We start from the raw sequence: 134,083 nt of genomic DNA, 5'->3' as shown, positions 1-134,083 counted from the left end.
CTGTCTTGTTCGAGGAAAATCGGCTAAGCGCCAGTTCTCGTCAACCCGCGCTACCGATCGGTTCAGGATGGCTAAATTTAGTCCCCACGCCCCAGCCTCACCGATTTCTCGGCAACTTCTCTCAGCCCCTTTTTGTTCCCTTTTTGGTAAGCGCGAGAACGCATGTTCCGGATCACCGTAGCCGTGACGGGTGGTGCAAACGGGCGGTTCCAAAAGGGCGACAAAAGAAATTAAAAAGCGCACACGAGTGTGTGGTCCATCTGGGCGACGTCTTTGATCTGACATGGTACTGTCAGGTCCCATTTCTCGATGCCGGCGAAAGCGGCAAATGTAAGAATCAAGCCAACCCGGTTACACCTCCGTCGGTGGTGTCCCGAAGCTGACATCTCGCAGCGAAGTGACAAACCTAACCTCACAAACTGTTCTCTCGTGCGTGAACGGTGTGTGTGTCCCTTTAGGGTTTTTTTTTTCTAATTCTCAGCGAGAACAGACAAATCGAACCATCCTTCAAACGAATAGCAACGCATTCCGGGAGCATTTTTTCCTTTCAAATTCACGCCTCAAACAGGCCGGTAAAACCCCAGGCCACATTTCACCGCAATCGATAAGGAAGTAATCATACACACGCCCCCCTCTAGGTAACCCCCAGGTCCTGTTTCCCCACCGTGTCCTGTGGGTGGTGATGGCTCGCTTGAACGATTGCGTCCTCCCAACCGTAACCGACGGCCCCACCGCAGGATGCAGCACACGACGGAGGGCTTTTATGAGTTTTCCACCGAAAGCTATTATCCTTTTTTTATGGAATTGCTCGTACCGGGCAGCCTGGCAGCGCGATTACGAGCGCGATTGGAAAAGTGATCTGTTCTGCTGGTAACTGCGACTGCGTGTGTGTGTGGCTGATTTTTTTCCTCCTTCTCTTTAAACGTAATTTACGGGTAAAATAGCCTTTCGAACTGCACCGTTGCGGTAATGGGAGTGAATTAGTAATACGTCTTTATCGTTCCTCCCACTCCCACTCATAATCCAATATGCATGCGAGGCGAATGCAGAAGGAAAATGGGTGGTTATAAAACACCACCGTTTTCCGTGACCCACTTTCCGGTTTTTGCCAAACGTCGTGAACCGCCGACGGCTAATTACTGGAAGTGGATGAGCGCCCGGGCGACCGCCAGCGCATTATCAATCGTTCAACTCCCGCGGAAAGTTGCCGCTTTTCATCGACCCGCAGCGTGTCATAAATCGTGCACGAAATTTTTCCTTGATTGGAAATGGCCGACGCCAAAATGTTGGCGCTTTATGAGCGAGTGGTGTGCATTGGGGGCCGTAAGGATGTCCGGCGCCGTTCGTGAGGGTGAATTTTTGCTGCGAGTTTTCGTGAGCGTTAGTACGAGCGTGGTTAAGCACATAAATGATCGAATTACATAAATCACGATAAATCTGGATCACAGAAGGATATGTCAAATGACATATTGCTCATGGAGTTTCCCACGTGAGCCTTCTTATCCTATCAAGGACTCCGGTTCACAAAACATTCGCAATCATTCGTTTTTATTCCATTTACAAGCGCATAATTACACCCTCGTTCAGTGCAATTAAGAGGAGCATTTTGTAGTACCTAATGGGGTGTCTTCTGGGATCCTTTTTCGTAAATGCAATAGGAAAAGTTTTTGTTGGTCCTTTCGAAGGAAAAAAAAGCCACCGGTGTCGGTATCGGTCTTTACTATCTCCCCGAAAACAGCTTCTTACGATATCTTCGTAACCGGGCGAACTACACCGCCAACTTGTACGAACTACAACTTCTCAGATCTCCGTGTTGCAGCAACTTCCCGGCGTTCTCATAACACCGAAGATGTCTACAATACGTCGGTGGCGCTGAAACGCGATGGGTTTCAAAAATTTATACCAAAAAGTAACATGAGCCCCTTTTGTACATGCAACCCGGGTAAAAGTATCTTTTTCCGTTAGTTTGGCGGCAAACTTTCACCTGGCCCGGGTAACACGATAAGTTTTAGCAGGTTAAAATTCAATCATGCAAATGTTCACCAGCCCTCAGCGATAAGGGCCGAGGGGTTGTACTGGAAAAGGATGTAAAAGTTGCCTCACCACCCACATACACACGATGGTGGTGTGATTTTTCTTATCATTTTCGGGAGCATATTTCGTACGCTGTTCAAATTATTTCGGCTCATCACATATTCGGCGCACTTGCGGGAAGCAAAGTTTTCGTTCTATTCAGTGAAATTATTTCAATCAAATATAAAACCACACACGCGTGTGTTTACCTTCACGAAGCGCCTAGAGCCATGGTTCGTTCGCCTGGACGAGTCATTTTGTATGACTCCATCGCCAGCGTGTGTCTCGTTAGCTCGTATCAAGGAGCAGCACTGGTATACAGCTTTCTCGGCGTTTCACGTGCTCGCCGGAATGGGTGGCCTTACCCTGGTGCAGGATTGCTTCATCGGCGGCCGTAAGAATCCACCCGACACTGTAATTAATAAATTATACGGTCGGCTTAGAGCGACGGCAATAATAGGTTCCTCTTTTGGGATCCCTTTTTTGTTCTAATTACTATTTCCAACTCAGCAGCCATCCCCGCAAACGTGTGACACTCGATCTATCACGAAACGGATTTGCTCCGCACCGGAACCACCCCGTTTGGGGTGGCATTTGTAAAGATTTGGTCCATTGGGTGGTGTTCGTAGTCTTAGGGAGCATAGATAAAATGTTTCCACTCACGTACACGCGCGTCAGTGTGGGAGATGTTTGCCGGAGACTAATCCCTAGCCAAGATCACAATGTTCCGGAGACAGCCATAAAGAATGTCTACGCATTAAGTTGATCCTAAAAATTTTCAACCTTCTTTGTTCTCTTTTGCTTATTTCGGAAAGAGCCTTTTTTCTCGAAATTTTCCCATCTAGCAGGCGCCATTTCCATGGCAATTGTTCATAATCCGCCCTGCACTGCTTCAGTGGAATCCTTAAAAAAAAACAAGGGAAAGGATAGCATAAAAACTATCTATTTATTATGGCTAAAAATAGCCCACCCCCCTGCCGTACGCCGTTATGTTTGATGCGCCCATAACGCCGCCGTTTGTCGCATGCTTTTCGGACGAATCTAATTTTCCGGCCGCTTATTATAGACAAACACACAACGCCCCCGGCCATTTCGTTTCGAACTTTATGCACCGCAATTTGGTGCTTCCCGAGCGGAAGGATATTGGCGGGTGAAAGGAACGTAAACACCACCACCAGCGAGACCCGGCCGGTGGCGTTATTACGTTACAGGGTTACGGTTCTTCCGGTCGCAGCTCGGAAAACTCATTCCGGCTGGAAAGTCCTTTCGGCCCAACGCACGCCGGTTGCCTACATTCGGGCGCATTACGACGAAACAAAATGTGCACGCACTCACTCGCTGTGGGAGCATAAGTAAGGATTAGAAAGCGTTCCTTGCGTTGATCCGTTGCTGCTGCTGCTGGCCCACCTCCCGCACCATGGCTGCAGGGTCAACAGCCTACCGCTTGGACTCGGGGGTGGTGGAAAACCCGGAAACATAATCCGCAACCCGAAAGCGTGGCAACGAAGGAAAGGCATAGATTTTATTGTACACCCAGACGTTGGCTTTATTTTTCGGGCATTTCTTTCTTCATCCCTGTTTCATTTATTTGCCGTATATTTCCGCCACCGAACCTGGCCGCCGCGCTTACTCGGTCAAGATTCGCGATTGGCCAAATCAGACGACGGTGACGTCGGGAAAACCCTCCCAAAAACCCGGCGGTGGCTCCGGATGCGTGTTGCAGCGTACCCTAAGCCACATTATCGCCCTCGTCAGTATCATTCCGTAACGGTTATTACCACGACCCCACTCGTGTTGGATGGTGAGGGGGAGGAGGGGAGAGAGACCGACCCACCAAGCTGAAGTTAAAGTTTTTTTTTTTTGCAATTCTCCCGCCGCCCACCATCACAATGGACTCTCGACAAGCGAAGGATATGTTGGGACTTATCCTTTTCAACGGGAGGCAAAGGAAAACAAAAACGACGTTGGCATTTTCCGTCGAGCCTGTTTCAAACCGATGCCGCCGGTCGGTCATACATCTGCTGCTGTGGGGAACCGAACTGGGGGTTGGTTCCGTGCCGGATCCCATAACAAGCTGCTTCTATTAAATTATTTATTGGCTACTTCGGTGCCGCCGTGAACGGTCCCCAAGCACACGCTTCCATTGTCGGGGTCGCACCTCGGGTGAAAGGAGCGTGTGCGTGTGTTTATGTGTGTGTGTGTGTGTGTGTGTGTGTGTGTGTGTGTGTGTGTGTGTGTGTGTGTGTGTGTGTGTGTGTGTGTGTGTGTGTGTGTATTGCCATCCTTAACCACCCACATCCAAAACCCTGCTGGCAAGAAGCTGTACAGGAACCACTCGAAGGGTAACTCGTATGCGGCCGCAGCCTGCTTCCGGTTGTAACCTCCGACGCGGGTGTTTTTTTTTCTCCGTTTTGCCGCATCCCCGTTTTTCCCGACGCTCTCGGCACGGGCAGGGCAAATGTTTGCCAAATTTCACTCGAGGCACTCGTTTTGGCGCTACCTTCGCTGTTACCATTACATTACCGTCTTAGCGTACTTTAGCGTTTTTACACCTCGTAAAATGCCCGATTCGTCTCGGGGTTTGTTTTTATTCGGCCCACATTCTCTTGTTTTCTTTCTCTTTCACACCCTCCGAAAACAAAGCGAAAACGCACGAAAGTCGCTAAAAAACACATATGAACCTTATTTTTTCCCCCTTATTTCGTATCTCGATTTCGCACCATCTCTCCCGCACACGTGGGTGTCGGTGTGAATGCGATTCTAAGCAAACGGTCGATGGGTGAAGTTTAGTGTCCCCGCGAAATTGGAAGACCATCTACCGACGACGGAGATGGGTGCAGAGCACCCGACGTGAAAATGGGGCACAAAGCGAGCCAGGCGTAATGATAATTTATGGAAATGTGATTTCTCTGTTTATGTGATCACTTTTGAATGGGGCGCATTCCCAACTTGCACATTGATGTTGTGTGGAACCCTCCCAATCAAAACGGAAAGGGCATGGGCGAACCAAACTCTTGCGCTCCTTCCGATCAGGTGAATCAACGGAAGAATTTTGTTTTGTTTCGCCACCTCTTCATCCTACCATGCTTGCTCTCAGTGGTTTTGGAAACAATCGATTGGTTATTTGTTATGCCAATAAACTATTCATAAGTTGAAATAATGACTAATGAAAAAGTTTCGTTATTCAGAGACGGCATAAAGGTTTATGTTGCGGATCTGGAAGAGCGATTAAAGCAATGATGAATCAATGCTGCAGTGCAAGCTGGATTTAAGCAACTGCCAATGTTATCATATCTTCTTCTTCTTCTTCTTCTTCTTTACTAAGGTTTTAACACGGTACGATGCAGAAGTCCAGCTACCTGGGCCCTCCTGTATTAATCCGTGTTCTGACTCCACTCAACCTTAGTAGTAACTAGGACCGGCAACTAAAGGCCATAAGTCCAATGTTATCATATCGAAAGGAATTTTTTGCTCATATCATCCCCTGATTTTTTTTCTGTATGCACCCTTGAGTGCATGGGCCATGTTGTATGCACTTTCAGGATAGATACTGGCCCGAAAGAATAACGTTTGAATTTTTGAAACGAATATGCTTGTACTTTGCGAGCGTGCTCCGTTCGAGATGGGCTTTTTAATTGTAAAAATAAAAAAATAAAGCAGAATTAGATTATTTAAAGAATGAGTAAAATTAATTAGTCATCTTTTCACTCAACAAAACACCAAATAATCTTATTTTAGTAAAAAAACATATATTTATATTATATTGAGTTAGCACGGCGTCCATTTGACGCATGATCTGTCAGGCAACGTAAACAATCGAATACGTCAAAGTTTGTGTGGAGTTTTGTGTTCAATTGTTTTGGTTGGTACAAGTTCTTGGAAAAGGCGGTGATATTTTTCATTCAATATCGTAAGGAATCATTTCTTCCATTGCAGATTACAATTGTTTACTTCAAAGAGTAATGGTGTGTACTTAAAAAACTGAGCTTTAAAATAATTTCACTATGGCTTAGACTACGCTTTGTAGACGCACGATTTGCGCACAAATCACAACCACCAAATCTAGATGAATGTTTTCATCGGTTATTTTTATCGTGTTTCATGCAATTGCAATCGTCCGTTTCCGTGGTATACTACTGATATTTAATCTCCCAAACTGGAGTAAATATTTGTATTCATACTTAAATCCCAAGTGAAAGACATCTCTCAAAAGTTTACTATATACGTATTGCTTGATTCATCGTCGTAATATGACGTAGTGAATAATGTGGGGTAGCCAAGGCAATGCAAATATCCTTCAGATGCTACGATTGAATGAGACAACGTAATAGTGTGTTCCTTAATAACGAAAGAAACCGTGCGATACTCTTTTTCTTATTACGTTAAAACAAATCCCAACATACGGCCTAGCTATGCAGGTAAACTATTGCACATAAAAATGTCCTACAGTATGATTTTTGTCAACACTGATTGTTTGTTTTAGTCGAATAATGACAACATTCAAGAAACAGAAGCAAACATACTGTGCCAAACGAAGCATGAAGTGAACACCAAAGAGAAAGGCATATGCGAGGATGTGCCAACAATGGTCAACAACCGTCTTTCAAATACTGGATCTGAAAATTTAACCTACAACGAAAGTGTGTACCACGAGGCTAAGAAATTGCCGCCAATAACCTATACTGAGTATTTTATGCGAAAATATAGAAATGAGGTTAGAACAAATTCAATGACTACCGCCCGTTTAGCTAACCACTTTCTTTTGCCCAAATGTTGCAGGCTCCGGTTAGAACACATGGATATTCATCCTATGGACGGATGCGGCCGTACTATATACCACATCGAACTCGAACGAAAAGTGAGAGCTCCGATCCCTCTAACTTATCGTTACTTCGGGAGGGGCTTTTATATGGTAATTTAAACACGCCCTCTACTACCCCATCGAGCTCGACGATGTCGTCCGTAATGATGGAAACGTGCGAACCAACCGGAGCTATGATGGACATTTCTATGAATACGTCGGGGACGAGCGGAGTACGGTTGAAGACCCCTGTTGTTTTGTTGAAAAAGTCCAGCTCTCTCGAGAACATCCGCGTGGTGGATAACTCATTCGAACGTTCACAAAACTCACACGAAATGGAGTTCGTTTCTAGTCGTATACAGAAGCTGAAAGTGCAGGAATAGTTTCTTTGAAACAACTGCCCAAGCCATTGTCTTAGCTGCAATCGAGTCAACGTGATTAATACCCTTCACGAAGTATTTTGTCTGGAACCGATTCAAAACAACCAGTAGTAGGTACTTGTTCCAAGAATCAGTTCCAGTGTGTATATAACTAAACCGAATCAAACATTGGACTGTTTGCGATGATTGTTGGGAGTTTGTTCCTTCGAAACAATTGCCCATGCAGTTGTCTTAGCTGCAATCGAGTTAACGTGATTAATGCCCTTCCTGAATTATATTCCTCTGATTCAAAAAAAGAATTATAAACGTAATGCTGTAAGTCAGCAACCGATTCGAAACTACCAGTAGCAGCAACTTGTTCCGAGAATCCGTTCCAACGTGTATATAGCTAAACCGAATCAAACCATGGAACGTTTCCGATGATGGCCCTGCGAATAGGAATTAGTCAAAAGTGTTACAACATATAAGAACTGCATAGAAAAGCCTGATTTTACCGCGTGTATCATCCTACATGCTAAATAAATGTCATGACAAGGAACACACCAGCCCTGGTAGAGCCTCTCTGAAAGAATTTAAACGTCAAGGATCACCGAGACCTTTCCTGATAGGAGCTGCCAATTCTGCGCATGTGGCAGACATCACGTTTTGCCAATCAGCTGCTAAGCGGGCGGGTTTTGTCTTGAAATATCAATAAACCGACGACCAGTTCAACGGAATAGCGTCACGCGACATAACAAAATCGTTCGCTGATGATCGAGCGTCCTTATCGCGTCTGGGATCTTGAGCGAACAACAAACCATGCTCCTAAAATCGCCAGTCTTGACGCTTCCGTCTCGGCGTACCGTGTGCTTGTAACATGCGAAGCCGATTGTAGAATTTGGTTACCCGTACAGTACACGGATTAGTGGTTTAGGGGTTTTCGCGAACCGTGCGTGTTTGATTTGTAAGTTACAAGGGTGCATAATAAGTTAAACGCGATGCGAGGATTTAAAATTGCCACGTTTCTTCTTGGAGGTTTGTGTTTCGGTGCGTTACGCTGATGAGTTTTTCATCCAATTTAAGCTTGCATCTTTCTACTTGACAGTCTCGCAAGTTTGGGCAAACTGTCCAGTAGCCACGAAGCACTACACAACCCTTGGATGTGAACCAAGCGTGGAACTCACCGAGCAAGGATGCCCTCGTTGGTAAAATTGTGATCGTGTTTTTTTTTCACGAGTCTTTCGAAGCTTCCACTCGTCCCAAAAATAACTCCCAACACCCTTTCAGGTTCAACTGCTCGACGCTGGAGAACCGCGCAAGTGATAAGTGTTATCTGTACGGCAAAGCGTACAAACTGCACGATCACGTACCGGACGAGCAGATTAAATCGTCCTGCCTGGCGCTTTGCACATGTCTAATGTTGGTGCATCGCAACCCTTCACGAGCCGTGGGGCAGTATCATAACTAATGTGTGTTTAACCCCCTCCCTTAATCTAGGAACTCACAGCGGGGCATTGCGGAGTTCCACTGCGCCCACATCGACTGTCCGGAGTTCCTGACACCGCACCGGGCTGGTTGTGTGCGACAGTACCGTATGAACGATTGCTGTTCGGCCATGCAGACATGCGGTGAAAAGCGCGCCAATTTGCCCCGCTGCACGGTGGGCAGGGTTTCGTACTACGAAGGTGAAAGGATGCACTTCTCGAGCGATCCGTGCATGACCTGCATATGCACGCGGAATTTCAACGCAAGTGATCCTTTTTCGCAAGCGAAATGCTACACCAACAAGTGCGCTTTTGAGCTGATATCGCCGTCCGTGCTAGCAAACGGGGCTGCACCGGTATATTACGGCACCCGATGTTGTCCCTGGGAATGGAGATTGCGTAAGTAACGAAGGGCGTATTATTCGCCTGGAACCAATTGAAAACCCGCCTAATAAAACCCGGTTCTACTGCAGCTAAACCGGAGGATCGCATTGCACAACTGAACGGCCAAAGCTTGCCCGAAATGGAAACGACTGAGCACAAATGCCGCTACGGTAATCTAACGTTGAACGTTGGTGAATCCTTGACGCCGGATGTGACATCGGTGGGGATTTACGAGTGCTTCTGTGCCATACCACCGATGGTCCATTGTACTTTGACGACCGCGTGAAGAGAGGGTATTAAAATGTTAAAAAAACACCAAAACCGGTGTGTAATTTCGTAATTTTATTGATCCAAATATTGCTTTTTGAACATTGCATGGATTAGTTGTTACAAGTCATTTGCAGGCATTCCTGCATTAGTTATTCAACACGCAATGCACCAACGGTGGAACAGCGCAACTGCACGTCATCTTCTGGGCTTCCGCAGTGCCTTGCTGTATATTCAGAGAATCTCCAACATCGAGTGTGAGCTTGCCATACTTGCACTGTCGGAGAGGATCCGTGGAAGCTTTACCGGCCGTTCCCTTTACGATGCTATCCGATGCTTGAGCTGGAGATAGTTTTTTTTGTAAGAGAAAATTGTATTATAACCCTATTTTCCCGTTGCTCCAGCTCGAAGGATACTCACGCAAGCGCCACTCCCAGGGACAGCAGCGGTCTTTCTTGTACACCGGGATGCCTCCACCATACACGTGCTTCTCTTCAAACAGCTCAAAACCACACGGCGTATCGAAGCAGTTCGGATCGGTATCGGTAGCGTTGGCGTTAAAGCCCGCCGTACAAATGCAGCTGCGGCATTTGTTTTCCTTGAAATACATACGCTGGCCTTCTCTGTAGATTTCCTTCTCCAGCTCGCACGTGGCCAACTTCTGCCGGTCCTCTCCGCACACCTTGCCCGTGTAGCAGCAGCTGTTTGGTTTGTACTGCTTCAGGCAGTTCTCGTGATCGAACCGCTGGAGAAAGTCCGGACAGCCCACGTGGATGCAGCGGAATTTCGCGAATGGGTTTGCTCTGTGTGGATTTTTGTGTTCATGGTTTTCGATGAGTTGTCTTTAAACAGACAAACGGAATATCTCGAATACTTACGATCGGCAGTAACAATTGGTGGAACAAAACGGTGCCACCTCAGCATCCGGTACCTGCTGTGTGATTTCGTACGTTTTGCCATTGAAATAGCACTTGGTGTTGTCGTGGGCAGTTATCGAAGGACATTCGTACCGCTCCGGGCAGCCCGTTGCAAGCTTCCCGATGGGGGTGCATCCCATCGTTTTGTAGTGCCCAAGGGGTTGATCGCACCCGAAGACTCCTACAACTGATCGAATTTTCACAAGTAAAGACCACAATAAAGTGCAGTTGTTTTGTTTTCGTAATTAAAATTCTCACTCACCTCCGCAGACCGTGACGACGGCCAAAAGTTTTAGCGCGCGCATACTTTTTTTCTCTCGATCGAACACTATCGCTGGTCAGGATGTCGGTCGAACGACTGATTATGTACGCCACGGGGAGTCTGCTTTACAGCCTTCCGGAGGCTTTGCCAGAGAGATGACCCGATGATCTCATCAGGGTCGTCCAGAGCGCGAGACGCGCTGGTGTTGGTGTTTCGGGACAATGCGTACCTTTCTGTCTTCTGCAAAACGGGGAAAACAACGCCTGCTTTGTCGCGTATTTTCATACAAAAACCTCGTCCCGCATAAATGACGGAAACGGTAAATAGTTCAATGAATGTTCAATATGAGACAAATTCTTTTAGGAAAAAAACGAGTACAGTGATACATCATCGCTGGCTTCTGGGAATCGCTTTCGTACTCAAAACACGGTTTAGTAGTATATAGTTATTTTTTATAGACATCCTTCATTAGTCATCATTTTTGAGCGCTAAATTCGGTACCCCTGGATGAAACATGCTCTCCACCATGCGCCATACACTGTACATCAGCCGGTGGAGGTGTTTCGGGAAACCCCGTACGTTGTTGCTTCCACTAAACTGTTTTTGTAAACTGTTTGTTTTGTAAACTCTACACTGACTACCAATAGTATCGCTGCACCTGTTGAAATAGTATTTAGATAGTGGGGAAAATAGTATCATACAACTGTGTGTAGTTTTTTTTTTGAATTGATTTCCTTCGGTTCTGTTTATCGTAAGAGACCCTAAAAACACACACACAACCTGTATGCAGTTATTTGAAAACAACAAAACATGATGGTGAACAATGAATTCAATTCTATCATATTTACTAGTTCATTCATGCGGACGTTATTTTTTTTTTCAAGAACGACCAATTTTTCTCAATCAAACGGCCTGTTTTTTAATCCCTCTTTAATATTGATATTTCTTCCATGCTTCCAAGGATATGGTATATTTAAACATTTTTCTTTCTTCTTATCATCTTCTTCTTTTGAAGCATACATGTAGTTTTTTTTAAATATTTCCCAAACCATGAGAAAAATAACTTAAACTAAGCTTTTCTTCGGTCCTTTTGAAGATCAATTTATTCTCACACAGCTCGTATGCACGATATGCGCTGCTTAAGCCTAGGCGGGTTTTTGTATAATTTGTGCAACTGTTTAAATACTGTCCTGTAAGATTACGCTACTAAAATTTCAACAATCCTCCCGCTGGATGCAATGCGCCAACGGTGGCACCGTGCACTTGCACTCTACGCACTTGTCATCACTGGTAATGCCGTCTCCCTTGTTCAGCGTCAGTTTACCAAACTTGCATCGCATATCCGGTTCCGACTCCACCTCGGTACGTCCCTCGACGATCACAGAATCGCTGTCGGAGGCTGGAAATGAAAGATGGAAGATTCGATAAATGACTTACCACGGAACAATCGACTAATTGATTGTGCTATAACTTACGGCACTTCCACGAGATCGGACAGCACCGATGGTTGCCAAAGTAGATGGGAATACAACCCATCCCAATCCGGTTACCAGCGTGCAGCTCAAGCCCGCACTTCGTCTCGTGGCAGTTGGCATTATCCGCGATCGTGCTGTTATCGAAGCCAGACTGACAGTAGCAGAACTTGCACGGTTCATCCTTCGGGTACATCCGCTGGCCCTCGTAATACTGCTTCCCATCCAGATAACACTGGGCTAACTTCTCGAGCTTCTCCTTTCCACAGACGGTGTTATGCGCACAACACCCGTGCAGCGTGTACTGATGAATACACTCCTCCTTGGACGGTTCCAGGAACTCGAAACAATCGATACTGGCACACTGGAACGCGGCCGGTTCGGTGAAACTGTGAACGTGGACAAGAAACCATTCGATTAGTGGACATCCCAAATTCAATTTGCTCTCCCCTCCGATGCTTACTTCGAGCAAAAACAAGCCGGTGAGCAGGAGTGCACTTCCTGGTCAGCTTGAGCCAGCTTCGCGCCAGGTGCGTACACGTTTCCGTTGAAATAACACTTGTTGCCATCACGATCGGTTAGCTCGGGACACTCGTACCTATACCGGAAGATCGAGAGGTGTCAGTTCCGTTGTCACATGTCCACACCGGGGGTCGTTCCACCATGGAAAGTCGTTCCCCCAAGACGTACCTTTTCGGGCAGCACTGTCCTTCGGCGACGATGGGTTTGCAACCGAGCTCGGCATAATGTTTTGGCGGTGGAGGACACGGTTCATCGCACGCACCTGCAATAGAACATTATGGAAACGAACGGTGAGGTATGTTAATTAAGCGAAACAAAATAAAAGCTGTAATGTAACTGTGTGAACGGTACCATTCCCCGGCGTGTAACTACCGTTTTCATGGCTTGCTTGGTAATCACAAATCTTCCACATCTGCCTAGAATATTGAATTTACTTCGATATTCCCCGGAAGTCATTCCGCGGAGTCATTGCAGTGTGCCTCAATGCCATCTCAGTAGGCCATCGGTTTGCTGATTTTCACCAATTATTGCAAACGACCCAGCAGCAGCTCTCGGATGCGCCTGAGTGTGATAAATCGACCGCTGCCAGACTAACTCGAGGCCATCCATCCCCCCGGCTAGTGACTCAATGGCAACCCGAGTCAATGACGGGCGGCCAGACGATCGGATACCTGTTTTGAGCGAACGCGTGTTTGACTGAGTGGGGCCACACAAACCATGGTAGAAAAACCAGTTCCTGATGGCATCCGAAGGGAGAAATTAAGCCTACAGAACGCCGTTTTGAACCGCACCCGCAACCCACAAGCGAGAGAGATGGCGGTTCTCTCGGAGCCCATATTTTTCTGTTTTTTTTTTCATTTTTCAAAACCCCACGACGATCAGCAACGAAATTGTAGCGCAATTATGAACGCCAGACCGTTTGCATTACCGTGGCACAATGCTGCAATCGAGATGACCAGCAGACCGGTGGCGGTGATGCTGTTCCACATCTTGCACGTGTTGAAAAAGCACACACGCACGGAGCACTTCCTGGTGTGTTGTTGGGATGGATGGACAGGCCTGGTGGCACTAATGGGAAGCCAAACACTCTCTACGCGATTGTTACGACACGAGCACACCCGGTTACGCGTTGCGCTTCAACTGAACGCGGTTCGGGGCCGCTCGGAAACTTTTATACAACCGCACCAGGTCGGGGTTCGTTTTTTTTTTGTTGTTGTCTTTCCTACTCCGACGTTACTCCCGCTTTTGGGGGGCAACATTGGACCGAACCACCACCATCACGCGAGTTTGTTTGTTCCGTTGTCGCGCCGGTCATCTGCGGAAGGTGAACGAAATGGGCCGGCATTCTGCGTCGCGTGGATCGTGTCCACCGGATGTGCTAGGGTGTGGATAAAAGCACCAAAACGGATTCCCTCTGGCCTCTGGTGAATGTGACCTTTCGATGTTGCGATAATTGATTTGGGACCGTCTCCTACCGAGAGCAGGTTACAATCGGTTTTATATCCCACCGATGGGTTGCCATACACCTATACCATAACGAGATCACGCCAGCGGAGGTTACATCTGCAACTTCATGCCCGGTAAATGATGATCGGCATGACGAATCGATCCGTTTCACCCAAAAAAGCTCCCTAACCTACGGCCCACCATTCCGAGAGCATTATGCATTAGCTTGCATCTCACACTCCTCGTAGCCCTGATCGGACGACGCCCTGGAACGAATTATCTTCCATTCCGTAGCTGCGAGTTATTCTCCCGCACAATACGGTGGCCATGGCCCCACGATAATAGGTGGGCGCCTCATCGAAGTGGCGCACGTGAACGAGTTTTGAAGTGAAAAGAAACTCCTCCACGGTGGCACTTTAGTCACGAGTATGCCAAAGCATGACCTCGACTGAGGGATCACTCTCTCGATCGTTTGCCACCCTCGCCTTTGGCCATCGCCTCAAGGCGCATGTTTATAACGTTGCGATATTCTCACCAATGTGGGGAATTTTCGGTCTTGACATTAGCGGGTTCGCTAACGAACGAGGAAATATTTGAGCCCCATTCATCATCACACGGCGCAGATCAGCTACGGGTCGTGATTCAGGCCGCCTATTTCTTAATTGTTTATGTTCGCACGTTGAATGGGTTATATAATGCAAGAAGGGGGAGGTGCCGTTGGGTGGGCGGATTGCTAAAGATCGGAACCGACAAAGGCGTGCATGGGTTTTTTTGTTGTTCTTCTATTCAGGCAAAGGCTCAATTATGCTGCAATTCCCACACCTGTTCCGGTTCGAACAACGCATTTTTGCACAAGGTAAACGTTTCTTATTTTCCAAATATTCCTGCCCCACCGCCAGCGGAAGAGTCTCCATTGCTCGTGGGGTGGGTGGTGAAGGACCTTCGATATGGATTCACGATAAGATATCGTTCCACCAACGCACGGAGATACCTAGAGCTGAGGGAAGCGTTTCTCGTTAGATATGGAACCACGTACAGTGCAGCTCGTATATCACGTAATATTATGCCATGCGGATTTCATTAATTTCCAATTACTTTATTCAAGCTCGTCATGCCTTTTAATCTCCTTTTTATCACCGTGTTGCAAACTACTAGTCCTTAGATGAATGTTCATGTGCGTTTTCAGGACGTTTTTGTAGCTAAACCAGCTCTCACAGACGTCGCACTGGAATCGACGCTCTTTGGTGTGGGAAAGTTTGTGCAAGCTTAAATTATTGGACGATTTGAAGGATTTCCCACATTCGGCACAGGGATACGGTCGTTCTCCAGTGTGTGTTCGCGTGTGCTTTTTCAAGCCCGAACTGTAACGGGGTACAATTTAATATTGTATACAACAGGATCATGGAGGTACTCGGTGATGCCGTATATTTTATTTTGAAGTTACCTGGTAATGAATGAGCTCCCACATTCGCTGCAAGGAAACCGCTTGTCTTGAGTGTGGCAACGTACATGCATAACCAGAGAGCTTCTGTATTTGAATGTTTCGTCGCATATTTCGCACCGAAATTTACGTTCATTCGTGTGTGTAATCTGAAACAGACAATCATGAATATTAGCAAAAGGACAAGCAATCAAACCCCGTACTGCATATGCTGCACCTTGTGTGATCGTAGTGACTGAGGATCCGTATACGTTTTATCGCATTGATCGCACGTGAAGAGGCGCTTTCCAGAGTGCTGGTTCATGTGGTACGTTAAATTGCCTTTCTGCGAAAAGGCTTTATGGCAGACGGGGCAAACGTGCTTTTTCTCTCCTGTATGTACGAGCATATGCTGCTTCAAGTTCTGCTGCATTGTACCGCATATTTGACATTGCGTTTTTGCAACGCCTCTTTTACCCTTGCCACTTTTTCTCTTCCTACCCGTGGAATGATCCTTTCCGATAGATTCACCTGTGGAAGTAGGATCATCCTGGAGGGGTACATTTTCCACGGGAACGTCAATCTCGAACTCCTCGTGATTGCCATCAACAATTTCAACTACGAGGCATTCCTCGCCTGGGGTATCAGTTTCACCTAACACAAGACTATTGTGTTCAGGCAACGTTTGATGGGTACGTTGCACTTCCAGAACGGGTACATGAACAACATCAAGGTATTTAACAGATGCTTCAACAGATGTCGTTGACTCTACTTTGTCACTCCGCTCGCTGACGAAGTGCTTAAGCTTTCGATCCGCTTCACGGCATTGTTTGATAAATTTTTCGCAGATAACCAACTGAGAAATGCAAACATCGCAGATTTTCGGATCAGTTTCTGAGACATCTTTAATCTGTAATACGCAAACGTGCATAAGCGATGGTTTAGCGCTTTAAATGTGTTGTTTAACGTGGTAAACATCACCTACCAAAACACCGGTGCAGTCGAAAATGCGTTTAAATAACGCACTGTTTGAAGTACTAGAAATAATTAACGATTGATCGTCAGTGCTACTGAAACACAGGCGGCAAAAACTATCGGTTTGTACCATTAAATATTTCTGTTTTGCAGCATTATTATCGTTCATATTGAATATTATCGTGGAGTGTTCACAAATCCCGCCTAAAACAACCATCCGTGAATTTAGCAGTTAAATTTTGTTTGTACACAAACCCACGTATACGTGACAGTTTTTTTCTAGCTTCTTTGACAACTGAAATTCTATGTTTTTCTTTGACAGTTGCTAACCGAACGGTGGCTTCGTTATCGAAAGGTAAATTCACAGGTAACGCTCAGTTTATCTCGAAAAGTACGCACATAAAGATGAATTCATGTATGCCCTAAACTTGTACAGCCCAAAAATATTGGTTTGTGCTTTGTTTATTCCCAGCAACAAACCACAAGCGTTAATTTCAGTGTTACTGTCAGAGCGGTCAGTAGTTGAAATCGTACTCGGTAGTGTGCAGTGCGCTTTTACTTGCCATCACCAAACGAAGAAAATCGAGAAACTGAATACGGGCAAACTGGTGGTGTTCTTGTGATTTTTTTTAAAGAAAATATAAAGTAAGTGCTCCTATGTTTTTGGTACTGATGCAACAAAGCCTTTAGTGAATGTGAGCCATAAGAGAATCGTTCTGAAAGCATCATATCTGGTGCAATTCGCCAGGGCAAGCGAGTCATCTCTAGGGCCACTGCCATTTTGTTGGAAGGGAAGAGCAAGGAAGACCCGATGTGCAGAACGATTGCAGCTGTAAATAGGAAGCCTTTTGTGGTTTTCACATGATTTGATTCACTTTCTCGATGGCAATACTGGAAAAGGGCGCTCGAATAGTGCAGTGTAGATTTCGGCAAAGGCGGGTCCGAGTAAATGTGTTTGTAGGGCTCCGTTGTATGGGAGCAAGTGCGCAGGAGGGTGCTATCCCAGTAGGATGGGTAGGAAAGAGCACGTAGCGAAGAAAGTCTTCTGGTCACGTAGGCCATCAGCGTACTTTGTGATCTGATTTTTACTCTTATTGCACCTGTGCATATTAATCATTTCGTCCCGCAATGTGTGATTGATAAAACATAATGATAAGCATCGATCTTATCTCCTCCCAAATGCATTTAGGGTGTTTTGAAGCATACATGTAATTGGCGATCTTCTTTTTTTCATTTCAGAAAAAAAATTGCTCTCCCACATAAAAGAAACCTAGTTAAAAATGACGGAAGAAACACGCATTAAAATACAGGTTTTTCGACCTAGCTGGGATGAGTTTAAAAATTTTCCCAAGTACATCGAATACATCGAGTCACAAGGCGCCCACAAAGCCGGCCTAGCAAAGGTAAGTTCGTCCTCTGATCCAGCATTATTTTGCATAGGGAAAGAGATACTGGTGTAAGCCGATCAAAACAAACACAGCATATGAGATTGATAAACAAACTTTGCATTTGCCGCGTCTTTAATTCTCGTAAACTACCTTGCGGTTGTAGCAAACAATCCGTAGTATAGTATGCCAAGCGTATACACCAGTCAGCTGTTTTTTGACGTTTATTCTACACATTACTACTACCACTGCACGGTCGGTCACGTGCTACACTCTGTTGTCTTGTTCGGCGGCTATTTATAGCCTTAGGTTTGCTAAAATTACCATAGTTTTTGTATTCATAGTGTGCTTTGGCCCTTTGTTTTAACTTCTTATTGCGATTCTTTACGTTTTACTATTGTTTTTGCGTCTTTATACATTGCTTATTTACATATTGTTTACATCAACGGTGTGTATCAAATAGTCTCGCATTGAAACTTCACACTATTAGACGTTTATGCATCACCCACACTTTCAGTGGTAGCATGTATGGGACATTTTGTTTTGGCTTTTGAATTGACTATTTCTCGCAATAGCTTTACCATAGTTTTCAATATTTTGCATTCTTGGTGTGTTTTGAAGGTCTGTTTCATTCATCAATAACGCTATAATGCATTTTTATGTTGATTTTCATCGCTTTGAAAAATTGTATACAACCACTACACACGTGGGAATCTTTACCCACACTGGTAGGCGCGCGTGACATCACGCACACTTTGGTAGTATAGTTATACCAGGCGTGTCGAACACCATCCAACTACAAATCAGGCTTAATATTGCTACGATCTTCGCGAATGACTAATTTGTTTCTCATTACATTTATCTTTTGTATGTTGTCTTTACACGATTTACGCCAAACTAGTATATTATCGTTCTATCACTTTGACATGCCTGATATAAACAGGTCCCCACGAACATATGCTGCCCGCAAAGCAATAAAACTCTCATCTTCTGTCTTTACTTCTCTTTCATTCGTAGATTATTCCACCACCGGAATGGAAACCCCGCAAACAGGGCTACGACTTAGATCACTTGGATATCACCATACCAGCGCCCATTTGCCAGGTGGTCGCCGGCAAGCAGGGACTGTATCAACAAATCAACATTCAAAAGAATCCTTTAACCGTCAAGCAATTCGCTGAGATGGCCAACACAGAGCGGTAAGGTTTCACACGATAATTGGGACGCTGAAGATCTAAACCTTATAGTTTCTTGTTTTATCTTTCACAGCTATGTCACACCTAAACACTTTGACTTTGAAGATCTAGAGAGAAAGTATTGGAAAAATATCACCTATGTAGCGCCCATTTATGGGGCTGACATATGCGGAAGCATTACAGACAAAGATTGTAACGTAAGTTGATCGGCGAAAAGTCAGCTTTCTGCTCTATTTTGTTCAACAGAATATTCATTCTATGTGTAACATTATCTTTGCCTATCCTTTGTAGATCTGGAACATCAACCGGCTGGGAACGATTTTGGACTTTGTCAACGAAGATTATGGAATTTCCATAGACGGCGTAAACACGGCGTACTTGTATTTCGGTATGTGGAAAACGACATTTGCCTGGCATACAGAAGATATGGATCTGTATTCCATCAATTATCTGCATTTCGGTGCACCGAAAACGTGGTACGCCGTGCCGCCGGAACACGGGCGGAAGTTGGAAAAGCTAGCCAAAAGTAGCTTCCCCGCGAGCTACAATACCTGTTCGGCTTTCCTGCGCCATAAAATGACGCTCATAAGCCCGCATATCCTAAAGCAACATAACATTCCATTCGATAAGATCACGCAGGAGGAGAATGAAATTATGATAACGTTCCCGTTCGGATACCACGCCGGGTTTAATCATGGGTTTAACTGCGCCGAATCGACTAATTTTGCCATGCCGCGGTGGATCGAGTATGGTAAACGGGCGGCACAATGCTACTGCAGCTCGGACATGGTTAAAATCCTGATGGACACGTTTGTGAAACGCTTCCAGCCGGATCGGTACGAGTCGTGGATGGATGGTAGCGATTTCGGTCCACATCCGGAGGACCCTACCAGTATGATTGGTCCACCGCCCAGAATAACCGAAGCTGGTGACGATAAGGAGGAGGGTGATGCTGAGGAAGTAGATCATGGTACGATGAAGAAAGGGTGCAACTTGACCGTGAGCATTAGGAACATTTCGTTCAAAGAGAAAAATCCGGACCTAGATTTGAGCGACATCCAGCAGAATCCGCATCTCCCCGATGACGTTAAGCAGGCGCTCAGTGGCATCACCGGAGACGAGGAGGCATGCGGCATGTTAAGCGAACCGATAGAACAACCAAAGCAAACCTTCAAATCGTCCTCGTACGATCCGTTCGATGACGATGATGAAGATTATCTAGAGAGTAAAAGTAAATCGGGCAAGAAGCGGAAGAAAATGGACAGTGATTATGACGACGACTGGTATAATTCCACCCACGTCAAACCAAGAAGTCGCAACAGGTCCACACCCAAGAAACAGACGCGAGATGAGCAAGTGGACGAGTCGCGCAAGCAGAGTACACGCAGGGACCTACTGGAAGCGAAAAAGAAGGAAAACGAACTGAAGCGTGAGCTGCTCCGGAAGGAAGCCGCCGAGAAAAAGCTAGCCCTTGCGAAAGAGCGCGAGGAACGGCGGCTCGAGAATGAAAGACTGAAGAAGGAAGCGATGGAACGACGGTACCAAGTTCGGCTCACTAATGGATGCGTCAAGGAAAAACTCGTCAGTAATTCCAGCTTGGCTATAGATCCGTTGCGAATTGATAACGATCCCGGCGCGTACACAGAACGATCGTGTGTGTTAAAGACTTCCGCTTTCGCGCTGCAGCTCGCAGATCCGTTGGATGTCCGGACGCGACAATCATTACCATCGATTAAGAACAAATCCACACCAATCATAAGGATCGATAGGATTAATCCTGTGATGCGAAGTTCTTACCCTCCTGCTTCATCGGTGATGAACATCATACAACAACAGCCGGAAGTGATGCCCCGTGTGACGAAACCACGGGTTGCGCCCGCTGGTACGGAATCGAATGGAGTGCAGAGCAATAAAACGAAGTCACCCGCTCGATCGCGCAAGTTGCCGAAAAAGCCTGCCGTTGCCAGTCAAGTACCTGCACCACCTGCTGGCATTCGTTTATTAACACCGGTGCTGTGTGAAGTCCCGATCGCTAAACCCGAGCAGGATTTGTTCGATAACAGCAAAGACTTCTTCACGGTGTACAACCAATTCGTTTCCAGCGTTCAGGTACCCGAGAAAAACATGGTCCAAGTGCGTAACAAGCGATCCGTTAAGGTTGCAGTCCGTCCTAAAACGTCCCTACCGGAATCAGCCCTACCTATCGAAACTGAAGCAACGCCAGTGTCAACGGTGGATCCTTCGGAAACGACGGTGCAAGAAATGCACTCGGAACCTATGCAAGTGGTAGAGTGTCAAGCGATTAATCAGCACAATGCCGAACCGTGCATACCCAGTCTTGCTCCCTTGTCGACGAATTTTGTGGAGGATGCTGCGATACATCTTGCGGACGACGCTGAGCCATCGATATTAGAACATGTTAAAATAATAGAGATACCTGCTGATACAACGCACTCGGACGTGCCATCATCGTCATCCGACGCGTTATACACTAACCTTAGTAATACTAAGCAGCTGGAGGATGTGCCACCAGCAACAACAGTCCTGTACGCGATAGAACCCGTCAGTGGGATGGACATGGCAACGATAAATCCCGTTGTTACGCCGCTATCTTCGAGTGAGCTAAGCGACAACGCACAGTCAAGCAATATAGTATTCATACTTAACGGTGCCGAGGACGAAACCGTCCTGCACACAATGATGCCATACGGCGATGTCGTGCTGGACGATGAATCGTTTACGACATTCGCAAACACCACCCCGATTATGATCGAATCTGGTGATTGCGTGAGTGATGCCACGATACGATCGGATAGCTAATGCGTCCACTAGTGGGGAATGTTTGCGATTTTTTTTTCAAAAACCAAATGGACGCAAATGGGTAACCCGCACCCGAAGTGCAAAGTTCCTGTTTGTTACGAAGGTATGCTTTAACATTGTAGCCATTGTTTCGGTAGCAACGGTAGGTCGGTAATTTTTTCGTTCAAATATTTTTATTTAGTGTTTTGATTTAATTCAGAACAAAAATATGTGTTTTATGTTGGTAACACGGCTACCGCCTGTTTTAGGGTGTGCACATATGCACCTATGCTGTGCTGAAAAGAAATCATTTAGTACATTCAAGAACGCAACATAATGGTACTCATGATCAAGCACATATTTATAAAATATAGTTTAAGTTGTACACATAAAACCCATCATAACGAAACCGCACATCAAGTATATGCAAACAAGTGATGGAAACGTTTAATTTTAATACAAGAATAGTCTTCTTTGTGGTCTCTAATTCGTGAACAAAAACTTCACATACGCTACAAGTAGTAATTGAATGTTGGGCGAGAAAAAAAACCTTTCGAAATACATATTTCGACGATGATTAGGTAGGCACATATTCTGCTTTATCTGCAACGTTTAAGCACAGGTTAGGTACGTTAATAGTGAATTCAATTAAAATGATATATCAGTATAAGAAAGCATCTCGATAAAAGATTTCACTCCCCACACAATTAGCTAATTAGAGCGTCTTGTTCGTCCCAACAGCAAACATATCACACAAAATAGCTCAGCATGTTAAACTGGAATGTAATCAACTCATCGTTAGTGCGACGGTAAGGAGTGGACTAGTAGTGTTTACCTACCAACCCCATGTATCCCTTCTGGGGCCGGATTTGTAACGTCCTTGAATCCTGCAGGAAATCCGATCTGCTACCAGCGTCGGACTTCATGGTGCCAACGTCAAACGAAGCCACATGTCTCGATGGGGATGTTCCTGTCGCTCTGAACGTGCTTGCCGAAGCAATGTGCATTTGTTTGTTCGGCCAGCTGCTGAATTTCCTCGCATCATGCGTTGGAGTGAATGAGAAGAGAAAAAATTCCTCCCCCTGGTGGACAATTTTATTCATTATGTTGTACATTAGTCTTATCCAAACATTAACTTAACGCTTTTCTTCATCTAGCTGTTTAATTTACGTATCCACTGTCGGACGTTAAAACATGTTTTAAAATATACAAAATCGCGCCTAATAACATACCACCCACCCACCTCCCTTCTCGTCCACTGGACCATGGGACTAAAAATAGCTCTTGTTTGCTTCCGCTAAAGCCGAACCGAACTTCGGAACCGCACACAGAAATTGTTTTATCGTGCTCCGAAAAACCACATATCCTCTTCGCTAAAGTAAACCTTCCAGACCGGATAACGCGATGAGACCTGCCCCGGACGACCTTTCAGGGTGGTCGATCAGTTCGGTTTGGCGCGCCGCCTTGAATGGACGAGTTTTTCTTCGCTTTTCGCGGCACTGCTCGAGGAAACCAGGATAAAACGGTTTTTCCAGGTAGGTGGGTTTTGTAAGTGATCATAGCAACACTGTCAAAAAGTATATTAATTCTTTAATCCAAGGAAGCTAACTGCTCCAAAGGTAGCTGTTCGTAAACAAAATTTCAACCATGTGAAGTGACAAATGGGAACCGTTCGTGGGAAGTGTTAATTAGTTCAAACTTGTTCACCGTAGTGTTAACGGTCCTTGGCATTGAAGCGAGCATTTATGATGGGAATTTATGGCTAGTTTTTATACGTTTATTTTTACTTGGAAGCTAGTCAACTCTCGAGAGCATTTTAGATTGGCCTCGCAAAAATAACAGTGACTCAATGTGCATTTCCTTAACGTCCACGAAGGAAACACGAGCGGATGGGATACGTTTCCTTTCGATCGATTGCGATTATTTGCACCTGCAATGGAGGCATCTGGTGGCGATGGTCAGCTTTCCTCACACCAGCAATTAATTTACTTTTGCCGCTCTCTCTCTCGCTCGTCCGTAGTCCCGGTATCGCGGGCATGTTCCAGTGATATACACGGTCGTATATTTATTGGCAAAGTTTTGCCAGTCGGTAAATCTGATTTCAATCGTTTGCACATTCATTTAAGAAAAAAGAAAATAAAGAACACGCGCCCCCGAACCCTCGTTTTGCTGCGGGAACAATGTCGGTGTTGGGTTGTTTGCTTTACCATGATATATCGCCTGTGGAACGACATTATATTTCAAGATTTTTTCCCATTCCACCTAACCGGCGGTGGCCAGCGGTTCGCAAAATTCGGTGGTGATGAACGCAGATGGCCGCCCGACGCCAGACTACCGTCTGTGTTGCGATCTCTTATGGGAGTTTTCTCTCTTTAAATAACCAAACGAAGCTAAATTCATTGCCAATCAACTTGAACAGCTTCCCAATTTGGCATTCAGATGAAAGAATCCCTTCATCCCTTGAATCAACTTACTGACACGTTGTTTAAACTTTGCTCTCGTTTCAGACTCCTTAACACGGCAGCTGAGATTGCGGAGGTGTAAAAGGATCTATGGGTCGGAAAGTATTTCCGTTGTGAAAAGGACATTTTGCTTCGTACGAGAGTTGATGTGCTCTAAACCACGTGCAGCATGAAAACTGGATTCAATTTCATACCGGAGAACCGGCCGCTCGCTTACTTGCCGGCATCAAGGGTTTTCTGGGTCACTCCTTCAGCTGTACGTCCGTAGTAGGAGTAGTTCTTCCATCAAAGATAATTGAACTATTTGCTCACTTACTTATTTACTGTTCTTTTCTGCTTTTCTCTCCGGCCTGAAGCCAAATACATCACACTACAACTACCCTTTGGAGCTGTGGAGCACCATTCCAGAATCGGAACTGATCGTGAAGCTGTGCGTGTTCATACCCATCGTCGTGTTCGGTCTGCTCGGCAATGGCATCCTGCTGGAGGTCATATTTTCCAACCGGACTTTGCGCACTCCCAGCCACCTGTTGATAGCGAACCTGGTGGTGACCGATTTCCTTACGCTGCTCGTGTGTCCCATCTTCTTCATGACGCATGACTTCTTCCAGAACTACCTGTTAGGTCCGGTAGGCTGTAAGCTCGAAGGATTGATCGAAGGTACGGCTATGTGCGCAAGTTTTATTTTGTGTGATTTTATTCGTTTATTTTTTTTTTATTCAATCCACAGGAGGACTGCTGGTGACTTCCGTGCTGAGTATGTGCGTCATCAGTTACGATCGTTTGTCGGCGGTTGTGCTTTCTTCCAGCACGCGGCTCAAAGGACGTGGCACCGTGGCAGCGATCGTTTTCTGCTGGATCGTAGGATTCAGCATCGCCTTGCCGTTGTCGCTGTACCGCCACTTCAAGATCCGACACTGGCTGGACCTGGTGGAGATGTACTGCTTCGAGGATAGGTCCGTGCTCGCAACGTACTGGGAGTTCCTACTGATCATGCTCGTGTGGATCCCGCTGGGTGTGATGCTGGTGGCCTACACGCTCATCATCGTGAAGTTGGATCGCTACGAACGGAACGCACTCCGACGGCAACACCCGATGGTGGTGCGGTACAAGAGCAGAGTGGCCAAGACGTTGTACCTTGTCCTGCTGGCGTTCATCGTCGTCCGCGTGCCCTTCACCATTATGGTGTTTGTGTACTACAACATCGAACCGTTTGAGAACTTTCAGGTACTGGATCGTAGATCGATTGTGAGAAGTGAATCGTGTGGCAGTGATTAGTAACTTATCGTGTTCTGTTTTCCACCCTCCCGCAGTTTAACGATCGCTTCATCTTCGCTTGGTGGCTAGCAAAGGTGGCATTCATTTTTCTAAACGCCGCAATAAACCCTCTCATTTACGGGCTCACCAATAAGACGTTCAAAAAGGCGCTGCGTGGTTCAAAAATTTTACAATGTTTGTGTCGGCTGTCCCCCGAAGAGGTTAGTAGTTGTTTCACAGACGATTTCATCCCAAAATCGAATGCTATGTTGCGGTAGTAATTACAACGCTTTCTTCTGTATCAGCCACAGGATACGCCGGACCATCATACTGACGTGGATTCTTCGGCACGGCTATGTGGCTGCTTCACGCGATCAAATCCCGGCGATATGGAACAATCATCGCAAGAGGATAAAATGCTCGATAGATCCCGATTTTCCCGCGTCAGGTATGGCAAAACCCGTTTCAAACAGTAAAACCAGTTGAATAATATTTGTGTTTTTGGTTCTTTATTCCAGCAGGAGATTCCGTGCAACGTGGTTGAGTTCTACGTTCAGAAGCAAGCGTCCACCCCACGATACAATCGTTGATGATAAATCTTAAACAGAGGGGTGTTCTATCTTAAACCACGAGTTGGTTGCTACAATTTATAGCCCATCTATGTTATACATAGTTTGCAGCGTGTTATTATAATTTCGATATAATGTGTTGAACTCGCAGGCCATTACGAATTAGTTTATCCATGAGAAACAAAACTGATGCCAAAGCTATGTTGTACAGAATGATCAGAGTTACCATAGTAACGATACATGTAGAATGAAGTGGACAGTCAGCGCTAGCGAATAACAACAATGGCTGCGTACTTTGAAAGGATGCGCGCCTAAATGTATGCAACGGGAGCAACACGCAACGTGCAACGACATGCGGCAACGTTTGAACAGCGGCCTCCATTGATTCAACAACGACAATCGCGGGTTATCAAACTCGTCCAGTGAATGTTTGCTTTAGAACGCTAGATTGTTACCTGCACAAGGCAGATCATTTGTGCTGAAGATAAAGAAAGTTGTCGCGTGTCATCCGCTACGTGGACCCAGGTATTGTAAATGAACGTTTGTGATAAGAAAAACAATAACTAATCTACAAAATGAAACGGTTTTTTTTTTGGAAAACCCATTTCTTTCTGTTCCGTTCACAGACCGGTACCCAGCCATCCGGGATAGCAGCCATCCGGTGCGTGAAGCAGACGTTCCATTAGACCCCTGGAATGAAAAAAAAACGAAGGACGATGGCCTCAATATCACTGCACGCACCTGCCACCCAAAACCACACCAAACACGCGACAACATGACACGCTGGTTCCGGACGATACGATCAGCATGCAACACTCAGCATTTCGGGCACGTACGTGCGGGCGATCTGTATCACCACGAGCGCAGATAACCCCGGAATCTATAATAATTCCGCGTGCGAACACCTCCTTCGGATTACTCGCACTCTGGAGCTCTGTTGGAGTCAACACCACACCACCATCCCAGCGGTTGGCCGGAATAATCCTGCACCACCGACAGCAGCACGACGGGCCAGGATCACCTACCTGCGGGGACTCGTGACGACGATGACGACGTGAGGGTGGCCATAATCCAACCAAGCAAGGAAACACCTTCATCCAGCTCTCGAGCAAGGCGAATTTGCGACGAACCAACGAACCAACATCTTCCCGTTGGAGCCGTTTAGGTGCGAGTCCGATAACGAGCTCTCTACCGCAGGTGCTAGAATAGGAGGGTTAGTTCCGTCAGCTCGATAGGGGTGGAGGGTTAAAAAAAAAGAAAAACCCCACCACTGAGAGTAGAAAAGTAGGAAGGAGGCACGACTGCCGCCAGGCTAGCGAAAGAGGGGACCCAGCGTTAGAGCGAGACGGCGACCGAAAGCGAATCGAGAATCGTTGCGTGATAACCGATCGAAAAAGGAAGGGCAAACCAGATACGAGACAAACGCCACCGTCTCGGTATCGGGGTAGGGTTTTGAGTATTTCACGTGCGCGAACCGATCGAGCACCGGTCAGTTGACGGCACCGCGCAGATCCGTCCGTACGAAAGGAAGCTCGCGCAGCTTCTTCCGTGATAGGTTCTAGCTCAATGAGGCGCGTGGCGTTGTGACGTGTGCGGGTGTGTGAGAGAGAGAGAGAGGTGTGACGGTGGGTTTCTGGTAGGGCAAGGTGAAAAACATTACCGGGGTGCTAGCAAGAGGCGGGAATAATCCAGGAATAGTGAGAGTGATCGCCACCAGCACCATAGTAAAGGGAAGTGATCGCTTTCAGCAGACGACGCGAGCTTTAACGCTAACACACACACACACACACACACCGTCCGTGGCATAACGGGTGATAACGCTAAAAACCAACAAAAAACCCCCCTTCAGTGTCGAAGTGCGAGCGTCTTTTAACCCAGCAAGGGCGTCAGGGTATTTTGCGGTGTGTCGAAGAAAAAAAACGAGAGAACAGAGATGCAAATCCTCACGCTAATGCCGGTGATCGCGGCGAATGGATCGCTGGCGGGATCATTTGGTGCTGCCCCGTTCCAGACCGACGATGAGCACGTCCACGAGGAGGACGAAGACACACCAACCGTGGCCAAAGTCACCTCGATGGTGGTGCTGTTCAGCGTGAGCATGGTGTGTGGATTGGTCCCATTCAAGCTGGTCCGCTGGTTCAACCTGAATCCATCCTCCCCCTCCGGTGGGACGCATCTCTTCCTCATCCGGCTGCTGTTGTCCTTCGGTGGTGGAGCACTGCTCAGCACAACCTTCCTGCACTTGCTGCCCGAGATCAACCACTCGATCGAGGCGCTCGTCGAAACGGGCGCATTACCACATCCGGACGATCTGCCGTTCCCGCTCGGGGAGTTCCTACTGACGAGTGGGTTCTTCCTGATCTACCTCACCGAGGAGCTCGTCCACTGGTGGATGCATCGACGATCGGCCAACGCCCGTGCTGCCCGGGAAGCTCGCCTCCAACCGACGGAAAAGTCTGGCCCACTCGGTGGAGGAGGAACGGTGATGCTCGAGGAAGCGTACAAACACGATCACGCCCATGGCCATTCGCATCTGCCGGCCGGTAATGTGACGGCCGTGTTTCCGGTGTCCGATCTGGACGGTGCACCCGTTCCGATCCCTACCGCTGGAGGGCCCGTGCCATCGCCCCAAGCGAACAATGGACCACTGCGAGGATTGCTGATCGTGCTGGCGTTGTCGATCCACGAGCTGTTCGAAGGACTCGCGGTCGGTTTGGAACGATCGCCGTCCGCCGTGTGGCTGCTGTTTGGTGCCGTCGCCTCGCACAAATTCGTGATTGCGTTCTGCGTGGCGTTCGAGCTGCTGGTTGCGTCCGTACGGTTTCGCATCGCGGTTGCGTACATTTTCGTGTACTCCGTTGTCAGCCCGATCGGGATCGGTATCGGGATCGCGCTTAGCTCGGTTAGCTCGGACACGAACCAAACGATCGAGGTGGTGTCCGTGGTGTTGCAGGGGCTCGCCAGTGGGACGCTTATTTACGTGATCTTCTTCGAGATCCTCGCCAAGGATGCCGGCCACAGCCACGGTGGTGGTGGAGGAGATGGAGGCGGCGGCGCTGGTGGGGGTGGCAGTGGTGAGCATGGTGGAGCCGCCCATCAACATAATGTGTCGCCCACGAGCGGGCTGTGGCAGTTCCTGGCGGTGTTGGCCGGATTCGGGTTGCTGCTGGGCATCAAGGTTGCAAGTGAGTAGCTAAGGGTGGGTGGAGGGGAGGGGAGGGTGGGTTGGAGGAGAGGGGATGAACTAGAACCATCACCCACGCGCAGTAGGCGCCGGTATTATATCATGTAAAACAAACATACAGGCGAGAGGGATCTTTGTACACGAAAGCATTCGAAAAGAAAGGGCTGTGGCGCATATCACTCGAGGGAAATCGTCTTTTTTTTTAAATAACGATCACTTTCCACGTGGACTCGCACGCATTATTCAGTAAACTGAACGTTAGGGTCCACCCTTCTTTAGTCTGACCGAATTTGAGGCTAAGCGGGCCTCCCCCTTTCACGAGCCAAAGCACCCCAAAGTGGGGTTCTTTCAACCGCTTATGTTATGCGCTTATGAAATATACCACTTTGAACGACACTTGGATAAATATCACGCGGTGCCATCGCGTGCGGGTGCTGGTGTATGCCATGACGAACGAAAAGGGCAGATTCCAAATTCCAGCGGCAAGCGATCGAAATTGTGTGTTTTTATTAGGTTGTTGAGGCTGCGGATGCTGCGTTGCTTTTCGTGCGTCTAAGGTTCATTTATATGCGTTTTTTTTAAATTAAAAACCTTGAAACAGTATCAATTTATGATGCTACTCCTTCCAAAGAATCTATAACCTCGCTTTCTGTCGTCTCCTAGCCTTGTAAGTTAATTTATGTGCGTTTTTTAGACTAAGAATCGTCAAACTGCGTTCGTTTATGTTGCTTTCTGTCGTGTCCTAGAATTTAAGGAACATTTATGTGCGTTTTTAAGCCTAAGAGCTTTCAAAAAGCATCATTTAATGTTGCTTTTCTTGCGAAAAAATCAATCTCTGTCGTCTTTTAGCCATTTAAGTTCATTTATGTACGTTTTATAGACTAAGCGCCTTTCAACAGCATCGTTTTGTGCTGCTTCTCCTTCCAAAACAATCTATTCTCTCGCTATCTGTCGTCTCCTAACCGTTTTTTGAACTAAAAACCCTTAAAACAACATCAATTTCTGTTGCTTTTCCTTTCAAATAATGCATAACTTTGCTATCTATCGTCTTTTAACCTGTTTAGCTCATTTGCATACGTTTTTTCCAGCTAAAAGTCTTTAAAAATCATCTATTTCTGTTCCTTTTCCTTCCAAAAAATCTATATCCTCGCTTTCCATCGTCTCCTAGCCTTGTAAGTTAATTTAAGTGCGTTTTTTAGTCTAAGAATCGTCAAACTGCGTTCGTTTATGTTGCTTTCTGGCGTGTCCTAGAATTTAAGGAATATTTATGTGCGTTTTTAAGTCTAAGAGCTTTCAAAAAGCATCATTTTATGTTGCTTTTCTTGCGAAAAAATCAATCTCTGTCGTCATCTAGCCATTTAAGTTCATTTATGTACGTTTTATTGACTAAGCGCCTTTCAACAGCATCATTTTGTGATGCTTCTCGTTCTAAACAATCTATTATCTCGCTATCTATCATCTCCTAACCTTTTTAACGCATTTATATAGGTTTTTTCTGCTAAAAACCTTTAAAAAGCATCAATTTCTGCTGCTTTTTCTTCCAAAAAATCTATTACCTTGCTCTCTGTCGTCTCTTAGCCTTGTAGGATCATTTACTTACGTTCTTTCAACTGAAAACCTTTAAAAACCATCAATTTCTACTGCTTTTCCTTCCAAAAAATCTATCATCTTGCTCTCTATCGTCTTCTTGGTAGGCTAATCCGTTTATCACGCTTATCACAGCGATCCCAATGACGGGAGATCGCCAGTTTTGTCATAATAATACGATTTAACAACGATTTATGTAAACCGCGCGTCGCGGTATCGCGATTTCCTGCGAAATTATGCGTTTTCGAGCGAAATCTATCAAACGAACGAACGATTTATCCATTAAAACACACATTTTGTAATGTAAAATCGAATGGAATTGAATAAACAACACAATTTCGAATGAAAACTGCAATTCGCGCCTGCAAGGGCATGTTTTCATTCACGCAAAAACCCTTCTCCCCTTTGTGTGCGAATCACGCACGAGCTTGTGTGTGTGTTTGTCCGCTAACGGCAAAAAAACCACGTGGGCCGTCTTCTCCGCAGTTTGTTTTGATTACACAGCCTTAAAACGGTGCATTTTAACACGAAAACATGAATACACGCAAGAATCTGCCGTTCGCTCGCTCACTCCGCCGTCATTTTCGCTTCCGAATTGTCCCAAGCACTTTGTCTCGTTCGCGCCATCGATCGCCATCGGCTCTGGTTGACGAAAAAATTTTGCGCCGAGCGAGACAAAAAAATCCGGTCCCGGCTACCAGTCGAGGTTACCTCCTCAGCTCATGCGACCCGGGTAAAAATCGAAAATTTTTCGGCCGACGAAATTTTTCGGCCGGCGAATTTTTTCGGCCGCCGATTTTTTTCGGACCGGCAACCAGTCGGGGTTACCTCCTCAGCTCATGCGACCCGGGTAAAAATCGAAAATTTTTCGGCCGGCGAATTTTTTCGGCCGCCGATTTTTTTCGGACCGGCCTCCGATCGCGCAACCTCCTCGACTCATGCGACCCTGGTACTACAAAAATCGGTTTTTTCGATCGCACGTGTTTTTTTCGGCTCGCCGACCAGTCGCGTAGCCTCCTCAGCTCCTGCGACCCTGTTACAAAGGGCGTATTTTTTGGTCGCGTTTTTCGCGCTGGTGACGACCCGGCATTCCCAAAATCGAGTGTTTTAGAACAAAATGGCGGATTTCTTTCGTTTTTCGTGGGAAATGTACTACAAATAAACAAAAACAACACAATTTGGTAAGATTTTGTGGGTAATCTTTTTTTTATTGCAAAAAATGCTGGTTTATGCCGCATACACATAAAATACACGCAAATTATTATTTTATTTCGTGTTTACAGAGCGCGAGCGCGGTTTGGGCGTTAGGGTACGTGCGCGAAATGCATTAATTAATCGCTATTACTCGCGACATGTAACATGCATGTCGAAACGGCGTGTTCCCGCGTGGAACGTGACTAATTAACCTGGCTAATGATGCTACGCTGCATCGGAGGATCAATCAATCACTGTGGCGTTGTGTCACGACTGTTTAGCAGGCCTTTTCTTCTAATTCAAAGCTCATTACACTCTCGCGTCGAGTGCCGGCTACCCTTGGTGATGTAAAAGGGCCGCTCCACTTGAAAACGATTGGTTTGCGAGTTCAAGCGGACGCCTGTGATGAATCGTTTCACCTTTCCTAGCTAAATTTCCGTACATTGTTGCAATTTCGGACGCAAAGAGCCATCGTGTTACAATTGATTTTCAACGCATTGACGATAAGTCGTTAATTTCGTTCGCGATATCGCACTTCCTATCACCTTCCTTACAGCTATTCGTCGGGCTTGACGACAAGCAGCGACGCCTCGAGACAAAAGAAATTCCAGCACAAAAAAGCACTAAACGCCTAGCAATTAACGACCGTTATAGCGTGCCGTTATCACGCGCGCCCCCGTTAAAACAATGCAACGGAGCCAAGCCATAAGGACTTTCCGTTACAGCGCGCTTCACCATCATATCGCATGAAACCGTTTACAATCATATCAACGTAAATCATACGAGTTTCCCGCGCCGATAAGATAAGTCTGAGCGATTCTCGCTAATTCCCTAACTGCCCTATCGAGCGCTGTTTGACCACGGAACGCTTTTATGCTTTTAATTCTTTCTTCCTCAACGCAGAGAGGGGCGCGACGTAGGTGTTGTTTGCTCGCAATCCCGTAATGTAAATTATTGCAAACGGTCAAGTGGTGATTACGATAAGCGCGACAGATCCCTCTCTTCCTAGCCTCTTCATTAGTTTGCATGTTTACAGTGTGCATTATGTGATAACAAGCGCTGTTTGCTGGGGATTAACATGAGTTCGGAAACCTGCAGCATATAGATAAATACCCTAACGAGTGCCCTGTTTTCTTCTCTATCTTTGCTTGCAGCCGGACACAGCCACGATCACGGTCACGGTCACCATGATGACCATGATGATCACGATCACTGATCAACCGAGCGGCGAACGGACGAAAAACGATATTAGGCGATGATCGGCTGATCGCGAGTTGGCGAAACGCGCCCATTCCTGATAGTATTATTACATCGTAACGTTATCATAATTGTCCGCCTGTGTAATGCCGTTTACCGGCGGTTCGATAGCACACGTGCCTTCCTGTCTCATGTTCGATAATGTGATAAACATTTAGCTAAACACAAAATACATTCCCTGTCGAATATAGAACAGACGAGTTTTTGCTAACGCGCACGCGTGGAAACGAGTTGAGAAATTTACAGTGAAATGCAAAAGGCACACCACTCAAAAATCGATTGCACCACAATTGACTAGCTTCTGGTTTGCTTTGTACTAATAGAAACGAATCATAACTCATCACTGCTTCTCCTGGGAAGGAGATATCCTGAACCTATGGCTTCTGACTTAAATAAAGCGACTAGTAGTGTGTAACTCACCGGTGAGCATTAATTAGAACACATTTTAGGGCAAAATATCCCTCTCTTCACGGGTAATGCTATTCTGGAAAGCTATGTTGTTTTATGCTTATGCTCAGCCTTTGTTTTTGCTCTATTCTAATGTTTTAGCCTCTCTAATTTTCCCTACACTATCACTGCAGTGCACAAGTACTAGCTGATAAGTACTGGTAGCTTATTTTCTTAGTTATTGAATATTTTTTTCTACTTAAAAGCAATCAGGAATATGCATTTGGAATGGCCAAAAGATCAGATCAATCGATAATAAATATTTTAACTTAGATTAATGTAAAAAAATGGAACCTAACTGTCCTCAACACCTATATAAAGTATTGCAGCACGTGTTTCACAGATAAAATATCTTTGGAATGTGGTTTCAAAAGAAAGAGTATTAACCTTGACCGTGTTAACTATTCCATATCTCCTATCTTTTATCAAGGTAATGGGGTACAAATTACTCCCCAGGTAATCCATTCTTCTTATCTAGAGTGTTCAGTTTGATTGATATATCATACCCTATCCTAATAGCTTTTCGACAGACTTAAATCTTTGATTACGCATTTATGTGCAGTGAAGTAGCGTTCCTTCAGGCATGACTAAACCGTGCATTCGCATGTGCCTTTGATATTTCGGTGCTCGTTACGCGATTTTCGTTCAAAATGTCTGCGCATTGCGACAGATACCGCAACCGAGCGCGAATTCCTCGCCCGTTGGCGGATGTACCACGTGCAGCGGACACTCTTCGCCCGTCAGCTGGGTCGCCTTTGGTCCGGCTGGGCAGCGTGGTAGTTTTCCCTTCGGGAGGTTGGTCAGCCGCTGGAAATCGTCGTGGCAGGTGTCGCAGAAATGCGTCGTACCGAAGCAGAAGAATACCGCCACCGAACAGCAGTAGCGGCACTTGTACTCGAGGAAATCCATCCCGTGCTTGGGGCACATCTTCGCCTTCGAAACGTCGCTGCATCCTCCGCACACCAGCTCCTGGGGGTTGAAGTTTTCGCCCAATTCTGCGTCGCACCGAGCTTCGCCGCCATAGTAGGCCTGTGAAGGAGTTACAAATGTTTGTTAAAAAATGATTTGCATATCGTTAGCGATTGACAAATAACTCACCTTTCCACACTGACTGCAGACGTAGTAGGCGTACCGCTCCATCGCATACCGGGTTGGATCTGTTCCATCGGCTGTAACTGCTTTAGCCAATCCTTCGTATTCCAACCTGAAAAAAATAAATAAAAAATCATACAATCAATCAGGGAACAAAAGACATACCATCTTTACGATGGTAACAGCGAGGAACCCACCTCATGAGTGCCTTCCGCTTGACATCCTGCCGTAGGGCCACGATCGCCGCCAGGAACGGTTCCAGCGACGGATGCTCGATGTCCACCTTGCAGATGGGACACTGAGCGAACCCGAAGCTAATCCGCGGTCCATTCCACCGGCGCATCAGCACCGTTTTGCAGCAGTGGAAGTGAAACACGTGGCCACAGCGCAGCTGAATCGACGGTGCCGTACCGAGCGTTTCCGTGAAGCAGATCATGCACATGTCCTCACCATCCTGCGTCAACCGGGGCAGTGTACCGGCGGCACCGTACTGCCCCGGATCCATCTCGGACTGGCAGTTCGGCACAAGGCACGGTAAGCATTGCGATTCGTTGATAATGCCACCGCACGCGTGCCCACAGCGAGGATGCACCTTGGTGCAGGACACCGCACCATACTCCTGGCACTGGGCATCGGGACAAATGTTGCCCAGCGCCAGCAACCCGCTGCTTCCCGTAGCACCACAGAAACGGCACACGCCGACACCGGTGGCTGTAACCGGAACGGTGCTGCAACCGGCACTCGGATCGTGCCCGCGGAACTCGAGCATGCCTTTGAGCGTGCGTGAATCAACCACCGCCCACAGCCAGTAGAGTTTGGCTCGTCCGCAGCTCTCGTGAAGCTCCACACGGATCGCGTCCTGTTCTTCCTTGCAAACCTACAAAATCCACACGTAAAAAAAGTACTCAGTATCATTGAACTAGCAACTAAACGTCACAAGGAGTAACTTACCGCACGATGATGGTTGCGTGTACGTCGATTGAGATGCAAAACCCGATCGCAATCGGCACAGAGTGATCCACAAAGGGCACAATTAAGGACAGCGAATGTGACTTCATCGTCGTGGTTACTGCACAACGGTCGATTTGATTCTGATTGCCGGTGCCATTGGTTGGAGGATAATCTAAAAAGAACATACAAAGAACAAATAGACCTGTTAGCAAACAACATGCGCTTTCGTTTACGTTACTACGTACCGATCAATTTGCTCTCTGTCGATCACGCACAAAGCGGCCAAAGCCAGCCATAGAGTTGCGGTGCGAATGCAAGCATCCGCATTACGGCGGTAATCTTCCTCGAGCTGGGTAACGTTCAGCAAGCAACTGGCCACGGCTGCTCGGCATGCTGCTGCCCACCGTTCGGAGAGCTTTCCACTGGCCATATCGCGCACCAATGCGATAATGCTTTCCGCTTGTTTAGCCGCTATCGAGCCACGCAGGTACCAGCGATGGCGTTGTAGGCGGCTCGATCCTCCGGTTCCGGTCACGAGAATCTGTGACGTCGCTGGCGTTACACTGGCCAGGCTAACAATGGTGGTAGCGAGTGGGGCCGCTGCCGAATTGGCTGAAGTTTGTTGCGGTTGCTGCTGATGTCCGTTCGATCCGTTGTTCTTTACCTTTACCTGTACCTGTAAAGACTTTGCTATCAGTGCTAAGAGCACATCAAGTAACGCCTCGGAGTCGGTATCGACGGAAGAATGCGAAATGGCTCCACTGCCCACCGAGCTGCTGTTTGCAGTCGAATGGGAGACGTTGTCTGATGGAAGCTCCGGCAATATGCGGCGGATCAGGGCCGTTACTTGTCGCTGGACGCGATCGCTTCCCGTGTGGGCGAGTGAGAGCAGATCCTTGAGCAGGTGGTGTTGCTGGGAGAGATACGTACGACCGACGGAGCTGCCGGAAAGGGCCAGGACCTGTGCAAGGAACATAAAAAGGGTATTTTAAAAGAATTGTTCGATTTAAAAACGGAATACACCGTAGGCTTAACTCACCATACTGAGCATCTCGAAACAGTACGCATCGTTGTACGTGATCGCCGTACTAGCTTCACCGGTAAGCAACGATTCCCAGGCATCGCGGGCTTTCACCGTTTCGCATTCGATTGCCTGCACCACGTGGACGATAATTTGCTTCTGCAGATGGCTAAGCTTACGCCGGCTGAACAATATGCCCACCGCATGTTCACGCAAATCATGGATGGATTCCGACAGCGACGGCAACGGGGACAATTCCGTAGCGCAACCATCTCCACCATTGCCACCGTTTACGGTCGAACCCGTGCTACCATTAGTGCCACCAGCCGGCGCAACAAGCATCGAAGTTTCCTCCAGAAGCTTCCCAAACACCTGCCCAGTTAGTAAGCGAAAGACACGAAGCGTTTCCTGTTCGCACAAGCGCGACTGAACCTGTCTTGGCAATGGAAGCGCAGGTACATTTGGTGCCGCCACGGATGATGCGGGATTTTCAGATCGAGTTCCGTACAGCTTCACCTGTCGAATGCGTAGCGTTGCGTCTGGACCACGAATCTCCAGCCGATGGTGACCACTGGTGCAACCATGGCCGGGGGCTCCGCTCGACGAGGATGACACCGGAATGGTTTGCCAGGCACAAGCGGCGGGATCGATCTCAATCGTGCGTAACAGTGATAATTCTCCCGTGCCAGTGGCGTTATTTATGTGCGATCCTCCATACAGCAGTAACGATGTCACCTTGCACTGTAACGAAATAATTCGGTTAGATTATTGTTGTTGATTAAATCATCATGCTTTTATACGTACAGCAACATCCCGGCTGTTGTCTACATGGACGGCGATCAACGCCAACTGGCAACCAACACCCGGCGCTCCAGATCCTGCCCGCCCAACGGGGATCAACTCGATCGTTTTTGGCTTTCCTCGATCCTCTTCGTCGCTTTCCCAAAACGTTTCAGTGGAGTTATCCAATAGAGCCTGCGTGAGTGCAGGACGCGATGAAACGGTGAGCTAAGGAACGAAAACAATCGATAAAAAAGTCGAATCGATAAAAAAAACGACTTCATATATGCATCAGCATCTTTCATCGATCTTACCTCATACAAATCGGTCACATCCTGGAAGAGCGTTACTTCAATAGCAGCCACGTCAGGAGCTCCCAGTAAATGACCACGGACGGATTGCGCCTCGAGTGCTCGTTCTTCTTCCTCCTCCGACTTCGACAGGATCCGCGAAATGTTACCAAACACATTGACGCGGTGCAGAAACTGATGATCAGAAGGTACGAACCGTAAACCGAAACACTGCACCGCGATACGCTGAAGCGGAGACCCGAGCGGGAAGTGCAATGTCAGCTCCGACACAGTCGACAAGAAGGCATGTAAGGCTCGCGAAATGCCACGACTAAGATGTCCCTCACAACTACTGGCCGGATGTTCGAGTCCGAGTTCAGACTCCGCGTCCGTGAGCTCGACATCCGCGTCGTTAGTTGCCAGCGCTGACACGAACCACCACATGACGTCGTGTAATCCGATCGGTTCCGTTAACTGCCGGAGCAACCAATTGAACGCCTGCAAGCTGTACCGGTGACAAAGCGAACGACGCAACTGTCTTATAAGCAACCGACGAAGGCGATCCAGATTATGCCGTTCCAGAATAAACACCATCGCTGGACGTCCCAGCAAACCCACGGTACCATTGCTACCTGATCCCCCCGGGAGGCCATTCCCACCGCCACCACCATTCAACGTCCCCACTTCCAGTGGCACCAGGCGGCGTAAATTCTCCGACGGATGGTTTAACAGATTCGCATCGGAACGCTCGTCCTCACGTCGCTGCCGACGACGTAACACCACGGAAGGTCCTGCACCTTGGCCCATTGATACGCTGCGATGAAATTTACCACCCGAAAGGGGCAGAAAATGGCTTGGAGTGCCATCGTTCGGGTACCGGGTCGCTGTCTGCTGTGACACCTCGGAATCCACCACGAACGTACTTAAGCACGCAGGACGGTCCGGTGGTGCAGGCCACTCGAATGCATCCGTAACCTCGGTGAGTGATGCCTCACCGGTGCTTGCCGTACTGCCGCTACATGCGGATGATTCAACCGGGGCCAGATCCAGCAGGAAGAAGGCGTTCTCTTTCATCATTGCAAATAGCTCCGAGGGTAGCGTCGATCGTGGTGGCTCATTTCTTCGTTCGGCTGCAGCAGACAAAGCCGCCTGAGATCCAACGGGCAATGGTGCCGGAGTGGTTCCTTCATACCGTTTACGGCACGCTTCGCACAGTAAATACCAGCTCGACACACCGTGCCCACCATCTCCGCAGTCTCCGGCCCAACCTTCGCAGTACACACCGTTCGAGTTGTAGCCTTGGCCACCGGCGGGACGTCCACATCCTGGATGTGCAAGTCGCATGTGATACGTGACCGGGATGGAATGAAGAACGGTTCGGCATAGTTCACAGTAGCTACCGTCGGCTGCTGTTCCACCGTTTGCTGACGCAGTCGAAGCTGCTTGCGTTCCGGAACCGGTAGTTGCCGCAAGGTTCTTGTTGGCCGGTAGTGAGCCACCTCCCGGCGCCACTGGAGCACCAACACCGGTACCTGGACCGGATAACGGAGGACATTCCTTCGCTCCATGTCCATCGTCGTTCCGTTTATCATTCGAGTTCGTTTCAACGAGCTGCACAAAATTCGACCCCAATTGGTCCCACAGGTGCACGAGACAACGCAGGGCAACCGGAGGTACTGCACTCGCCCCCACCGAAGACGATGTTCCGCCACCATCGAGAGCAGCAAATCCAGCCCCAATACCTCGATGCCTGCGGTTCATGATGCACCGATTGCCGCTTCGTTCGAGCGCATCCAAAGTGGCATTGGAAAACTCCACCGAATGGCGCTGAAGGACCTTCTGCTCTCGGGTCAGTACCGTCGTCTGCATCGGCATTTCGGCAGGCTGATTGCCAAGCCCCATCGGTCCCACACCGAGACCAATGCCGGCCGTCTTCGAGATGGTCGGATGGAACTTCAAAAAGGACGCGCAGGCCATCGCGTCGTGTACCAGCCCTTCGTGCCACAGGAATGCTGCAAACACGGCCCGTAACGTTTCAGCCACCGATGGCGAAAGAGCCCGCTTCGGGAGATGCTGCTGGAAGGATTGTTGCTGCTGGTGCTGTTGAAGGTCCTGCTGGGGTGTTTGCCCCTGCTGTGAATTCGACAATTGCTGCTGTGGCTGTTGTTGCTGCACCAGGTTCGAGGACATTTGCAAATGCGATGGCTTCGTTTGGGTGGTTTCATCTAGCAGCGAACCTTCGGTTCCGGAACGATGGAACCACTTCTGCAGTGCCTTTGCACCACCACCGACAACCTCCGACAAGGCGGCAGTGGCGGCTTTCCGGAAATCACCGTAATTGATGGTATTTTCATTCTCCTCGCCTTCACCGTCGCAGTCGTCCGCCTCGATGTCCTCGGCCGTGTCCACGACGGATGGTTCCTCTTTGGCGGTTGTATGCTCGAGCAGCACCTTCGTGGAGCTGGCGTCCACGATCGGGTGGAGAAGCGTTTTTCCAAGGTGTTGGTTGTACTGCAGGCACCACGCCTCGACCGGGAACCATGAGGCCGGACAGTGCTCACGTATGGATTCCGCGGTCAAGCGCACCCAAACGCCGTCATCATTTTCGAGCTATTAATAAAGAAGCAAGCGCAACAGATGGTAGCAGCAAACGTATTTTTTTTTCTCTCGCTCTTGAGGTCGAGACATGTGCACAGACCGGACGCGGACTCTGCTTATTGACATTGAAAACATGCCAATCCTCTTTAAAAATAAACAGCGTGTCTTATGCGTTTTTGGAACTAGTTCTAATGGTAGTACCATATTGCACTAAAAATACTCTAACGCATTTTTACGAAAATTTAAACAGAATAAAATTAAAAATTCGTAGTTTGTTGTAATGGCATTCACAAGTAAAATAAGGATACAATACGATTGTGTAAAATCAATAAAAGAAAATAAAAAATACTCCCATGGGTGGCAAATATTGCAAATACCAGATCATATAATCATATACTAGAGCGGCCACTAATAGATATGGGTGTATTAGTTTGAATTACGCGTACTTACCTCATCTCCGTAGGCCACGATCCCGTTCGGTCGTACCACGCCAATCTGCTCCGACTGTAACGTCGGATGTAAACGTACGCGCAACCCCGCCGAGTTCTTGGCCAGGAACTTGCGTAGCTTCGTCGGCGGATGCACCTTCTTCAGTCCTTGCCCCACGCCCGGTGTGCCCTTCTCGCCGGTAAGCATCTTGGGCAGCATGCCGGATGCGCCGCTTCCCCCAGCGCCCCCGCCACCACCGCTGGCTCCCCCAGCATCAATCACCTCGAGGCGATAGATTTCCTCCTCGTCCTCCACCACCACCGGCACGCCGTCGATCTGCAGCGTCAGCTCATACGCCCCGGCCACGATGGGCGTCCAAACGAAGCCGTACTTATTTTTACCCAAATCGTTCGCGGTTAGTATCTCCGTGGTGGCGCTCGTCGATGTGCTGGTACTGCTCATGCTGGCCGCGTACAGTCGGAGCTCTTCGAACGAGTAGCCATGATACGGGCGCATGGCGCTGATTGCCTGCAAACAGCTCTTCTCCTTCTCTTTGTACGTCGGCTCGTACGGAACGGACGGGGGTGTGGCGGTAGGTGTTCCGGGCGACACTTTTGGCGTTATTGCGTTAAGTGATGCGTCACGCCTAAGGGACGCCTTTACTTCAATCTAGAAAATAATAAGCCGGTTCCGGTAGAGTAAGTATTTCCGCATTTGAACTGTTACACATCGTCTACGCTTATAGCCAATCGGCAAGCCTAGAGGTCGTATGAACTAGATCAAACGTGTTTTGCCTTGGTTCTTGCAGCAAAGTATCTCGTTTAAGGAAATGCGCACGGAACTGATAAGAACGCTAACCTCATAATCCGCTTAGTTCACTCACCTTTATGCCAGGTACAAATATCTCTTCGCCATATTGGTCCCGCGTTTCCAGCCGGAAGTGAGACGGCCATCCTGCCCGCAGTGGTGGCGTTTGGGGTGAAATGATCTTTATTTCACACCGACTAGGATCCAGCCGGGATTCGGGTTGCAGCCATGCCGCCAATCGTGCTCCAGGAGATCCAGCGGCTACGTAGATGAAGTCCCGCAGGAATTGCTTCTCATAGTTCTTTTCACTGTAACAATGACGAAGCAGAAATGATTACTTTGACAATTTGCCCCTGATTGCAGATACTTGACGTCTACTAATTGATAAGCGCACCAGGTGGGGCATCCGAGTATCAAGTGTCAATAATTACTAATTGTTTTTCGGCAAAAACAAAACACAGGTAGAAATTTGTCCCCGAGTAGGCGACGCACTAACGGATAATTCAAACACAGACAGCAAACGCGCTGACCATCACTACTGCGCACGCAGCTCTTTGTTCGGCGTTTGACAGCAGCAAGCAGCGCACATGCACATGCTCACGATCGACAGACCCGTCGTGTGTTTGCGTGCTGTGCATTGCATTGTGTGAAACGCACAGCAGCGGAAAGTGGGTGCGGCCGCCGTCTGCCCTTATTTTGTTTCCCGTTGGCGTGATCGTACAGGGCAAGCTGCGTTCGTTTATGCACCTGCACGACGCAGATAAGAGTGACTACGATTGTGCGTGCGTGCGTGCCCCCGGTGGGTTTGTTGCAACCGTCGTCGATCTCCATCCGGACATTCCGTCCGTGCGAACCATCGACAACCGCCGCGGCAGCACCGAGCGTGTCGGCGCTCCGTTCCGTTGCGGGCACTTTGACATTCATCACCATTTTTATGTTTTGTTTTTCTTGCGGCCGTTCGTTTTGTTTTGGTGCTCAGCGAGTGAGAAAAGTGACAGCAGCTCCGCTAGTAAGTGACTTGCGCAAGTGCGTGAAAGAGACCGAACGACCACGGGTTGCGTTCGTTAGGGCGAGTTTTTTTGCCTTTTTCCCTGGTTCTGCATGCTTCAATATAGGAGGGGGCGCACCATCCACAAACAGACAGTGATTAAACGTTGTTAATTGGTTGTAAAGTGATAGGTGGTTTACAAACAACTTCAGCTAAATCACAGCACGTCACAATTGAAGCTCGCATGATGCGTGTGCGTGTCGAGAATCTCGACGATTCCTCCTAGCGCCCCGAGCCATTTTAACGAGTAACAGCAGCGGGTCCAGTTCGCAAAGTGGACGAAGTGTTTCGAGAGCAAACCGCCAGAGCAGAGCAATTTAGAACGATACATTGGCTGTAGTGAAACCCCGTCCGTGATCAGTTTCCTACCGTGTGTGGTGTTGTTAGATGGCAATAAATGAATCATCGATGCTGGCTTAATACGATACCGTCCCTGATTCGCTGTTGGTGAAATAACCACTTATCCGATCGAAGCGATCGATGCTTCATCTGGGAACGACACGAAAATGTGACAACCCAGCCGCCGGATCGATCGATCATCAAAAGGTGCCATCAGTTTGTATCGGTTCACGCAAGCTATGGAACCGTGGCAGACGAGCAACGCCGCAACTTGGCTCCTGATCCTTGCGATCGCAACAACCGTCCGGCAATGTATGGCCGCCGCCACAACCAGCACGTCCGTTTGTTCCTACTTGTGTACTTGCACCGACCAAAAGCTGCCAACCGTCGATTGTACCTTTACCGGTCAGAACTGGACGGTCGCGGGAACGGATGGCCCGGGCGGAAACAGATTCGTGCTCGATGGAAAGCTAAAGCTTCCCAGCGGTGCGACGGCACTCAACATTCAGCTGGCCGTTGGAGGGCATCTCGAAATTCATCGGGACTTTTTCCACCGGAACATTGTCAACCACCTGTCGATCGATGGCAAAAGTTCCAGGACGGGATCGTACGATACGTCGGTGGAGCTACACGAAGGAGCGCTGTGCAATAACGACGGTAGATTTCCCGAGATCCTGGTGACGAACGTCGGGCGGCTGGTGTTGAACAAGAACATTTCATGCGGTAAGAGCTTCAGCTTAGCAACACCTTTAAGGTTTCGTGTTCTTAGCCTGTAACTTGTTGGCTTTTCTTTTACATCCTGCAGGGGCTCACCTGCTGAACATCACACGCGTCAAGGATGTGCTGCTAAAGACTGAGTTTTTGTCAGTGGACGAGGCGGAAATTTACATCCAAAACGTGAACAATTTACAAATCGAAGCGAACGCGTTCGGTCGATCGACATCTTCAAAGGTATGGCGCGCGGCAGCAACGAAAGCTCACCAGAAGAAAAAAAAACAGAAACTTATCGAAATCTCCCACGGTTCGTTGCAGGTGCAAATTCATCGTACCACCATTGAGAGTCTTCCGAAGCTTGGGGCTTCCTTTAGGCTGTTAAGTTTTAACGAGTGTAACATAAGCGAGGTGCTATCGCACGCGTTCGATGCAAACGAGGTGGAACACGTCGAGTTTGTCGACTGCCGGCTAACGAGCCTGCGCCAGCACGCGGTTACGGGGCGCTTGCTGAGCGATTCGCTTATCTTCCGCGGATGCTACATTCATCGCATCGAGCACCAGTTTGTGGACGGTAGCGGGCTCAAGAAGCTACTGCTAGATAGCAACACGTAAGTTTGGCCAGGTCACATAAATTAATCTAATTTGCGTGATAACGAGCAAAAAAACAAAAACAGAGTGTCAACAAACTCCTTTCGGTTGTTTCTTCCCAACGCAGGATAAACGAAATCGCTCCCGGTGCCTTTAACTTTACGAGTGTGTACACAATAGTCACCGGCAATCACATCATACGGACGGGCCGGGAATGGTTGCAGGGAGATTGGGTGAACGTGACGATTTCGGGCAACTCGTTTGGGGAATTCAACGGCATCCTGCGGCACGAGCGCAAAACCGCTGGAAGCACAGCTGAGAGCAAGGTGTACTGTTACTTTGGTTACAACACGATCACGAACGCACTTCCGGGGAGTTTTACCTTCGGACACAACTGCCACATCAATGCCGTCCACTTTGGCCGGGAGTGCGATTGTGCGTACGACGGCTGGCTGCAGGAGGTGTTCGGGTTGGCGGAAAGCGCCGACCCGCTGCCATCGTCCATCATCGCGAGCATCTCGTGTGAGGTTGAGGAAAGTCTACGGTATTGCTTCAACAGCAGCGGTGATCCACCGAACGGCACTACGACGCCACAGGGTCAGGTCAACGTGCAGTACTATCTGCTGGAGTTTTGCCAAAAGGATGGTTCGAAAAAGTGTTCATCCTACGCCACGAGACGTGGCAACGAAGCCAATGTTAGACCACCACCGATCATCCCGTTGGATGCGATCGATTCGCTGGATGACCAAAGCGAGGACGATTTTTGGGTCGACAATTTTCTGTGGTTCGTCACAGCAGCAGCTGTACTGGTGCTTTGCACGCTGGTGTGTGCGGTGTGGGTTTACCAGTGCCGGAAGGAGAAAATGCGCCAAACCATGACAAGCCAATCATCCAGGCAGGGCACGATACGGTCAACATCGTTCAATCGAGGCCAAGGAACGTTTACTCCGGCCGATAGACGGATCATCGCAAACGCGCTAAGATGGATCCGGGACACGTACGATCCACAGGTGTGGAGTGAGATAGACACACCGGTACAGCAGCTCCTGCAGGCACCATCGCAAAACGGCGAAACCACAATCGACGAGCAGGAGAAAGTGCGCTTGATTGGGCGTATTATCGAGAGCTTAAATCGACATGACATCACGGGCGATCAAATCGTCGCGCTGAATGACGTACTGTACCGGCATCTTGGTCCACCCGCCCCAGCGCTTGTTGAGAGCGTACGTCCAGAAAGCGAACGGAATGATGAGCTGGCTCACATCTACGACGAGCTGCAGCCAAATCGAACGCGAGCGTTTGATAATCCTGCCACCGAGGTTGGATTGTTGGGTGATTATGCTGCACCGTTGGACCACGGTGGCATAACCGTCGTCCCCGAGGGTATCTATTCCGAGCCCGTACTCCACGATCAGCTGTTGCTGCAGCGTAATGGAGGTGAGTTAGAAACCAGAGGATACGTTATCGAACGTATGTTTTAACGTTTCACTTTCGCCCATCCAACAGGCAATCGAAATCTCATCAGTCCCTACGCCATCGGTGATGCCACGACGCAGCGAAATCCGACCGGAATCGAGGGGAACCTACCGGATGTGATCTTGCTGCGTCCCACGCAAAGCGCGTGGAAAGCGGAAGCGGGCGATGATGATAACGAGGAAGAGGACGATGAAGACGATATCGATGGAGATGGGGAGCGTAAGACGATGCTTCGTCCGGGGGATAATGGAGATGGTAGTAGCAGCAGTGGTCCAACGTACGCCATATCGATGAAGCAGCTGAAGAGGGCACAAAAGGGTGATAAATCGTCACCACCGCCATCAGTCCAGGAGACCAGCGACGACCAACCGGACGGGACCGACGGTAACCGATCGGAACATTCCGGCAGTAGCATGCAAACGGTTCGCATCGAGGACTTGGCCCTCGCGGACGACACTAGTGAGCGTGGGCAATTTGAACGTACTGAGCAATAAAGCACTAAACTCGACTTTCAAGTCAACAAAAAAAACAATCACACACCTGCGTTCTGGGCTGGGAAATGGGACAGTGAGTCATTTTGCGCGTATCTCCCTACGGGGCGAATCTTCAGATACCATACGATACCGCAAAAGTGTCGATGTTTGCTTATCATCTTATCGCGGCACCTCGTTGCAAGCGATAACGCGACCGATAAACCCACACCGACGTGTCACGTTTTCGTGCAACGATATGCGTGTCAAAGGGCCTTTTTTCGCCCGTTATCACAAGGTGCTTTCGTAAAGAAAAACGAACTTGACGCGGATTCTCACTTCTGTGATAGAAGGGCGAAGGTACGCCCCAACGTTTGGTGTATGATTTCGTATTCGTTCTGTTCTGAGGCGGTAGGTTATGGAGTGTTTTTGGGGTCGGTTTTGTGCAGTGATCGTGGTGCTGCTGTGCGGGGTTTTCACCAGAGTGGCCAGCGAACAGGAGCGATTGGAAGAGATCACCCATGAGCCGGTGCATTGTGAACGAATCGATAATTCCCTCGGGAGCCTAGTGAGCGCTAACGATGGGGGATCCTTCCATGGAAGGATGGGTGAGCGTGTCCTGTTGTGTGATTGCCAGAACCACAACCGGCAACGACGAAACACGGAGCATGATGAGCAGCAGGTAGTTGTGCCTTTTTCGTTACACCTTCACAATTCACCATTGTCAAGTGTGAGAAGTGATAAAGCAACATTCCGTCACATTACAAATTTCCGTACTGAAAAAGCTCTCGTATCTGTATATGATTCATTATCGCCCTCCCCTCTTCACAACAGCAGCAACCGAAGTTGCGTAAACCACCGTTCGTGTTGCAGCCATTCCCGGCCACTACCTCAGCAACCGATATTCTGATAGTGAACTGTCACCAGCTGCTTGTTCCCGCGGGTACCTTCCGGGCTATTCGTGCTGGTTTCTTACCCAGAACGATCCGTTTCACCGATATCGACCAACTGACGGTGGAATCGTTCGCTTTCGAAACCAGCGGCAACACGATGGGTCAGCACGTGAATGTGCACGATCCACATCCGGCGCTGGGACCGATCGATCTTCGCTTCCAGCGCTGTCATTTGGAGGAACTTCCGGCCAACGTGTTTCACGGGGCTGCATTGCGTTCGGTGCAGTTTGGAGCCTCAAGCATTGGTGCATTTCGATCGCTAGCAATCGGCATCCGTTTGCAGCAGTTTCTTCTAGCAAACACCGAGATTGGCCGCTTTGATAGACACGCGTTTAAACGTGCGCAGATGGAACAGCTGGTGCTGCAAAATGTCACACTGACCGGAACGTGGACCTCGCAAGCATGGCACGGACTTATCGCAAACGATGCGATTCGGATAACAAACTCTATCTTCTGGCAAACTATTCCCCCGGCAGCGATTACGGAAAGCAGTAGGTATCCAAAGGGCTCCAGCGTTTCCGGCTAACCTTCAATTCTGAGCTGCTTCTATGCTCCTTTGGTAGGTACTGACGAATTGCTACTGCAAAGCAACGTGTTTGCCGATGCCTTAGCAGACGAGGCGTTCCAATTGGCGATCAAAAATCGAATACGATTGATAGGGAACCAGTTTGGGCAGCTGTCTTCGAATCTGTTCCGAGGTACATTAATGTCCTCTACCAGTAAACCATCCTGGCTCATGTTAACGAATCCCCTTTTCCCCAGGAATCCGAATATCGAATGAAACGGCGTGGAACGTTCAACCAGAGATACTTCTGGAGCGCAATCTCATCGATACGTTCCAACAAACCAACGACGCTGGTACGTTCTTTGCGTTTCCACGCAATTTCTCCATCAACGTGCAAACCTTCCGGATCGCTCAGCTCGCAACTTGCGACAGCACGAATGTAACGTTTGCTGCGTGGCCGGAAATTTACTTTTTGCGTCCGTTTGCAACGACACCGCGTACGGATCCTGAATCGTACATCTCGGTGGAACAGTTTCGCCATGAGAACGGATGCGATTCAGAAGGTCCCGATATGGTGCTGGTGATCGTGCTGGCAACCCTGCTGGGGGTAACAATCCTTGGTGCAGGGATTGGTGGCTTTTGGGGTTGGCGGTATCAGCGTAAGAAGAGGCAGATGCTATTGCTAGAGCAAAACCTCGTACAACCTGTTCCGAGAACGTACCGTGAAACGCAGATACTGCTGAAGCTAGAAACGGTCGGTACATTAAAAACCGATTTCTAAATCGCTCTATCGAGACTGCGTTGCGTGAAAGATCCACGTTCGAGAATGATTTACCGATCGAAATTATCGACATATAGTTATGCTTAATCGAATATACTCACAGTACGGGTAGGTGGCAGTCGAGAGCGTTCCGTATAGTCAGCATGGCATCCGGAACCATAAGACCCTTGGCGAGTAACGTTGCTCCATACCGTTCCAGTGTGGCAGCTTCCGGTTCCGTCAGCCTATCATCCGGATCATCGTCAAAACGCAGCTCTTTCCTTAGCAGATTGCGTGCACACCGTCCTCCAAGATGAGCCAACTCGTGCTCCAGTGCGATCAACGAACCACCGGATGTTGCACTTCCATCACCAACGGTCTCACCCGATGGAACTTGGTCCGCATTTTCGTACCCAATCACCAAACACTTAAACCCGTACGCTTGCTGCTTGGGTTCGTTCACATACGTCGAGCAGGATTCGAGAGAAATTTCCACTTCCCGTCCAGGAAGCACCATCGCACGACCCGGTCCACCGTAGGCCCAACGGGACGGAACATTGTACATACGCACCGTGCACCAGTCGTCCATCGGTTGCTTTTCGGAACCCGCACCACGACGATTAGGGATCTTCACCTTCACACGATCTTCCTCCTGTACGGTTCCACACTGTGCGTCGAACGTGAGGCACATCCAGCGAACGGTTGATGGAAAACGTACGCGATATGCGGTCAAACCTGCCGTTTTGTACGGATGATCACTCTCCAGAATGCAGTAGTGCTGGCTGGTCGTGTTCATGCACGTTGCTGATGAGGTAATTGTTGCGGGAACGGCAGAACCACTGTTGGCCATGTGAGGAAAGCATTTGGCACCGTTCCGGCGTCGTAATTCGTTCAGAGCCGTGATCGGTGGCAGGATCTCTTGCACCATCGTAAGCACCTCAACAGACACCTTAAGGTCCATTCGTATGCAGCGTTCCAGCTGGGCGAGAGTCAACGGCAAGAGGTACCGGAACAGACAGCTCACTACGGAAGGGGATCGAGTGGTGCGAGAACGAAAGAGATCTCCTACGGTGCGCTTGCGAATTGGAACTGCAAGAACCATCGCTGCACTTGCCGGTAGCTCCATTTCGTTTCCGTTGGCCGCTGATATTCCGACGCTTCCGTTACCAACGCCACTTGCACCACCGGTTGTACTTCCGCCACTAGCACCACTTCCGGCAGCAACTACTCCGCCGACAGTGGCCTCCGAGGCAGAATCTATTTCGTATGGATCGTATGTCGAAGCTGAAGAGATGCCTGACCCGCCGCTACCACGCAGTGTTTCTAGTAATCCTTTCGGCAGGACCTTACCGATGGTTCGACGGGTGCGTTCGATTGTGGTTGCGGCCGCATTTGATGAGATCACACCCACTAAACCCGTCGAACCTACGTCGAGGTGTTCCTCGATAGGTGTTATATTGTGCTCCGAATCGATTGCTACTCCTCCAGCGCCATTTCCAGCACCGGCACCATTTCCACCTCCAACGAGACCGATTCCACCCCCAACAACACCCGACGAAGCTGAAGATGAAGGTGTCGAGGACGATTCGGACGACGAAGGAGCTCGCATACCCGGTGAAGCCATCGACCAGAGCGCTAGCTCATGCGCCACCGTCAACAGTTCCCGGCATCGTCCAACGATCGCACGTGTCACTTCTAAGGCAAGGTCACGTGCCTGTGTGCGACAGTTACCGAGCTCCCGTCCGTTAGGACCACTCACGCCACCATGCGGAAATCCAACCGATCCACCTACCGGGGTGCAGTAGTACAGAATGGCCGGTATTTGTCCACGAGAGGGTGTAGTTCCGTTGAAGCTCAAGTCGCACGGATAAAAACGGAACGTAACCGTACCACAAGGTCCTCGCAGTGACGATTGTCCGCAGTCTCCGGATAGCGTGCGTGCTCCTTGGCTGCACAAACGTAGCGCGTAACGGTGATTTTCCTTTAACAGAACCGCTCGATTGAAACGCAGCTCGGCCATGTGCTGACGTACGGCCGTTTGATCGTAGGATCCGACGATCGATTCCAGGACCTCCCAGCGGTGCGAATGTGTGTACGTGTGGGAGTGGCTCGAGTGATGGCTATCGTACAACAGCTCTAGCTGATACTCGTAGCTACCGGATCCAGAATAGACCTAGAATGTGGAGAGCAAAATTAGTTCACCTGCGCACTTTGGCTTAAGGATTCGTGATATAAACTTACGCAAGCCCCCACAACAGAAATGCCCGACCGATCGACGGTAAAAGCGATCGCATCCGGTCCAAAGTTGCCCGTATTCCACGTTTTGCCGAGATCGATCTTACCGAATCGGCTACCCGTGCTGAACAACCGATTGCTGCCACCCATCGGTGCCATCGGTGGAACCATCAGATCCGTTGCCGGTTGTTGAGCCGTTTCCTCCTGATCGCCGCAATCCGTTCGCTCCCTATCCCCAGGATCACACCCGTGGTGAATGATCTCGGAAAGCAGTTTCGCCAGCAACCGGCAACCGTTACGAATCAACAACCGCTCATGGCTCTGATCGTCCTCCTGACATTCGTCCTGATCGCTATCGTCATCGTCACCCTCACTGTCAGCGTCCACTAACGACTCCTTCCGATAACCTCTCACCATCGGCCATTGTCCATTGCCTGCATCCACCTGTTCGTTGCCGTAATCCTCACGCGTCTGTCCACTTACAGTATCATGTGCACCGTTTTCAGCCGCATCCGTTGCCTCATCATCATCAAGCTCGTAATCATAATCAACGCCTTCGCTACTGCGGCAACTGCTGGCACTGCTGGTGTTACTGTTGCTGCTTCCACTGCTGCTGCTTCCCCGCCGACGATGGCGCCCAAGACGATCCAGCTTTCTACGCACCGGATCGGAAACGAGCTCCAGCAACTGTTCCAGCACATCTCGGAAATGCCAATCTGGCACGTGCGCGCCTATGGCTCCCGATTGGCCAGCAACATCCGCACTGTTTGACGCTCCACCACTGGCGCTCGTCATCTGTTCGATCAAACTTGCCAGCAGATCACGATTCCGGGCGATAATGAGCGCCCCGGAACCGGTCGACTGCGGGCGACTCGATGAAGCTGGTCCGGCCATCGGCGGTGCCTGGGAGGGTGACAACAGGATCGAGAAAGTGACCCTCAAATTAACGGACGGTTGGCAAAGCCCAGCTAGGATGGCACTCAACAGCAAGCGTCCGCTGTACCGTTCTGTGCCACCGCTCGACGACGAACCGTAGCTATACCGGTAACGGTCCACGTGTTGTTTCGAACCGACGTTTATCGGGTTGGTGTCGGATTCGCGCAGTAGTAGCAACCGTCGGCACAGGACCTCCCACTTCAGGGGTGGTGTTGGGTAGAAAATGTCAAAGCAACGCACGAACGTACGATGGCATTCGGCCAACACTTCCCGTTTAGCCTTGCACAGCTGCCGTCTCATCGTTCGCTCCATCACAGGCAATGTAACACGATCAGCCAGAATGTCGATCAGTAGGGTACGAATTTCGATCACGGCTAAAGCCAGCGATTGATGGCTACCGGCGACTGATGAGGACATTGGATGCGTCGTGGACGAGGACATTGGTGAGCAGGATGCTTGATGGCTGGGTCCGAAAGGTGAACAAAAATCCGATCGCAGCTGATCGTCGAGGTGATTCTCAGCGTCGTCTTCCGTTGAACGGGATCCGGTCGGATGGTAGATTGCGTTCAAGTACCGACGTAACAAACGCAAACACGCTCTGCAGATGAACGACAGCCGAACGATAAGCTGCAAATCGAAGAGGCAAAAAATAATTGTTAGATAGGCATTCATTTTAAAATTATTTAAAATCGATTCTTAGTAGATAATTCCGCGTTCCAATTAGTTGTATATATAAACAAATTCCTGATAGTATATCGTATCATAAATTAATACAATAAAGTGATAAGAAAATGTTGTACAAAAACCTAACATACCTTCGCCTCTCCAATAAGACCCGCATTGTTCGACGTCATCGGATTTGTAGAAAATGTTTTCATCCCACCAGAAGAGCCCTTCTTCTGCTCCCCAGATAAGTTGCGAAATGCGTTCCAGGCCCAGCTTAGCAGTGCCGTTAAGGATTCGAATGTTTCACGGTTGATTCCCGTGGCAAAGCGACGCGATATCGGGCACAGTGTTAGCACACTATCTTCCGCGCAAAAATTGCTAAACGCATGACTTCCTCCGGTTGTTCCACTCGATGATGCAGTTTTTTTGCGACGATACTGTACACTTGACGCACTACCAGTTGGTGGCTTCACTCGGCCGGTACGAAAAGGATATCTTCCATCATTCGCGGCGGCCGAAACGGAAAATCCATTGCCGGACACCTCCACGTTGCCTATATTCCAACGATTCAGCGCAGGGATGGCCGGAACCTCCTCGTCGATGCTGCCTGAGCCAAACGTTGGTGTGAGCAGAACCGATCGTTGATCTGGAAGATCTTCCTCTTGTGGGTCGTCTTCGGATGCAAGATCACAAAGCTTCACCTGACGACCGCTGCCAAATGCTAGTGGGTGGAATGGCCACGTTGGAAAGTAATTCAACCGAAAAAGAATTATAATCACACTACTTACCACTGCCGCTTCGGGAACCTGTGAACCAATCCGATGCATTGACGTTGACATTCCCGTCCAGAGGCGAAGAAGTCGCTCCGACGGTCGAGGTTCCATCGATGGTCGGTTCGAACGGGGGCCATTGTCCGGTCGGTCCCAGACGTTCCGTTGACTCCGTCAGAACATCCAAACAAGCGAGTAGATTCAACGCGAGCTGAAACCGAGGCACCTCACATCCATTCCACCGCTGAGGTAGTGCTATCTCTGGACTTAGCACGGATAACGGCTCATGGGCACCGTAGCGTGATGGATCGTTCTTCTCCGAATCCGTATGATCCGCAGGGTCCGGTGCACGGAGGTTTGGTGGATGTTTGCGCTTCGATTTTCGCCGATATAACTCTGCTGCAATCGGGTTGAAGATGAGCATCCGTTTCCGGATGGCATCGTAACCCCACAGCACGTTAAACAGCGGATCGAGGGTGAACGCAAAGTGCCAGCGATTTCTTCGAAAGCCTTCTTTTAACCCGGCATTTGTTGGGCTCAACTCAACACGCGCATCGAACTGGTTGGTTTTATGCGCACGACAGTGACCAGTGCGTCGATCGATCGTGATGGAACCGGCCATGTGGTGTTGATTATTCGGTATCAGTACTAAAACATACAATAATGGGATTAATTGACCGTAAAACATATCGTCGTCGATACTTACAAATTGTAGACCGATTGGCAGTTACGCTGTATTTCGCCAAAGCCGCACCATTTATGAGGGATTCCTCTACCTTGACGTATGTCTGATCTCCGCTAGCCGCAATGAACGATGCTCGCCGACCCGTACCAGGTCCAAACGAATCGATCGCCACAGGAGCGCAATGCCAGAAAAAACTACCATCACTAGCGTTATCCACCCGGCCTGTCGGAGGCTCTCGACCCAGCTGACCTTTGTGATGATTGCCAAAGGTGTACACGGCTCCACGACTGGTCAATACGACCGAGTGATTGCTGCCAGCAGCAACGGATACAATCGTTCCGGCACCCGTTGGGAAGCGTACAAAATGTGGCCGTCCACCGGGTGGTGCCTGAAGATCGCCCGTTCCTAGCTGACCGTACTGGTTGCTGCCGAAGCTGTACACTTCCCCTGCGGACGTAAGCACCAACGAGTGATGCTGTCCACATGCTATCTGGGTAACGATTGGAGGCCTCCTGGCATCGAGACCGGTGTGTGGAAGATCCACACGCTGAGGCGGCACGGGAACGATACGCGGTGTATCGGCATCGTTGGAAGAGATTGGATTTGATGCGCCAGCATTAACGCCACCGCTGGAATTTCCACAGTGACAGCAACATCCGCACCCGCAGCCGCATTTAGCCGCCGGAGGATCCGTATTCGTTGCCGACGGATTTGTACTGTGACAAGCGTTGCACGTGGAATTTAACGCGTTGGAATGATTTAATGGAATTATTCCCGTGCGATCCGTATTCGTCCCGACCGTTGTCTCATTGGTCGCGTTTGTGCACACCAGCTCATCCACTGAATGAAAAAAAGGACATTAGGAAAGAGAGACACATTTTCAGTGCATATTCGACCGTACTCACCATTTCGTTCTCGCTGAAACTTTCGGCCACATTGTCCTTTATTGTTCAAACCGAACGTATACAGCTGGCCAAGTGCATCAACTGCCACACAATGCGCCTTTCCGAGAGCCACCTTTCGGATAACCACGTCAGTGAGACCACCAACAACCCCGTTGGGTTCGCAGTAGTTAGTGTCCTTGCCGTACATTATGAGTTTGCCTTCTTTTGTCACAAAAGCCGATGTGCCTGAAGGGAAAAGGTAAAGAGTTAGATAACACTTCACAAGCAAAACATGAACAGAATAGCACTCACCATTATTACACGCTACAAACGTGATGGTTTGTCCATCCAATTTGTTCAATCGCTTCGGCTTGATCGCCTTAGGTTGTCGCCGGTTGGTCTTGGCCAATTCGCCATCTTCTCCGCGTTTAGCTGTTCCAGTGAAGTAAACTGTCCCATCACCAGTCAATAGCAGTCCATGGTTAGCTTCATGGCCAACCGCTACCTGCCGGAAGCAGGTGATCCCTTTCGGTAGCGCACTCAGTTCGTTCAGCTTCATGGAAATCGTTGCTTTTGGAGCGCTCAAAACGCAACCAACCGCACCAGCTACATTTGCGGAAGTCTTCAACCCTAGGGCAGTACCACGACCCCAGTACAGAACTTTACCATCATCCGCCAGCACTAGACCAAACTCTTTTCCGCAAGAGATCGATTGGATGGTTCCACCGTGCGGGTTGCTATCTAGCACCGAAACACCAGCGGACGGTTGCTGTATGCCGACGTTATCAACGAGATCTTCTTCGAACGCTGCCCAACCGTACGTTTGATATCGATTTTTGGCCAGCTTTAAGCGTAGTTCCGGCCTTTGTTCGTTCTGTGTTAATCCTCCAGAAGAAGTCGTAGGAACGGGAGGGTACAGCTGCTTCACGACGAGGATGTCTTCCTCTTGGTCGTCCATATCGCTCGGGTCGCGGACGGAATCTGATACCGCACCAAGCCAACAGATAGCTTCCCCATCGGAGAAGAGTTGACCGTAGCGACGCTGTATTGCGGGAATAGGTGCCGTTTGAACGGTGCCTAATGCTGTGAGGGTTGTTGGGTCGTATAATTGGAATGTCCACCCGTTGTTTAATGCCAGCTTGTTGGTGCGACCGTAGTACAGCTTTCCCTGCAATGAAAAAACACGCATATTAGCTAATGTTCGCCAAATTGTCTACTTTATAACACTTACCCCAGAATATCCTATCCATCCGGGGATCTCATTCTTGGTGTTCGTGATCGTTAGCGCACCATAAATGAGTCCTTCCTGGGTTCCGTTGAAGCCGGAGCCAATTTTTAAAAGACCTTTCGCGGTGACTAGATAAAGATATTTACCATCCGATGCCACCGAATGAACGGTGGACGATTCTAGGGGTAATCGAAACTCCCCAATGAGACAACCGCGTGGAACACCGCAGCGAAAGTAGTCGGCAATGGTGGCACGTCCCGTGGCCATGGAAAAAATTGTACGCTGCAGCTTTGCGACACTCTGAGGCATCTGGACGGAGCTACCGGAGGGACTGATGTTGATTGAACCGTGTGCCGAGTTCATCAGTATGGCCGCAACAGCACGCACCATACGACCCGTGTCACCTTTGGCAATGGCCAGGGAAAGCAATGTCGAACAGGCTAGCGATGACCATGCGCCACTTGCCGCCGATGGTGGGCTGTTGGTCGTTGCTAGCTCGAGTAGTAGGTCAAACAAAGGACCGAATACCGCGTCCGGTTCGTGACGCATGCCTTCCGGATCTTGTCCTGTAACAAAGAATAGAGAACACGTCAACTATGTATGCTTCAAACAAAGGATATTACAGACACTTACCCTGCAGTATGTCGTACAGCGAACGAAGAGCTTTCGTTGCAATCCGTGGTTGACTCTGGCGCGTTTCTACTATTATGCCGTACAAACTATCTAATCCCGCTAGCACGATTTGCGGGACACGCTGCGATGCACCCGACTGTGCATGACCGATGGATTTGGGCTCGTCTAGCGCTGTATCGATTATTCGCATAGACGAAACCGCAGGACGTGCCGTCGTTTCCCGTTCCAGGACAATCGAGCGCACCGCGTGGTATACCGCAAAACGGGACGCGTTCGAGGCCACTTCGTACCGGTCCAGATTTGGTTCCAGCAGCAGCTTCGATTTTGCGTCCTTTTTCGATCCTGAACCACCGCCCCCGGAACCATTGTCGCACGAATCGGACGTCTCGCTCGAGAGGAAAATTCTGTTATACACCGAACCATAGCGTACGGAATCGTACAACTCCATCGCCTATTACGAGCTGAATCCTTGCCAAAACCAAAAGCTCTAACTATCCCTAGGAACCGGGCACCGCGCGGGAGGGAAATTAAATTTTCACAAACGCGTCCCTACTGCGACCCACGCCGATTTCGGTAATTTCGCGTTCCAGCTGTCAAAATGAAGACTGTGATGTGAAAAATCAATATTTTCCGAACACCGCGCCAGCCTGCCACTTTCACCACCCGACAGCACCGGACGGCTTCCCCTCCCGATTAATGGCGGACGCGGCGGTCGTTTGTTTACGCTACGATGTAGGGAAAATCGCTCGTCCTGATTTCCCCTCACGGCCAGCTGATGATGACGTTTCGGCCGGTTTGTTTAGGTTGCACGTGCATTTTTCCCCTCCGTTACGAATGGTTGGGAAAACAACAGAAAAGATAACCGCTACGCGCATGCTTGGGCCTTCCAACACCGCGAGAGGGGTAAATGATCAATTGTAACTGAAAACTTTCCTATCGTCGCTTTTCTTAACAAAATCGATGTAAAAAATTGAACTAAACTAGTAATTAAGTTAGTAAATGATTAAAATTAATCAAAATTAAACTAGTAAAAGGTTATCTAAACTTTCTACAAAAATAATTCTCTTTCTACGCTGTTTTCTTATAATTAAGGGTTTTTAGGGTATTTATCATAAATTTAAATAAAAAATATAGCTATGATCCTAAAATGAACTCATTTATGGACAGGACAAAATATAACGTATGTTAGTGTCCGCAAACCACTGTGCGCACGTGTCAGTTTGCATAAGGTTCTACAGCGAGTGCAATAAAGTTAAGTGCAAAAGATGCAGACCATATAGGCATACTCCAAGAACTAAGCTGACAATGGTAGCTAGTTCGTAGAAATAATTAACTTATCTGATTTCAATTACATCCTGTTTCTCAATATGTACCCTTCAGCACTAGCATAACGATGCCACAGAGCGGATCAGAGCCTGATTGGTTATCAATTATTTTAATAGTTTACAAATCTTAGGCAATCTATTTTGTCACATTTTCTATTTTCTTACAGGAAAACTTTCTTTCCGTACCTATGAAAAGAAATGTTGCATTTATTAGCTTGGACCGTTTCCTTTTTGCTACATTCTGCTACTCCAACCGGTATACAAAAAAAGAGTTAAGAAAGAAAGAAATTTAAAAATGAAACAAAAAATATTCGTGTTAAGTGATCACCTTCACTACCATCCTATGGTAGATGAGTTGTGGATGAATAACGAATGTGGAAATCTGTGCAAAGTTACTTTATCCTCGCTCGATACGTATAGATAAGATGAGTGTGTTGTTGTACGATAGAATTGACACTATTTACTAAGTAACCAAACGATCTCAACTGAATCTCGATGTGGAGAGTATCTAATACCACATGTTAGTATCACCATCCCTCTCCTGGCCATTCTTCGCAAAGGCAAACAAACGAACAAAATTAACTAAACAATCGCCACACGCTCAATCCCTTTGCAGTGATGATGGGAAGGGGAATTTGCGGGAGCTTTGCTTCTCACGGGGCGTGAGTGAGTATGCTCGGAAAATTCCGAAACCCTTCGAACACCGTGGCACGTGGTAGTATACAAAAGGGGGTTCGTTTCCAGCGAAACGGCTTTCCAAGAGTGCCCAGAGATGCTAAGTTGTGATGTACGATGCCGTATAATGATTAACAAGTTCCAAACGGAAACCTACCAACAGTTTGCACTCACAGTCACATTTATGTACAAATCAGTACTAAGAATCGATTCCTGCATTCCTACCAACTGAACTAGATTCGCACTGTTTCGTTGTGAAATGGGGTTGTACGTACTAGAGGAAAAAGGTTGCAGAACAGTAGGACACAGTGGAACCTATTGAGAACAAAATGAAATACATGTACCATTCACATTACATTCTCCATGCTACCGGATCAGATCTACTAAATAAGGACGTCAAAAACACGGTGCACAACAGTTCAGTGGCACTGTTTTAGGCCGATGAGGGAAGATCTTGCTTCGTTTCGGCCATGAGTAGTCCACCGGTAGTGCCGCCAGCGCTGCCACTGCCCCCACTTACATTGACGGCGGACGGCAGGGGTGGCGGCGGTGGTGGCGATTCCATGATATCGCCGACGTCCAGATCCTCCAGGCAGAGGGACGAGAGTAGTACGTGATGCCGCTGGTGGTGATGATGATGAAGTAAGTGATCGTCATAACTGCCGCCGCTTAACGAGGGCATCACAGTCGATGGCATGAGCCGTGATGAGAAGGTGTATAATTTATCTAGCCCGCTAGCATCCCCGTTGGTCTCGACCAGCATAGTCCGTGGCGATGCGTTACTGCTCACCGGGAATGTATCGTCCTGTGGCGTCATGCAGCGATCCTCGAGCACGTCTTCCAGATTGAACAGCGTGTCGTTGGACGCAGTTAGAGAGCTTTTCCTGGCAAGTGCTGGCACGGATTCCGTCGCTTCGCATACTACGGGTCCCTCGGTGCTGCCGAATCGATCGTGAAAATGCAATCAATCGTCATAGCGCTGCACGCACCGTGCGAATGGTTCGTCTTCCACCTACCTTATTATTGTACTCTCAATAATGTTGGAACAGTGCGCAACGCTAGTTGACGGTGGTAAACTGCAGTCGTCCTCGTTTTCCTCCATGATGGGCGATAACGATCGGTTGTAATTGATAATGATTTCGTTCTCCTCCGACTCCCTTTCGGGCCGCTCAAAATCATTTGTACCACCACCGTTATCAAATACTTTCGGGCTACCGCTAAGGGCCCTGCAAAGAAAACACGTAAGAAAAGTTAAAAACAAAATCTTACACACCCACCAAACGAGGCGCAATACTTACTGATCATCATTAGCGGCACGGATAGCTCCGCCGGCACAATCCTGCAAACACAAACCAAAGGGAAGAGATTATACCGATTAGCCGCGTCTCCATCGATCAGGTGTTGATCAAACCTACATTGCCCTGCGGAAGCAATTGGGTCAGCTGTTGACGCAGAAGATCATACGCGTGATCATCTTGGAAGGGATCGTTGCCGGCACGATTCCACCCGTCATCTTCCCCACCGAACGGTTCCAATGATCCTTTCCACCAGTCATCGTTATCGTTATCCTCCGCGATGAAGGACACGTTGCCGTCCAGCTCAAGGTTACCCCAACCGTCGAATATGTTCCCTCGGGAGTTGGTGGGCGAAAACTCTTCCGCTTCCAGTGGTGAGAGGTTACTGCCATTAGCGTCCATCATCTGCAGCATGTACTGGCACTTGTACAGCACGTCGTCCACCAGCTCAGCTGCTTGCTCTTCCACGTCCTGCCGTCTAAGCACCGTGTCCGATGGTGGCTCGGAGTAGATAGACGGCGACGAAGACTCGTCGCTCTCGTTCAGCGGCGTCGACTGTCCCTCGTCATCGTCTTCGTCCTCCTCGCCTTCGATTGCGATATCCAGCGCACGCAGTGCTTCCTCGATGCTGATGGCATCAGCCGACTGTGCCATCGTTGCCGTGACCGTGATCGTCGTTGCGGTCGTTGCAGCAGCCTCGTCAATGCTTTCATCGCTGACCAAGGGGCGCCGTTCGTCCTCGTCTTCGGCGTCCGAACGAGGTGCCGCCAGGCCTTCGTCATCTTCCTCGCCCGACGATGTAGGTAACGCGACGGAAATCGCCATCAGGTTGCACTTGTCGCTGCGCTCCATGGATTCATCGAACAGATCCGAAAAGAGCAGCGGTTCGTCTCCAACCGCCGGTTCAACTGTCGCGGTGGTTGCGGTCCTTTCCGTCCTTTCATCCGACTCGTCGTTGGGATCAAACTCATCGTACGTGCAGGTCAGCGGGTCACTGCGACGGGTGCAGTACGAATCATGCCGATGATCTACGTCGATCTGATAAGTTTCGATCTTATCGAGCAGGTTGTCGGTCGAAAGCTGGAACACGATACAAATTACAAGCTTAGCTCAAGGCAGGAGGACAAGAATTTGCAATCACAAAACTCACATTATTAGGACTCGACGGCACCACCGCACACGGCACGGAGGAATCCAACGCATTCAAGGCCTTCAATATGGGATACTCCGTTGCGATAACTTCTTGGATGATGTCTCCATCTTTAAATTTCTGCCAAGAGAAAACGACACACATTAATTAGCCGCCCGACTCGTATGAGGCGCCGCTAATGAGGCACCGAATTGCTTACCTTAAACTTTCCACTTTTCTTTTTGCAGAAAATACAAAATCCCATAATGAATGAGCCAAGGCCAAGGCATGCTAGCACCCCGATTATCACTGCATCGTGTTGTCCTGTGCGGGATACGACAGAAATTTGCAAAATTTTAAAAGGGTTCATTGTACACGCTTTTATGTAATACGAAAGGGCACATATGTAGCTCAGCGGATGCTAACCGAAAGAGCATGATCGTTCCTATAGCAGCGCAGCAAGCTGCGCTAACTTGACATTTAATTGATGATATCGTATGTAAGAAGTTGCCTTCGCCTCACCTGTACGCACGTACGGAATCGGTATAGCACTACAGGCGTGCAATATACCCGTGGAAAAGCAAACACTCGATAGAACGTTTCTCATTTTGTCCGATCCTTCTTCCAGGGCACACCACTCGGAAATCCATCCAATGGTGGTGTACCATTAGCTTGTCCAAAGAATTACGCCGATATATTGCTCCGTTTCTTAGCCACATTTGTTGCGGGAAGCATACTCCACTATGGCTATGCTGCCCTCAATCCCTGTTCTTACTCCGTAGCGAATCTAGCGAACCGTGTCTTTAACGGAGAGTACTACGCTTCGTTGCTGCACCGCGAACCAACAAAAAGGTCATTTATCACACGGTTGGCGCTTCTAGCTTGGCGATCATCTGTTCACTAGCAACAGCTTACATGACTGCTTGCGAGCGAGGACGGATGGGAAAACGAGGAAACACGGGATTAGATTTACATTTACAGAAACAGTTCTACTGCTTGTGACACTGGGTCGCAGCGCATTCAGGATCAAAGCACCTTGGCTGCGCGACTGATTTACATCAGCCGTAGAATTTCGCGAAAACGAATTAGGAATCGAAGGGTTAAACACTAAACTTGGATGCTTTTCCGTTCCCTTTTCCCAACGAATGTTTGATCGTAGTTGCTAAGAGAGGTAGAAGAGAAAAACGAGTTTGTGCTTTTCTCTGACCGCGGATGTCAGAATTGATGTGAAAAAAAATCAGACTGATTAGTGACAGCTGACAATTTGGTGACAGCCAAGGTATATACAACTATGCTATGCAACGATCGATGCGTTATTTTTTCGAATGAATTACGTTTTTTACGATTAGCAATATTGAAAAAAAACTCAAATGGCTATATCACAATAAAGTCACTTTCTTGTTATATGTATAAACTTGAAATATATATCAATGAGAAGGTAAATGTTCGTTTTTTCAAATGTAAATGATTCGAAATACAAATTTTTGATTTCGAAAATTAGATTGAAAGATAAATATTAATTCCCTTCTCCACTATTTGATAGTTTACCATTAACGTACGGTCTAAATAATTTGTGATCGCTTCAGTTGTCATGATTCAAGCATATCTACAACTTTATCGATCTTGAAAGATGCTGTCACGCGAAACTGTTGCCTATACATCGAATTGCTTGTCATTGTGAGAAATTTGGCGAATTCATCCTACCACCAGCAAACAAAAGCCTCCGCCAGTGCCGATCGAAGTTTGCGGGTTCGATTTCTAGTTAATTTGTGAAACAACAACAATCTAAAATGCCGGACCATCTTGGGGACGATATGCGTAAGGTGAAAGCCGACAACAAAGAAGTAGAACCCGAAATAGAAGGTACGAAAAGACGCTACAACATAACACTGTGCCAATGGCGATAATATTGCTACGTGTTTTTATCTACTTACAGCCCTCGATGAAGTCGACATCGAACTACTGAAAACCTATGTAAGTGTTTGCTATTACTTGATTTTAGTTCGTCAAATTGCGCTAACTTACAACGGTTAATGATCATTCACAGGGCCAAGGGCAGTACCATAAATCGATCAAGCAGATCGACGAAGACATCCAGAAGGCTATGAAGCAGGTGAACGAATTGACGGGCATCAAGGAAAGTGATACTGGTCTCGCACCCCCTGCATTGTGGGATTTAGCTTCAGATAAACAAATCCTACAAAATGAACAGCCGCTTCAGGTAAGTGACGGTAATGCAGGGAAATTGCGTGCGCCATTACAATATTGCTTGCCCACCCTTCGTATAGGTCGCCCGTTGTACAAAGATCATCAACGCGGATTCCGATGATCCGAAGTACATTATCAACGTGAAGCAGTTTGCCAAGTTTGTCGTTGATTTGGCTGATTCCGTTGCACCGACTGATATTGAAGAAGGCATGCGTGTTGGGTAAGTTTTTTCAATACTATTGCAAAACATGTCCCACATTCGTAGGCATTATTTCAATAACATACGTATTTTTAACATTTTAGCGTTGATCGTAATAAGTATCAAATTCACATACCTCTTCCTCCGAAAATTGATCCTACCGTAACGATGATGCAGGTGGAAGAAAAGCCGGACGTGACGTACAGCGACGTCGGTGGTTGCAAGGAGCAGATTGAGAAGTTACGGGAAGTAGTCGAAACGCCCCTGCTGCATCCGGAGAAATTCGTCAACCTCGGTATCGAACCACCGAAGGGTGTGCTGCTGTTTGGCCCTCCCGGAACCGGCAAAACGCTGTGCGCCCGAGCAGTGGCAAATCGTACCGATGCGTGCTTCATTCGTGTGATTGGATCCGAGCTGGTGCAGAAGTACGTCGGCGAGGGTGCCCGTATGGTGCGCGAGCTGTTCGAAATGGCCCGCTCGAAAAAGGCCTGCCTGATTTTCTTCGACGAAATCGACGCTATTGGTGGGGCTCGTTTCGATGACGGCGCCGGAGGTGATAACGAAGTGCAGCGTACGATGTTGGAGCTTATTAATCAGCTGGATGGCTTCGACCCACGTGGTAACATCAAGGTGCTGATGGCAACCAATCGACCGGATACACTCGATCCGGCGCTGATGCGTCCCGGACGTTTAGACCGTAAGGTGGAATTCGGTCTGCCAGATCTTGAGGGACGCACTCACATATTCAAGATTCACGCTCGGTCGATGTCCGTTGAGCGTGACATTCGGTTCGAGCTGCTAGCAAGACTGTGTCCGAATTCGACTGGTGCAGAAATCCGTTCCGTGTGCACCGAAGCCGGCATGTTTGCCATTCGGGCGAGACGCAAGGTTGCCACGGAGAAAGATTTCCTAGAAGCGGTGAACAAAGTAATCAAGAGCTATGCCAAGTTCAGCGCAACGCCTAGATATATGACTTACAATTAGAAACAGGCGTTAGCACTACCTTTGAGTATCCATTCGCATAATTTCGTAATGATTGAGAATAAAACCATAATCGTGGGTACATTGTGACTATGTGAATCATCTGTAATGAAAGAAAATAGAGAAAATTTTGTTTTTTAATCAAGTTTAACAATCTCCGCGGGTAATCAGCTGCCTGCGATTCTCTTGTTCGTAGAAATATTTTTAAAAGAGCCATTACCAGCGTTGCAGTATTGTTCGACGTGCTATCGAGTAAGATTCTCCATTTTCATTGAAAAGTATTCAATATAAATATTCTATCTTAACCTTATTCTATACTAAACCTTTACCAGGCGAAGAACTATAGTTATTACGATAGCCTATCGGAAAGAGGCTTAAATACTAGAATCTAAAACATCCAAAGCTTGCATCACCTCTAACTTTTAACTAAATTTGACGCCACAGCCGTTGCGTTTTGTTCGGATATCAAAGCTCATGTTGCGAAAAAACCTATGTATTTTTTTTGTACACCATACTCCCACCCAAACCGGTGATTGGTTTCGGTGAAAATGTTTATTTTTTTTTCTCAACGCGTCAACCCCACGGCATCATTTTAGTTCAGACCTGTGGCATACGGTCGTACCACTGCGATCTTGCGATCCGCTTGCATTCGTCTTACGTTACACCAGCGCTCAAAGCCTTACTTCGCTTTGCTGTTCAGGATGATACCATCGTACTTCTGCTGGAACCACTTCATCGCGTCTTCCTTGGTCAGACGGTGAATGAAGCCGATTTTGCCGGTCTTGCGTCGTCGCTGGGCAACGTTGTATCCTGCAAATAAACAACGGCAAAAATTCGTATTATTCAGGCGCAAATGTGGGGTGAGGGTCAACTACAAAACGAAACGTAATACAAAACTGTTGAAATCATCGTAGAAGTGAAGGATGATCGGAAAGCCATACGGAATAAAGGCGAATCCGATTCCAGATGCTTCAAACTTACTATTTGCACAGGACTGAACGCAACCCCGGGAAAAGTTAGAGTAACGTTTAATTAATGTGCAATCCATCTCTCAACTACCATAAATCACAAAAAATAACATATTTGCAGAACACTTGCAGAAGCGAACAAACGAAGTTGATTCAGACCCATTAATGAAATTTTTAGCAATAACTCGAATCTAATTTGTATCTTTAAATGTGAATTACTTCAAAACTCCGATTTTTTTTGAAAAAGAGCACTTATACCAAGAAGTAAACAAAACGGTGTTGATTGTTTGTCAGCACTAATCACGACACTCACCTGGGCGGCCTAGAACAACGTAGAAGTCCAATCCATAGATACCGATCGAGGGATCGTATTTGATGCCCAGATCGATGTGTTCCTGGATACCGAAACCGAAGTTGCCGGTCTGCGAGAAGTTGTCACGGCGCAACTCGTATTCTCGCACCTTCAGACCACGCTCCAGGATCTCCTCAGCCTTAGCGCCACGAACCGTGCAGTGGACGGCGATCTTTTCGTTACGACGGATACCGAACGAACGCACGGTATAGCGGGCCTTCGAGTACACGGGCGTCTGGTTCGTTAGCTGTTCCAGCACCTTGGCGGCACGTGTAAGCCTATCACCAGATTCACCGACGCAAATGTTTAAGCATAGCTTGCGGATACGCAAATCTCGCATGATGTTTTTCGACTTATCCTTGCCCGATGCGGGCTTGGTGGCCTTAGCATCTTTCGCTGCCTATCATCCCCAAAACGGACGTCAGAAAGAGAAAGAGTGACATTTTAAGTGGTCGCACTATCACACAACAATCACCGTGTCCTCTCCAAGGATGCTCCGGTGTATGGCTGTGCCATCGTGAAATGGGTACCGCCGTCGTCACGACTGCGCTCAACTTACCATCTTTGCTACCTAAAACGAGACAAAGAAATGACATGTTAGGCACGCCAGCACAATAAGACGCTGTTTTGGAATGTTTCCAGATGCTGGACGGTAGTTTTAATACCTAAAATTACGAGGAATTCGTAGCAGACCGTGGAAAAACGCGTCCACTAAACAACAAATGTCACCGGAAAAAGAACTGTCAAAAGACCGATGGGCAAAACCTCATTTCCGTTTACCATGACAGTTTGCCTACACGATGACAATTATTCGCTAGGGTTTACAGTACACCAAATTATTACTTCACTTTTAACCGGCACTTTGTTAGAACAATAATATTCGCTGCAAATGAATTAATTACTTGGACATAATCTTATTAATATGACTTTGAGCTGATTGTTTGATAGCTATAGATCTTTTTTTTTGAATATTCTGAAATACTTCATATGTTAAAAAATATTATGAATTCATGCAGTCTTCACCATAGAACTGGAGCCATTGATGTACGTCTCGGAATTTCGGTCAAGGATTGTACTTTCGAGCCACCCTGTGACAAATACTGTAAACACAGCTGAAAGCAGTATTCTGTTTATTTCAAAACATTTTATCCATACTAATTTCTTGCTGAAATCAAGTTTAAAAGGATTATCAAAAAACTAATTCTACCAGAAAAAATTGAAGATTAACTATGAGTTATTATAGCAACAGCAACCATTGAGGTTTAATAATTGCCAATACTGTATTAAAACATGCAACATGTGTAAATCGACAAACATTCTGGAGATAACGCAAGAAGTATGTAAAACGTGACCATTAGTAAAACGTAACAGATCATTTCAATATCTTGCATATCAATCATAGAAAAACGCCATAATTTCTTAAATTAATCGTTGAGATATATTAAATAATCCTGATTCTAAGAATATTACTAAAAAGAGAAGAATAAGATTTTTACACGATTTAACACAAAACTGGCACGTTTGCAGGATGATCTCGTTGGTTAGAGATAATCAATTTAATGTGAATAATGTAGCCTTTTTAACAAAAATTTATTATCTACAAACACGACGATTTGCTCTTACATGGTTTAACGTTAAAATAAGTATGAGTAAAGTTAGAACATATATATTCGCTTACAGCAACGAGATTTCATTAGTGATTTTTAAAAATTATATAAAATGTTGAACGAATTTTTTTAACGTAAAAATGCTACTTTTACTACTAAGTCCCCATTACAAGGTTGTGGACAAACAGGTTACAAAAAAATTTTTTAAATGATTGCTGTTTCGCAACACAAACGAAAAATTTATCGGTTTTCTAAGGACATTGATCGTTCCTGTTGAATATACTCAATCATTAGTGCCGACCGAATGTCAACCACAGTAGAATGCACCCTAGTACCTCCCTGCCCCTTCTCTTCCTTTAGTCGACCCTTGATCGAAAGATTGTCGCGGTCCATCTGAACGATCCCTAGATGACCGGTGGTTTCACACTGTGCCTTCCGCCGTAGTACAAAGTAGACCGCTTTTCAGCTCTGCTGATCAGTACATAACAATCCCTTTTCCCCACCAGTTGGTCTCTGTGTACGTAGAGAAGTATTCACGCATCATCACCTTTAAAAATGGCCCAGTCTAGCAGGTGCGTACGATTGCGATATCTTGATTGACCTATCAACGCAAATTATCATTATTTGGCAAGTGTACAGTGTATTGCCTATCGAGCCGGTTCTCCATTACCCATTCAACAAGTGGTGTATTGTGTACTTTTTAGCGCCCCGGAACATTGGGGCACACGCGTCGAAATTTGCATCCATTCGCTGCACGTTCATTTCGATGTTATTTTTATCAACTTTGTTTACCACTCAACCGCGGCACCAATCGAATTCGTTTGCTTGCTGTTTACAAACATGTTTTGCTATCGTACAACGTGTACCAGAATTTGCGAACACGATCGTGCTCCAACGTTGATTACCGGCTGCTGGTTGGATTTTCCACACGAACATTCCCCGGTATTATTCCGGTTTTTTTCTACATCAACATTTTTTTTTAAATCTTGCTTTCCATTAGCAAAACCCCCTATCATTCCCACTCACTTATAGGGGGTAAATGATTTGCCTCGATGTGATCGTTTGAACCACGCCTTAGCATTGGTAATTTGTATTTTAATGACCGTTCAAATTGTGCTGCAATGTATAAACGTTGCACTGGTTATTAATGAAATTTATTACAATTTCACTCACGTGTGTGTGACTCGGCGTTTTTTCATGCACAAAGTTCAACTTTACAGACGTTGATGATTCGATTTACTGTAACTCTAAACCACACCGTTATTGTAACCTGAGCATGTAATTACATGTGTGGTTTTACAACTGCATGCAGCAGGATTTCATTGGCTTCCGTAGGTGGGATAGCATTGCGTTGTGTACGGTCACCGAAGACGTTTCAGTATGGCTTTCTTCTCATTAATATTATTCATTGCTTCGACTTAAAGTAAATTTAAATTGAAGCATCAACCACAAGCTCCCATTACTTTTGCAGCATGTTTGCAAAGCCTAAGCTTAAACAGGTTATAAATTGTCCGATATGGATATCTCAGATAGCCTAATCACTATCTAGCGATAAGCACAGACAGAGATAAGGGAATGCATTGAACGCCCGTCCATAAGGCTTATGCGTCGAGATCAAAGCAACATGGAAGGTCATACTCGCGACCGGTAATTGGCACTCGAAACGATGCTTTATTTGTCATTCATGATCTCGCCGCTTTTAACGCTATCACCAGTTGCTGATAAGGGCCGTCTTCTTACACCGCGCCTCGTTATTTAAACGGCATTCAAATCGAGCGCCGGTACACACAAAAGGAAGATATCATTTGCAACGTCCGGCGATGGGTTTTGTGGATAAACCGCTCTGTCTATCGCAATGCAAAAGATTTCCGTGAAGGGCCACTACTTTGAGGTCACTGGCTTTTTCCCTCGCCGCAATAATGCGCCTTTGACGTCACGGGTGGTGTTTTGTTCCAATCAAACACCGAGAGCGACACAATAAAGTACTTTAAATAATTCGAAAACGACAAAAAAACGTACGTCCGTATGTGATAACAACCTACACAGTGCGGTGAATATGCGCACGTCAGGCGCAAAAATAATGTGTGTCCTGTCTGCTCTTATCAGCGTGGTTGAACTACCGTCGAGGTTCAAAAGTAGAAACCAAAACGGATACCACAAAAATAGAACGCAACAGTTCGGTGAAACGCTGTTGTGATTTGCGTAAATCAAACGTTTCACATGCAAATTGCGCTCTTTAAATGGTTGCTCTATCAACATGTTGGCAATTTAAGTCTAATATGATGATTAATAATTAAGATTTAACAACAACAATTATGACAGTAAATAAAAATGGTTGTATATCTCACCTCTGTAGCGATGGTTTCCTCAGCCAACCGAAGGGATTCTCCACTAAAGCAATCCACGTTGCTCAGGATGCTGAGCAGTGGAACAGCATGGCCGTTGTGCCACCGATTAGCATGAGCACGACGTTCAAGCAGTCTGGTCCTGGGCAGCACGCGGTAAATGAACCACACGTCTACGATCCAACGCCATCGCATGTTGAAATCTGTTTCTTCCCCTAAGGGCTTCGAATACGGACGCAGTGGAAACCCCACGCGGGACGTCCTGGAACGCTGCCTAGCCTCACTGGACAATGGCCGTTTCGGATTGACGTTCTCCTCTGGGCTTGGTGCGACGACCACGATCATCACGATGCTGAAAAATGGCGATCACATCGTCGCCGGCGACGATCTGTACGGTGGCACGAACCGGCTGCTTCGGAATGTTGCCATGCAGATGGGCATTGAGATCGATTTCGTAGATCTCACCAACCTAAAGCTGGTGGAGCAAGCGATTAAACCGAACACGAAGCTGTTCTGGATGGAAACGCCAACCAACCCGCTGCTGAAGGTGATCGACATTCGGGCTGTGTCGGATATTGCCCATGCGCATCCAGGTGTAAGTTCCCGTGGGCCATTGGATCGCAAGGCGAATGTTAATTGTGCCTGATTGTGTTTTGTTTGTTCACTCCTTTCCAGATCGTTGTCGTTGTGGACAACACATTCCTGTCCTCGTACCTCCAGCGACCATTGGAACTGGGAGCGGATGTGGTTATGTACTCGCTCACCAAGTACATGAACGGCCACTCGGATGTCATTATGGGTGCCATGGTCGTCAATGATCAGGAGATCTACGAACGGCTAAAGTTCCTGCAGAATGGTACTATTCTAAAGAGCATTCAAAGCAGGAATTGCTCCATTAACGTATAATTCCTTCTCTAGCCACCGGTATTGTGCCTTCGCCATTCGATTGCTATCTGGTCAATCGTAGCCTGAAAACGCTTGCTCTGCGCATGGAACGCCACAAGAGCAACTCGCTTACGATCGCCAAGTTCCTGCAGACACACCCGAAGGTCGAACGGGTGTTGCATCCGGGATTGGAGAGCCATCCGCAGCACGAGCTGGCCAAGCGTCAAACGTACGGTCACAGTGGCATCATGTCTTTCTACATTCGTGGTGGACTTCAAGAATCAACCAACTTCCTCAAGGCGGTGCAGGTGTTCACGCTCGCGGAAAGTCTCGGCGGATACGAAAGCTTGGCTGAGTTGCCGTCCGTTATGACGCACGCGTCTGTCCCGCTGGAGCAACGCATAAAGCTTGGCATTACGGATGGGCTCGTGCGTTTATCCGTCGGTCTGGAGGATGTGGATGACTTGATTGCCGATCTGAAGCAGGCCCTCGATAAGGCTTAAGCCATTTCTTTTTTTTTTTACACCGCCAAGCGAGCTAATACAGTGAGGGTCGATTGCTCTATGCATGCAAAAAACGCAAATACACCACGCTTGAATCGCAATGAAACCGTTTAATAATTGTACATATTAATTGCACTTAAGTTGGCCAAACCGGGAGAGGTTGGAGCCGAATGTGGCCCGCGAACCTCTGCATGTTGTTTGTATTTCGCTATCTATAGGAGAGATATTTTTCTTCTGCCTTAACTGTACGGTGTCGGGATTATACACGAAACTCAATTTCAACTAATCAAAGAGAACCTAAACTAACCCACATTTACAATCATTTTTTGCTAATTTTGGCTAAGTCCCAGCACGAGGGGCACAGGGTCCCACGCTGCGGCGATGTCCGGAGTGTAGAGCGATTGCCATTGACATCGCTGCTACTAACGCAATCGTCGCCGGAGTTGCTGGATTCTGGCTTTTCGTCAGCCTCTTTTTTGATCTCGTGCTCGTTCACGTGGCAGCTCAAGTGGTACATATTACAACAGTCTATACATGCCGTTAGGGCATCGGAGGATTCTAGAAGAGTATCGCAAACGTGGGAAATGAGTGAGAGGAAGCAGCGTCTACTTTACTCAACACAATAGTCAGAAAGACACACCGGGCGGTGAGTAAAACCCCAAATCGGTGGTACATACCGAGTTTCTTACAGACGAAGCAAACTTTGTTCTCGGGCTCTTGAAGCAAGATCGTTTCCACCTTGACTGAAACCGATGAGTCGGGTTGGACGGACGGTTTGATATCCGCAGCATCCTGCTTTGGCACGGTAGAAGGCGGTGGGAAAACCCCATTGGACCAAGGTTTACATTTTTTGATCGATTTTTCGACGGAAGTCGCAGTATAGAGCAGCCGCTTGTTCGCGTTGTGCCTGCGTTTCTGCACATTGTAAAACTGCTGCTCGAAGAAATCGAACCGACCGTAGTGGAAATCTTTGCGCTCCGTGCTGCAACAGCTACGACGTTTGCGCTCATTTTTGCGCCCCTTCAGCAGATCGCTGTCCTCGATCGTAAACAGCCCGAACAGTTTGAGGAAGCCGTACTGCTCCAATTCATGTATATTCGTAGGCTGGAAGATGGCAGGTGATTCCTCGAGAGGCGCAAGTCTTTCATTTGAAGATTCATCAAACGTACAATTTTCAGTGGGCTTCCGAGTTCCCACACCGCTGTTTCCAGGCGTCGATGATCGCGAGTTCGAAGAGTCCGATGATGATATCGAAGGACTGCAATGCTCGCTTGTGTTCACCGACCCCGCGCGCTTGTTTCGACCGGACTTGGCTGTCGAAGAGGGCGGACTAGTCTGGAGTTTGTTTGCAAACGTCTTGTGGACGCTTTTCACTTTCTTCAGCGCCTGCAACAAATTATTTCGACCGCGCTTTACGGCCGCCGACTCTCTGATCGCGATCATCGCCGGGCGATCTTCCGAATCGAAGGCTGTTTCGTGATCTATCGGTTCCTCCTTCAATTTGGGTTCTTGCTTCACAGCAACTGATGTGGCCGATCTTGGGCGAAGCTTTTTCGCTGGCACTGACAGCTGCTCAGGCGCACCTTTCCGTTTTGTGGCCACCGCGGACGTTGCTGTCCTCATAGCCCCAGGCAGTGATTGGAAAGGCGGCGGAGTTGGAGGCGTACTCGGAGGCGTCGGGGAAGGATTTCGCTTTGCTTGAGGAGTGAAAAGCAGCTCACGTTCTTCTTTTGGCTTTAGCAGTGACGTTTGCAAAACCGGTCGCTTACGCAGCCGTGTATCTCGACTCGCAACCTTACCGGGGTGGATAGAATCTCTCTGATTCTTGAGAATTGGCTCCAAGCGATATTTCTGGTACAGCTGGCTTTCCGTCAAACGCTCCGATACAGTATGCGGTACGTACGATACCAATGCACAGTGCAGTTCACAGTGATTCGATAAAACCCAAGCAACGTAACCCTCCGCAAGGTCATCGCCTAGTACGATGCGTTTTTCGCTCGCCGTTTTTTGCTGGAACCGTTTCAGGTGTGCCGCTAGTTCCTGCACCAATTCGTTCTGATCTTTCGCGATCGCCTGCATTTCGGCCTCCAGCTCGAGCAGATACGCCTTCAGCTGCCCTTGCTAAGCATAGACCGCGCATTAGTATTTGGGCGTTTCTTTTTATACATTCGCTCGCCACATTGCTCAATAATGCCTACCTGTGTCGTCGATGCGCCCTTGCATTTTTTAGCGAAATACTAAACGGGACACGGAAAAGGCGAATCAAATTTAAACATCTGCAAGGGGAAATTGTGGCAGATGCAGTGCATTGGGGGAGAGCATGTTTTTTGCACCAAGCACCACGCACGCACACTACCACGAGAAACCAAAACCCACCTGATGCACTTTCACGCAGTCCCGCAACGATCGCTGGCAGTAGGCTAAGTCGTCCTTGAGATTTTCCGGTATCGAGAACTCTTGGATGATCTTGAGTTTCTGGGTATCGCTAACCATCGTGTTACGCCCTCTATATACGGTACCGCGTGAGGCAAGGACGAAATCGCAACACTCCACTGTTCGCTAGTTAAAGGGAATGTTGCTGACACGGGTTCCCGACCTACCTGATGAGCGACGGTATTTTGCTGTCACTATAGCGCTGCTAGCGAAAAAGTCACCCATCTGGTGCTGCTTGGGCGTTTTGTCATTTCGAACGATAGGAGGTTGGCTCGTGGAAAACACCGGTTTTGGTACCGGTGTTGGTACATTCATTTATGAACAGTATTGCAAATGTTCAGGATTTCATTCGACATCGAACAATATATGCTTGATACGATGACAACACAGCACTATCTGTTTCTATCTCTACTTATCGTTCTTTCTATCTCTTTTCCATCTCTCAAAATAAGATTCATTGTTGTTGATGATGTTTCATAATCTTCTCAAAAACCTAGTTACAGATCATGCGAAAATTAACGGGGAATCTTATTTTCAGGAAAAATTGAATGATAATCATTGTAATTTATAGCATATGATAGGAAAGCAAAAATTATAGCGATGTGAATCAACTTCCAGTCTAAAAAAAATAATTAAATGTAAACACGCTACGTTGATTTACTTATATCGTAGAACATGCAAGTGGTATTGCCTTCTCACACGTGCTTTCGTGTGTATGAAGCCATGTTTTAGATTGTTTTACACGCAGCTGATGCTTTGTTATTGCAATCTTGGCCAGATTATTTACTTATTTGCGTCATGCGCACGAAAGAGGCAATATTCTTCATATTTTACTCACCTCATTTGAGAAATTAAAATGCTATGATTTCTTCTTATTTTATTCACTTTATACACTAAACATGATTCACTTGAAACACACTTCTTACTTCACCAATTGTCGGCGTCAAAAAGAGCGCGAGTAAGCTCTACTCGCGATGACATCTGTCATTTCTAGGCAGAGAGGTGAACATCGCTCCCCTTTTGTACATGACGTAGGGCCACGAATCTAAGTGGAACACGACTTTTACCACGATCGTGTGATCGTTATTTTCGTTGCTCCAAAGTTTCCAAACTTCATACCAAATAGAAAATCAGTCAATTTTCACTGTTCTTCGCTTGTAGTAATGGGTAAACAACCATGACTATAACGCAAGCGAGTGTGAATGAGAATGAATTAAATGACGTTGTGCCACGTTGTGGCAACCACGTGTTGTAACTTAATGTATTAATTCATCCCAACAGTTCTTATACCTGCCATGTACTAGAGTTTGTCTGGTGTACTTCAGTATAAAATCAACCCTTTTTGCTTTGAGTTGCTTGAACATTACTCCGATGGTGTTGGAGATCCGAGATGCCAAACATGGTTCTTTAATGTCCTTGCTGTAGCGATTCGAATTCCTGTGTCCAGAAGAAACCCCTTTCTTTGTCATAAAACAAGTAACACAAATATAATCGTATTCAATGCTATATTCCATTGAAACGTCCAATGAAAATTGAAGCATTTCAATAGAGATAAACATTCACCTAAAATCAATAAGATACGGTTGGCCTATCACCAATTTTTACATCGTTCAGAATGCCCTCCGGATGCTGTGCTTCGAAAAACAATATCTGCTGACCATGGTGAAACCTTGGTTTAGCTAAAGCATGCTCATCCCTATTTTCCACGTCGTTTACTTTGGTTGCAATTGATCCACCATCGGCACGACTCTCACCAGCGCCACTAGAATTGCCATATCGCTTGGCTTCGTCGTGCACAATGCTCTGAATGGTGCAGGATTTGTTCGTGCAAACGTTCAACATTAGGCTAGGCTGATCATCGTGTTGATGAAGCTGGTTCCGAGAGGAGTAGCCATTATCTAGTTCTGCACAAAGCTTTAACACATGGACGGTTTTATTCGAGTACAGCGCGAAGAGGGTATCGTTTGCTTGAACCATCCGCTTAAGATTCAGGATGGAGTTAGCTGAAATGCGGAAGCATAAAAGCATTGTTTTTTTTGTTGATTATTCTCTCTTTGTAACAACGACAAAGTTACTCACAATCGTCCGGTTGTACTAGCAAAACAGGGTCGTATTCCGATTGAACGAAGTGGCTCAATCTAATCACAGTGTGGTTGCTAGATAGTACCATCTGATGGTGATCATGCAGCAAAAGGTTCTCAAACGAACGCAGCGTATCGTACGGCATACGGCTCCCAATGCGACTGCTCAAATCAATCACCTTCGATTGCACTAACAAAACGCTCGATGTTCCAAGTGTTGCGTTAAGAGCATCGCTGATATTGCTTCGGTTTTCCACATGCACGTCCCACACTATGATGATGCCCGAGGAAAACAGGCCAAACACCTTGCACAGACAAGTGGGGAACATTTTGTTATCAACTTATTTTCAACGTGTCTAACTTCAAGCATACCTGATTAAAAGCATTTGCAGTTCCAGCATCAAGTGCACTATCTCGCACTACTGGCACCGGGAGCACTTTCACCGTTACCATCTCCCAGCAGCTGAGCTTGTACTTTTGTTTCACGGTTGGTGCAACGATTTGGTGAGGTGCCAGGACTTCATTACGACACCGACCAGCATCTCCCAGCCACATTTGTAGTGTGCTTTGTGATGAAAAATTACAATTATTACCCATTAATCGTCCCTTTCTATGACATCCTTACCCATCGCTAGTACCACCGAAGACCATCATGTGCTTGTGAGACTCGTAATCCACGCAGACGATCGAACACCATGATCCAAATCGATACATAGGTCTCGAATAGGTTCCCCGTGCCCAGAACTCAAGCACAAATGTATCCGCTTGTTCCGATCGCTCTACGTCGGTGTTATGTTTCAATTTTATCTCAAACTCCGGAGACATTTTTCCCGCATTAAAAGACCGAACCACTTCGGGCAAAGGTGTACGTCCAACGTTCGAAAACTGCTCCCTTGTATGCATGGGGGTATCTGGAACATTAGCACCACTTGCATTCTTATTGTTTTCCGAGCGGAAATGTCTCGATTCCAACAATGCGTCAAACGTTGGCGCAACTTTCCTTACTAGCTGAAGGATGCTTCTTTGCTGGTTGCGTTTTCGTGTGGTTTCCGGAGCTGCAGCTATACTTAAAGGTCCTTGCTTCCGCACAACAGTTGCCTTCGAGAACCGTCGTTCCAAAGCGCCGTTCAACGTAGAAAACATACGCTCAATGTTTTGTAAGCTGCTGTAATTCTGCACGCTAGAATCGTCGTCATCTTCCTCCACCCTATCGATCGAATGTTCTTCCTCGATAGGTGAATAACGAAAACCTTCGTGCATGCAGGTCGACCGGCTCCTTACAGCAATTCCAGATGTTTGTGATGCGATCGATACCACGCTGCAGTCGGTTTGAATATGCTTCCCGTGCACAACCGTACTCGTGACGCCAAAGTTTGTCCTCAGTTCCGCGTACTCTTCGGGATCAAACTTGTACAGCTCCATCGAGATATCGTTCAGTGATATTTTACTCAAAATATCAACACTTCGGGTGGTTCTTGGGTTCACGGGTCGTCTTTGGGTTTCCACCACCATTGCCACCGGATTCGTAGGAACGCCAGTTTCCTCCACGCTTCCAGCATTTGCCTCTGGCTCCCCTTCATCCTCATCGTCGCCTCCTTCCGAAGAAGAGCCGTTGGATTCTACGTTTTCGACGCTACTCTCCGAACTTGAGCTGCGCCCACTGGGCACACTTTCGTCGGATTCAAAATCCGACTCATAATCATAAACAGGATCCGGCGTGGGAGGTTTCGGAGCAGGGATCGGCTTAGGTGCTGCAGTTGCAGTTTTCTTTGGCGCGCTAGTGGCCACCACAGGAGCTGGCTTCGTTTTCGCGGCTTGCTGTGCTTTTGGAGCATTGCTCGAAGGCACTGTTTTACTGACCGTTTTTTTCACGACACCAAGACGAGCCTGCCGTGGCGGTCCGGTTGGTTTTCGCGGTGGACCAAAAGACATCTGATGGAATAGTTGAAAAAAAAAAAAAACGATTTTCTTTACAGCAACGCCCGCTTTTGTTTGAATTTTTTAAACTGAAAGGCAGTGTGGCACGGAGAGCGTGCAAAAGCAGCACTCCTTTATTGCAGTGTTGACTTTTTGTGTTTTGTCGTTGCGTAACGTCGCATTATTTGATCAGTTTGATTCGCTTTAGGGGTGTCATTCGATCATCGCAATAAAGTTACCGCAGCGGCGCACTGGTACGAAGAAGCGTGAAATTAACTTGCTAAAGTAAAGGTTGCGGAACCGATAAATTTTTATCCGTACTCGGGCCACCCTGTTCGCTCTTAGAGTCGGGGAGAGTTCGATTTCGGGAATGAACTGGCGAATATCAATGTAAAAGCCTGCTACAGAAGGATCTTCTTAGTGTTATCAGAAAACTAGGAGCGCGAGAAAAATCGGCATAAGTGACCTCTTATCATAACAAGCTCCACAAGATGTCCTTACTCTCAATTTGTTCAGAGGTTCATTAAAATTACACATCAGTGGTGCCAAAATTTGATAGCGACTGTAGCAATGGCTAAATTCATCTCAGCTGGCTGCGAACCGTGCGGATGCGCTTCAGAGAGACTTACGACCTCCGGCCAGCGAACCGGTAGCCCCAGGGTCAAACCAGTGACTCAGTGCGTCATATTTGTGGTCACCTCCTTCCTTCCTGTGTTCTTCCGCTCTCGATCAGCTTCTCAAGCACAAAACCTCAGCCACCCCCAGAAGGGTGCACGATCGATCTGCATCGATCGGGGTAGGAAAAAAACACACACACACATGATCCACACTATCGGGTTGCTGCTGATGCTGCGAGAACTGTTTTCTCTTCGCGTTCGGGACGCGTTAGTACCCCACCGCAGACCACGCGTTGACCCCAAACGGGTTTGGGTTTTCGTTTCTAATTTTTCGGTGGTTTGCGTTCGAGGATTTCTTCACCAAAAAACCGCACTCTCGGCGTGTTGGTGGTATCGCTTCTCTCTCTCTCTCTCGGGGGTTGCATAAACCGTCAGCTCGAGATAAAACAGAGTGAGTGTGAGAGAGAGAGAGAGAGAGAGAGAGAGAGAGAGATAAAACCCCGACCTAATGTCACGCATGATGAGGTTTCAGCTGGTCACCTGGCAAACAGGAATGGGGTGGGTTTGTCATTTGCACGTCGGCCGAAGGCGACCCATCTCGTCCGGGGAATTACGGCTGCCAACGGAGCCCGCCGTTGTTTTTGTTCTGTTGCGTTTCACGCCACCACGCCACCGGTGGACTTTCCGCGTGCCGCACAGCATTTTGGTATGCGTGTCGCCCGAGCGTAAGGGGATTTTCCACGCGTTCGCGTAAGGGAAGGAGGTGTACGCGATCGTACGGACGCGCCACTGCCGCGGCCCAGTCGATTCGAGCCCGTCAGATCGTGCAGGTCGGTGCGTCAGTTTGGTCCGATCGCGAGCGTTTTCGAGCATTCGAACAAACGCCACTGGTTCGCGGGAGTTACGAAATTAAAACCCTTCGATATTTCGTCCAGCGGTCGAGCGCCGAAAAGAAGCACCACGCGATCGCGTACGCGCCTTGCCGGCTTTTGGGAGGGGGAGGTCGCCTTTGCATAACCGCCCCCTTTCGAGTAGGATCGTCCCGCAAAATGGTTCAAACTCAACTAGCCGGGGCCGGTCGGTGGTGGTGGGCGATGGTCGCCGTGTTGTTGCTGGTGCTGCACGCAATCGCGATCGATGCTAAATCGCAAACATCGAAACAGTGTAAGTTATGGCAATTTCAACCGCCTGGTGGCAGTTTCGGAGGACCTCCGAAGGACGACTGCGTTTGTCGGTGTACGATTCTGCCGCCCCGAAAACGCCCACAACCCTCTCGCCGTCGTTTGGTGGTATAACAGAACGAGTGACTTAAACGCCCGCGCAAGCGACGAACCTGCTGGTGCTGCGCGAAAGCCGGAGTGTTGTCTCGAGGGGAAAAAAAATTAAACAGTGCGCAAATAGTCGATAGCGAACGGGGCGACCTATCACACGATCGCGAGCATTGTGCAATGTGGAACGGAATTGAGCAATTACATGCCCAAAGCTCGCCAAAAGTGACGGTGATTGACGACCGAATGTTGGCGTGATCCGGGCTGGAGATGGTGGACGCTAATTTTTCCTTTCGAATGGGCTCCCGCCCCGAAATACTTTCTACCCAGGCTCCCCCCGCCCCCCAAAGGAGCCTCGGAATCTCAAGGCCACGCGCGAGGATTCAATGAGTCCCCCAAGTGAACGAGGCCAATGTTATCGGGTTTGTCCGGTGCGATTGACCGTTGCTTTATCTGCGCTTCGGCCGGGTCGAAAGTGATCCTTTCACTTTCCACGCCAACCGGTGTGTGGTGGTTCGGTACGTCGTTTTTTCGATCGTGATCCACATTTTGGCATTGTACAGGTTCTTCATGACCACCAGGTGTATGTGTGTGTGTGTTTGGATTGCATAATGTTTCGATTTTTGCCAGCTTTGTCTGGGGCTAAATTGGGGGCACAAGATAACATCGTACAATTTAAGCCTATAACTAAGGCTGTTAGAGGAACGCCTCTGCTTGTAGAGTTAATCAATTCCTATGCGGAAGCTTCTGCAAATGTTACGATTGATTTAATCACCAACCGAGGCGTGACAATTACACACGAGGCTCACTAGAACACACTAGGTAGTAGAACGTAACCAAGAAAACCGGATAAGAAAGAGATACGACACCAATTGCTAGGAAAATGGGCTCCGATGCTCACGCATTAAAATGCGGCATAGCCCATTCCTCCTCCATATTTAATGCCCCTCGTTCAGAGTGCAATGCCCAAGGTCGTTCAAAAACCTGAAATGGATCTATCCGATCTATCGATTGCGTTGCATTGCGGTACGCCGTTGCAGCAGGTTTTTGGATCCATGTTTGCATGTCCCGCCATGCAAATAGCCCCGTATATGCGATAAATGCAGCCACCGCAACTAGGAAGCACCGGACCGGGTTGCGGTAAGAACTGGCTTGCGTATGCTAACTTCTACGCATGCTAATGAACCAACTGGAGGGGTGGGATTCGTTTATTTGATGCTTTTGCGTTAAACAGTCAGGAAATTTGTGCACAATGCTTGATCGAATCTCACGCCACAATCGATTGTATCGGCCAGGAAGCAGGTTGATCTGGCTTAGCACATCCCTCGACACCCAAAACACCCCTCGAAACGTACCTTATTCGTTTTGTTTTTCACCCACCTTCCCACTCAAAATGCAGTGCGTGTTTGCATCGTGGAGGGCGGCGGCAACTACAAGAAAGGTGCCCAGAACTGCCCGACGCTGGAGAAAAACTCCAACGTGCGCTGCGTGTACGGGCTCGACCGGCTTGACTGTTTGCGCAAAATACACAAGGGTACCGCCGACTTTGCCGCCTTCTATCCGGAAGACTTCGTCGCCGCACGGTGGTCGCAGGTCGACATACTGGTCACCAGTGAGCTTCGATTCCGCGCCGGTATGTCATCTCCCACTCAAGCCAATGTCAGGTTCACGTCCGTCTAGTTTTAATGGTCTCCATTCTCGAATGCGTTTTTTGCAGAACACTTCGAGTACCAGATCGTGGTGGTGGTTGACAACGAGGCTGAGATCAATACGGCGCGAGAACTGCGAGGAAGCAAGTTTTGCCATCCCGGGCATGGTCTAAAGAATCACTGGACGGCGGTGCTGGCTGACGTGAGTTCAGGACTAACTGGTATCTCCAAAAGACAGACCAAGCTAACATGCTCTGCTCTTATTCTCAAATCCTTCGCTTTAGTATTTTGAGAGAAGGCTAACACCACGCGAATGTGAAGATGATCTTTCACCTGTCGAATCGAGTCTCAAATCCGTCGCTTCATTCTTTGGACCATCCTGCAGGGCAGGCCCTTGGGTACCAGATCCCGTAGAAGATCGTCGGCTAAGTATGGATCACTTCGGGTCTCTTTTTCCCATCCTTCCCTACAGTGACATGTTTACTCGATGTCTTTTCAGAGAAAAAATATCCCTCCCTGTGTCAGTTATGCTACAATTCGTACCAGTGCGCGATCGGTGACAAACACTGGGGTCGTCGAGGTCCACTCTACTGCCTAACAAGTGGCGCTGGTGAGGTGGCTTGGGCCCGGCTGGACGATGTACACAGTCACTTTGGATTTGCGGGACTTCCGGCTGAGGCTAACCCAGCTGAGTATAGCTTCCTTTGCCCTGATGGGCACCTCCAACCACTTGACACTCGAAAGCCCTGCGTATGGTTGTCTAAACCATGGTCTGCGATCGCTGCCAAATCGTAAGCATATTTACTAACCACCAATGCACCAGTTTCAGCTTGTTAACGGTGTGCAATCTTTCACTTCACAGGAAGGTGGCGATGGAGGTGCAAGATTTGGTGGCGAACCTCTCGCACGATGACATCCACAGCTGGCAGAACGCGTTGCTAATGGTCCTTGAGACGTATCACGTTAACATCACCACGCTCGACACCGTTATCCCGGTGGATGACTACCTCGATCAGGCGGTCGGGTTCCAGGATGCGTACAACAACCCCGGTTGCAATCCGAGCCGCTCGATAGTGTTCTGTACCAAGTCGTTGCTGGAGCTGTACAAGTGTTCCTGGTTGCAGGAAGCCGCCAGTGTGTATGGTGTCGAACCGGGATTGCAGTGCATCCGAACGGACGGATTGGATCAGTGCATGGCGAAGATACACTCCAAGGACGCCGATCTGGTGATCGTGGATCAGGATAATGCGATGCGAGCACAGCGGGATTACGGTCTACGGCCAATCCTGTACGAGTACTCGTCCAATGCCCTGCACAAGTACATGATCGTGGCCGTTGTCGCAAGAGGTGCTGGTTTTCGATCAGGATATGGTAAGAAAGCTATAACCAAAGTGCTGAATGAATGTTCAACGGATTCATGAGTAACATGGTTCACTCTCTTTTTTCTCCTTAAAGATCTTCGAAACCGTAAGGCTTGCTTCCCCCAGTACGAAGGAGCCGCTCACATGGCGGTACTGGCTGCGCTGCAAAACCACTCCATCGGGAATGTGCGGAACTTCTTCTCAGACAACTCCTGCAACTGGAAGAGCACGAGCCGATGTTCGCCTGTGTACGACGGGGATAACGGTGCCATGCGATGCCTACAGGACGGTCTCGGGGATGTAGCCTTCGTGAGTTATGAAGCGTACAAAAACGCAAAAGCAGCCGCTGCAGCCGGCAAGGAACAGAACTGGACGATATTTTGTCCCTTCAACAAACCCATCAAACACAACGCGCTGTGCTATCTTGGCTGGACGTCGGTTGGTAGCATCATGATCGCCAACGACACGATCGTGCGGCGTGAGAACGAGATCTACAACGCGATGAAGGACATCGACAAGCTGTTTGGTCGCAAAAACGGGCTCAAAGCGGAATCGTTCAATATGTACGGACAGTTTGATGGACGTAGTGACGTGATTTTCCGGGATGGGACGGAGAGCCTTCGCAATCGGCAGGAAATGATGCGCGATAAGAGCGATGGTTTCTTTGAACCAACGGGTTCGATTTGGTTAAATGGAGGTGCTGTCGAGCTGACCGGTACCACGACTCAACTGATGCTGCTCGTAACGGCAGCCATGGCAGTCACGCAAATGCTCCAAAGGGTATGAATTACGTTTCGAGAGCTATGCCCGTGTAATAGCGCAAACAATCACCTCACGAAATATCGTATTTACCATCACCACGATTAGTAGCAGCGTTAATCATTCGACAGGGCAGCGAGATTCAATCATAAGAAACGTATTGGCTATGTTTAAGTAGGTTAGGAGGTTTTCATCATAAGTTAAACGTTAAACAGTTACTTACCGTTCGTGCGTATTAGGTATTCGACCGAATTCCTGTGGCGTAGCGCGTGTTCCCGTGTTTGCAAGTATCGCCTGAAAATATGATAAAACTCTAATCAATACTCCTCCAAGCGAGAGAAATGTGCTACAGCTTGGTATAGCGAAATTGTGCGACAAAAACTGACGTATATTTATGGTAATAAAACGAGACGCTATGAAACGCTATGGAAAACAAGAAAAACCTTCCCCAAAGTTGTTACATTTATTTTTGTTATATTCGAACGCGTTGCTTAGCAACGATATTTACGCTACTTGAATTTCCCTCCCTTATGTGCTGGCAACCCTGATGACATTTTTGTGCGTTGTAAATTCTTCCCGAATTACGTGGTAGAGAAGGTGATTGAGTTAGTAGAACCATTATTGCTTTGGTGCGAATGAAAATCAAATAAATCATTACGGTGCTCCGTGATGGTATTTAAATGGAGATGAACGTGACGTCGCGACGTTGTGCAAATATTGTGGCGTTGTACGCCTGCTCCTGGACCCGATGGTATTTTACTACCAAGAAGAGAAAAATATACATGGTCACGCAGACACTCTCACTAACCACCTGTTGAAGGACGAGCCTCCAGGCGTCGACATCGCTCGGATCAAAAACCTTGCCCCGCGCATCGCACCGGCCGGCTGCCATGAATCCTTGCATCAATTCACCGGAGGCACGTCCGCGGCCCTGGCGGAGAAACGACCGTACTAACTATTACGCCTCTCGCTCCACATCCTGACGGATGGCAAATACAGGACATGCGTAGAAAGTGCGTAAAAAGGGATTGTTGTCGTGCCGTGGCGGCCTTTCAAGCGCTGCTCGACCACAAACGCTCCCTTTTCCCAGAACGTCGCGTTTCTTTTTTTTTATTTCACGCATCTATCGCCGTCATTGTCATTCTACTCGTCCTTGCGGCTGGAGAATTGATTCCCCATCAAAACGGGAGCTGTTCTACTCGGGATTATTCATTTTGTGGTGAGCAAACGCTTGGTAAGGCACGCACGCTGTGCAGCAGCATCATTGCCTGTTTCGGTCTGATCGATATTGGCTGCTTCTTTGTTCCGTAAGTAGCTCGTGACCTTTAACTTATTCTTTAATAGTATCCTTTTTTTGAATTCTGAGTGCCCCAAACGCATTCAAAAATTGAATCTCGTGCTCATAGGACAGTGCGGACCTTCAAAAGTGATTTCAATTGTGATAGAACTTCTTGTCTTGTGATAGAGCTTCCTACAAAATGTTTGATGAACTAAGATCCTTTTCGGGAAAGCGTTTCATTTCCTCCGTTTTTTACCATCTTAGGTAAGCAATTCAGTGTTCGTAGCAAACAAAACGAGATGTTGGCTAATAACGACGGGCCACGGATGGAAATTATAACCGAACCCTGGTTCGCGGAGGTCATCCAGCATCTCCGGCAAACGTTCTTCGCGGATGAGCCCTTGAACAAGGCCGTGAATCTGTGTCGGCCGGGTGATGGGCATACGTTGCTGGAAAAGCATAGCCTCTTGAGCCTTCGAGATGGCATTAGTGTCATGGCAGTCACGAACAGTGGGGAGGTAGGTACTCGTAATTTCGTTGCGACAGGTCCTGCTGGAAAAATTCTTCACTAGCTGAGAGAGAGAAAAGGAGAGCGCGCACGAGTGAAAAAGAGAAAAATAGAGAAAATGGAGTACAAACATTTCCGTTCTACATTTCACAGATAGCTGGCGTCGTCGTTAATGGTGTGCTTCGTGGGAATCACGACACGAGCCGTGCCCTGGACAAACTCGACGAGACGGATGATGAAAAGTTTCGTAAAATTTTCACACTTTTGTATGAGGAAAACCTCAAAATAGATCTGTTTCAGCAGTTTGAAGTGGATAGTATTTTTGAAATCCGTATCCTGTCGGTTGATTCAAAGTAAGTTGCGAACTACGACAGGGACAGCATGGCAATCTACATGATGAAACATTTCGTCTATTCCTCAGATTTCGCGGACAAGGACTGGCCAAGGAGTTGATGAGAAAAAGCGAAGAAGTGGCACGTTCTAAAGGATTTCGGGTATAAGAAAATTTGCCTCTTGCAGCAGCATAAAATTACCGAACTAATCATTTGCATCATTACATTCCAGCTCATGAAAACCGACGCCACGGGAATGTTTTCCCAACGAGTTGCTAGTTCCCTAGGGTTCCTTACTCGGCATGAGGTGAAATACGAAGACTATCTCGATCAGAACGGTGACCCGGTCTTTCAAGTGGGTGCTCCGCACGATCGATTAAAGATAATGTACAAAGCCTTATATTAAGGCGTTGTCCTCCCAAAGCCAGCAAACAATCAAGCTCAATCGAAACGCAAAGTACCAAAGGAAGCGGAAAATATGTTTTCCCTCGCCAACGTTGTTGTTATCCCTCTGTTACTATTAACGTGTTATTATTGCATCAATGTCGTCGTGTAAAAGAAAACATACAGTCCTAGTATGGAAGCAATCCTTGTGCCATAGATAAGCACACATTGTGTACTGCTCAAAATTTGTATATGTTAATCCCTAACCGATACCGAATCGTTGACAAAGCCGCGAGATACTAGCAATACTTGGGTGTTAGGAATTCCAAACATAGCGTTGTGCAGCATCAATCCGTAGTGGCCCACATGCCATACCTATTTATAGTCATTTGTTGTACGCTACACGAAACCATCCGAAATGATAGACTGTTGTTGGATTATTCCCATTTGGAACGGACAACGAGAAGCAGCAAACCCTTTTGACAACTTCCAACGTTAACACAACATGATAATTAATTTGCAACCGGCATCAGTTTGATCAACCGTGGTGTGTAATCAATGCGTTGTCTATTGACAATAGATTTAGATGATCCCAGAATGCGACAATAATGCAATGAATACAGAAAATCACTATCATTTCTTAACTTCATTTTTTTGGTGTCATCTTTGAATCATGTTCCGTAGGCTCACGTGCTAGACGTGAGAATATTGACAACGTTTAGATAAATATATGTACGGCATGGCTGGTCCTACTGTTAATCGATATGAAAATAAAAGAAACCCCTAATTTTATGTACCAAACATTTTCGGCTCATGATGTATGAAATGAAAAGTAATCGATCAGTTTTTTTGGCTTCGAGACTCGGAAGGATAGATCACAGTGTCTTAAAATTTTTAATCATAAGTGCTACACATTCGATCCTACTCATACTCATTCGGGAAAGATTTTATTCATCGGTACCTTGAGAAAGATTTGATTGGAAATCTTTTTGAAAATGTATCCGAACGTATCCTCGTACGAGCTGCGAAGCTCTCTAAACACAACTTCCCAGTTATCATTCAACACCTGGTGCATGGTAGAAGCTGAAATGATTGAGCGTAACGTTAGACTGATGGAAATGGGGGTTATTTTAGCAAAGATCTCTTACATAACCGCTGATCGCCGTTGAACAAATTTCCAAACTCGAACGTAACCTGCTTCGGTTCAAAGTGAACAAGGTACTTTCGAACCTGCATGTACTGTTCCCCGTTCCGTTCCACTAGCTCACCGATCAGCTCGTGATGAGTCTTTAACCGATGCAGCGTTATGTTAGCCAGACCATGGCCGGTAATCGGGAGCAGCAGTATCCGCCCGTCCATGGTGTAGTTACCCAGGAATTGTACTTTTGGCGTAATAGCTTCTGTCTTGATGATGAGCTTTTTCAAATCCGTGCTGGAAGGTTCAGGAAAGGTTGTATAAAATCACACATTTTTTCGCATCCCTCCTCTCTAGGCAAATCAGTCTATCATCATACCGATACTTCAGGATAGTCGATTCAGTCAGGTGGCTGAGTTTGACACCGGTGAAGTGTTGCCTTAGCGTTATCGGGGACGACGGTTCTCCTTGTTCGATCGATAGTGCATCCACTGCCAGTGGTTCCAGTGGCAGAATACCGAACTCCGGCAAACCGTTCTTCATCTGGCGGATCGCCCCGTTCACCGCATTTCGCAGACACTGATCAAACTTGGGATTGCTACGGTGGCACTTCTCGAAACTGGCAGCTAAAATCGCGTGTAAAACAGTGTATCAATGAAACATTTCACATGTCAATCACATCCACCAGAAACACACAAGCACTTACGCAAATCTTTTCCTTCGATTACGACGGATAACGAAAGGAACCAAACGCCTGCAACGCAGTGCAGAATCTGCCGACTATTCATGCCCATTGTCGAACGGTAGGTTCGCCGTCTTTACAAATGATCCCGTCTGCGGTACCGTCGGAGCCGAGTCTGCTACGGTTCGACCTTCCGGTGGGCAGTTTTATAGCTCCCGGGGGATCAACCACGCTTCCTTTGTTTCTCGGCAGAGCTTTGAGCTTGCGCGGAGAACCCGGAAGAAACGCAACACAGTCCCGAAGAGACTGTTAATGAAACACCCACATCACGTTCATCAGCGGTCCGCCGGGGCCGGTGATCCGCTCGACGTCATCAACGCAGCCGGTTTGGTCATGTTGCAGATGTACGAAAGTCGATCATTTGCAACCGTCATCGAACGGGAAGACCGATCAAGAGTACCGCATTGTGTGCGGCGGTCTGCAAACGTGTTTAATATGCAGTGAGCAGTCAATCATGGACACCGTCGGACAATACGCACGGTGGTCTCTGTGGGGTGCTCTTTATACTTGGGTGCGTTCTGATGGACACCAAAGATTGTTGGTAATCGACAGAAATTTGAATTATTGTTGTTTGCTTGCGAATGTGAGTATTTTTTAATTTACATTTCAAAGCTCACTTGCAGCGGAGATATGCTCGATAAATCGATAAGCTATCCACATATAGAGGCGCGACAAAAACACATCGGTTCGAACGGAATATCAACTTCACGCTCGTGACGACAATCGTTTCAATAAAAGGTGACCGCCACGCTATGCTTCCACTAGTGTTTGAAGAATGACGGGAGCAATGCTATGATTAGGTATGCAAATAAAGCTCCGCGCCAAACTTTTGCTTGGTAAGTTTTTTTTTTGTGTTTTCAATAACATCCCAACTATGCTATCAGCTTAACAATAATGGTCTCTACAAATGGTTACGACGTACGAGAAATGATCAACATTAACAAAGAAGGCTTTTAGCCAGTACTGGGAAGTAAAGTGGAAAGACAATTTCCTCAAAATATCTTTGTGCCTCATTTACTTATCATTACGAACTATAACCCTCATTTACGACTTTACATCCAGAAGAAAGCTGATGGAGAATTGTTGAAGCAATTTGAAGCTACAATGCAAATAAATAAGCGATTATTTCTATTTTCTTTCGTGCGATAAAGTATGGAAATCCTATGCTACAAACTCATGCACGGCAACAAAGTGTCATCAAATGGTAAGCAAGCTAAACGTTCTATCAACGCTGAAATCCTAGCCAAAAAGTATTTTTATTTAAAAGAATCTATATGAGGAAACAGATATTTTTACCTTGCAATTCTTAATGCTTTACTCCACAGATAAATTCTTCTTTCATGTAAAATTAAGCTCAAAAACGCACGATTCGAACGGTTATGAGATACGCGCTTTAATCATTCGCTAAAACGTAAAGAACTAATGCAAGGTCTGAAGAAAAAAAAGGTGATGATAAATATATGTATATGCAAGGGATTTGGAAATAGAATCTGTGATCCGAAAATACTAAACAATTTAATACGCTAGATGTAAATCCAACCGGCTAATAGTCCACAGTCTCAATACGGGCTCCCCCCATTGCGATGGTTTGCATGTGGTTGAGCTCATCCACCGGCGCGCCCGAGAACCGCTGCAAGACAGGAAATGTATTTGCTTCACAATCGATTAACCCTCACACAGGAGAAAAAAAAAACAGCACAGCGGAAAGAAACAACAACACCGGGGGGAAGATTTGTCACGCACAAAGAATGTCACTAACAGTGGCGCTCGAAGCGAATGGAAGGGAAAAATCAATATTTAACACGAAAATGTCAACCTCCAACGAACGAAAATAGAAGATTTATGCAAAGATACGATAAAAAGCACGGAAACGCATAAATTAGTAGTAGGAATATAAGCCGCCTATGACGAATAGTTTGCTTCTGCCAGAACTAAACCGCAAACACATGTTCTATCGCTATGTACCACTGCTTTCCCAACGACGACCACTGCTCTAGTATAGTCAAGAAGTTGCCAAAATATGTTGTCAAATTTAGAATTTGATTAAATACTGTTTAGCTCAGCCGCATAGGAAAAATCGAAATTAGGAAAACATACGTACACATCGTACAATAGGAAACAAAAGAAAAAAGTTTACGAAAAGGAGAGATAGAGCGTAAGAAATTGCAGGGCAATAAGAGAAAAAAAAACAAATCAACAAAAATAACAGGACACAAAAGGAAAATTATAATCGCACACAGGAAACATCCCCCGGGGGCCTCCAAAAAGCAGTGCATCCTAAAAAGGCCCGTCTATTGAAGTAGCGTGATGAGCGGCATGATCAACTATGCCTGCCTGCAGGGTGGCTAAGAGATTGCTAGCAACTACGCCAGAAAATGGTAAGTGTTCGAAACACAATCGAGTCGCGATCGAGAATATAACTGCGGAGCTATATGTTGTTATTAACAGCACTAACCAACAGAGTCAAGTAACCACCACAACACACCAGATAAAAGGAACGGGAGAAAATAGGCATTCAAAAAGCATATAAAAATACGTCCTAATAACGGTAGAGAGATACGGTACTCACAAAAAATATAAAATATCGTTATAACATATCACTTAGCTAGAGTGTCGCTGTTTACAGGATGAGGCCGCCCCAGGTCCTTGCCGCCAAAAGCTTCCAAAGATCCCAGAGCTTATTTTCCGGTTAGTTGCAGAGTATGTGTGTACGAGGAAAGGGAAGCGACTCATGTTATATCGGCGGGGTACTTGCATCCCTTCACCACGCGACTGGATTCTTTTCTCTCTTTCTCTCCCCCTTCTAACCTACTCTCAATCATTTTCCTGTGACAATGTCGCCCACTTCACCAATTATCCTTGTCCGCTCGTAATGATGTAGCTTTTCCGTTTTTTTTTTATTCCGGGACGACTCACGGGTGATTTACTTTGCGCTTCTTCAGTTCAGACACAGTTACACACAATTCGATTGCTTCTCACGGCGCTTGCATTGGTTTTAAAATTTGCTGCTTTTGATGAGCTTCTGAAAGCCACCTACACCGAAACATAGGTAACAAACAAAAGTGTGGTTTATTAGTATGTGAAGATAAAAACGAAACGATGTGCAAAATGTTGCGTCAATGAAAATGCAATGGCAAAATAATGAAGGGTGGGGATTGAATTTTAACAATAAAAAAACGATAGCTCTAGCACAAAAAATAAGCGATTCCTATAGGAACACAAATTACGATTGATCTACGCTCTACCAAAAACCGATAAAACCGATGGAAATAATTCGATGCAACATTTGTAGTCTACCGATAATTCACCACACATCATAATGTACCTTACACTCCTGATACTTAATTAAACGTCTACGCATAGTAAAATAAACAATTGCTTTACACAGTGGTATTTTAAAAAAGAAAACGAAACATTTCAAGAACAAACAAAAAAAGGTGCATCACATCGCAAAACGTCGATGGTTGCCGTTCGGTTGTAAAAGTACTTAATACTGCGCACAATGATCATTAGGTATTACTTTTTTTTCATTTTGTGTGATACAAGTTTATTTATGCTGTTTAAATTTTGATTCTTACTTATGTGTTTGTGTTTTCTTTTTCTGGTTTTGTTTTTTTTTATTATTTCATTGCAGCGGCTTTACCTTTAGCAATTGTTCTTGACAATGAACTATCCTAATTGCATCGTACAATGGACCGAGTGTGTGTGTATGTGTGCTGCTCACTTATGCTCGACGAGAACATGTAACATTATAATTTCTTCTTGCCGGTAAATTATGGGGGGAAGCGATTATACGATATAATAGGAGGATCCGTCCTGCATACTTATTTCTCGCACATTACATCCGGTGTCTGATCTTGTGTAGCGGTCGTCCAATGAAAATTGCACAAAAGATTTGAGTTCACACGCATAATATACACCTTTTGCTCATGTGTATGTCGACTGTTGGAGCAGGGACAAGTTATCCTGCACACAAATCGTCGAAACCCAGTTTAAGAAAAAAAAACCCTCATCCCAGTCATCTGGAACGATCTTTCGCTTGGCTCTATCCAAGAGCAGAGGCAACATGGAAACCAAACCAACGGTATGGGGTGGTGTTGGGCCCAAGCGATCGCCATCATACGAAACTTTCAGACCAACATGGTAGCTGATTTCAATACAATTCAATCATGCTGACCTGCCATAGGTCGTTTTATAATTACAATCGATTTATGTCTCTTTCTCTTCACTCCAGTTCCCGCCTACCCTCCCTTCACTCTGAACGGACTCTATCTGCACAAAATGCATTTCTCTCTCTCTCTCTCTCTCTCTCTCTCTCTCTCTCTAGAACAGCTTTTGAAATTTTCATTCAACCGTCGAAAAAACATGGTACGATACACAGGGGAAACAGTTTACTTTAGGTGATAATCAGCATTTCAACTACGTGTTGTATTTTTTTTTCTGTTCAGAATCTCAATTCAATCTAAAGATAATTTGCAACTTTTGCTCCCCCTTTTCCCCGTGATCTTGATTTGCTTTTGCGTGATACTAGGTTCTGCGAGTTCTTGCTTATTAGCGTTTCTACCGTCACTCGCTATCAGTTTGCTGCGCCTGCTGTTGTTTGAAAAACTTTGTCTCAATTATCATAATCAGAAAACTGTTATGCCCATTTAGTGGTGCTGCTGCTGCTTCTGCCCATCGTTAGTCAGGTGGGGCAGGGTGTCGAGCAGTGGGGTGGTAGGTGTGATTCGCGGTGTCAGTGTGAGTCCTGATTGCACTTTTTCACACAACCATGCACACTACTACGAAACCACTGCTGTCGCCGCCGCCAGCGCTAACATATCTACCATGTTATCATGTGTTGTTAGCATGCATATTTGTTTGTTTGTTTGTTTACTTTGCTCTTTTTGCTAGTGTTTCTAATTAAATTATCATTCAGAAACGCCCGCTCTTGCTCGTTCTTCTGCTTCCCTACGATCTCGATAAGCAGCGAATCTGTCGCACAATTTGAAGCCAGCGACGGAACAGCTTGTTCTTTTCTGAATGCCTCTTCGCGTGTTACGTTACACACCACAGTAAAACGTGAATCTTGTTCAGGCAACTTTTTCTATTACACTATCCAGAGTACAATGGCCAAAGAGCGAGGCTAGTTAGACCCGTCTACCTTGGCCATTGCTCTCATTACTCTTCCCAATTCCGCCTACCAACCGTCGCTTGGCATCTTTAATAATTTTTCTTTTGCATTTCCGAACAATTCATGATTGGCTGTTCGTTCGGCCCGTTCTTCTCCTTTCAACAGCTTCTACACCCAGCGTGCACGGGAGCGCACACGCATGTGCGATTGCGAAGGTTGATTCGCACTTCAGTTTAGGGGAAATGTACCTGTCACTCACAACACCACGCGCGTGCATGGGCACTGTTTTTGTCAGTCGATCTTATTTCAAGTTTTGTTTTATAAAATGTTCAAGGATTAAAAGGAAACACTAGGGAACAGGTGAGGGAAGGAAACGGAACGGATACCGCACAAATTTGGTAGTACGTAATTTGTAGTTGTTGTAATAGTAGTAGTTGTAAGAGAGTAGAGCTATTTGATAAATTATTTCTTTTTGTTTTTACTATAGCTTCTCGGTGGTGTAACAGGCCGTCCGGAATTCAGGCCACCGTATTGGAACTTACGTTTATCGGCTGGCTTCAAGATTTGGAACGAGCACATCAACGTATCGTCGACGGACATCATCGCACCTGTGAAAGACGAATGGGATGATAAAGCACACACCCTTTCTGAGGCTCCGTAACGGAGGAATGCGCCGTGTAGGCGTGCGTACCAGCATTGTCGAACTCTCCGCAGTAGTTGGGAGCGGAGAACAACGTCACCAGCTGTCGTTTGGCGAAGAACTCGTAACCATCCTCTACTACCTGGTGCGCTCGACAGATTAGATCAAAGTCGTGCTTCGTCAGAAATTTGCCCACGATCTAGGAGTAGGACGAAACAAAAACACCGGTCATATATTGGCTGGCGTTCAACATGCAACCTTCATCCGCGAACGAAAATGCTTACATCCACGCCAAATGTGAAGCTCACACCGCGATCGTTCTCTCCGTAACCGTTCGTGTCCTTGTCCGGATCAGACCAGAGCAGATCGCAAAGCAATCCCTGATCCGGTACGTCTGTGGGCCGCATAATGCGCCGAATCTGTTCCATGGATTGCAGGTCCGGGCTCAGACCGCCGTGGCAACAGAAAATTTTCTCGTCCACAATCGCGGCTACCGGGAGACAGTTGAAGCAATCGGTGAACGTTTTCCACATCTTGATGTTGTAACGCCGCTTGCATTCGTCGTAGAATCTGTCCGGGACAAGGAGGAAAAGAATTTCGTGTGATTGGTTGCGCACTTGTCCGTCGGTGACATTGAACCGGTGTTTTCGATTAGATTCGATCGATACACGACCTCGTAGAGGTCGAGGAGAGGATGGATGAGTGTGTAGGGAGCGGCGAGAGAAGGAAAACCATGCACATAACAAGGCGCTTACCCGTATATTCTATTGATGCTTGCGCATTCATGGTTGCCGCGTAGCAAGAAGAAATTTTCCGGATACTTGATTTTGTACGCCAGCAGCAGGCAGATCGTCTCCAGCGATTGCTTTCCCCGGTCGACATAATCGCCCAGGAACAGATAGTTCGACTCTGGTGGGAAGCTACCGTACTCGAACAAACGCAACAGATCGTAATACTGACCATGGATGTCACCTGTCGAGGGGTGGGAAAGAGAGAAACAAAAGAACCACGATAACTCCCTCTGTAAGAATGTTAGCGGCGTTTCGTAATGCTTTTGGTCAACAAGAACATCATCCTTTTTTTCTGGTTCTGGCTTCTGGTAGAAAAACAAAATCAATAGCGAACAGCACTCGTAAGCTAATGCGGCAGATGCCATGATTACGATCGTGGGACAGGGGGGAGGCAGAGGGGCGATAACATTTTTCTTTAAAAAATTCGTTCCGTTCACTTCCTTATCGTTATCAGAATGTCTCACTTCGCGCACACCTCGTACAAAATCAGCAACAAACACCACCCTCAATAAACGTGGCTCGCGCGATGTTTCACAATATAAATACCGACTGGGATGACGAATATTTTAGGAAAAGTACCAACAACAAAATCGCCCTATGAAAATGGCAACAATCGTTCGAGCGGTCTACAGCAACGTGACACAAAACGACACATATTTCAAATTCAATCGGAAAGGCGATAAAAATTACTATACTTTTTCAATCCCCAAAAAAAGCAGCACCCTTTCTCCGAGAATGACGAACATGAGCGCCGAACAGCACAAGCAAATTCGTGAGACGAAGCTTGATTCGGATTTGGTTGCCAGCCATGATACCGGTGATGAAGGATTTGACCGCCAATTGCGCTGGGTAGCCTTGTTCGGTGACACCCTCGCTGACAACTGTGCTTTCATTTTCATTCGTGTACAATCACACCGCACCAAATAATACCGTGCCGGTTGGTTGTTTAATCCGCGAACGCATACCCGCAGGCCACGGAGATGGTTTGTCGGCACCGGCAATAAAAGTAAAGGTTTGCCCTTCCGACAGACGCACACGAGGAAAGGTAATACGTAGAAGGGTGGCAGCAAATTATCACTACGGATGGCAGAGTCAGCACCGGATCGGTTTTATTGCAGTCGCGGAAACTGCCACTTCAGGACAACATATACACACATCCGCCGCGCATGAGAGTACGGACTTTTTCTGCTTCTTAGCAGCGTTTTGCTAGTGCTGCACATGATGGATGAAGCACGTGCGGTGAGCTAGGCGAAGATTCAATATAACCCCCATGATAAGGCCACTCCCACAACCCTTTCTCGCCCTACAGCTCCCGGTGGTTTTTACTACACGCCATTTATCACCTTTTGCTCTTCAAATGCCGGCTCTCTTCAGTCGCAACACTATCGCGAAAAGCGATTTACACCTCGCTCATTTGTTTGAGTAGCCTCGTGCGCTTCTTCGGTTGGGGAAAGGAGATGAAGACAGAGCTATCTCACGGCTCCACGACTCCACGGCTCGCACCCAACATCGATAAACAAGTGCTGAAAGCTAGGCGACCAGACCTGGACCTGGGCGATCCAAAACGGAGATGGCACAGGAGGCACACCACCGGTGAGCCAGTTGAATGCGGTACCAAAAACAAACAGTGTCTGCGAAAAAATATGACCGAATCCACGCGTTTGCGGTGTTGTATATAAGCCTCTTTTTTTAAATATGCTTCCGCCGCGGCACGTCTGCTCATCTGGCGCGGCTCAGCTCGCGCGATCCCACACGCAAATGACGATCTTTCAGCTCACGCCGTTCCGCGACGGCACTGAAGCAGCGTAAGAAAACTGTGTTTGCCAGTGTAAAAGCGAGCCCCAAAAAACTTACCGCAAATCTTCAACGGTGCCTCCAGCTCGAGCAGTATCGGTTGGGAGAGAAAGATTTCCCTCGACTTCAGGCAAAGCAGACGTATATCCGTTTCCGACAGTTGTACATTTTTTCCTGGCCTCGCACCGCGAACTGTGGGGAAAAATAGATGAAAATCGGGAAAAAAAAAGATTTAATAAAAAAAAATGACACTCAGCCGCCAAGGCACGCATTTAGCCGCTTCGGGTTGGCAGCTCTCTTTCGCGGTCACCCTTTTCCCGCTCTTGGCATTTAACCGCCATGCTCTCTCGCTCGCTCCCTTGCCCTCTCACTCTCTCGTGCTCTTTTTTGCTTTTTTTCCCCTCATGCTCATGCTCGAAGCGGCGAAATTTCCTACGGACTCCTAAGCACGCACGAAATTTCAGTTCAGGGCACACTAGACACACGCACATACACATTCGCACGATTGCCGATCGCACACAGCAGCCAGATTGGCTACCATCAATATAGCATAGGGGAATCGTGGCGCAGCTCAACGCAGTTGGCCGGTTTAAAGGAAGAAAGTAAAAAAAAATAGCGACACATAGGTCATTCATACACGGTCATACTCTTCTCCCCGCGGTTGATCGAAGTCACCCACCCGTGCTCTTCTTCATCACACTCGTTTTAGCAGTCCCCGGGCACAACCGGGACGTGAGAGAGAGCGCGGGGGCGTTGGCCAAAAGAGGGTATATTATGCTGACTGGCACACGCACATACACACACAAACACACCCCTCCGCTCATTGGCAAGCGCACAGCTACGGTATTTTTCTACCATCTTTTCCACCCAACCACCACCCCCTACCGGACGACACTGGACGGGAGAGCACGGCCTAATAATCAATTTTCAATTACCTTCTAAAAGCATCGCAATGAGATGGTCTATGTTTGATAATTCTACGTCCGACATTTTGGATCGATTTGTTCAGCTCAGCGTGCGATGACGGCGAAAGGTGGGAACCCGGGGTGGGATTTACACGGCAAGCGGTCACGGCAGACGGGGTCGGGAGAGGAACAGGGCCGACTGAAACACGGTGCTTTCGATAGCGCTAGCGCTCCTGCGTTTTCTTTCCTTTCCGGAGTCACAGCTCACGGCGATATCTCTCCCAGCGGTGCCTTGCTACCGCGATACCCGTCGTAGTAGTCCGGCTGTGGGGCTAGCTGCTGCTGCCGTTGCTGCTGATGATGCTGTTACTGCGATAGCTTCGTCGTCGTCGTCTTCGTCGCCGCCGTGCCCGTCGACTACGCGCTGTAGTAAAATCGAGCGAAGAAAAACACGACAAACACACAGGCACACGCGCGCGTATCACACCAGGGTTTCTTTGCCGCGCGTCTTCTTCTTCTTTCCACCCTTCACACTGCACGACACCCGCGAGGCGTAGCTGAGAGAATGAAGGGAAAAATCCGCGTTTTCGGATGGATTTTTAGCTCCACTCTCGGTGCCGATGTCGTTGACAAGCTTGCGCCACGGTATCGGTGTTCCGGGAAAAAGTAATTTCCTTTTTCCTTACACCAGCGACAAATATGCACGCACTGAAAATATGCAATATGGCCGTCTGGTGAACAGCGCTGCCAGACTGATCGGATCGCTGCACATTGCGATCCGTCAAGAAAGTTGAGCAGGGGTTGATTGCTCTCAAGACAGCTGTCGACCCCGACGGCCTTCTTGTGCATGTCGCTATCATGAGCTAGCGTGAAATGTCGTGGAGAAAGAAAGCTATCTCATTTATTTTGATTACCACACATACAGTTTAATATGTAAAAACATTATGGTCTGCCATATTTAACCGAAAACTTCAATTGTTCGTGAAAGTTATCTTTTTGCTTGTTTTTATGCTTACGATTGAACACACCGGCTCTATCTGAACACCTGAATGTAAACCAAACGACATAACGGGCTGTGAAGATTTTGACATTTTGTAGGCGAACAGCATTTACGGTTGTTGTGTGTTTAGCGATTCCTGCGGCGAAAGAATCGTAAATAATTAGTAATAAACGTTTATTAAAAACACCCAGCCTATACACACATCTAACATCATGGAAGAGGTCGAACTGCCAAAACTAGAAAATGACCAAAAATCATACGCGGGCATCCCGGAGGCTGTGTTTCTCGTAAGTAGACTTTATGCTAATGCCCTTTTAAGGCTCAATGCACACGAACAATCTTTGGGACGTTGATTAGCACCGGCTGGTGATTTATTAACCACAAATGAGGTCACCTTTAGTTTCTACTCACGATTTGGCCATCGTTTGCTATAGCTCCAGTGAAAAATAATGCAAATATGCATATATCGGGATTGATATCTTACCCGGTTCCCATTTGCTTACAGGACGATGTAGAGCAGTTCATGAAAGATTCCGGCAACGAAGAAAGCGTTGAGAAAGTGCTGAAAAACTTTGACGAACAACACAACAAGTACCGCTTCATGGAGTACAACATGATCTCGCGCAGACGGCGGCTAAGGCAGCAAATCCCGGATCTTACAAAAAATCTGGAAATGATCAAAATCTTACGCGAGCAAACCGACGACCAGGAAACGCAGTTCCTGCTCAGTGAGCAGGTCTTCGTGAAAACAACGATGCCGCCCACGAAAACCGTTTGCCTGTGGCTGGGTGCTAACGTGATGTTGGAGTATCCACTCGATGAGGCGGAGGAATTGTTGCGCCTGAACAAGAAGTCAGCAGAGGTGAACCTTCGATGCTTAGAGCACGATCAGGAATTTTTGCGCGATCAAATCACCACAACCGAGGTAAACATGGCCCGTGTGCATAACTATGATGTAAAGAAGCGGCAAGCGAAAAAAGCCTCGGGCGACGAAAAACCTTAGATAAGCCGTAGGTTGCACAAAAGTCACGGTATAACACAGCGGAATGGAAATAAAATTGCATTTCTGATTCATCATCGTTACAAGTTTATTCATTATTTTTGTCTCATAATGTATTGCTGGCTGGAATGTTTGCATGAAAGGTCAAACCTATCTTCTAGAAATGTAGTGCAATAGCTGCACTGATTTTCAAGCTCACGATGAACGAAAAACGTAAGTAACATGTCGAAGCATACGATGACGATCGTAAAACGAGGTGACGCACATAAATACTAGGGAATAAATACCATAATCAGCCGAGCGACTTCTCCCTGCTTTCAATTGTACTAAGCTTTGTTGTTATAATGATAAAGCTTCCATAAAGCGGTAGGAAAACATGTTTTTCTTTTCCTTGATTGGTTTACGTTTTTGAATGGACGGGTGACGCAAGTTTCCGGTGCTTGCTAAATTTTCCTAATTCCACTTTTTGGAGGCCTATGTTCTAAGTATTCGAATTCCCGATTCGAAAGACACTACACAATCCTAACCTAGAGAAGGTGTAGTAATTGCACATTTACTTGCTGTCATCGGCAGCATTTTCCTTCTTTACCGGAGCCTCATCGTTCGGCGCACTGGCCGTCTCCGGCACCCCGTTAGCGGAGGACACTTGCGCATCTTTCGGCGCTACTTCGTCAGCCGGTTCGGTTTTTATGGACGGAGTAATGCTTTCCAGAACTTCCAGTTCTTCTTTCACAACCGCTCCTCCATCAGCATCACCATTAGTCTGTGCGGGGGAGCTTTGGGGAGTTATATTGATTTTCACATCCTGCGTCGTGTCGGCTTCAGGTGGTTTGTCTGCGGTCTTTTGCTGCTTATCACCAATCTGCAGCAGGCTTATTTCATTTTTCAGGCGCTCTATCTCTTGGTGTGCTTTGTGAAGCTCTGTATGGATACTGCCATGTGATTCGCCTAATTTTTCCATTACGTACTGGATTGCATTTTCCGGACGGTCGGTGTTGCATTTTACCAACACTTTGGTCATCGCGTCGAGTACGCCCTTTCTATCCAAATACTTCCGGAAGTCCTCCTTCGATAGATCAATCGGCTACATGAGGGAGAAGTAGGGGTTAGGATGACCACCATTCGATATCGACCGCGCCAATCTTATACACCGACCGAAAATCAACGTAAATCGGCTATATTACCTTGTAGCTGGACATTCTTTTATCCTAAATATCGTGGGTCCGAAATTCTCGATGGCTTGGGGAAGCAATACTATAAAAATTAAACTACAGCCACTGGCTTGTTAATTGCGCCGATCGATTTTAAAGAGCGTGGGGAAGGAGGGGGCTTTTCCAGATATCTTATCAAGCCTCTCCGCTATCATTTTGACAACCGAGCCATTTAAAACCCGCCCCAAGTCGCTTAAGCGTTCCATTTGACGTTTCGAATGCCCCATCGCCATGAACTAACAGAAGTGGCGCTGTTTCAAAATGGATGTTAAAAATAAATTAATTGAAGATTATAGCTGCATGTTAACGAATGTTTAACGAAAATTATCTGAGGAAAGCTCGAGTGCATTTTTCTAGATAAACTTATTTGTTCTATTGTTGTTTTGTGGTTGTAATGAATATTTTAGTTTTTTTTAATAGTTGCATCTAATTTACATTAATGAAAAGTTAGAAACAAATTCAATAAAATCACTAATCACTAAATAAAAAAGTATACTGAGCGTGTTTCTCACTTTCGGTGACGTTGAGTACTAATAGTTTGTTCTAAAACAAAAAATTACTATTTAGCCACTTACTGTGGCTTTCAGTGCATAAATGCCACACTATCTCTGCAAAGTGTTGTATTAAAACAGTTAAACACAACAGTAATATGAGTTTTTTTTATGTTTTAAGAAACACCCCGAATGAAAAAAGACGTAAATTCTTTCGCATCGTTAACAGACTATTTCCTACCACTTCGCTACTTACAGTGCTAACAATCAAATTTATTTTAATTTATATACCTCACAGATCAACATTGTATACCGTGTTTGCTGTTCTAGCTTCAGCTTCTCTAGCCACGTCCCTTACAACGCCTGTTCTAAATTATCCCCAATAAGCAACAGCGCTCCATGTTCTTCCTTTCCCGTGGCAGCTTTATTACCGCAGTCCTTTTTGATATCCACCGGACACGGCACGATCCCGAACGTGTCTCTTCCCATCTGATCAAAGCTACACTCCGTCTGCTCATCCTCTTCCTTCGTCCGATCCGGTGGCCGCTCGATCCTGTGACGCTGGACGCAAGATCGAACCAACCGAACAAACCGTGCATCGCGCGCTAACTGGCGCCGCCTGGTGGTGGGTGTCTTCAACTGCAACAGTGGTGCGCATCGGGATGCACGTGTTACCGATGCGCCACTCGATCGACACTGGCAGTTGTTATTCAAATCGACCAGCTGGCACGGTATACCGACCGTTGCCGTGTCCATCGTCCTGGCAGGTCCTGGCGCTACGTTCAACCCCAGCTAGAGCGAATCCTTCCGTTGCGAACTTCCAACTGCTACTAAGAAGGCTGCTGCATCGGTTTCTGGGCAGTACCAATCCCGGATGCATCCACGGCATCACGACACCCCCGCCGTAAGACGCCGCCTGCCCTATGCATACTCCCCCCCGTTGCTGTTGTTATTGTTCTGTTGTTGTTGTACATAGTTTTGTTACTTTTCTGGGGATGCACCCGAAACGGGTTTTTAAACGGGGGGCCTTGTATATACGTGCAACACCGTTGAGCCGGTTGCGCTGGAATAGGAAGAAAAGAGAGCACACACACACACACACACAAGAAAAAAGGGCGGCCATGCAAAAACAATATTTATGCTGGCGTCTCAACCGCGCCCATTGCAGGGAGACGGAAAGGCCACCCGGTGGCAGGTTTGGGCAGGGTGTCCCGGGTTGTAATGCACCGACTAGCAGCGGGTGGTCGTTTTATGTTGTTGCCACACTCTGGCGGATGCATCTCGATCGGGTCCCTTCGCTCGCTCCGGTGCTGCGCTGGCTTTTGCGTATCCTGTGAAGGAATATGGCGCCTCGGATTGGTTGAAATGCTTCCCACGGGTGGCTTGCGGAATCCGGGCGAGTAAATGATAAACACGTGAGGGACGTTCCGGGGGTTCCGAGGGAGCAGTGGCAGCGGGTGTAAAAAGGAGCGCGCACACGGCGAGCAAGAAAATAAACACAGTAAATAATAATCAACAAAATAGTGCGCTTCCAGGGTTGGGTCGGGCTTGGCGCATGTTTCGGAGAAAGCTGCATCCTTCGAAGCGCAGCGAATAAGAATAAGGCAGCACCGGCAGCCGTTTCGCTGGTCCGCAAACGGTGCAACAGAGACGGTTGCACAACCGCCCCGTTTGGAGAAGGACAAACACCGGCAATGGGAAAAGGGATCGTTTATGTTATTGCAATATGTGGAACGATAGTAGTGTGGCACAATCGTGTGTCAGAACGTGTACAGGCAGGCAGCAATAATACAACACCGCCACACAGTACAAAACGGGCAGCCCAGCCCGGGGAACGCCTTTTTACCTTCCCCGGTTAAAGGCTGGTAGCAGCCCCGCGCTGGCTGCAGAAGGGGCAGAAACGATTGATGAAAATACAAGGAAATATAGCCCGATGACGGGCGTACGGGTCCGCCATCTTGATTCCCGAGGGAAGCCCGGGAGCTGCACATTGGCCTCCCTTCTCAGTTGTGATGGTCTAGAGAGAGGGGCAACTAACATTGCTTCAAGATGCAGCACAACATGCAACCAACCGACGCCATTGCTTCGTGTTTTTTCCCGCCAACCAACCCTCTCACGCGTCCCGCGCGGCCATTATTGTTTTGGAAGATGGAAAACACGAAACCCGAACGAGGCACGATCCGCGTCCCGGTCGGGGCCATTTCTTGCCCGGCGCGGTGCAACAAAGCAACATGGGTGGTGAAGAGGAAGCTTGCAGCAAAAGGAGCTGCAGCCTCACCGTTATCAACAAAGAATGTACACTACACAATATACTCGGAGCAGGCGCGCGCACCTACACAACTGACGTGGCGTTTACAAAAAAAAGAAAGAAAAGAAAAACAACCAAGCAAGCTGGTGCTGAAGCGCGTCTCAGCAACGCTGCTCTATCCGGTTGTCAACGATCTCGCCCATGGCCTGCCTCAATCATTTTCTCCTGCAGCTAGGTCCTTCAGCATTCCCGTGTGTGTTTGTGTGCGCGTTTGGGGCTTATGTACATATCCTTAGCGCGGTCGGATTCGCGGCGCGAAGCAAACCCGAACGATCTTACGTCGCCCTTTCGGTCGTGGCCGGCCGGAAATGCTGCCCGATGTTATGTAATAATCCTGCCGAAGTGACCAACGTGCGATGGAGCGCCTGGTTTGCAGTCACATTTCGACCGTTCAAGCAGCAGGGACACGTTGGTGTCCTCGGTTATCCTTTTCGTGGTTTTGGGGTTGTTGGGTTTAAGCAGCGTTTTGGATTAGGCGCCCCCACCACCTTTTAGAAGCTTCGATCTCAGCTGCAAGTGATGATGTTGGTTTGAAATCCACCAGTGACGCTATGAAACGGAAGGATTTGAGCCACTTTTCATATGCTCTTTTGAAGGATAATAAACGATAACGAAATAGAGCCGCTATTCTGAAGGGTTCGGAACAAGACGATGATATGTCACTCACAGATGCTTTCAATTTTATGCTAAAATGTTTAGATGACGATTAAAATAAGTGTTCTGCTCGATACGATCATTATGGTTCAGTTTATATTGATAAAATTTCTGGAAGGCGTCCTATGCTTGGAGTTAGATAAATCTTAAGCAAAAATAAATTCAACGACAATGTACAGTAGTACGATACCGTTTTATTAAAAATGGAACTAAATAAAATATTTTCAACCTATTATTGAAAGACATGTTGGTTCTTTCTATCCTGATTCTCAACAAATCCACAAAGCCATTGAAGTTTGCGTTTGAAACACATTATTTATTGAACATATGAATGTATCTCCCATGTTGTACTATTATGATAATTTGTTTACACATTTTCTTTGCTAATGTTTTCGGATGTTCAAATGTAGAAGCACTCAAGAACACAGACTTCGTTTTGTTTTTCGCCAAATGACATGCAACAGTACTGCACCTTTCTTTTTATTATACCATAAACCATTTTTTATCACGTTCCGTTACGATTGCTGGAAAAAGAAGCTAGCGATCTGGCATTCGCGTTTCGAAAAAGGATCATTAGGGACACCGTTTTTGGGTAACAGTAAAGGGAGGGAAGAGAATAAAATCTTGATACTATACGATCACGAAAGAAGCAAAAGAGTTACCCGCATTGGTGCACTCCACCGGTTCCGGCACGTCCTGGCTGACTTCCTCGCTCTTGATGCTGGGCGATCGCTGTTCGCTGTTCATCGCGCTGCACTCTGCCTTCGCTAAACCTAAAAGGGCACTGGCCTACCGAAAACGCGTGGGCGGTTTTTTTTTCTTCTTCTTCTTCTTGTTGTTTTCCCACGGCGCTTAGCGTTCCGTTCGCGCGGCTCGTGCTGCTGGTGTCCGGGCGACACCACAACACAACACAGCGTCAAAACACCGACTGAACGGGATAAAGCAACACAAAACATGCTTTATATTAAAATGCAACACAACACGCGCCACGGGGAGGGTTTGTTTTCCACGGGTAGGTGGGCCGAGGCCGAGACCGATCCGACCGAGCGAGTGCGTTCCTTTCCACCGGTGGGGCACCGAGGTGGGCTGAGAAGGACACTGGGGGAAGAAAGTGCACAAGAAATCGCACATACACCCCATCGGGAGGGCACAAAAGCGGGCTGTTTTCCGAGCGAACACTCGGGGGTTGTGTATTTGTGTTTATTTATTATTTACATACACATCCCAGGCGCAAGCGATGAGTCGCAAATGCTGGGCGACCACTGCGACTACTAAGACCTGCGACTGAGTTGGTCTGCCTGCCTGCCTGCCTGCCGAACGGCTCCGGGTTCCGTGCAGGTGTGTGCGAGCAGGCAATCCCGAGCGAGATGGTGAAAGCGAGAGAGAAAAACCACACCCTTGGTGGGGTGTGAGCAAGAGAGTGTGTGTGAGAGAGAGAGAGAGAAAGAGCGCTTACGAGAGCGAGTAAGTATTTCTACATAAATACAAATTAAATACATCCTCATCCTGCCACCCCCGCTCGGTTTTGTTGTGTGTTTCCGCGGCTCCCTCTAGCGGGGGCTTCGGTGAAGCGCTCCGGAACACCAGCGCCAGGATGCACCCACCCCAAGAGCGGTCGAAGGAGGCCGGATGCACCGCGCGAATGTTGCTCGATATATTTTTGCCTTGCACAAAACGATCGTTTGTTGTGTGTTGTGTGGCGTTGCTGGCGTCGGTGTTGAGCCCTCGTCCTGGCTCGTATATAGCTGCCACAACGACTACGACGACGACGACGACGATGGCGTACATACAGGCAAGTGCAACCCGCGGCACCCAGGAGCTGTTGCTTTCTCCTGCAACTCCTTCTTTCGCCCTCGGGAGCTGCGCAATGGCGGGGCGAGGTCCTTTTAGCATTGTGTTAAAACTTCGCCCCATGTTTTACTTCTTGCAGCGGCCGGGTGCAGCCTCAAGATGCACCGAAAGGACGGCGCAAGCGAATGCTCTGGGAGTGCTCGCGGGAGCTTTTCGTCTCTGTTTAGCAACCGAGCGGCCGAAGTGCAACAGCGACCGAAGTAGGCGTGTTGCTAGGCGAATGTGCTGCAGCGCTCAGAGAGCTTTGCACCAGTTAGCAGCCGTTGTTGCTGTGTCTTCTATGCCGCGTGTGGTTCTTTACCGTTTCTTGCAGTCCATCGGAGTTGTCCTTTGCTTAACGGGAACGAGAAAAGGGTCTCGTGCGGTTACTTTCCGTTGCATCGGTGCATGATGCAAGGGCCATACCAACGGCTCGTTTATGGCTGTAGATGTGCATTAACGATCGCGCCTTCGGCAATGGCGCCGGATAAAATGGAGCCCTTTCGCCATCGTGAAGACTGTAATTTTTAGAGTGGAACCACTCCTAGTGACGTGCAGCATTTGCAATCGTTTGATTATGATACGTTTTTATTGATTTGAATCGGTGCCACGCCATTATACCGAGGTGATAATTATTTGCCCTACCCAGACAGCAGCTTTAGTGATTTCAATAGAAGGGAATTTTTCTTTTGGGGTGTGCCTGTCTATGTGGTCTATTAAACTAGTAATTTCCAATGATTTATGCATCGCTGTATGAACCTAAACCATTCCCAATAAATTGCTATACTTTCCAAGCTTAATTTGGTTGGCTAATGGCTTGAATAACTGCTAACCTGTAGTCTTTTAGTTGGAAATTGAACGAGTTAAACCGTTTCCATTAGTCTGCTGTTAATTTTGCAGATGAATGAAAATGTTACTATTATTACTATTGTTAATTTAGAGACGGCCAGACCGTATTGAGATTTGTATAAATGTCTCTGGACTGAAAAGCATTTCCTCCCAACAGCGGATATGAGCCTTATCCCGGACTGACTCGGTTAAATAAGTATGTTCAAAGTAATAGATTTGTAGCTATACAATTTCACGGTATCAAATAGTCTCTTATCCATCGTTGCGGTCTTTATTTATAGTTCGCTTTCAAGTTATTTCACTGTGATGTTCATATTATCAAACTTAGATTTAAAACTTAATTGATGAAATAATTTATTGATTTATTGTTTGGTTTATTTTTGATGCTTGTACATTTCTATTTCACTTGTTTTCAAAATGTTCTATTCGATGGAGGCGCATGATGTTTTACGTACTGATGAAGCAGTTTGTATCATGATCATTTTGAAGTCGTTTTGCGATTTAAAATGTAATAATAATTTTTTTTTATTATTATACCAAAAAAAAAGCAAACAGCACTTGTTTATTTGTAGAGGGACAAAATAAAAAAACACATTTTTAGCAGTTTTTTTTTTTAAGAGGAAGTTAAATTTTGGCTGTATTATTTTAGTATGAACTTGTTTCTGACACACCACAAACCGATTTTTAGAAAGTATTGATAGTAAAGTAATTTATAAATCCTCTGCAAACCGTATACCATGGAGAAAACTCATTAATTTGAAATGGAAATTGTTTCATAAATAAATGGAGGCGCATGGTCTTTCTTAGTATGGGAAACAATTTTTGTTTTTAAATCCTATTTATTACGTACAATTGCATGAAGAAATGTGTTTACATGAAATGTGTCGAATTTTCATGAAGAAATGTGTTTACCAGTATTGGTAAATTTCCATAAAAAATGCATCATGCGAAGAAAAAGTGCATTTTGAAAATACAAAGAGGAAACGCAGGTCCAGAGCGAAAATCTGATAAGAAAAAATGTATTATTATTAGCCAATATCACGTCTATTAAGTTTAAAATGTATAAGATTTAAGTGAAACTCATAATATGAAATAGAAATCCAACAAAATCAAAAAGGTAAATTTCAGAAAAGTGATAATTTAAATTTCTCTGCAATGAAATTGTGTGAGCATACAACTTAACGTTCTGGGAACTTTATGGCTTTATGAAAAAATAAATCATCGTTTTTCGATACTTCAAATACTAAATTCTATTCCCATGCTCAACAGACGTTACTCTACGAAATAAAACGTTTTTTAAACTAATGTTTTATCACAATTTTGATAAAACCATAGTTTATTCGGATTTCATTATTTGCTGCCGTAAATTTATAATAGATTTGTATTGTAAGATAATATTTAATCTATGCTCGGATAAATATGAATTTGAGATGAATATTATTCTTGAAAAACTAGAACTGGACATGCAACCACAAAGCTCGTATGAATAAAATCCCAGCATAAAACTTAAAGATCGTAAATTTAAGTTCAAAAATATTCTAATTTTGATCCCACATTTCACAAAAAATTATTTCATCGGGATCATAATCAGTGCATAAAGGATATATGTTTCTTCTATAGACAACATTAATTAATTAATTTTTTTATATTTTTACAGCATGAACGCGATATGTTCCTATGCTAAACAAGCACCGTATTTGTTTAATTAGGGTATAAATTCATTCCACATGAATATTCATTATTCTCTGCTTATCCGACGGTAACGGCCAACCTCATGTGGGTATCCCGCATTTGCGTCCGCTTAGCCGCTCAGTCTCGGCGTAAATCAATAAAATTATCTGCTGTAATGAAATCAGTCTGAGCCGCCGCCCTTATTCCGGCACAATATTCATATTGTTCAAATTGTGCGACCATGCAAACGACTTTCCATCCCACGTCCGCAGCACAACGCTGCCACCATCGCCACGCACCACTTTTCTTTCCATTTCCTTCGCGAGCTTTTTGAAACGAGGGGGTGAATTGTAAGCTTTAAAAACCGTCTGCTTGGAAGCTTTCACCGTCCAGCCCAAGCTCACACCCCAATGTACGTTATGTACGAACGCACAACCCCCTTCGAAATGTCGCTTATGTACGCCGGCAGACGGTTAAGGCTAACGCAAAACCATCAAACCTCGATGCGCTAAGGGTGGCCTTAAGCGTCCAGCTGTTTTCGCTGACGGTTGCCCTTTTTGTCGGCTGGCGTCTGTACATAACGGTCCGGGCTCTTTCTTTCTCTCACTGTCTCTCTCACTACCGCTTCTCACTCGTGTAAGCACCGGTCTGGCTCGGTACGAGAGTGGAAAAAATAAAGATTCTTGTACATTGCTGTACTTTCTTTGCGACAGTCGCTCGCTATAATCACGTGCCCAAGCTGGGAGATATTTCAGAGTGTCCACCGGCCGTGGGGTTGATTGAGATCGGTAGTGGTTCCCGCTGCCATCAGCCACCGGAAGACAAACAAGCACCGTCTGGCTGATAGATTTTTGCGGTGGAAAACTGGTTTCCCTCTCACCGCGGTACGCACTGCAACAAAGAAAAGGAGAAAAAAGACCTACGCCAGAGATCACGACCCTAGCCGAGGGGAGACCGATAAAGGTGTTGGCGCACTTTCGGGATCTTAATTTCCATACGGCTTTTGGGCAATCGATAAGTAAATGAAATACAGCTGAGGGTATGGAAAGTTTTTCGCCTCTTCCGGGCTGATGGTCGATTGAATTTGGGTTGCGTTTTTTTACTCTCTTTCTTGTGTTCTGCTTCCTGCTTTGAGGCACGCCAATCGATTTGACATTGAAGAAGATTCCAACAATGAGGCCGTTTAGTTCGCCTGGAATTCTAGTAGAAGGAAATGGCAATAAATGAAAGCCGTAGAATTATTATTGATACGATACATAATGCAACGATTTAAAATACGATGGAGATAAGGACGACGAAAGATTGAAATAGGGATTTAATAATCCTACTTGTGCTTGAAATGTTTTGAGATAAATTTTGGATGAGGAAGTTCAAATTTAAATAAGCATTTTATCCATCAAAAGTCGCTCCTGTCACCACCATCATTTGATGGAATTTACGCCAGAAAATCGATTGTCAAGCTGATAAATGGTAGCCTACTAGATGCGTTAGAATATTGACACAACGCAAACCGTGCAGGCATCTGGTGGGAAATTTAAATTAAAAGTCAGATTTCTTGCTGCGAACTCATTACGGACCTTCGGCGAACCGACACAAATGGATCGCACAAGCCGCCCTAAAGATCCTAAGGAAACATTCCCGTTGGTTCTACCCTCCGTGAGTGAAGAACAACAAAAACAACCAAACACGTCCCTCCATCCGCGCAGTCGAAAACTCATGTACGTCCGCTCATTTCACATTAGAAACCGACAAACAGTGCGTAAACAAGGGAAGAAACAATTTTCCTCTCTAAACAATGGAAAATTATAGAAAAACACTGCAGAACTCTTCATGCGCCGGTTCTCTCACCTTCGGGCCCGCGCACCGGTCGCATCCGTCCCACCTTGAGACACACCCGTGACTCCTTGCGTCGCGTGTGCACGCAGCGGATGTCCGTTTCCTTTGCCCTGGCCGGATCGGATGCGCGCGTGTGTGAGGATGCCACCGCTCAGCGGCACCCTCGGTTGTCCAGTAATGGGCAAGTGGTCAAGCGGAAATAAATGGGTAAACAACGAACGCTACCAAAGCGAAACGAGCGAGACAACGAGCGAGCTAGAGAAAGAGAAAGAGGGTGAGTTTTCGCAACGGTTGTAATAAAATAAAAGCGTAAATTCAAAACAGGCACCGGCAAACGCCGGACGCTTTTCCACCGTGGCTCCTGATGCCGGACGGTTGTGCTGCTGTGGCCGGACATCGCCGAGGTCCTGCTGCCAAATCGCACTAAATGCCCTTCGGTTAGGGATGGTGGAAATGAACGAAAAACCCAAACGAGCGGCGGGGAAGAAACAACAATACCGAGCGGGCGGCAAACACCGGAGTTCGGAGTGCTACAGGATTGTGGGGGAGTTAAGGAAGAGCGGAAAGAAAAACAAGCGAAACCCAGTGCGATGGTCGCTCGCCAAAAAGGGGAAAACTCCGGGATGGGGTTATCGTCTAAAATAACAAAAATAGTCCCTTAAGTCATTTTCCTATATCATCAATAGGAAATGTCTTTCTCGCATTCGCGTCCAAGCGAGGCTGTTAGCGAGCAGAAACGATGGACGCACAGTGGCTGCCAATGATTCATCTCACACACGTTATTTGTATAGCAAAATTAAGCCTAAAACATTATTGTATTGAAAATGTAATACACCTGTATTTTGGAATTTAATTTTCATACACCATCTCCTCAACAGCTAATTTATCACCTCTGAGATGTCATTTTCTTTTATTGAAATTTATTGAATTTTATTAAAAATTATGAAAAATTTTAAGCGATTTTTAGAAAGAGATAGGTAGAGAGTGACAGAGAGAATGAAAAAGGTAAACGCTCAAAGTAGGCTAACGAAGCAAAAATCCTTCACTCGATAGAACAATAAAATAGTATTTTCTTGTCACTAAATTTATTTAATTATGGTCAAAATTATCATTAAAAATATATCATATTTTTCTCATAATCAGCATTCAGCAAACAGTTTCAAAATAATCGTCCTTTTCAAACATCGGTCTTCCGTGCGAATGCTCGGTACAGAAGTGTGCGATGTGCGATCCAGTCAAGGAAAAGAAGTATGAGACAGTCCACGTTTGGTGCGACATTCAATACGAAAGCTGACGGCACCGGCTGAGGGCCATCTCGATTGCCCATTGCCCGTTACCTGCGTCTTACCGCCCACGCTTCCATTCAGGCGTGTCCTTCCGCAGGAGCAATCCACATTCGGCCCGAAGGTGGTCGCGTACGAGCACCCGGTTCAAAACAAATGAGAGCTGCTGGCGGTTGCGATTGCTCAAAATCATGTCGCTTAACAATAGTTGAACTGACGGAAGGAAGCAAAACGTACACACGCGCGCCCGCCATGCACACGTTTACAAAAAGGGGACACACTGGACACAAACGAGGTTCCTTCCCATTCAAAACGACGGTCGGTTTGTGCTCGAAACGGCATCACCTTCGGGCGCTGTGCGCTCGTCATAGCCATCGTCCTTGTCCGTGTCCTGGCCGTTGTTTCAGACGTTTGCAAATGTCCACCCAAATGTCCTGCCGGGAAACAGCGCTCCGGGTGACGCAAATGTGTGTCCCGCTCTTCCGGTTCGTTCGGATGCATAATATTCGGTTCATTTTTTTTTCTCCCAGTTTTGTTTTTCCTTGCACACTGTAAAACGCCGCGTTTTCTTTGCTCCCTCCCAAAACACGCCTCAGAACGGCTCAACCCGGTAATCTATACACATCGAAAGGACCTCTTGTTTGATCGAATGGATCGAATGCGAAAGTACACGCGCACCGACACTTCGAGCCGATGGAATCCGGCGAAACATTCCAACGGCCCCATATAATCGCCTTAATTAATTTTCCGACGCACCGCAAAATCTGGCCAACTGCCGGAACGCAAAAGTGCTGCCAAGGAGTCGTTGGAAATAAAAAATAACACAAAAATGGGTTTGAAAAAAGTTTGACACGTAGGAAATGTTTCCCTCGATTTGTCTTCCATTACCGGCGACACGGGCTACGTGCATGACACGGGATCTCGGTTTGCTTTGGTTTTTCCAACTCTCTCAAACTTCACGCTCGAGCTGAGGTTGCTGAGACGGAATGGGAAAAAAAAGTGCGACATTTACTTCCCAGTGCGAACCCACCCACCGCAAAGGAGCCTCCCTAGTGGTGGGGGTGGGGGAGGGGGTGTCTGCGGGTAATGAAACATTACGATGAGCAAAACACACATACACGCACACGTACCCAAAAGTACAGGCGTTGAAAGGAAAACTCCCACAGCGCTGGTACGGTTTTTGCTTTCGTACAGCCCGGTCACCCGTACCGTGCGGATAAAAACACGGTCCCAACAATCGGAAAAACTGCTGACATTTGCTGGTAGACAAATGGGACTTTCCTCTTTTTTTCTCTCTCTTCCTGCTCCCGGTCAATGGGTGCGGGCGAAAGATTGCTGATCGGAAAATTCTCTCTCGCTGCTCGATGCCGACGCTCAAGCTGACCACTACCCCGAAGAAAGGCTACAGGCGCTGGACATTAACAGATTAAAAGGTATCAATCATACGTTTCACGGTGGAATTGTATTGAAACGAAACGTCGTCGACGTATAATACGAACGGTTATTTTATGGTACAGTTTCTCGTTTGTTTTTTTTCTCCGAATGTTGAATAAGAGCATATCTGAAACACTTTAACAAAGTGCGGTGATTAAAAGCATATTTGATCGCTAATAACTGCTTACCAGATTGTTTGCTAACGTTCGAGTTCATTGCGTGAAGCAAACACAGGAAATTCTCGCCAAATGATCAAACACTATTTGCGTATTTGTTCAGGTATATCAACAACCAGTGGCGTAGTGTCGATGTCGATCGATCTACTATTCCACAAATGTTTCTCGTTCAACGACCGATTACCAGATCAGGTGTACTTTTTCATCGTCATCTCGCGTATAGATTGAAAGAAGCGATCAAGCCTTATTTTCTAGCGAATTAATTTTGATCTTACATTACGCTGTAAAGCAAATCTGCTACCGAACGCTAAATTTCTCAATCATTGATAATGGTCTTATCAGATAGAAACAGATGCTACTGATTGACAGAGAGAAAAGCCCAATTCGGCGAACATTTGTCGCTGTTATTTACAGATTGTCCGACAATAGAGAAAACTTTTGGCTTATTTAAACAGGTAAGTAATAAGACTCCAACAGGTTCTAAACAAACTTCTAACACCCTTTTAGGTTGAGGCACCATGCGACATGATGTGTGGAAAGTTGCTAGCACCATTGACTAGTAAAGTACTTGAAATAAGTAATCGGAACCAATCCTTGATTTTCATCATGAGAAAAATCGTGTCTAATACCTCATTCGACTCTCGAACCGTTTAATTCTCGCACCACTTGTTTTCAGCATACGTTAACAAGCTTCAATGCTGTGGATACACATTAAACTGCATCTGCCAGGCTTTTTTTACACTGCAACAAAGAGGACTTAGATTTTGTGTGGAAGTATTCGACGAAATTCTTCCATCAGGGAGGATCCTTCCGAATGAATCTCACTACAGAGACTGTGTGTCAATTTTCGGAACATTTAAAGCTTGAGTTAAATGTTATACATTTTTTATCCTTTCTTATACTAGTACAACCCGCCCAACCTGGATGAAGAGCAAGCTCGCCCTCACTTAGTGGATGCTTCTGTATGCGCACACGTATCCGGTAACTCCATCACATCCGGCATCGCTCCATTTGCCACCGATCGACATCACCAGACAATCATCACTGCTTGAGGAGGCACTGGGTTGACCCGTGGCGAAGTTAGTGTACGAAGTTGGCAACAGTTCCTTGTTCAATCCGATCCAAAAGAAACGACCCTCGTAGCCAATATCCGTCGCACCGATGTACCATTTGGCCAATAGTGATCCCTTTTGCGAGATCGCTCTTAATACGCGAATGTTCTCTTCATAAGACGAGATCGATGCTATATTTCCACCTTGCAGGCGACAGGTTTGCCACGCCTTGAAGAACGACAGGTCTTTCCTGTACGCTACATACTCGTAGAAACCTGTCGCAAAAAGAAAGGAACCAAAACGTCAGCTAATAGATACCACTTACGATCGCTACCATCGAACGTACCATGAGCCTGGCTGGCAAGCAACGCCACGCACAGCGAAACGCAAAGGATCTTGAAGATCATTCTGATGGACGGAGATGTGAAAATGTAACGTTAGGAGCGTTCGGGAACTACGAATAAACTCGCATTTTCGGACCGGCTTTTATACCACGGCAGACGATCAACAACGTTGGTGGAGTACGTGTTGGTTCAGGTGGCTCTGGTGTTGCGCCCGGTGTATAAAAAGGCACACATCGCATCATTATGCACCGTATTCTCACCAGCCGTCTTCTGGTATCTACTGACTGTTCCATCATGAACGCAAGTTTGCTCGTGTTTGTTATCCTTGGCGTAACTGTGGCTAACGCTGTGGTGAGGTACTCGGTTCACAGTACCAACGTTACCTTCTTCCAAGCCTTGACGGAATGCAGCTCAAATGGTGGATATTTGACCATGATCCAATCGAAAGACGAAAACGACGAGGTTAAGAAGGCAATCAAAACAGCTGGAGTAATCGGTACTTACTGGATCGGTGGTACGGACAATGGCATAGAAGGCTCGTGGATATGGATCTCGAGAAACAAACCAGTGGGAAGCCTCGACGGGTATACCAACTTCAACAGCGGTGAACCGAACAACTTGGGAACATCTGGTGAAAACTGCCTCACGATAAATTACAATTTCCAGTGGAATGATCTTCCATGTGATAATACCATACCGTACGTTTGTGAATATGATATATTGTAGACACGCTGCCAGCGATCCATTAGATGGACATAAGATGTCTAGTTCATTCATAAATAAAGAATGTAAAATCTCTTGTAGGGTGATCATTAAAAGTTGATAAAACAAGGTTCAGGAGCTTGTTGCTGGCTAGTGCCGAACGAATTTCGCTGTACTATTGAACTCACTTCATGGCTGGTTTGAAAAGATTCAACCAAAGCCGACGAACTCTCAAGGAACCCAACGCCTTATACGTGTGTGCTTTTGTTGTGCCTGACATTTACACTTGGTTGTACACTTGTAACTAACTAGAATTAGATTGAAAAAATGGATCACCCGCTGCAATACATCCTCGATCTGTTTTGCGGACGAGGCAATATATTCAATCCGAGCCAAACGGCTTGTTCTTGAAACAGTGCACACAAGCTGCAAGTGTTTAGCAGATACGATAAACATTTGGCACTCCGCTGAGTCATGTGTGTTCATATTGAATGTTTAAATTGTGTGCCATGTGTATTATATTGAATGTGTCGCTCGTTGCGAGATCGGTTACGAATATGATGTTTTTTTGCAATATTTTCTTCCAACAAAGGTATGTGAATTTACGCTCCGTTTCGTCAAATTTGCTTTTGTTTGCTGAGGCTTGAAAAGATAGCCAGAAGAAAAAAGATTCACTTGCTTCAGCGCGATAAACAGATTGCATTTGCGATTGCATTGATACTGATAGACAGTTTATTGGATGCATTTTCACACACGCTCTCGCTTTCCAAAGGATCTTTCCAGTAAAAACTAAAAGGTTATAAAATTGGCAAATAATAGCTTGCACACCGCACGCAAAATCATATTCATAATTGTTGAAATAACGCAGCCGGTTTATAGTTGTTTTAATAAAGCAAAACGTGTGATAACAACACAACAATAATGAATCTTAACCTCTCACTTGGTCTGTATTCCTTGAAGGAATGCATCGTATGACGGTATCTGGTCAGATGGTTTAAGAGGAGGGACACAACACGCTCCGGAACCGTTCAAACATTTTCCAATTGATTTCCGTATTTACTCTCGTGTTATTGTTTTATGTTTATCGTCAGCATTCCGCCAACCTGTTCCAACTCGTCCACTGAGAGCCATTTTATGAATGGCAAATCCAGCCAAAAGAGCTCACATGAAGCGTTCTGAATATACCAGCGATGGGGACAATGGGATATAACGAGGAAGAACTAGAAATAGAGTTACAAATGCCACAAATGTTTCTCGTTCAATGATTGATTAACAGCTCAGGTGCAGTTTTTCCAGGATATAGATTCAGAGATGTGATCATACCTTAATTTCTCGGTGTGATTTTGATTATCGGGTTAACTGAATGGTTTAAAGTGATTCTGCCACCGAACGCTAAATAAATCAAACATTAATAATGGTCTTATGCTTTGCGCTGTCGAAATTAATGCAGATAGCGAAACAGAAACCGATATTTTAAATAAACCGGATAATCCAGTGTTAAGAGCACGCAGCCGACATTCGAATCAACGGACGCAGCCTTTTGATCGGGCATGTCGACTGGGGTGCGACACTCCTGAGCGACCGATCGGTCAAGAGACGATCGGCGTCGTTGAGTAGAGTGCGCTAGTAGAAGTCGCCCTCTCTCTCTAATACCTCCGCCATCGAGGGCATCGGACGTTTCTTGATTCGCGTTAAAAAGCGTCCTGTTATAAGTTTCATGTAATTTTATATTGGTGTTCATAAGGCTGAGTGTTTCTGCTTATTTACTGCTTATATTATCTACGGAATTCAATACGTAAAAATAAATTTGATTATGAGCAAAACAACTCTCTAACGATACTTGTTATCAACAATAGTATTGATAAATATGACGGTGACCTTTTTTTCTCTTCTTATATATATCTTCTTCTTCTTCACATATATATTAATCAACTAGTTCTATATAAGAAACATTTCAGATTCTTCCTTTACACTTAGATTCGCAAAACTAAATATTTCGAATGGAAGATATATCCAAACCAAAGTAAAAATATCTGATAAACCAACAAATACCAGCAATACAAGCTTTATCCTTACGTAGCTGGCATTTGGCCACATACACGAATGCGTACAACGAACCGCTGAGCAAGTCTATTTATTTCATGTTTTCTCAAATTTAAATACTATTGGGAGTATATTGAACTCATGCATAATCCAATAATAAAACAAAAGCGTAGAAACTCGTAATGTAACATTTCGAATCAATTATTGTTTTTTTTAAACTAGATTAACGTAATATTTAAATTTGTTGAGGAGTATTCAACTCTTCTATTTAAACAAGGTGCTCTTGAGCTAACCCCAATCCTATAATATATCTCGAAACGCTATAGGTGTTGCATACATATAGGCGACACTACTCTCATGGTCCTGTCGAAGATGGAGAGAGGGCTTATTTTGCGTCTTTACCGTTTCGAGTTCTCGCATTCGGCGTTGCAAAAATGCCATAAAAATATCTGGAACATTTTAATTTAATATCTACTAGCACTACGAAATAATATTGCAATTGTGGGTACAGTCCTGTTTCAAAACTATTTATACTTTGAAACTATCATCGAGTCAGCTGGCCGGGTCCGATAGCGTCGGTCCACGACTCTACAACGTCGGTCGACGGGTGCAAACCTGTACCGCGGTATCTTCAGCATTAGCTCATCGAAAAGCTAAATATGTAACGCGATTGCTCGCTCGCGATCTTCTCCTTCAAACACTTATGCGATGTAACGCCTAGTATCGTAAGAACCAAGTAGAGCCCTACACATAAACACATCGGTCCATTCCATCGGTTCTCTTAATTTTCTCGGAACCGAGGTAACCGACCACCGCTTATACAATTTGTATGGAGAGAGCCACGGTTCCCCAGAACGGTTCCTGTCGTTTGACTCACGATTCAGGTCCGTCACTCATTATTCCGGCATTTAAAGTCCGATCCGCTAAATGGACACGGGATTTAGATTTAAAGATTAGATTTAAAGGTTCCTGATTTTTTTAATAATAGAAGAACCATGGCCCCAAATGAGCGCAATGAGCACTAAGCAATCGTTGCGTTTCAATTAGGCGGCCTGACCGCCAAGCGGAATCCATACATTTTTACAGTCAGTCTGGTCCGACACTCTTGGTCCGCTTATCCGCTAAATAGACACACGCCATACGAAACCTTGTTTCTTTACCTTGTCACTATTGTATGAACAGGGAGGATACTTTCGAATAAAACTCACTACAGAGACTGTGTGTCAATTTTCGGAACATTTAAAGCTTGAGTTAAATGTTATACATTTTTTATCCTTTCTTATACTAGTACAACCCGTCCAACCTGGATGAAGAACAAGCTCGCCCTCACTTAGTGGATGCTTTTGTACGCGCACACGTATCCGGTAACTCCATCGCATCCGACATCGCTCCACTTGCCACCGGTTGACATCACCAGGCAATCATCGCTGCCTGAAGAGGCACTAGGTTTACCCGTGTCGTAGTTGGCATACGAAGTTGATAACAGTTCCATGTTCAATCCAATCCAAAAGAAACGACCCTCGTAGCCAATATCCGTCGCACCGATGTACCATTTGTCGGATAGTGATCCTTTTGCCGTTATCGCCGCCTTCACACGATCGTTCTCTGCGTCAGATGTGATCGATGCTATATTTCCACCTTGCAGGCGACAGGTTTGCCACGCCTTGAAGAACGACAGGTCTTTCTTGTACGCTACATACTCGTTGAAACCTGTCGCAAAAAGTAAGGAACCAAAACGTCAGCTAATAGATATCACTTACGATCGCTATCGTCGAACGTACCATGAGCCTGGCTGGCAAGCAACGCCACGCACAGCGAAACGCAAAGGATCTTGAAGATCATTCTGATGGACGGAGATGTGAAAACGTAACGTTAGGAGCGTTCGGGAACTACGAATAAACTCGCATTTTCGGACCGGCTTTTATACCACGGCAGACGATCAACAACGTTGGTGGAGTACGTGTTGGTTCAGGTGGCTCTGGTGTTGCGCCCGGTGTATAAAAAGGCACACATCGCATCATTATGCACCGTATTCTCACCAGCCGTCTTCTGGTATCTACTGACTGTTCCATCATGAACGCAAGTTTGCTCGTGTTTGTTATCCTTGGCGTGACTGTGGCTAACGCTGTGGTGAGGTACTCGGTTCACAGTACCACCGTTAGCTTCTTCAAAGCCTTGACGGAATGCAGCTCAAAGGGTGGATATTTGGCCATGATCCAATCGAAAGACGAGAACGACGAGGTTAAGAAGGCAATCAAAAAAGCTGGAGGAACCGGTGCTCACTGGCTTGGCGGTACGGACAACGGCATCGAGGGCGCGTGGATTTGGATCTCGAGAAACAAACCAGTGGGAAGCCTCGACGGGTATACCAACTTCAACAGCGGTGAACCGAACAACGCCGGATCGAATGGTGAAAACTGCCTCTCGATAGATTCAAATTTCGTTTGGAATGATCTTCCATGTGATCTGACCCTACCCTACGTTTGTGAATATGATTTATTGTAGGCACGCTGCCAGCGATCCTTGGCCACTGCTGCAGCAGTGCAACTGTTTTTTAAATCAAATAAAATACTAAATGAAAAAAATATGCCTTGCTTTTTTTTGCGTGTTGAAATCGAGAACAATAGTCTAGTGCTGAGACGCAATTATTAGACAAAGAATGTAAAATCTCTTGTAGGGCGATCATTAAAAAAAGTTTATAAAAACCCTTGAACCGTTCAAATGTTTACAAGTATTGCAGTTTTAAAACAAATTTTGAATTCATCATTCAAGGTTGCAAATGAAGTGAAATGTGCTATTCAGACTTTACGCCATAACAGGGAAGACTATCAACCTCCTGATGTTAAGCGCAAGTTCCAGGAACTTGCTGCCACCTTGTACTGCACGATCTTTCTGAGGATCCCCCGATAGCCGAAAGCATTAACGTGCGGCACAATCACACGATGGTTTCGAGTTCAAATCTCCATCAAGCTTTTTCCCTGTACGCAGAGATTGTCTTTGACGTACGAATGTTCCAAATGATGAAAGAAAGCCTTATAAAATAAGGCTTTCTCTCAGCCTTGTCCGTCGGTCTTTGGCCGTACAACAGTTCTAGAGCTTGATTGTGTTTTTGTTTCGCCTGGCAGTTGTGCAATTAAAACTAGCTAGCAATAGATCCATAAATAGAACAAAAGCTCTGAAACATTCTCGAGCTGTTTTGCAGACGAGTCAATATATTCAATCCGAGCCACACGACTTGTTCTTGAAACAGTGCCCATGAGCTGCAAGTGTTTAGCAGACGTACGATACACAATTGGCACTTGTTTGGGCCATGTGAATTAATATTGACTGTTTAAAATGTCCTGCATAGATCGGTTACAATGGAAAATGTGCAATTGTGGTGGCAAATGATAGCCATTGTAGCGAGATGTTTTTCGCTTGGGCCCCGCTTCGTCAATTTGGCTTTTGTTTGCTGAGGCTTGAAAACATAGCCGGAAGAAAAAAGGTTCCTTTGCTTTAGCGCGATAAACAGATTGCATTTGCGAGATCACATAGATACTGATAGACCGTTTAGTTGATGTATCTTCACACAAGCTCTCGCTTTTGAAAAGATCTTGACAATTCAAACTAATAGTTCCTATAACTAAAATATAATAGCTTACAGACACCATACAAGCTCATCTTGATAATGAATCTCAACCACTCACTTGTTCGCCATTCCTTGAAGGAATGCTTCATATACGTATCTTTCCGTCCTGTATCTCGGTTTGTCCCTGAAAAGCAAAGCCAAACCCACAAAGCAGGAACTACCTTGTAATTGTCATCGCCAGAAAAGTGTTCTAAACCGCAAGGATTTACGTATATATCTGGCTGCCTAATCATCGACCTCCACCGCAACGATGGTATCTGGTCGGAACGTTTGAGAGGAGGGACACAACACGCACCGGAACCGTTCAAACATTTTCCAATTGATTTTCGTATTTTCTCTCGTGTTATTGTTTTATGTTTATCGTCAGCATTCCGCCAGCCTCTTCCAAGTCGCCCACTGAGAACCATTTTACGACCGATGCCAGCCAAAGGAGCACACATAAAGCGTTTGGAACATGTCGGGGATTGGGACAATGGGCTGTAGCGGAGAAGGACTAGAAATGGAGCTAAAATGGTTTCAAATTTAATAGAGAATTCAATCCATACCAAACTTTTTCAAGCTGCAAACAACGGGATGGATTTCTAAAAAGATTTAAAAGATTGAAATTTATATATGTCAAAAATTAAATATACGACAATTATATATACATTGATATATCAAAAATTATATATCAATTATATATATCAAAAATTATATTTATATTGATGATCATTTCGCAGCCTACTCCAAGTACTTAACCGAGAACGTTTAGTTCGGTTGCTTAGCAACCAATTCGACCGACGCATTTACCATAGTTTAGTGCCCGCCGTGCCTTTCCGAGCAGCCCACACTTGAGGGTGATTTTGGCAGCAGTTTATTTTTGCTTACAGTAGCTGTTTTTCGCTTGTTTTTTTTTTGTTTTGCTAACACCTCTCATCCACACGAATACGGCTCCGTTTTGGGGAGTTTTGGTGCAGCTTGTACTCCCAGCTGCGTTACAAGCAACCGAACACGCGTGTTCCCCAGCCACTCGTACATTTACGCACAAGCCCACACACCACACGCATCCCTTTGGTTGCATTGATTGTGTTTATTGGCCCTTATGCGCGCCGGCGATGGTCATGATTGAAGGCGCTTCCGTCGAGCTAGCCCCAAAGGCGACTCTTTCCAAATGCGGTTCGTTTACGCGAAAGCCACAAATGGTTGGCATTCCAACCATAATCGAAACTCGTCACCAAATAATCGACGTGAATAAAATTATCGTTACGCCGCGTGCAGCAGGCGGCCAACATGGCGCGTTCCGAATATCCTCCCGCGTGTGGGGTTTTGTTTTTGAATCGCGCGATCAAGGCTCGGGATGACAACGGCACGGTTCGGAAATTGCGGAATGGTAAGAAAAATTATATGTTGTTTTGTTTTGGTGTGTGTGTGTGTGTGCTTTTTTTGCAGCATCCTTTTTCTGCAACGTTCGAACATTGTTGCCCCGAGATGTAGTAAGCTCGATCGTTATCAGTTATCGATGATTATCATCTCCCGAAAGCCAACGTCGGCTAAGACATCAATGGATCAGTTGTTCGAGCTCGAGCTGGCCATTCCTCGATGAACGATGGCGGATGTCACGAAACTGGCGGGTTTTCTGTCCAAACGCTGGACAATGCCGACGCGCTGTAATATTTCGTGGCCATTGTTTGCTTTCGATACAATAGATGACCTCTCGGACACACGCACCCGGTTCGCTTATCGGTTCGTTCTGTCGGGTGAACTTGGTGGCCATATCGTACGGAATGGGTTGGAATTAAAAAGAAGAGAAAAAAACGTCGCCTCCAACCAGTCGGATGTCGATAAAAGTGGACCGAAGGGCTGGGGCGACAAAAAAAACCAACCGTATACTATTCAGAAGTGGAAATGAGAGAGCAAAAAAAATGTACACACAATCCACGATGCACAGCTTGTGCACACATCGGGGGGGTGTGGTAATAGCGGCCCAAAAACTACCCTGCGAGCAAGTACGGAGATGGAAAAACCCACCCACTTGGCTCAGCCGGTAGACAGAAGCCGTCATCAGTCAATGGCGTCGTTGGAACCGATGGCGTTTGACAGATGCGTGCGCCCGAGATGAGCACGACGCAAAGCAAATAAATAACAGTTTTTGATTGGAATGCAAACACCTGCCACCGGGTTTGGTTTGTTTCCGAACCGGCCCGAACCGGAGATGTGGGAAAACTTCCCACACCCTTCGCTGCACCGATTCTTATCATCCCCCCTTCCCGAGTTGGACGAATATCGTGCAGGGTTTTGGTTGTTTTTGTGTGCCTCGCTTTTGCTTCGCTTCTTCGATAAGCAATAACAAGACACGATCAGCTCGCCCACACTAACAGGCCACGGTGGTGGTTGACGAGCGGGAGTAGGGGATGAAATCAAAATAACAAAAATTCGCCTCCACGGAGGAAAAACATCTCGTAACTTTTCCTACCGCAATCAGCCCTTCATTTGTATCGCGGGGTTCTTGGGCGAAGTGCGAATTTTCAACCGGAAGTTCACCGAAATCCGGCCCCGTATCGGACCCAGTAACGAACGAGGCCGCAAACGTGACACGGCGTGGAAATCGTGCAGTGCTTTTTTAATGGCTACTTAGATGCTGGATGAGGATCCAAATGTTTGCAACCGTCGATTCGAAAGCGGGAATTTATTGCCCGAAAAAGATGATGCGATGGAATTAAATATTGCTCGAATATGATGGTGTATTTCGGAAAAAATATAGTTCGTCATAAAACAGCGAGAAACCCGTTTTTTGTTTGGCAAGAAAATATAACTATTTTCCAGTAACGAACAAGCGAGTAACGGTCGAATAATTGCCAAAGCTATCTTAGCAGCTCGGTTGCTGCGTTACCTTGGTTACTATAATGTATTATTTTTTTAATTTAATTAAGGACAGTCAGATCGCATTTATGTTTTTATAGTTATTTGTGAACTGAAAGGCATTTCCTCCCAACAGCCGCTGAGAGCCATATCCCGGGCTGACTCGGTTGAATATAATTTAATATACAAATATTTAAATTCCAGCTAGTTTTCATCTCATGGTTTAATGTTTAATTGTAGATAAAATGGCTTTCCAACCAACTCATCTCGTCACTTAAAACCTGACCTTTGATTTTCACAAAGTATCTATGCAAACGAAACTACTCATCGGCTAAATCGCGCCCTGCTCGTAAAACAAACACTATTCACCAAGCTTCATGAACCCAACGGCATTTTGTTGTTTTGCATTAACTTTGCAGTAATAAATTCGCACAACCCCACCAGAGCAAAGAACGCTACACGTAATTGTCGCGGCAGTCTCGAGCGCACGCGATTCAAATTCGCATTTTTGTTTTTTGCTCCTTTCTTTTTTTTCACTCCCTCTCAATCTTGACGCTGACGCAACCCCGTCGTCCTTTCGCGCCACAAACAAATCCACCCTTACGCAAACCTTCACCCGCCTAGGGGAAGGAGGGCAAAAACCCCGGCAGATGGAAGGGAAAGTATTTAAGACAGCGCCCACATCCCATTGTCTCCTGCGGGTGCGCCACGCCACGCCGGTCTGGTGGGTGGGTGGGTGGAAAAATTCATGAAAATTACCGATCGTTCAATTTATTGCGTCTGGCGCGGCGTCATCGTCGTCGTCGTCGCCGCCAGCGTCTTCGATTGTCTTCACGCGAACGCTCGCCCTTCACCAGCGAGAACACCAAATGTCGGTGCGTGGAAAATCCTCGCCACTGGACGGTCGGCCGGTGGAAAATTCCCTGCTGAACGGGAAGGAGCAGATGGAGCAGAAACAACATGAATATCGATCGAAATTTCCCGCTTCACAAGGGCCAGCAGCCGCGTGACGAGGCGCGTATTCGCTGCTCACAACCAAGACCAAGCCGCTGGAAAAGCTCCCAGGAAAAGCTCGTCCATTGCGGGCAGTACATAAGCGCAAACCACCCATTCGAGTCAGTACATAAGCCCGGAAAAAGGTCCACCGAGATGCTGGGCTTTTTATCGATCGCCCACAGACGCCACCCGGTGTCGGTTCGCTTTCACCCCTCTCTTGTTCGTCTTGGACCCCTTACCCCCCCCCCCCCCCCACCATCAATCTCCAAGGACGAGTTCGGGTCGGGTTCCGAACGCGCTCGGCGAAGATTTTGCGCTGGTGTAGCCTTAAAGTAAACAATCTCCGGTTAGGGTGGCCCTTTCGAGTTTGTTCGCACGCGGACCGCTTCACAAAACGCTTCACAGCGCCGAACTGCGAGGGAGAAAATGTGTGGTAGAACAAAAAATGAGGAGAGCAAAAAAAAGGAAGCCAACCCAAACGGTCGGTTGGGGGATGGCTAATGTATTTCTTCCACGATTTAGGTGCGCTAGGAGTGTCTGATTTTTGGTGCGTCTGGAAAATATATTCCCCCCCCCCTCCCTCTCGATCGTGCTCACTTGCGTCTCGCCTAGGGTGCGCTCATGTGTGAATGATTTCTTCACCTACACCCACACCCACACCCACACCCCTGCCGGGTGGATTGCGCCGGGATTTTGGGGTGCGTTTTTACGCTCTCTCTCTCTCTCATCCTCGGTCACTTCATTCGTCCTTGATTTTGCATGCTTTTTTTTTTTGGTTTTTCCATGCAAAAGATACCGGATAATTTTCCGGTGCGTTTTATTATTAACTGACCGTGCCGTGGTCCGGGGTGGGCCCGTTTTGATTGCGTGTAATGTTTGAGCGCGTCGGGATCGCACGCTAACGTGTGCATAAATTTTGCTTTTTAAGGGGGGCATGATGCTTGTTTCCCTTTTTGTTTTGCTTTCCTTTTTGCTCTCCCCCTTTTTTTCGCTTCGTGTTTGTTTGTTGATGCGAAGAGGGGGGGGGGGTGGATTCTTTGGCGTATTTTCTCCCTTTTTTTGGGCCAGCCAAAGGTGCCTTTTTAAATACCTTGAATAAATGGCCGCTAGGATGCGGCCCTGTGCCCGTGGGTCGGGGTTAAGTGGGAGGGCTGAACTCATGCTAAAATTTCGCTTTTTTAATGGGATGGAGAAATAAAACGATGCGTTTAAGTTGTGCAGGCTTAAGTGCTATAATTGATACACTTATGAGTAGGGTGGGTTAAGCAAGCAAACAAACCTGTACGAAACAGCAATTGTGTTCCATTATCACTCGCTTCCGTACGAATGAGTTTGGATGTGGATCATTTCATTTACTTTTTTACCTTCAACAAATGCACAGATAAGTTATTTATATAATAAACACGTTTAAAAAATGCACATACTCCGTGAACTCCCTATACCAAACCTATTTTTTCAAGCCTCAACTTATTTCCATTTTACGCCACATAAATATTACCCCATCAATATGCATCAGTTAATGCGAAAATGAACTGCTCGTCTCATAAAACGCGGCTCTCCATCGGCGCTAATTGTCTGCCCAAGACGAGCGAAACGTGTTCATCAAAACTTCATGCGCAAATTCGGCCCTAAGCACACAAGGCACAAGGCACAATGGCATAATTGCCGCACGAGGATCGATGTCATACATAATTAATGTATTGACAATGCTCTCCAGCGGTTTATTGATAATTTCCTATCCTTCCACGCAAAATCAGACACCGCGATGGCGGAACTCTCAAGCAAAAAAAAAATGTGGAGCCATTGTTGCGAGTCGCGAAGTCGTGACGCCGCGCGAACGCACCACTTCTGTTGCCACAAAGTGCAAACAACGGTCCCACCACCCCTCCCCCATCCACCTGGTGGAACCGATTGAAGAAGTACCGCCGGGGCGGCTTCTTCAAATTTTCATGCCACCAAGGATCAAATGTTTACCTTGTAATAAACGTGATTTGCCACTGATGTTACCGCAATTGGTGGGTGGGCAGAAGGGGGGCCGGGTGGAGGGTGAAAGAAGGAAAAGGGACGCACACCGAAAAAACCCATCCTCCCGTCCGAGCACCGTCGAAAGGCCTCGTTGGGGCCTCGAAATCCGCCATGGTTAGGTCCTTGCGCCAGGCATAAACCCCGCGCGTGACGTGTCGCGTTACCTTCAGGGTGGCATGGGTGGTATGAAGGGGGGAGGGGGGAGTGGGTGGGATGGAAAAGGGGAAGAACGCACCGCCATGCTCCAAGATGAATTTATAATTATGCATCCGCAAGCAGAAATTCGCCTTGCAGTTCCTCACTCGCATCCCAGACGCAGTACTGTCTTTGGTATATTTTGCTTTGTCTGTTTTTTTGTGTTTTTTTTTTGGCGGGAGGGATGGTATCCTTTTTCTCTCTCCCACCGTTTTCCGCATTAGGTTCGATTGCACAAGGTGTTTTCCGGGGGGGGCGGGAGAAACTGCGGATGTAAATTATAAATGAGATCTTCTTGATGAAATTATGGAAATAGCGGCGTTTAAAGTTTAGCCGCTCTTTTCCTGTGTATGTGCGTGTGCATGATTATGCATTTTTTGTGTGTGTCTTTTTCAACATTCCGCCGTTCTGTGAGCGATGTTTTGAACAAAATTGTACTCGCAGCTGTCAAAAGAAGGCTGCCATTTGCACAAGTTACCTCCGCGAGCCACGGTTGCGGCGTGGAAACCGAATGTGCAAACGAATGCATTTTGTTCTCCTTTTTAGCACACACACATTCGGGAAAGGTGTTTCATGGCACGAAGAAAACAAAATGAAATCCCCAAATGCAGTAGGTTTTTTATTTCCCACAGTTGACATCTGCACCAAATGGTTTTTATCAGCCAATCAACAATATAGTACATCAAAAACATCGCTTACACTTACACGCTTTTAACATTGTGATACCTTTTACCCAACCCAAACTTAATAATCGCTCTAGTAACGCATACGACGCACCAATACCAACGTAGTAGGCGATTTTTCCGCCTTTTTTCCATTCCAAAAATATGCAAATACAACCGCGAAAGGGGCGTCTAGGCAACACGCCACAGTAGGCCGTGCACAGTGACAGGGGTTGGTTCTGATTGCTGCTGCTGCTGCTGCTGCGTTAGCTCAATTACGGATCAAGAAGGTACGGAACTCACGTCCTCCATCCCGCTGGTCCGTTAATATCGCTCCCCCTTAGTTTTCATTTTTCCGCAGCGAGAGAAGCAAAACGCCACCGGAACGGCGCATCCATTGTCGTTAATTAAGTAAATAACTCCGAGCAGATTGGGAGCGCATAATCAAGTTGGGTGCCATCCCCCAGGACGATGCTGCAAATTGTGACGTGTCATTGATATCTGCGTCACGAATCCCGAAAACACACCGTTTTGTTCGCCCCTCTCCCCGGACAATTGAAACGCATCTCGATGACACGTGACTTTTAAACAATACGGTAGGAAAATGCCACCATAAGCTGGTAACGGATGCTGATTGATTCAACTGGTGCAAATTTAATAAGCCTTTTCCCTCCGGTGCCGATGGTAGGATATTTTTTGATATTTCATAAAGCAGATTACCAACGTTCCAGTTTCACTTTCCATCGACGGGTGGCATTTGTTTTTCCTCCCGGTCAGCGTCCACACGGTTCCCGACATTCCCAAGGTGGCCCTTCCGGCGGGAGTCCTGCGGATGAAAAAGTAAAAAAGGACACACGCGCCCAGAGCCAAAACCCACCCACCACGGGAAAGGTTGCGTCAAAAGTTTACGCTTTCCATTATCCCGCCCGGTAAACAATTGTTGTTCTCGAGCCCCACGGACACGAGCACGCGGCGTGTGTATTTTGCTCTCGAAAACTCGCTTCACCCCCAAAAAAAAGGGGGGTGGATGGCTCAAAGTACTCTGCCATATTCTCGAATTGTGAAGCGTCGATAACAACTGGCGTGAATGGGTGGGCGAAAGAACCGGGTCTCGGTGGGGGGAAGTGGGTGGTGAATTTATGAATCAATGTTTGCACATTTCTCACGCGCTAGGAACCGGGCCACTTGCGTATGCCGTTGGTTGTTTTTGGCTGTTCGCGATGAGGCAAACTTTTCGCCCTCGTTTGCTGAACGGGGTGCAAAGAATCGACGGCCTCTGGAAGGGGTTGGTTTAGTTGGTTGCTGAGTGCGTGTTGCAGCACAGCCGTTTGGCACCTCAGAAAGCGAACCAATCGAATTTCGTAAGTGGGGCCATTTTACAGCATTGTTTTTCATTAACGGAATTTCCGTTAGTTTAGAGCTCAAAAAATCAACTACTGTAGCAGGTTCTTTTAGAACATTCTTACTTTCAGCTAACTCACCCTTATATAGACCTCCAAAAAGGGGTTAACATCTCAATAATACATGCACCACACGTCACTCGAAATTCGCGACACGCTCATGTCATTTCTCAACGTCGTGCCGATTAATTTCTTCACCAGTGGCAGAATAATAAAAAAAAAATCGCCCCGTTCACGTTTCTTCGAGATGCGCAAACCGTCAATCAATGTTCCGGTTCCGATATCGGTCACTAATTACGCCCAATCGAGCGCCGCCAGTTTGTGACAGATTGTCGCCACCATCGCGTAACATTTCCTGCCCATTTTCAGCCGGTTCCGGAACTCCACGAGACGGACGGACGGACGGACGTTGGCGTGGTTCCTTTCAGCAAGCCGACTCGCTCTCTGCGCGGGTAAATTGATTTAATTGAGGAACAACGCCCGAAAACACCAACACCGTGGGCCGGCAAATTTCGCGCGGAATGAAATTCCAGCACTCCGTTTAGCGGCCCGGGAATCTTGATCCGGTTTGTTCGGATTTGGAAGGGTTTTTGTGTGCTTTTTTTTGTTTGCACACTCGCACACATTGTGTTGCAAACGTCCACGATGGATATCGTATCGTTTTGGCGGGCTCCAGGACCACCGTGGCCAGCATCCGTCCAGAAACATCAGAACCAGCGTGAACGAGCCTTAGAAAACGCCACCGGACCGGGTTCGAACGGCCCGTTACACCAACTCCGACGTGTGGCGCGTTTGTAAAAAGGGTAAAAATATTTGCTTACCCATCGAAAGGATTGCGATGTCCGGCAGACTCCTCCGTGCATATGGACCCCAACCTCCAGCCAGCTGTTGGTGAGTCTTCGCGGGAACGAAGCGTGAAAAAACAGACCAACGTATTCGGCGTGTTTATTTGCTCCCGTCGGAAGCTATTTTGCGCTCATCACACGCCACCAGAAACGGTCGTCTGCCGGTCGTTCGAACGCGAAGAAGCCTGGTCCAGGTCTGGCGTACCACTTGCGAAAAGCCGTGTGCATGTGAGTTGACGTGGATGAGCTGCCGGTTCTGGAACGTGGTTGATGAAGCTGCCTGGTTGGAATTTTGGCCCACTCCCGGGGTCGGCAAAAGGCGCCTCTTTCGGGACAACTTTACAAACATTGACCGGATCGGTGGACCTGGGGCTGTCGATGGGCCGATATGTGCTGGCGTTCTTTTCTGAGAATAATTGAAATTTCCCACCCACTTCCGAAGGGGGAGGACCCGGTGTCCATTAATCCCATTCGATAGACGAAACCGATCCTTTTTTCTGCCCCGCAACAAGGGCAACTCGGGCAGGAAGCAATTATTATTACTTGCCCCTATCAATTGATTGTTTTAGGAGGTTGTATGGCGAGAACACGGTGTTGCTTTTTTTTCGAGGGTTCCTTTTTTCAGGCTGCTTGTTTTTCTTTTTTTGCTCTCACTCTCTCTCTCTCTCTCTCTCTCTCTCTCTCTCGCTTTGTTCATCACATCCCACGAAAGCTGTCCGCCCGGGGTTCGAAGGTTCTGTTTGTTTTCACTTCTTCTTCGGTCTCGGTTCCTTCGGGGGAGGTTGAGTTATTGAACCAAAAGCCCGCGTCGGGGAGCGTTTACATGTTTGCATAATCTTTATGCTCATCAATGGACGGCTCGTATAAAAGCTTCCATTTCATCCCGTTCGATTGTTTCCTCGCTCAGTCGCAATATGTTACATTTGGTGCCGGGGACATTAACACAGCAGCATAAAAAAAGGGTCCCATTTTTGTAGCTCCTGTGCATCCTTGAGCCTTGTTATGTGCCTGTTTATTCCGATGTCAATGCACTGCATTTGGTGGCGTTTTCTAAGAAGGCTTTTTTCGGAACAGGCAAATATTTTGAACACGCGCGGCATCTAAAACCAGAGTCTGTGTCCACAAGCGCGTTCAAATCGAGACGGTGTTTATTTTGGGGAAAGAGACTAAATCTAACCGGAATGTGTTTGCACAGTTGTGGGAACTTATTTATCGGCTGGGCGTTGGGATTTTTTCTCACTCCACGTGCGCCTACAATATTTGAACGCATTCATATCCCAGCAGGCTGTTTGTTGTTTACTAATTTATTTAGATGGCTTAGTAACGGGCCATGGAAACCAGTTGGATGATAACTGTCATATTCAAATATTACCCACGAAGAAGTCACCTGTGGGATAGTGAGCACTTATGATATTTAGCGACCATAATAAGGATCTGAAATAAATTTAATAAAATTTATAATTTGAAAAAAAACCATGTCATCAGCTAGCATGAAAAACCAACACCTGACAAAACTCATTACAGATACACACATTCGCCGAACAAGGGAGGGATGATGCGATACAAATTCGGGAAGAATGTTTTAACGTGCTTTATTTCATTCGCTTTGAATCGTTCATTAGTCGGAAATGATCAGCGACCCGGTCCGTGCCAAAGGATTACGGTTCCTATGTGTGCGCTTTCTCGCTGCTAATGATTTTGGTTTTTTACGTTATACAAATATCGTTATGTTTCCTGCACGAGGTGCGTTAATAGCCCCACCTTCGCACTATCAGTATGTGTGGGATTTGCCAATTTTCAAACTCGATCGTTTCATCTCAACCCAGCTCCAATGCATATATACCGATCGCTACTAATATATATATGTATACGTATGCCGATGCGTTGTATATTATCTAATCAGTCTAGATTAATCACCAAGGTTTTTCTTTTCAGCAAAGAGAATCTGTGTAGGGGGTGTGTGTGAGAGAGAGAGAGGGAAGGAGGGGGATAGATTTTTTCTGCTTCTTTTGAATTCTTTTTATGATTATCTATGTGGGGTTACCGTACCAAACGCTCGGCCTGCACCATGCCGTACTATAAATGGTGCGCGTATAAGATATAGCTCATAAATCGTGTATCGAATGCTGCTTGTTATCGTTAATCAGAAAGCGAATTGTTCGTTCAATGTCCCAAAAGACGTGTTTCTTATATCTGGTGATAGGCATCAGTTCCGTTCGTTAAATATGTGCAATCCACACTCGAAGCTCACAATGTAAACGAATGTGTCTTTTTTCTTTAAATTTAGTTTCAATTTAGATCGTGAAATTAAATCACAATTTTTTTTTTTTTGATAAGCAGTAGATTATATCTTTTTTTTTGGAAAATGAAATAAAATAAGAAAAAAAGAAAATAACTCAATCACCAATCGGCTCAAACGATGCTCTCCATTACGTCATAAGTAATATAATTTATCTCCCATCTTGTCTCGAAATTTTCGCACCTATCAGTCGAGTTTACCAAAGATTTCCAACCACTTCCTACTCCTGGAACGCCTTCTTATCCACGTTGTTGTTATCGTCGTGTAACGCTCCGGCACCAACCGGCGAGAACGGTCCAAACTTGTGCTCCTCGTACAACGTTCCAGGTGTCCCCGGGGGCAAACCAGGACTATGAGTGTAAGGACGCGTCTCGGCAAGTGCCGGTCCACTTCCCGCACCTCCACGGCGCAACATCCAGTCCGGGCTGGCCATCCCCGGGCAACACGGATCGTCCGGCATCGGACCTTTCCCGGTCGGATCCGGATCGTCCAACCCGAGCGTACTCCGGATGCGCCTGTTAATGGCCTCAGCCGTCAGCGTGTAATTAATCGGACTCAACAAATGACCACCTGCACCCGCACCATACGGCTCGAGGGCGCCTCCACCAGGACCACCAGGCGCCTCCATCAACGGTCCAGCAGCTAACGCTTCCGGTCCACCAAACGCACCCCGCAGGCTCTTCTCGAACGAAAGATATGCATTGTCGTAGTAGTTAGCGGCCACTGCAGCTGCAGCCGCTGCCGCCGTTGCAGCCGCCGAGAATTTTCCCTTTTTCCCACCCGGCACTAGGTCACTCCCTGGGAAAAACCCACCCGCAGGTAGTTCGCTGTGGCGATGCGATCGCTTCCGGCTGTACTCAGGCAACCCCAACGCGCCCCCATGGTGATGGTGGTGATGGTGCTGCTGCTGCTGCAAATGATGATGATGATGATGATGGGGGTGAAGTGCCGGATCAGTCGAACCCGGGGACAATGGCGATGGCTGACGGAGATCGAGCGTTTCCGCGTCGGGTAGAGTGGCCGCCCGGAAAGCCGACACAAGCTGGCTTTCGAGCGCTGCTTCCGGTCTGTGGCAGGGAAAGATAAGAAAGCGCATCGGGCGCATCGTGAAAGAACACCGTGAAAAATCAGCTCGCAAAGGGGTGAGAGAGGAAAATGGGCACCAAAGTGAAAGAGGAAAAAAAAAGAGACAACGGGAAGGGGTTCAACAAAACAAAAAAATGCTTATCACATTCCACACACTCCGCAGCACGAGGTTGATGGTTGATGACTCGCCGGGGTTCGCCGCTCGATGAAATTGCTCAATGGTTAGACAATGGTCGCTGTTTGGTTTTGCTTTGCTTTCTTACGTATTTTGTAATCGACGTAACGAAAATTCGGCATAAAAAACGTTCAGCCACGAATTACCTGGCACGTCACGGGTAGCAACCCCATACTCACGCACTCCCCCGGAAAATGGGGAGAACCGGCCATTACCGTGCGAGGGTCCAGCTGCATTCATCCGTGTTCGAATTTCATCCTCCATTCTTCCTCGATGCCACGATTCCACGGGTTGCATGTAAAGGCCTCGGGATGACTCCATGGTGCGCGTTTAATCGGCTGTTAACGATATTTGCGCGGAAGCGATCGGCGGGAAATATTGCTTAAAAATTATTGGAACTGATGGAACGCATTCCGCTTACCGGTGGTTGGAATTCTGCGAAAACAAAAAAGGAAAGAGAAACGGGTGATTTCAACATATGCACCACCAATTTACGGTAGCATTTCGCAATTGATTTTCAAATAGGTAAAAAATGATTTTTAATTATATTCCATATCAATTTTTAGTTATAATTAATTAGTGGTTTTAATGATTTTTAATGAATATTTTACAATTTGGTCAAGAGGAAACCTTTTGCAAAACATTTTTAATATTTCAATATATTACACATATTATTCAATATATTAAAATATGAATCATTTGTTTCAACAAAAACGATTTACATAAATCGAATTTCAAATCAAAATAGTAAATATTTCAAACTGTATTCTGCACGTTAACAAATTTTTGTGAAGGCTTCCAGCGTTTAAATCACTTTTTATTAATATTACTGTAATTAACTTTATCCGTATAATTTCCTCTCATTTTTAATTAAACACTGAGCTAAAACACTGTAAAACTAACTCCAATTAGCTTCGATTCTTTCTAGAGCGATCGTGTCTTTTTGCTTAATGAATGTTTGATAAATCAGTCGATCGTGTCAAACGATCAGCGAACAGATCTTTTTTCTTTTACCATTTTTGCGAATTCAATGACAATGCACAGGTTTGTTGGAAAACACTCTTTTTTATTTATTTTTTAAACAAAATCCCACTTGAACACGCACACTATTTATTTATTCGCATTGATTGAAGTTGGAACAATTTACACAATTACTTACCTAATAAGATCCTTGCGTGCGTGTTTTCAAATATTTTCACGTGACAGTTTCGACCAATGTATCCTTAACTGCTGCTATTTTCCTTCTCCCTGGCGTCGATATTCTTGTAGGTGGGCGATTTCTCAAACCCATGC

General features: G+C 46.8%; 25 protein-coding genes across 27 annotated transcripts; 11 read left to right on the top strand and 14 right to left on the bottom strand.

The window, feature by feature from the left end:
• Positions 1-8,231: 8,231 nt before the first annotated feature.
• On the top strand, positions 8,232-9,387 carry LOC128727545 (uncharacterized). The gene is made up of 5 exons (XM_053821471.1): positions 8,232-8,268; positions 8,339-8,438; positions 8,521-8,652; positions 8,731-9,116; positions 9,191-9,387. Exons 1-5 carry the CDS (start codon positions 8,232-8,234, stop codon positions 9,385-9,387), a joined length of 852 nt encoding a protein of 283 aa, XP_053677446.1.
• Positions 9,388-9,453: 66 nt separating this feature from the next.
• On the bottom strand, positions 9,454-10,690 carry LOC128732243 (uncharacterized). The gene is made up of 4 exons (XM_053825414.1): positions 10,548-10,690; positions 10,247-10,472; positions 9,789-10,171; positions 9,454-9,710 (listed from the first exon to the last, which is right to left on the bottom strand). The coding sequence occupies exons 1-4, from the start codon at positions 10,588-10,590 to the stop codon at positions 9,517-9,519; spliced, it is 846 nt and encodes a 281-aa protein (XP_053681389.1). The 5' UTR covers positions 10,591-10,690; the 3' UTR covers positions 9,454-9,516.
• Positions 10,691-11,637: 947 nt separating this feature from the next.
• LOC128731770 (kielin/chordin-like protein) lies at positions 11,638-13,667 on the bottom strand. The gene is made up of 5 exons (XM_053824910.1): positions 13,470-13,667; positions 12,710-12,803; positions 12,483-12,617; positions 12,023-12,408; positions 11,638-11,946 (listed from the first exon to the last, which is right to left on the bottom strand). The coding sequence occupies exons 1-5, from the start codon at positions 13,528-13,530 to the stop codon at positions 11,762-11,764; spliced, it is 861 nt and encodes a 286-aa protein (XP_053680885.1). The 5' UTR covers positions 13,531-13,667; the 3' UTR covers positions 11,638-11,761.
• A 1,416-nt stretch (positions 13,668-15,083) lies between these two features.
• LOC128727535 (zinc finger protein 248-like) lies at positions 15,084-15,840 on the bottom strand. The gene is made up of 3 exons (XM_053821460.1): positions 15,646-15,840; positions 15,432-15,577; positions 15,084-15,348 (listed from the first exon to the last, which is right to left on the bottom strand). Exons 1-3 carry the CDS (start codon positions 15,838-15,840, stop codon positions 15,084-15,086), a joined length of 606 nt encoding a protein of 201 aa, XP_053677435.1.
• Positions 15,841-17,662: 1,822 nt separating this feature from the next.
• LOC128727525 (probable lysine-specific demethylase 4B) lies at positions 17,663-21,783 on the top strand. The gene is made up of 4 exons (XM_053821448.1): positions 17,663-17,785; positions 18,785-18,966; positions 19,037-19,160; positions 19,255-21,783. Exons 1-4 carry the CDS (start codon positions 17,663-17,665, stop codon positions 21,781-21,783), a joined length of 2,958 nt encoding a protein of 985 aa, XP_053677423.1.
• Positions 21,784-23,200: 1,417 nt separating this feature from the next.
• LOC128720555 (neuropeptide Y receptor type 2-like) lies at positions 23,201-26,093 on the top strand. Its single transcript, XM_053814230.1, has 7 exons — positions 23,201-23,297; positions 24,270-24,480; positions 24,581-24,884; positions 24,955-25,451; positions 25,538-25,702; positions 25,787-25,929; positions 26,003-26,093. The coding sequence occupies exons 2-7, from the start codon at positions 24,394-24,396 to the stop codon at positions 26,082-26,084; spliced, it is 1,278 nt and encodes a 425-aa protein (XP_053670205.1). The 5' UTR covers positions 23,201-23,297; positions 24,270-24,393; the 3' UTR covers positions 26,085-26,093.
• A 1,890-nt stretch (positions 26,094-27,983) lies between these two features.
• Positions 27,984-33,397, top strand: LOC128727503 (zinc transporter ZIP1-like). Its single transcript, XM_053821425.1, has 2 exons — positions 27,984-29,235; positions 33,170-33,397. Exons 1-2 carry the CDS (start codon positions 27,984-27,986, stop codon positions 33,229-33,231), a joined length of 1,314 nt encoding a protein of 437 aa, XP_053677400.1. The 3' UTR covers positions 33,232-33,397.
• Positions 33,398-34,364: 967 nt separating this feature from the next.
• On the bottom strand, positions 34,365-57,025 carry LOC128727493 (E3 ubiquitin-protein ligase highwire). Its single transcript, XM_053821415.1, has 21 exons — positions 56,578-57,025; positions 55,948-56,510; positions 55,029-55,884; positions 54,738-54,962; positions 53,854-54,672; positions 53,166-53,795; positions 52,527-53,098; positions 51,876-52,338; positions 50,782-51,782; positions 48,663-50,713; positions 41,764-41,995; positions 40,902-41,549; positions 39,407-40,463; positions 37,878-39,364; positions 37,588-37,791; positions 36,802-37,524; positions 36,008-36,723; positions 35,763-35,934; positions 35,009-35,688; positions 34,818-34,923; positions 34,365-34,748 (listed from the first exon to the last, which is right to left on the bottom strand). Exons 1-21 carry the CDS (start codon positions 57,023-57,025, stop codon positions 34,365-34,367), a joined length of 14,037 nt encoding a protein of 4,678 aa, XP_053677390.1.
• A 1,967-nt stretch (positions 57,026-58,992) lies between these two features.
• On the bottom strand, positions 58,993-61,608 carry LOC128720605 (uncharacterized). Its single transcript, XM_053814283.1, has 7 exons — positions 61,524-61,608; positions 61,222-61,325; positions 61,023-61,142; positions 59,993-60,952; positions 59,876-59,916; positions 59,594-59,803; positions 58,993-59,515 (listed from the first exon to the last, which is right to left on the bottom strand). The coding sequence occupies exons 1-7, from the start codon at positions 61,606-61,608 to the stop codon at positions 59,011-59,013; spliced, it is 2,025 nt and encodes a 674-aa protein (XP_053670258.1). The 3' UTR covers positions 58,993-59,010.
• A 1,177-nt stretch (positions 61,609-62,785) lies between these two features.
• LOC128721501 (26S proteasome regulatory subunit 7) lies at positions 62,786-64,463 on the top strand. The gene is made up of 5 exons (XM_053815257.1): positions 62,786-62,864; positions 62,938-62,975; positions 63,049-63,222; positions 63,290-63,429; positions 63,513-64,463. Exons 1-5 carry the CDS (start codon positions 62,792-62,794, stop codon positions 64,390-64,392), a joined length of 1,305 nt encoding a protein of 434 aa, XP_053671232.1. The 5' UTR covers positions 62,786-62,791; the 3' UTR covers positions 64,393-64,463.
• A 428-nt stretch (positions 64,464-64,891) lies between these two features.
• On the bottom strand, positions 64,892-66,440 carry LOC128721901 (60S ribosomal protein L11). Its single transcript, XM_053815703.1, has 4 exons — positions 66,375-66,440; positions 66,269-66,280; positions 65,671-66,109; positions 64,892-65,199 (listed from the first exon to the last, which is right to left on the bottom strand). The coding sequence occupies exons 2-4, from the start codon at positions 66,269-66,271 to the stop codon at positions 65,069-65,071; spliced, it is 573 nt and encodes a 190-aa protein (XP_053671678.1). The 5' UTR covers positions 66,272-66,280; positions 66,375-66,440; the 3' UTR covers positions 64,892-65,068.
• A 1,311-nt stretch (positions 66,441-67,751) lies between these two features.
• Positions 67,752-71,149, top strand: LOC128722004 (cystathionine gamma-lyase). Its single transcript, XM_053815814.1, has 5 exons — positions 67,752-67,888; positions 69,673-69,817; positions 69,882-70,256; positions 70,337-70,517; positions 70,580-71,149. The coding sequence occupies exons 1-5, from the start codon at positions 67,872-67,874 to the stop codon at positions 71,047-71,049; spliced, it is 1,188 nt and encodes a 395-aa protein (XP_053671789.1). The 5' UTR covers positions 67,752-67,871; the 3' UTR covers positions 71,050-71,149.
• LOC128722002 (uncharacterized) lies at positions 71,150-73,542 on the bottom strand. The gene is given in 4 exon segments (XM_053815812.1): positions 71,150-71,607; positions 71,727-73,166; positions 73,169-73,286; positions 73,426-73,542. Coding segments are annotated over 4 exon segments (1,914 nt in total). The 3' UTR covers positions 71,150-71,368.
• A 1,509-nt stretch (positions 73,543-75,051) lies between these two features.
• Positions 75,052-77,495, bottom strand: LOC128721211 (uncharacterized). Its single transcript, XM_053814938.1, has 4 exons — positions 76,189-77,495; positions 75,936-76,128; positions 75,562-75,868; positions 75,052-75,485 (listed from the first exon to the last, which is right to left on the bottom strand). Exons 1-4 carry the CDS (start codon positions 77,493-77,495, stop codon positions 75,052-75,054), a joined length of 2,241 nt encoding a protein of 746 aa, XP_053670913.1.
• Positions 77,496-79,191: 1,696 nt separating this feature from the next.
• LOC128727483 (transferrin) lies at positions 79,192-83,553 on the top strand. Its single transcript, XM_053821404.1, has 7 exons — positions 79,192-79,261; positions 80,765-80,998; positions 81,083-81,216; positions 81,299-81,443; positions 81,514-81,805; positions 81,877-82,385; positions 82,470-83,553. The coding sequence occupies exons 1-7, from the start codon at positions 79,192-79,194 to the stop codon at positions 83,159-83,161; spliced, it is 2,076 nt and encodes a 691-aa protein (XP_053677379.1). The 3' UTR covers positions 83,162-83,553.
• Positions 83,554-84,712: 1,159 nt separating this feature from the next.
• Positions 84,713-85,659, top strand: LOC128727473 (arylalkylamine N-acetyltransferase 1). Its single transcript, XM_053821392.1, has 4 exons — positions 84,713-84,931; positions 85,075-85,274; positions 85,343-85,415; positions 85,486-85,659. Exons 1-4 carry the CDS (start codon positions 84,713-84,715, stop codon positions 85,657-85,659), a joined length of 666 nt encoding a protein of 221 aa, XP_053677367.1.
• Positions 85,660-86,245: 586 nt separating this feature from the next.
• Positions 86,246-87,620, bottom strand: LOC128730395 (protein takeout-like). The gene is made up of 4 exons (XM_053823441.1): positions 87,479-87,620; positions 87,152-87,398; positions 86,786-87,069; positions 86,246-86,720 (listed from the first exon to the last, which is right to left on the bottom strand). Exons 1-4 carry the CDS (start codon positions 87,564-87,566, stop codon positions 86,569-86,571), a joined length of 771 nt encoding a protein of 256 aa, XP_053679416.1. The 5' UTR covers positions 87,567-87,620; the 3' UTR covers positions 86,246-86,568.
• Positions 87,621-88,758: 1,138 nt separating this feature from the next.
• LOC128731487 (serine/threonine-protein phosphatase alpha-2 isoform) lies at positions 88,759-97,475 on the bottom strand. Of its 3 annotated transcripts, none has more exons than XM_053824611.1 (8): positions 96,788-97,475; positions 95,913-96,044; positions 94,023-94,239; positions 93,552-93,837; positions 93,319-93,466; positions 93,170-93,235; positions 90,084-90,547; positions 88,759-89,144 (listed from the first exon to the last, which is right to left on the bottom strand). In XM_053824611.1, the coding sequence occupies exons 1-7, from the start codon at positions 96,840-96,842 to the stop codon at positions 90,510-90,512; spliced, it is 942 nt and encodes a 313-aa protein (XP_053680586.1). In that variant the 5' UTR covers positions 96,843-97,475; the 3' UTR covers positions 88,759-89,144; positions 90,084-90,509. The 3 variants fall into 3 exon arrangements, with proteins under 3 accessions (XP_053680586.1, XP_053680587.1, XP_053680585.1); XM_053824612.1 differs by having other exon boundaries at positions 90,327-90,547; XM_053824610.1 differs by lacking the exons at positions 88,759-89,144; positions 90,084-90,547 and having other exon boundaries at positions 91,060-93,235.
• A 412-nt stretch (positions 97,476-97,887) lies between these two features.
• On the top strand, positions 97,888-98,822 carry LOC128731618 (prefoldin subunit 3). Its single transcript, XM_053824751.1, has 2 exons — positions 97,888-98,044; positions 98,263-98,822. The coding sequence occupies exons 1-2, from the start codon at positions 97,970-97,972 to the stop codon at positions 98,758-98,760; spliced, it is 573 nt and encodes a 190-aa protein (XP_053680726.1). The 5' UTR covers positions 97,888-97,969; the 3' UTR covers positions 98,761-98,822.
• Positions 98,823-98,866: 44 nt separating this feature from the next.
• Positions 98,867-100,029, bottom strand: LOC128731422 (uncharacterized). The gene is made up of 2 exons (XM_053824542.1): positions 99,942-100,029; positions 98,867-99,841 (listed from the first exon to the last, which is right to left on the bottom strand). The coding sequence occupies exons 1-2, from the start codon at positions 99,954-99,956 to the stop codon at positions 99,311-99,313; spliced, it is 546 nt and encodes a 181-aa protein (XP_053680517.1). The 5' UTR covers positions 99,957-100,029; the 3' UTR covers positions 98,867-99,310.
• A 13,418-nt stretch (positions 100,030-113,447) lies between these two features.
• On the bottom strand, positions 113,448-113,959 carry LOC128727462 (low affinity immunoglobulin epsilon Fc receptor-like). The gene is made up of 2 exons (XM_053821381.1): positions 113,878-113,959; positions 113,448-113,827 (listed from the first exon to the last, which is right to left on the bottom strand). Exons 1-2 carry the CDS (start codon positions 113,957-113,959, stop codon positions 113,448-113,450), a joined length of 462 nt encoding a protein of 153 aa, XP_053677356.1.
• A 369-nt stretch (positions 113,960-114,328) lies between these two features.
• On the top strand, positions 114,329-114,622 carry LOC128727451 (perlucin-like). The gene has a single exon (XM_053821370.1). It carries the CDS (start codon positions 114,329-114,331, stop codon positions 114,620-114,622), a length of 294 nt encoding a protein of 97 aa, XP_053677345.1.
• A 3,349-nt stretch (positions 114,623-117,971) lies between these two features.
• On the bottom strand, positions 117,972-118,483 carry LOC128727440 (collectin-10-like). The gene is made up of 2 exons (XM_053821359.1): positions 118,423-118,483; positions 117,972-118,351 (listed from the first exon to the last, which is right to left on the bottom strand). The coding sequence occupies exons 1-2, from the start codon at positions 118,481-118,483 to the stop codon at positions 117,972-117,974; spliced, it is 441 nt and encodes a 146-aa protein (XP_053677334.1).
• A 231-nt stretch (positions 118,484-118,714) lies between these two features.
• On the top strand, positions 118,715-119,146 carry LOC128727430 (perlucin-like). The gene has a single exon (XM_053821348.1). The coding sequence runs from the start codon at positions 118,715-118,717 to the stop codon at positions 119,144-119,146; it is 432 nt and encodes a 143-aa protein (XP_053677323.1).
• Positions 119,147-130,755: 11,609 nt separating this feature from the next.
• On the bottom strand, positions 130,756-132,754 carry LOC128730428 (ras/Rap GTPase-activating protein SynGAP-like). The gene has a single exon (XM_053823475.1). It carries the CDS (start codon positions 132,632-132,634, stop codon positions 131,750-131,752), a length of 885 nt encoding a protein of 294 aa, XP_053679450.1. The 5' UTR covers positions 132,635-132,754; the 3' UTR covers positions 130,756-131,749.
• Positions 132,755-134,083: the final 1,329 nt, after the last annotated feature.

The sequence above is a fragment of the Anopheles nili genome, chromosome 2 (assembly GCF_943737925.1).
Source record: "Anopheles nili chromosome 2, idAnoNiliSN_F5_01, whole genome shotgun sequence".
Classification (NCBI taxonomy): domain Eukaryota; kingdom Metazoa; phylum Arthropoda; class Insecta; order Diptera; family Culicidae; genus Anopheles; species Anopheles nili.
This window is presented reverse-complemented; position numbering and strand designations above follow the sequence as displayed.

What these genes read in the sequence shown, in the direction of transcription:
- LOC128727545 (XM_053821471.1), top strand. Translation starts at nt 8,232, where the DNA reads ATGCGAGGATTTAAAATTGCCACGTTTCTTCTTGGAG. An exon ending in TGCCACGTTTCTTCTTGGAG is followed by an intron (nt 8,269 to 8,338) that starts GTTTGTGTTTCG and finishes TCTACTTGACAG; the next exon opens with TCTCGCAAGTTTGGGCAAAC. An exon ending in GAGCAAGGATGCCCTCGTTG is followed by an intron (nt 8,439 to 8,520) that starts GTAAAATTGTGA and finishes ACACCCTTTCAG; the next exon opens with GTTCAACTGCTCGACGCTGG.
- LOC128732243 (XM_053825414.1), bottom strand. Translation starts at nt 10,590, where the DNA reads ATGCGCGCGCTAAAACTTTTGGCCGTCGTCACGGTCTGCGGAG. An exon ending in CGTCGTCACGGTCTGCGGAG is followed by an intron (nt 10,473 to 10,547) that starts GTGAGTGAGAAT and finishes AAATTCGATCAG; the next exon opens with TTGTAGGAGTCTTCGGGTGC. An exon ending in TCCCTGGGAGTGGCGCTTGC is followed by an intron (nt 9,711 to 9,788) that starts GTGAGTATCCTT and finishes AACTATCTCCAG; the next exon opens with CTCAAGCATCGGATAGCATC.
- LOC128731770 (XM_053824910.1), bottom strand. Translation starts at nt 13,530, where the DNA reads ATGTGGAACAGCATCACCGCCACCGGTCTGCTGGTCATCTCGATTGCA. An exon ending in CCGGCTTGTTTTTGCTCGAA is followed by an intron (nt 12,409 to 12,482) that starts GTAAGCATCGGA and finishes CCACGTTCACAG; the next exon opens with TTTCACCGAACCGGCCGCGT. An exon ending in TCCGATCTCGTGGAAGTGCC is followed by an intron (nt 11,947 to 12,022) that starts GTAAGTTATAGC and finishes TTTCATTTCCAG; the next exon opens with CCTCCGACAGCGATTCTGTG.
- LOC128727535 (XM_053821460.1), bottom strand. Translation starts at nt 15,840, where the DNA reads ATGCAGCAGAACTTGAAGCAGCATATGCTCGTACATACAGGAGAGAAA. An exon ending in AGTCACTACGATCACACAAG is followed by an intron (nt 15,578 to 15,645) that starts GTGCAGCATATG and finishes TGTCTGTTTCAG; the next exon opens with ATTACACACACGAATGAACG. An exon ending in GGGAGCTCATTCATTACCAG is followed by an intron (nt 15,349 to 15,431) that starts GTAACTTCAAAA and finishes ACCCCGTTACAG; the next exon opens with TTCGGGCTTGAAAAAGCACA.
- LOC128727525 (XM_053821448.1), top strand. Translation starts at nt 17,663, where the DNA reads ATGACGGAAGAAACACGCATTAAAATACAGGTTTTTCGACCTAGCTGG. An exon ending in ACAAAGCCGGCCTAGCAAAG is followed by an intron (nt 17,786 to 18,784) that starts GTAAGTTCGTCC and finishes TTTCATTCGTAG; the next exon opens with ATTATTCCACCACCGGAATG. An exon ending in TTACAGACAAAGATTGTAAC is followed by an intron (nt 19,161 to 19,254) that starts GTAAGTTGATCG and finishes TATCCTTTGTAG; the next exon opens with ATCTGGAACATCAACCGGCT.
- LOC128720555 (XM_053814230.1), top strand. Translation starts at nt 24,394, where the DNA reads ATGAAAACTGGATTCAATTTCATACCGGAGAACCGGCCGCTCGCTTAC. An exon ending in GCTCGAAGGATTGATCGAAG is followed by an intron (nt 24,885 to 24,954) that starts GTACGGCTATGT and finishes TTCAATCCACAG; the next exon opens with GAGGACTGCTGGTGACTTCC. An exon ending in AACCGTTTGAGAACTTTCAG is followed by an intron (nt 25,452 to 25,537) that starts GTACTGGATCGT and finishes ACCCTCCCGCAG; the next exon opens with TTTAACGATCGCTTCATCTT.
- LOC128727503 (XM_053821425.1), top strand. Translation starts at nt 27,984, where the DNA reads ATGCAAATCCTCACGCTAATGCCGGTGATCGCGGCGAATGGATCGCTG. An exon ending in GCTGGGCATCAAGGTTGCAA is followed by an intron (nt 29,236 to 33,169) that starts GTGAGTAGCTAA and finishes CTTTGCTTGCAG; the next exon opens with CCGGACACAGCCACGATCAC.
- LOC128727493 (XM_053821415.1), bottom strand. Translation starts at nt 57,025, where the DNA reads ATGGAGTTGTACGATTCCGTACGCTATGGTTCGGTGTATAACAGAATT. An exon ending in CCGACGGTTGCTACTACTGC is followed by an intron (nt 51,783 to 51,875) that starts GCGAATCCGACA and finishes GCGGTGGCACAG; the next exon opens with AACGGTACAGCGGACGCTTG. An exon ending in ATGTGACCGATTTGTATGAG is followed by an intron (nt 37,792 to 37,877) that starts GTAAGATCGATG and finishes TTCGTTCCTTAG; the next exon opens with CTCACCGTTTCATCGCGTCC.
- LOC128720605 (XM_053814283.1), bottom strand. Translation starts at nt 61,608, where the DNA reads ATGAGAAACGTTCTATCGAGTGTTTGCTTTTCCACGGGTATATTGCAC. An exon ending in GATTCCGTACGTGCGTACAG is followed by an intron (nt 61,326 to 61,523) that starts GTGAGGCGAAGG and finishes TATCCCGCACAG; the next exon opens with GACAACACGATGCAGTGATA. An exon ending in TGCCGTCGAGTCCTAATAAT is followed by an intron (nt 60,953 to 61,022) that starts GTGAGTTTTGTG and finishes ATCGTGTTCCAG; the next exon opens with CTTTCGACCGACAACCTGCT.
- LOC128721501 (XM_053815257.1), top strand. Translation starts at nt 62,792, where the DNA reads ATGCCGGACCATCTTGGGGACGATATGCGTAAGGTGAAAGCCGACAAC. An exon ending in TCGAACTACTGAAAACCTAT is followed by an intron (nt 62,976 to 63,048) that starts GTAAGTGTTTGC and finishes GATCATTCACAG; the next exon opens with GGCCAAGGGCAGTACCATAA. An exon ending in GAAGAAGGCATGCGTGTTGG is followed by an intron (nt 63,430 to 63,512) that starts GTAAGTTTTTTC and finishes TTAACATTTTAG; the next exon opens with CGTTGATCGTAATAAGTATC.
- LOC128721901 (XM_053815703.1), bottom strand. An exon ending in CGTTGTTCTAGGCCGCCCAG is followed by an intron (nt 65,200 to 65,670) that starts GTGAGTGTCGTG and finishes GTTTATTTGCAG; the next exon opens with GATACAACGTTGCCCAGCGA.
- LOC128722004 (XM_053815814.1), top strand. An exon ending in TTGCCCATGCGCATCCAGGT is followed by an intron (nt 70,257 to 70,336) that starts GTAAGTTCCCGT and finishes ACTCCTTTCCAG; the next exon opens with ATCGTTGTCGTTGTGGACAA. An exon ending in GCTAAAGTTCCTGCAGAATG is followed by an intron (nt 70,518 to 70,579) that starts GTACTATTCTAA and finishes TTCCTTCTCTAG; the next exon opens with CCACCGGTATTGTGCCTTCG.
- LOC128721211 (XM_053814938.1), bottom strand. Translation starts at nt 77,495, where the DNA reads ATGTCTTTTGGTCCACCGCGAAAACCAACCGGACCGCCACGGCAGGCT. An exon ending in CTGCAAATGCTTTTAATCAG is followed by an intron (nt 75,869 to 75,935) that starts GTATGCTTGAAG and finishes TGTCTGTGCAAG; the next exon opens with GTGTTTGGCCTGTTTTCCTC. An exon ending in GCTAGTACAACCGGACGATT is followed by an intron (nt 75,486 to 75,561) that starts GTGAGTAACTTT and finishes TCCGCATTTCAG; the next exon opens with CTAACTCCATCCTGAATCTT.
- LOC128727483 (XM_053821404.1), top strand. Translation starts at nt 79,192, where the DNA reads ATGGTCGCCGTGTTGTTGCTGGTGCTGCACGCAATCGCGATCGATGCT. An exon ending in CGTAGAAGATCGTCGGCTAA is followed by an intron (nt 81,444 to 81,513) that starts GTATGGATCACT and finishes ATGTCTTTTCAG; the next exon opens with AGAAAAAATATCCCTCCCTG. An exon ending in TGGTTTTCGATCAGGATATG is followed by an intron (nt 82,386 to 82,469) that starts GTAAGAAAGCTA and finishes TTCTCCTTAAAG; the next exon opens with ATCTTCGAAACCGTAAGGCT.
- LOC128727473 (XM_053821392.1), top strand. Translation starts at nt 84,713, where the DNA reads ATGTTGGCTAATAACGACGGGCCACGGATGGAAATTATAACCGAACCC. An exon ending in ATCCTGTCGGTTGATTCAAA is followed by an intron (nt 85,275 to 85,342) that starts GTAAGTTGCGAA and finishes TCTATTCCTCAG; the next exon opens with ATTTCGCGGACAAGGACTGG. An exon ending in CACGTTCTAAAGGATTTCGG is followed by an intron (nt 85,416 to 85,485) that starts GTATAAGAAAAT and finishes ATTACATTCCAG; the next exon opens with CTCATGAAAACCGACGCCAC.
- LOC128730395 (XM_053823441.1), bottom strand. Translation starts at nt 87,566, where the DNA reads ATGGGCATGAATAGTCGGCAGATTCTGCACTGCGTTGCAGGCGTTTGG. An exon ending in TCGACTATCCTGAAGTATCG is followed by an intron (nt 87,070 to 87,151) that starts GTATGATGATAG and finishes TGAACCTTCCAG; the next exon opens with CACGGATTTGAAAAAGCTCA. An exon ending in CAACGGCGATCAGCGGTTAT is followed by an intron (nt 86,721 to 86,785) that starts GTAAGAGATCTT and finishes CAATCATTTCAG; the next exon opens with CTTCTACCATGCACCAGGTG.
- LOC128731487 (XM_053824610.1), bottom strand. Translation starts at nt 96,842, where the DNA reads ATGTCGGACGTAGAATTATCAAACATAGACCATCTCATTGCGATGCTT. An exon ending in GGCACCGTTGAAGATTTGCG is followed by an intron (nt 94,240 to 95,912) that starts GTAAGTTTTTTG and finishes ACCCCTCGACAG; the next exon opens with GTGACATCCATGGTCAGTAT. An exon ending in CGGAGAGTTCGACAATGCTG is followed by an intron (nt 93,236 to 93,318) that starts GTACGCACGCCT and finishes CGTCTTTCACAG; the next exon opens with GTGCGATGATGTCCGTCGAC.
- LOC128731618 (XM_053824751.1), top strand. Translation starts at nt 97,970, where the DNA reads ATGGAAGAGGTCGAACTGCCAAAACTAGAAAATGACCAAAAATCATAC. An exon ending in TCCCGGAGGCTGTGTTTCTC is followed by an intron (nt 98,045 to 98,262) that starts GTAAGTAGACTT and finishes ATTTGCTTACAG; the next exon opens with GACGATGTAGAGCAGTTCAT.
- LOC128727462 (XM_053821381.1), bottom strand. Translation starts at nt 113,959, where the DNA reads ATGATCTTCAAGATCCTTTGCGTTTCGCTGTGCGTGGCGTTGCTTGCC. An exon ending in TACGTTCGATGGTAGCGATC is followed by an intron (nt 113,828 to 113,877) that starts GTAAGTGGTATC and finishes TTTTTGCGACAG; the next exon opens with GTTTCTACGAGTATGTAGCG.
- LOC128727451 (XM_053821370.1), top strand. Translation starts at nt 114,329, where the DNA reads ATGATCCAATCGAAAGACGAAAACGACGAGGTTAAGAAGGCAATCAAA.
- LOC128727440 (XM_053821359.1), bottom strand. Translation starts at nt 118,483, where the DNA reads ATGATCTTCAAGATCCTTTGCGTTTCGCTGTGCGTGGCGTTGCTTGCC. An exon ending in GCTTGCCAGCCAGGCTCATG is followed by an intron (nt 118,352 to 118,422) that starts GTACGTTCGACG and finishes TTTTTGCGACAG; the next exon opens with GTTTCAACGAGTATGTAGCG.
- LOC128727430 (XM_053821348.1), top strand. Translation starts at nt 118,715, where the DNA reads ATGAACGCAAGTTTGCTCGTGTTTGTTATCCTTGGCGTGACTGTGGCT.
- LOC128730428 (XM_053823475.1), bottom strand. Translation starts at nt 132,634, where the DNA reads ATGCGCCCGATGCGCTTTCTTATCTTTCCCTGCCACAGACCGGAAGCA.